Genomic DNA, 144,179 nt, shown 5'->3' on the forward strand with positions numbered 1-144,179 from the left:
AATCAGCCAAGGGGAGTCTCAAAATAGCCTGATCTCAAGTGGACAGGTCTGCCTGTCCCTACAATTAAAAGTTGTGGAAATGAGGCAGCAGTGACAGGAACCCATAGGGAGAGGAGTCAAATGCCAGACACCCACCCTCTACTCTGCGGCCTAAATACAGCTCATCCAGGACCATTCAGAGAGCCATGGACTGGAGCTCCCCCTGCTTCCCTCCTGGCTTAGCTCCTGTCTTCCCTACCCATGGCCCTGAGACTAAACAGAGGGGACCCCGTAGCAGCCCCGTTCCACTGCTGTCCCTGAACGAGAAACGAGATTGGTGTGAAGACAGGCAGGAACAGGAGAGCGCCTCTCAGCTCACTGTCAGGAGTGCATTTAGCTCGGCTCAGGCCAAAAGGCCCGCTTGCACCCCCAGCTCTGCCACACTTGCAAGCTGCGTGACCTGAACGCGGCACTTAGCATCTCTGAGCCGGGGTTTTCTCCTGTGTACAGCGAGCTCATCACACTGGCCTGTTTTGAAGGCTACATCAGGAGAGGTGAACTCCACGCAGCACACCCACCTACTGAGGATGGAAGAGGTCTCTGTCTACCTTGCACGGTAGTGAGTGTCATATAGCTAGAAGGAATCAAGAGATGGTGAGGCTGACAGCCCTGAGGTTCCTAAGAAGGATGTTTGCTTCCAAGAGTGGCTGGATATGATGAACTCTGTGACGTCAGCCCTTGGGGAGAGGGAACCAAACGAGAAGGGAGGACTGTGGGCCACAAGGCCAACATCTGGTTCTCGGCCCCGACCGCGACAGGTGCCACCGAGGCTGCTCACGGGACCCCACTTGGCCCCTGGAGTCTATTTTTGCTCCTCGCCTCTTCCAGATCTATTTTGCTAATCTCCTTATATTCGCTGTTTTGACTCCCAGCCAGCTTGCTAATCAGTTTGCCTGTTTGACTCACAGGGTTTGCATTTGTCACTGGGACTTAAACACACACTTGTTTTGATTTCTTTTTGTAAAATTAGAAGCGTTTGATGCGATGATTCTACCTAGACACAGCTGGTAAAGTGAGAAGAATGCTCACGTTTGCATAGTTTAAACACAATGTAGATAATAATTAGAAACGCTATCTTTAGATGTTTAGGATAAGCTTTTTCTCAGAATGGCAGGCAAGTTTTTCCAAGCGGTGCTTTTTAGTGCATATGTACAGAAATACCAAAAATGTAAGAAAATAGAGCAAATCAGGAGTGTGCTGGTCAACTCGAAAGATTGCAGGAAATAAACCAACTGATTTTAGATCCATCTTTTTTTTTTTTTGACTGAATGCATAAAGTCTTTACATTCTCTATATTTTTCATGCCTTCCATATGATCAAATAATTTTGGGTGACAGATTGCAACTGCTCCGTTGCTGCAGGACGCAGGGAGTAACGTTCAGCCTCCGTCGGGCCTGCAGTGGGGCTGTGGAAGGGGAACGGTGCAGGTAATAAAGATAATGAATCATCTCCATCAGGAAAATGATCACATTTTTATTTCAGGTAACAAAAGCCATACAGTGATGATGCATGGTCATCATAGAGCCCAAAACAGCAAGGTCTGCGAACGACTACAAGTGACTTCTTCCTTTCCAATAAAGCTATCAAAGACCAGTGAAGCTGTTTTTTTTTTTTTAAGTCAATTGTTTTCAATGTAATACGTTATCACTGGCCATAGCCAAGTGGCCAAACATATTTTTAAGCTCACATAGATCCTACAAAGTCAGACTTCTTAGTCGTATGCACGCTTGCCTACACAGCTGTAGCCATCAGTTTAAATTGCTTCCAGGCCGGATCAACTTGTTTTATTTTGTGTTTTTGTGAGCAGCCGTAATATCAAGAGATGAGCCCTCTTCAGTTTCCTGCTTCTCTTTCTATCTTTCTAATTAGATTCACTTCTGAGCCCCGGATTGCAGCTCTTGGATCTTCACTTTTTTTTTTTTTTTTTTTTTTGCCTGTTTGGAAAAATATCTTGGGGAAACAGGAATTTATTACAGCAGTGAGCTGGGGGCGGGGCTCTGACTTTTTGACATCCCGCCTGGAGCCTGGCTGAAGGTGCCCTCTGTCTTTAGGAAGTAGGAGGAGTCTTCCACATGGAAGCTTCCGGAATGGAGGCCGAGGGAGCAGGTGTTCCAAAAGGACCCCTTTCAGAGAGAAGTTGGGTGCCAAGTCACCCATAAGGCTGCAGAAGCACGAAGAAGCCAGGAGGGCTTCCTGTTCACCAGAGGGGCAGAAAAGCAAGAGGTCAAAGATCATGCTGTCGTTGAATTAATTTTTATTTGAGTGGCAGAGAGAGAGAGGGAGAGGAGAGCGCTCCTACCCATTGGTTCGTGCCCTGAATACTTGCAACTGTGAGGCTAGGCTGGGCTCAAAGCCGGGAGCCAGGATTGGAATCCAGGCATTCTGATATGGGATGCGGGCACCTTACCCGCCTTCCTCACCACCGGGCCCAAATGACTGCCTTTTAAGGGATGGGGATGACAGGCAGGAAGCTGGCCTCTGACGTTCCTTACAGGACAGACTACTCGTTTCAGCCCGTGTGATGGACTGCGGTGCAAATACGCCCAGGAGGAGTAACATACTGGATGTGCCTTCTACACGGGAGTAGCTGATTCAAGAGCCCCTTCTGGAAGCGTGCATGGTGGTGGTGGTGGTGTGTGTTCTGGAATGAGGGTACAAACAGGAGCACTGACTGGCAAACCACCCCAACGTAGGTAGAGGTTGCCAGCCAGGGCTGAGCGGAGCCTCCCAGCCCCAGAGCCCTCTGGTAATCGCTGTGGGAGCCACGCAAGGCAGGAGACGATAAGAGGGAAGTGGGCAGGGGAGGTGTGGAAAGAGGAGGCGGGGACGAGAAATGCCGGCTTTACAAACACCGGTCCGTTTCCACAAGGCCTTCATTACAAGCAAGACAAATGCCCCTATGTCAAAATCCACACCTAAGAGCTCGCAGGTCCAGAGCGACCACAAGAAATGCAGAGTGTGCAAACACGCTTTCATTACGAGACCTGTCAGCTCGGGTTCGCTTTCCCAGGCTGCTCTGCATTCGGTTGGCAAGTGAGCTGGAAAAGGAGTGGAAGGACAAACACGCGAGGAGAGGCAACGCGGACTGGGAACGTCCCACCTCCCACCGACACAGAAGGCAGTCCCGCGGGAGCCGGGAGGCAGGGAGGGGACACGGCAGCTTAATAGCGGCTCCTTCCTACAACTCCCGACTCATCAGTCACCTGGCATTCTTGCCTTTTAAGGAAGGAAGACCCGGGGGAGGGGGGTGGGACACAGACAACAATTATGTGGGTACTCAAACCCGCATAATCCCAACTCTCCCACCATTCCCAAGACGTGATTTTTGAGAGACTGCATGTGCAGAGGCGACCCCCTCCCCAAGTCCAGAGTCAACTTGGATGAACTTAAACCCTGCCTGGGGGTCCCCACTTCCGAGCCAGGCATCAGGTTAGACGGGCGCGTGACCTGGTCACACCGGCAGGTGATGATTCGGACCCATGAGATGTGACAGGAACAGGGGACCCTGGGGGTGTTGCAGCCATCTTGCTATTGGAAGGAGTGGCTGGCAGAGCAGGGAGGTGACCAGATGGCTGATGACTTTCTTGGGAGAACCAGTCCTAGAGGTCCTACTTCCAGAGTTCTCGCGATGTAGTGGAAGTCATCTCCTTATTGTGCAGGTTCCTGTAAGCGTGACTTGGACTCTAGAGTTATCATGATGGATACAGGGTGTTCTGGGACAGCGCGGGGCAGAATTCTGCACAATTTTACCGTCACTCTTTAACCGTAAGGAATCGCCAACCTTCTCTCGACTGTCTGCAGAACTGAAGAAGCGACCATGTCAAAGGTAGCAGTGTGTCACATATGTTCATGGAGTGCTGTCCCGGTGCCACCTGTGACATGATCAACTCATTGGCTCCCGTTCCGCCTAATAGCACAAGACCGTCCCCCCAAGGCCGACTGCACTGAGTTGAAGTTATGGCTCCCTATGAGCCACACCTGTCTGGGACTTGCTGCGGGCTTACCCTGACGTAATGTGTTGGAGTTTATTATAAGCCCTGCTTTCCAGGAGGTGATGGATGCTCCCTGGAGAGGTGCACCTGGCCGACCGTGTGTCAACACCAGAGCTTCTGCAGGAGCCGAGCTGCCTTTGTGTCGTCAATGTATGACATTTGCATGCCTTTTCCTGCGGCAGCTCTGCTGTCCCATAAGGTGGGGCTGCACATTTGCACCAGTTAGGGCCCAGTTCAACAGGAAATGCCCTTCTGTGCCTGCTGGCCTATATAAGCTCTGCAGTTACAAAAGTGATGACCCTAGGGGACACTGTGGGCATGGACAGGGGACAGGCCGCCACAGAGGAGGAGCCTTGGGGCCCTGTGCAGGAGCTGTTGGCACCAACAGTGCCCTAACTCCAGCATGTCCCCATTTCACTGGCGGGGGGCAGGGGTCACCTCGGGCAGGTGGGAAGAAGGCAGCTGGGGGCCACCCAGCCGGCATCTGACAAAGGCCTGGGGCCCTTCTGGTCTGCATGTGCCTTCCCTAGGTGCGGGGCAGCACCAGGTCTGACCGGGCTCCCTTTCTGCCCGCAGAGTGGAGCCCAGGAAATGCAGACTGGCAGGGAGGAAGTGTCGGCCTGGCTGGCCACCCCTACACAGGTGCCGCTCCGTGGATCACAAGCCTGGCACAGACATGGGGCTTTTAGGAGCACTGTCAACCTTCCCACCCAGGGGCTCTCTCCTGGTTGCAGGCGGGCTGCTCAACGCAGACGTTCTGATGGTCGGAGGCCTCCTAGGGGACAGGAACTGAGTTCCGCTCCCGGAATGATGTATGGTTTCTAAGCTTCTGCAGCCCCAAATGCCACCTACGAAAGCTCATTTTAAACCCCAAGGGAAAGCGGGGAGGCCAACCCTCTCCACTTGCAGCACCAGGCTGTAGTGTTACTATATTGCTTCCCCCCCCCCCCCAGTCCCAAGTTCAACATCATTATCTTTCAAATCCCAGTCCCTGGGGACATAAAGGGGAGGCAGCGTTAACACTGGGCCAGAGGGCCAAAAGCTCTGAGGTTGCAAATGGTCCCGGAAGCAAGACCATCTCTAAAGTAGCTGGCTTGCTCCTCCAACGGAAGCGGCCCTAAAAATCCTCCATGCAGCGCAGGCCAATGGAGAGAACCAGCATTTCCAGTTTCTAGCTCTCACCACTGCTCAGACACAATGGATGGGGGCACCACTGAGAGTCCCCTGCCCCCAACCCCCGGCACTTCAGATCAATGGATCCTGCCCGGCCCAGGCTGGGTAGCCCGGCTCCAGCAGGCAGCAACCAGACCTCAACAGGGGCTGGGGGTTGCACCCGGCAGCCCAAGCTTCCGGCAGCTCAAGTCCCTCTCCACCTGCTAGGAGCGCCCTGACAGCACTGCAGGCAGGATGCCAGGGACACCCACAACGAGGTCCCGGGGGTGGGGGGGCTAGGGGGCTATGGACACGTTTTCTGCTCAATGACACCTTTCTCTGCCGCTGCCCACCCCCACCGATTCCAGCTCTTCCTCTCATTTGGATCGACAACATCAAATGCTAATAGGAACGTGTCTCATCTCTAGATAAAACAAAGGCCGACAGAAAGCCACCATATGGCACACATGACAGCCACGCCCGGCATCGGGCACAGCGGCGCAGCTTCGGCAGAGAGAGAGGACACCGAGAAGCCTGAGGTCCCGCGTTTAATGACTCAGGGCCTTCTGCCATCATTAGCAGGTTCACAGGTCACGGGGGGTCCGGGGCTTCTCTGGCCTGCAGGCCTTCCCTGGCACCTCCAACATGTCATTGCCTCCACCACTTGGCCTCTCACGTGCCTCCGGCCCCTGGGACCCCTGCGCCATCTCCCAGCGCAGGAGCTTGGGTGGACTCCGGGGCGTCCAGGCGAGACTTCAGGGGCTCCCCGTGGCTGGTGGCGCCGGGGGCGGCCGGGCCCACCTCGCTGCCCTGCCCCTCCACATGGGGGCGCTCTCTTCCGCTCCCGTCCGCTCCCGGGGCCAGCTGTCCGGGTGTCAGTCTCAGGCTCTCCCTCCCCAGCCTGTCGTCTTCGTTCTGCTCAGAAGGCGCCGTGGGCGAGGCAGACTGAAGGTGCTCGTGCTGGTTCCCGGGGCTCGGGTATGCGGGGGAGTGGACAGCAGGACCCCCGGCATCCTCAGGGGCTGGCACCGCCTGGGCAGCAGCCGCACGGCTTCCATCTCCTTCCAGCTTCGGAGCCTCCCCTGCAAACAGAACAAAGACAGCCGGTCGGGGTCAGTCGACGCTCACCACCCTCCTCTGGCCTCCCATCCGGCACTGCTACCTCTCCTCCTCCTCTGAGAGAGAGGATGGCACTCTGTGGGCCCGGTGGGTGCAGGGCACGGCAGCCGAGGGGACCGAGCACCCACACGACGGGCCCCAGTCACCGAGCAGGCCGCCTTGCTGTCTGTGCTCCACTCCCCAATGTTGCTCCTTGTGCCCACCGCAGACTGAAACCCAGCCCACCTGGGGCTCTTCAGTAGTAGACGGTTCTGGCTACCTTCAGCGAGGGACACAAAAGGACAATGCCCCCCCCCCCAGCTCTCCGTTAGCCCCTCACTCTTGGTTGCAGAAATCTGATGTCTCTTCAAGTTCAAGTAAAATACCCCCCCCCAGCCCCTTCATGGAGGGCAGCGGCAGAACACGGGCCTAGTGCTGGGCTCCGCTCCCCGTCTCCCTACTCCCTGGCTTTGTAATCAGGGTGACCCGTCCAGCTTCTGTTTCTCAGATACAAAGTGCGGCTCAGGACCCGCTGGGGTCCCTCCCAGACCTGCCGGCAGCGGTGCCTGGCGTGCAGCTTGGAGGACTGAACTCTCAGTGCCTGGGCATGGGTGTCCAGCGCCACACACTGGGTCTCCCCAGGAGCCAATCTGTTCTGGGGTCTCGGTCCAAACACGGAAGAGCCACAGGCGCTGGTCTGGGGTGAGGGGCCCTGGAAACACTTCCTGGTACCCCAAAGCCACCCCAGCAGAAGCCCAGGGTCATCAGCTTGTCTGAGGCTGGGGACCCGTCTGACAACTGGAAAGGACCTTGAGCCGGTGTGGACTAGGCCGACAGCTCCTGCTCTCCTCCCAGGCGGGCGGCCCAGGCCCGCAGGTCCCCCTCCTCCCTCCAAAAGGAAGCCCACCAGCTAACGCACACTGGGGGCTTTCCTGGGCCAGGCGCGGTGCTAGCCTGAGACATGGTTCATCTTATCCTAGAACGGGAATCTGTGAGAACAGAAGCCTCAGCTGCTTCAACCGCAGTGTCTGACACAGACTAAGAAACGCACAGTATTAAAGACAGTGGCCCCTTGCTGTTCTTTTAGTGGAGGCACAGGTGGGAGACCCAGATGTATTTCCTGGCCCCTGTTCAGCCTGGCCCAGCTCTGCTTGTTGTGGGCATTTAGAGAGTGAACCAGTGGATGGGAGATTTTCTTTCTGTGTCATTCTTTCAAATAAATAAATCAAGTTTAAATAAATAAATAATATTGCTTTAAAAAATACACAATATGGGGCTGTCGCCTGTAGTGCCAGCATCCCATATGGGCGCTGGTTCGAGTCCCGGGTGTTCCACTTCCCATCCAGCTCCCTGCTAATGTGTCTGGGAAAGCAGTAGAAGATGGCCCAACTCCTTGGGCTCCTGCACTCATGTGGGAGACCCAGAAGAAGCTCCCGGCTCCTGGCTTCAGATCAGCCCAGCTTCTGCCCTTGTAGCCATTTGGGGAGTGAGCCAGACCTCTCTCTCTCTGCTTCTGCCTCTGCCTCTCTGCAACTCTCCCTTTGAAGTAAATAAATGTTTAAAAGATAGAGAATAAAAATTCCTAAAACTCTTTAATAGGCCAACGGGGCAATGTAGATTGCACCCTTGAAAGAATTTACGTTCGATGCAGTAATTCCATTCTTAGGCATCTACCTACATCTGTCAGCCCAAATGTTTCCAGACGCACATTCCAGCCGCTCACCACAGCCCGGGTTGGTCACAGACACTTGGAGAGATTCCTGTGACCGCCAACAGGGGAGGATGCCTGGGGTGTGCTCGCCAAGTCTAACATTCTTTCTAGCGGTACAAGTTCAGAATGGCGTTTCCAAAATGCTTTGGACCAGAAGGGTTTCAGGCGCCAGCTTTTGAAAAGGGGTATCTTGGGATCCAAGCTGAAGGATGAAATGCATTTATGTTTCTCAAACACCTTATATACATTGCCTGAAGGAAATTTTATGCATGACCACTTGGGTGCCTTCATTTCGACTGCCACCTGTCCCATAAGGTCAGCTTATGTGACCTTATGACGTCACATCCGTTGCTCAGAAAATCCTAGAATTCACAGCATCTCCGAGTTCCGGTTTTTGGATGAGGGATGCCCAACCGGAGCCCACTGCGTCCCTGGCTGCCTCTGGGGGGCAGGCTGATGACCAGGGCAGGAAGCGAGGGTGCAGGAGAGTTTTATACTTTATACCTTTCTGTGCTGTTTATATTTTTCAAAACATGTGCTTGTATTCCTGGTTTGATCAAATAAAATTCGCAACTTCCCGTGACCACTTCTTTCTTTCTCTACACTAATGCACAGTCCAAGGAGCCTGTCCCCCAGCGCTTGTGCCTCCCAGGCTGATCCCTACTTTACATCCTCAGTCTGCCTCGGCTCCTGCTGGCCAGTGCCCCTCCCGGCCCAGGCCTCTCCCTGCTCCCTCCCCTGGCTCCCCCGTGGCAGGGTTCCCTCTCCAGTTGTCGCTCCCTGTGATTCCTGGAAGAACCCCGTCCTCTGCTCTAACTCTGGGCCAGGCCATCTTACCACCTGCCACAACAAAGGACCACAAACTCAGCCGTGTGCTCTCTTACAGCTCTGGGGTCAGAAGCCCCAAACGGGTCCCGCCAGGCCCACACCTGGCCATGCTCTCAGGGAGGCTATGGGGGAAAAATCATTCTGGCCTCTCTCAGCTTCTGATGGCAGCTAGCATGCCCGGGTTTGCGGCCACGCCTCCCAGTCTCTGTCTCCATAACCACACTGCCTTCTCCTCATCCTGTGTGCGTGCCAGATCTCCCTCCAATAGGGATGTTTGTGGCTGCATCTGGGGCACACCTGGATAAGCCAGGTCACCTCTGCGACTCAGGACGTATATGAATCCATCACACCTGCAGAGCGCCCTTGTCACGTCAGCTAATATTTATAGCTCCAGGGAACGGGACCTGGAGTGTTCGGGGACTATTTTGCAGCTTCCTAGTCCCTTTTCTGATTCTCTCATCTGCATCCGATCCCTCGGAGTGGGCCTGCCCTCACGATTTGCTGTTTCTCTCCTTCTCACTCACTCTCACTCATGGGCCATCTCATGACCTGAACCCCTGCCTCCATGAACATCTTCCACACCTCTCTCTGCGGGAGGGACACATCCAGGATTCCAGCTGCCAACCGGATCTTCTACCCGGAAAATGTGCTGCTGCTTTCTGGAAGGTAGAATTCCCCCAGCAGACACCCTCCTGCGTGTCACTTCAGCACGGCCTCCTGGTCACGTGGCCTTCATCCCTGAAGCCACATCCGTGTATTTCCTTTGCCTACTCACCCACTACCAATATTGCAGGTCCCTATGTTGGACCTCGGGCGGGCGAGTGGGTTCCTACGAAGGGACCCTTACAAGAATGAGAGCGCAGAGGCTGTCTCTGTCATGTGAGACCATAAATGAGCAGGTGGCCAGTGCGAGCCTCAGAGGGCTCTTGTCCAATGCTGATTCTGCCAACACCTTGACCTTGGGCTTGCCCACTTCTAGAACTGTGAGAAGGAAAGGTTTGTTGTTCAAGGCTCCCGGTCTGGGGTGTTGCGTCCCAGCAGCCTGAGCTGTTTCTTTGCCCACTCTTCTCCTTTTCCTGATGCCAGTCACAGCTTGGGTGTTGCCGATGCCTTGATATAAACCACCGAGGCACAGGTCCTCGGTCTTCAGCTGGCCGTGACCTTCATGACATCACGGCAGCATCCAGAAAGCAAGTGCAAGTCGTGCCTGATCTCGCCAGCACCCAGACGCCGGCAGGTGACAAGTATGTGGTGACTGTTTCTAGGAAGTAAGTATGAATTTGTGAGGACTGCTTATGTAATTTAGAAAGAGTACGCACACTGACGGACACAAAACCCCGAGTACATGGCTAGAGACTCCATTACATGACACACTCGTGTAATGTGAGAAGTAGGTATGGCCTAAAAGTCTTAACCGAAACGTAGCTTAGAATTTTTGCAATCTGTACCCAGTTATTACATCCATGATCCTTTCTAGTTTTAATGCAGTGCATACAAGTATTTATGATTACGAACAGTATGGGGTTTTAAGAATTTATTTATGCAATCAAATAATTTGATATGCTTTTCTCCAATAGTTTTTTGCCTCATCAAGTGTTCAAAGTCTTAAGAAACTTAAAAATGGCTGCATGGTTGATAATGTTTATTTGTACGTTTCCAAATAGCCAGGAGAGAGAATCAGGAATGTTCTTAACACAAATAAATAATGTCTTGGGAGTGATGCATCCGCCACTTGTCCAGACCCGATCCTTACACACACTACATATATGTACTGAAATATCACCCTGTAGCCCACACATATGTACCCTTCTTATGTGTCAATTAAAACGTTAACAACTTTACATGGCTGAAGCCTGATTTAAAACAAAGGAAACTGAGAAACCCTCAGAGAGATGACACACTGACAGGAGATGAGCTCTAAGACTGACATCAACCTCCCCAAAGGAGGAGGTGAGTGGGCCTCCCCCAGCGCCCGGCCACCTGATTTGGTCTTCACCTCCGAGAGAGGACATCTTCCTCTCCTTGGCCTCTCGGATCTCCAGGGACAAACTGTGGGCCAGACTTGCAAGCAGATCCACTTTACGCCTTCACAAGCCTGGGTGTGGGGATGGGCAATGCCGGGGGGCTTTCCTGTGAACTCACTGGTTCTGAGAGCACAGCCCATCACCTGAGCTTACAGTGCAAGGCAGAGACGCATGAATGAGCGAATGAACCAGCCCGGAGTTTTTTCAAAGTTCATGGACCATGGTCCATGGTCCGTGGACCAAGCAGCGGCAGGGGCTTGTTAGACAAGAAGGATCTGAGGCCCTCCCTACCCCAGAGCCACTGGCTCAGCATCTGCATCCCGGTGGGGTCCCAGGCCGTGTGGCTGAACCTTCCGGTCTGAGAAGTGCGGAGCTTCAAGCAACAGTTCTCACAAGGCCTTCCCCAGCTCCACGGCTGTCAGAGGCTGTCAGTGGCTGGAGGACAAACCCCAGCTTCCAAGCTGGCACGTGTGACTGTTTAGGACTCTCCCTTTCCACCAGCGTCCCAAGTCCTCTCCCTGTAGCTCCACATCCCAGCCGTGCCCAGCCCTCGCGGTGCCCCATGCCTGCACCAGTTCCTCTGCTGACTCCTCTGTGGCCACCATTCCCAATGAAGAACCTCAAGAATCGCCTTGCATCTCCTGCCTGTGGGATTGATATAAGTAGTATTCCCAGCTGTGAATTCCCACGAGGCTCTGTCTGGCCTCTAGGAAACTCAGAGCCTTTTATCTGGCCCTCCTCCTCATCAAATGGTTACTAGGGACTATCTGAAGTGTAAAATCCGGCCGAATTTTTAAACGGTATCAGTGTTGATAGTGAGTGCTCATAACCAGCTAATTAAAGTGTTTGACTCTATGGCCTGATACACGAATGCACAAATAAAGGACTACATTAGCACAATCTTTAAATCCAGGCATTACTGGATGAAAGTAGGCCTGGAATACACAGTAGTCATGGGAGGTTGCTACCCTAAAAGTGTGTACAAAGGAGTGGTGATTTCTAACTCCACAAACATTTAGCCACCTCTAACGCAGCTCAGGGAACAGCCACGCACGGGTCAGCCTAACAAATGAACATTTTTATGGTGGTTTTATAGAGAACACGGGCAACAGCGGGCCAGTGCCAGTGGGCTCCCAGCATCGTGGGGAGGCTTGATTCAAAAGGAGGAAATTTACAGTGCCTCCTGCAGCTAAATTTTTCACCCACATGAGATGAATAAACTCCTTCTGGAAATTACTCTTAGGAAATTACTTCTTCCAGGACACTTAATAGTGTATTCTGGTGCCCCTGAAAAATTAATTAACCTTACGCATCACAATCTAACCCCTAAACCATTTGTGCTGTGTTTTTACCCTTGGTCAGGTTAATCTTCTCTACCTTAATTTACATCTAAGTGAGCGTGGTCTAAATTATACTGGGGCCTTTTGGTCACTGGTATTTTGCCTTGTGCCATTTCCGTGGGTGACATTCCACTCGTGTCCAATTGTGTGAATCTTTTTTAAGACACCAAAGCTCTGAGACTCCCAGGGAGAACTTTTTAACTGTTTTTTTTTTTTTGGGGGGGGGGAGGGGAGTTGGAAGCAGGGGCCCACATGGCTGTCATCACTGGATTAAAACACCACCACACTAAGGGAATGCAGGGCCAAGGCTGTCATGGTACTGCTCAGCCCTGTGGGATGCTAACTTTTACTGAGAACGCCCAGATTTGCAGAGCTGCGAGACCACCACGATACCGCAGCCAGGCTCTGGGAGCGGATTACAGGTCAACAGCAGGAGGCATCAACCTGCTCTCCCAAAGAGCATCCTCTAGCCGTGACATGGGGACAAAAGTGACTGCAGATGCTACTGTGGACTCTGGGTTGCTCACTGGGACAGCAAATCCTCCTCAACTCTAAGAAGGTCTGGAACCTTCCCTCTTAATATGGGGGAGTTTTATTTTTCCTTGAAGAACAGACAGCACTGCCATCTCTATAAATGACTTCTGAGCTAGCGAAGAGCAGGAAAATATGATTACGGATAACAGTAATTGCTCTGTGCTGTTTGAGCAAACAATCGGCATCATTAAAACTTAATAACAATACACATACCAGCGATGTGAGGCAGTCGACGGATGACACAAATTGAGCAGAAAGACAAAAGATGAAGAAGCAGTGTTGCTTGGCAGGACAGACTGCAAGACCCCCTAAAAGCTGTGGCTCCCCGCCTTTGGCCCCGCGGGGACACCGGTCTCTGTTCAGTGGTCTCTGCTGGGCTGCACCCTCTCACGTGTGCTCTGCTTTCAGTTGGCTTTCATCAGAGCTGCCACCGACTCGGGGCTGTCCTGATGCCGAGGGTGCTACATGCGTGCTTCCCTGTTCCCACCCAGCGCCGAGGGGACGAGGGACGAGGCTTGGGACAATGAGAGCTAATGATGGCGGTCTGGAAGCCATCGTTTTGAATCAGGCTGTTACCGACGCCGCCCTTGTCAAAATCAAGCCAGGCTCATGCTCCGTGTCAGTGCAGCAGCCCCAGGCCCACTCCCAGGCTCAGGGAGCCCTGAGAACACACAGGGCGGAGGGGCTTCATGGGAACAGGATGCTGACCTCGAAGGGGACAAGATGGGGGATGCTGTCAAGAGGTGACCACCAGCCAAGACGTGTTCCAAACTGCCCAGTGGGCGGCAGTAGGCTACCGGCCAGCCTCACAGGCAGCCACGTGCCGTGGGCTGGAAAGACCCAGATTTGCTTCCGGGCCACAGTGAGGTCTCCAGAGTCGGGCATTCTCTCCAGGAATTCTTGGGGGCACCCTCCCAATGAGATCCCACACATGTCTCTGCTCTGGCTTCTATTCCTACCACGCCGCCACTCACGCTTTTTTTTTTTTTTTAATTTGTTTGAAAGTCAGAGTTATAGAGAGGGAGAGACAGGGATCGTCTATTACCTTGGCTGATATGGCCAAGGCTGAGCCAGGCTGAAGCCAGGAGCTTCATCTAGGTTTCCCATGTGTGTAGCAGGGGCCCAAGGACTTGGGTCATCCTCTGCTGTCTTCCTAGGCCCTGAGTAGGGCGCAGGATTGGAAGTGGAGCAGCTGGGACCCCAACTGGTACCCATATGGGATGCCAACATCGCAGATGGCAGCTTTACCCACTACAACAGAACGCCAGCCCTCCACACACTCTTGTCAGTGATTTGCACAGGTGTCAAACACAGCTGTAAGGGACTGGCTTTGTGGTCCAGTGGGTTAAGCCACCTCCTGGGATAAAGCAACCTACACTGGAGCACTAGTTCAAGTCCCAGCTCCTCCACTTCTGATCCAGCTCCCTGATAATGCACCTAGAAAAGCAGAAGGAAATGGCCAAGTTCTTGGCTCCCTCTACCCATGTAGGAGACTTGGATGGAGTTCTTGGCTCCTGGCTTTGGCCTGGCCCAGCCCAGGCTGCTGTTGCCATTTGGGGAGTGAACCAACAGACAGAAGGACAATCTGTCCCTGACTCCCCAACCCTGCCTGATAGAAAAAGAAGCTGTAGCTCCATTCCACTGGCTCCTGGACCACCTGCCATGTTCCAGGTGACTTCCCTGAGGTTGCCACCATCCTGTCCCCATTTTACAGGAAAGCAAACCGAGGCTGAATCAGGAGCCCACGTTCTTACATCCATGCTGCGTGTCAGTGCAGCAGCCCCAGGCCCACCCCCAGGCTCAGGGAGCCCTGAGCACACACAGGGCGGAGGATGCTGATCTCGAAGGGGACACGATGGGGGATGCCAGCAAGAGGTGACCACCAGCCAAGACATGGGGCTAACACAGGAACCCAAGTGGCCCAGTGCCTGAGCCTTCACTCTCAGCCTCTCCATCACTGTACACACAGTGCAGGGGCCCACACTCTTCAACCAGAACCTCCCAAAACATGGGCGCACGGAAACAGCTGGAGGACAGGTGAGGTCACCGTGTGCCCCAGCGGCCGCAGAAGGGGAAGTGGCTGTCTTCCTCCAGGCCACACCTCTGAAGCAGGCACGGGCCAGCATAGAGGGGGATGCTTACCGTCCTTGGCGTTGGCCTTGCTCTGGGCGGGCGGCTCAAACTTCAGCAGCGGGGATCTCGCCCTCTGTCTGGTGGGAAGAGTAGGGTCACCAAACAGTATGGTGTCCTTGCCCCCTGCGATGGAAAGGGAATGTTCTCTCATTAGCGGGGTTGGGTTACACGGACCCCATGCCATTCACGGCCGCGCAGGCTAAGATGGGACCACCTTCTACCACAGGGAAGCAGGAGGGGAATGGCCAGCAGGCCCTTTCTGCAACGTGAGGACAGGGCAGTGAGGCCCAGCGCCAGCTGCTCCGGGGCGGCTGCCCACCCTAAAAGGGGCCGGAAAATGAGTGGCTGTGATCTGGGTAAGATGATAACAGTAACAGGAGCGTGGTCTTAGGAGGGTAGGCTCTGGGGCTACAATACAGTGTCTTTACACAGGGCTCCACCCTTTGCTAGCAGGGTGATCTCAGGTGAGCCACCTGACCTCTATGGGCCTCAGATCTTTCACCTCAATGGCAGCTACCTTGTTAGGTGGTCAAAGGGACAAAACGAACTGATTCAAATACAGTGTGCTCGCATTGAGCCAACACTCACGACACGCCACCTACTGAAATTATTCTAATGTTGGCTGCCATACACACTACATCTAATTTAACTCCACTTTGTCATTTATAATGCATTAGTCTGCTGTAAGGCAGGGAGTGTCCAAGTCCCCAAATTCTCAAACCTGAACTTTCACTTTGCACCAGCCAAACTCTTGTACCATTAGGATGAGCTCCCTAAGTGGACAGGGAAAGTTGGGAGGGGACAGGAGGAAGAAGGGATGAGCATTTCAACTCTGTCTTAAGAGGCTGTGGCAACTTGCAGAGGTGAGGAGCAGGGAGTGAAACATGAGCCAGACGGACCCGGACACACAACCCAGGGACACACAGGGATGCTGTGGACACGGACACACAACCCAGGGACACACAGGGACGTTGACCCCAGGGTTGGCAGGGAACAACAAGCAGAACTTGATCCCAACCTTAGGCCTGTGAGGCCTGCGACTCTCTCAGTGGCAGCCATCATCTGTCATCCCCATGATGAAACCCTCAGGGGCCACAAGCCCAGCCCATATCCAGGCCCCTTCCTGTCTTGTCTGTTTCAGCATTTAGACTGCTTTTATGTTTTACTGCAGAATAATTTTACATTTCCAAAACAAAAATTGGAAGGTAGTAATACAAGGAGTTTCCATCGACCCTTCTCCCCATTATATAAAATTATTTAAATTTCAGCTCCCACATATAAGGGAGAACAGGAGCTATTTGCCTTTCTGTGTCTGGCTTATTTTGCTCAGTATGATGTCCTCTGGTTCCATCCATTTTGTTGCAAATGACAGGATTTTATTCTTTTCATGGCTGAATAATATTCCAGTGTGTGTGTGTGTGTGTGTGTGTGCGTGTGTACCACATTCTTTATCCATTCATCTGATGATGGACACCTTGGTTGATTCCATAATTTGCCTATTGAGAAGAGTGCTGCTATAAACACGGTGGAGCAGGTATCTCTTTGTTACAATGAGTTCCCGTCTTTGGGGTTTATACCTAGTACTGGGATTGCTGGATCCTAAGGCAGTTCCATTTCCAGTTTTTAAAGAAATTTCCATACTGTTTCCATGTGGTTTTACTAATTTGCATTCCCGTCTACAGTGTATGTGAGTTCCCCTTTCTCCACATCGTTGCCAGCATTTGTTACTCTGTTTTTTGGATAAGTCATTCTAACAGGAGTGAGGTGATACCTCCTTGTGGTTTTGATTTGAAGTTGCCTAGTAACTACTGATATTGAGCATTTTTTCATATATCTGCTGGCCGCTTGTATTCCTTCTTTTGAGAACTGTCTGTTCAAGTCCTTTGCCCATTTCTTAACTGGATTGGCTTTTTGTTGAGGAGTTTTCTGAGTTGCTTATATTTTCTGGATATCAACCTTGTGTTGGACAAGTAGTTTGCAAATATATTCTCCCATTCTGCCAGCTGTCTCTTCACTCAATTGATTGCTTCCTTGATGGGCAGCTGTCTGAGTTTGAACAAGATCCTTTCTCAATCTGTGAGCGGCCAAGTCATCAACTGTCTCTGGGGCTCACGTCAGAGGCTCTTCTTGGTCTGGGGTTCACAGCACAGAGCGGCATTTGTGGAAAGATGTCTACTCCTTGTTTGGTGAACAGGTGGATCTTGTACTTCTAGGTCCCTCCTACTGGTCTTTCTATTAGGTCATGTCTTATCAACTTAATTTCCAAGGCTGTGGTAGATGGTTTGGCATATGGTAAGAACTGAATAAATGTCTGGACAAAGGGCTGATACATTCTTGGGGGTCTGGATGTCTGGTGGGGATGGGTGCTTGCTACCTTGGACAGAGCTTGCTACTGGCAGCCACAGCTTCTGTTTTCTCTGCTATCTGACAGTGGTCCCAGAAGAGTACAACCTGATAGGAGCTGACCCTAAAATTCTGTACCAGCAAGCTATTACCTCAGAGAGAAAACTTCAGGGCCCCAGCCTGAGACAGTTTCCCAAAGAGAATTGTTGTTGATCAACAGCTCAGGCTGTTGCCATGAGCCTCGCAGAGTGAAGTCAACGCAATCAGGCCTCCCTCTGTGCTGTGAATGTAGCATCTGGAAACACCTTGATGCATTAATGTTGACAAGGCTATGGCTGCCACGAATCCATAGCATAAATGTATGAGAGGTAAGGAGACAGAGACAGAAAAAGAGACACAAAGAGAGCTCCCATCTACTCATTCACTCCACAAATACCAGCCACAGACAGGGTTTGGCCAGGGCCAAAGCTGGGAGCTAGGAACGCAGTCATGGTCTCCCATGGGGGTGGCATTACTGCTCCTGTCAGGGTCTGCATTAGAAGGAAATTGGGGTCAGGAGTGAGTCAAGTGTCAAACTGTGAAATATGACATGGGCATCTTAACCATTAGGCCAAACGCCCACTCCCATGGTGATTTTCTTTTTTTTTTTTTTTTTTTTTTTTGGTGTTTCTCCATTGAGCCAACACTTACTGACTGCAGGATTGCAGACAGGACTACATTTCTTTTTTTTTTAAAAAGATTTATTTTTATTTATTTGAAAGACATAGTTATAGAGAGAGGTAGAGACAGAGAGAGAGGCCTTCCATCCACTGGTTCACTCCCCAGAGGGCCACAATGGCCAGAGCTATGCCAATCTGAAGCCAGGAGCTTCTTCCAGGTCTCCCACGTGGGTGCAGGGGCCCAAGGACTTGGGCCATATTCTACTGCTATCCCAGGCCATAGCACAGAGCTGGATTGGAAGAGGTGCAGCCGGGACTAGAACTGGCGCCCATATAGGATGCTGGCGCTTCAGGCCAGGGCTTTAACCTGCTACGCCACAGCAACGGCCCCAGGACTGCATTTCTTGACCCATATCTCCCTAGCAGGTGGGCCTTCAGACATCAGTAAGAGACACACTATGCTGTTCTGTGTTCCAGCCAGCCTTCTCCATCCCCTCTGCCTCAGCGGCCAAGGAGTCGGCATTATGGGGAGAGGCGGGAGCTGGCTTGCAGCCGAGGGACAGGGGCAACCTCAGAGAGGCCGTCAGCCCTTCCTTTCCTGTCACAAGGATTCTTTAGGGTGGAATGTCTCCTTGGCCCTGCCCAACTACAAGGTCATCATCCATTCCACATGAGCTCCTCAAAATCACTGGTCACCAACATCCTTAAACGACTCCAGAAATCCAGCACACAGAGAAGCGAAACAGAAGCCACACTTCATTCACACCCACTCAAGCTGGAGGTTGGGGGAGAGAGAGAGAAACTTCCCAAACACGTTCCCATCATATGGAGAAAGGCCAGTTTTGGTCATTGTGTGCACACGCATGTGTGTGTGTGTGTGAGAGAGAGAGAGAGAGAGAGGGAGAGAGGGAGGGAAGGAGGGAGGGAAGGAGGGAGGGAGGGAGGGAGAGAGGGAGAGAGGGAGAGGGGGAGAGGGAGAGGGGGAGAGAGAGAGAGAGAGAGAGAGAGAGAGAGAGAGAGAGAGAGAGAGAAATGGTGGAAGGATTCAGAAACCATCCTTAGAAAACTCTCAGTTCTACTATTTCCATCTAAGTCCCTATTCCATCTGCTGACAACCCTGAGCTCAGATCTGATGGTCGGCTGTCTGTCTGCACTTCCATTTGATAAGAATGAGTATGGGAGGGAGGGGAACACACTATAATCAATCTACAGCTGATGTCAGAGGCCACACAGGGGCCCTCATGTCCCACTGCTGTTTGCATTTCTGGGAGTTCTTATTCCTTATGGCACAAAATTCCTCATCACCCTCTCCAAAATGTACCAAGTACTTTCAAGCCACACATTTTCCTCTTCAGGCTGATGTGTGGAGTGGAGAGAGAAGGAAAATGAAAAGCTCAAAGAACCAGGCTCTGCTCTTGCCAGGTTTTTTCTCTCTGGCTTTCAGCGTTTCTTTTCAGAGCATGAGCATGACCAGGAACCTCCCAGGACAAGGTAAGCACCGTTCTCCAAGCAGAGGTGGCAGAAAACGGAGTGTGTGGGGCCAGGGTGGGTTGTGCGGTCACTCCTTCCCATGGAGCATGGTCAACAGCACCTGCCCTCCGGCTTCCTGGAAATGGCTCCACACCTTTCCCAGCCACTGGCACAGCTGGGAATTTCTGCTTTCCTATCCTTCTGCGAGCTGTGTCATTTGTCAAACATGTCTGCATCCCAGTGAGATCACAAACTGGCCTCAGCTCTAGCAAACGGCTCTGCAGTGTTGACCCAGAGACACACGAGGAGGAAGGGTAGAGTCAGAGAAAACTCAGAGCAAGCTCCAAGCCGTGCCTTGTGGTTGTGAGGGGGGCTCCTCCACCAGTGCCCTTCAGAGTCTCACAAGAGCTCGTTCTGGTTCTGGATTCTTCCTTTCCGATCCAGCTTGCTTTGTGAACTCGTCTCCAGCTTACCCACCGACACAGTCCTCTCTTGGCTGAATAGCAGTTACCCAGTCCTGAAAGGAAGATCTGAAACCTTTCAGGTACCTTCCTTAGGTATCATAACCCCAGAGCTTCTGTTTCCTTATCGAAGATGAGGGGATCTGAGCAGATAAGGAAAAGGGAAAATGTTTTCTCTCCCATTCCTCACCAAGTCATTGTGAGGGGAAAAAAATCAAAACTCCAGTACATGCACAGAACTGGCAATCTGACTGTACAAATGTTTTCTCTCCCAAGTTAGCTTTGACTAGGTGGAGGTGTCCACCTGGAAACCCACGAGGAAGATGATTCTGAGGGTTGCTTCTGAGATCATCAGGGAAGAACAATGTGATCGATTGGCAATGTCTGCCACTGGCATGAGAATGGGTGTTGTGCAACATCCACCAAGTATTTGCTGCCCTTGAACCTTTTTGTTCCCCACTGTCCTTCAAGGTGGAGCATCTGACGACTCATCCTATTATTCTTTCACATACTTATGTCTTTATCACTCTTTCAGCACTGAATCATGTACCAGTTCATGTTTTTTCTCTCATGCTTGATGTATATGCCTCGTGCTTCCCTAACTGGGCTGTAGACTCTTGGACTGGGGGAAGGGCGCATCTGGAACACCCAGTATAGCGCTGAATCCACAAAGTTGATGCCCCAGAAAGGTAACACACAGTGAAGGGCTGTGTATTGGAGAAGATCCGATTGCTTCTGGATGCTGGTAGATGGAGATACCAGCAGTCGGCTGAACACATGGCACACTCTTACTTGGGACAGGAAGAAGAAGAGGATGGGGATGGGGGCACTGCCTCTTGTTCCACCATTCATGAGGCTAAATGGAGGCACATGACAGACAATGAGCAGACACAGGGACTGGTGGGGTTCATGAGGGAAGCTCTGGCATCCCCACCCCACCCTGGTTTGGAAGCCTCAGGCTTCCTCATTGGACAAGGGCAAGGCTGCTGCTGTTACGTAAAGGGGCTCAGACTGGGGATGCGCTCCTCTTGGTATCTATGTGGAGGCCAGACACAGAACACACACGGCCAGGGCATCAAAGCATTCAGCTGGCTCCCTCAAAGCTAATTTTACCCTCTAATATTTGCTCTGCATTAATTGAATTCTCTATTTCAATCGACTGTTCCAGCCAGAAAAGTTCAAGGGGACACAGATCACGTCTTTCTACTTATTGGCATCGCTGATGATAGCCACAGAGACAGATCTTTCAAATGGAACGTAATGGAACGTACTCCCGAATCCTATGGACACATTGTAGCTCAGGCCTTCCGGCAGCACAAGGAAGGAAAACAGCAGGGTTAGTGCACAAAGTCTTTTCGACATTTAACGACACCAGAGAGAAAATTCTCAGCGTTTGTTCCCCTATTCAGCTTCCAACTCTTAATTTAAATTGTAGAAATGAAACACTGAGAAATTTCACCAAGTCATTGTGAGGGGGAAAAAAATCAAAACTCTAGCACATGCACAGAGCTGACTGTACAAATACATGATAAATTCACCCGACTGTGTTGAAATGTGAGGCAATAAAAGGAAGGCCTTCATAAAAGATGAGGTTTTCACAGCATCAAAAGGATCTTGGGCAAAAGGGATCATTCAAATCCCCAGGATGGCACTCGCCACTAATTAGTTCTGTTAGGTCTTTGACATCCAGTTCAAGGAAGCGCTGCGAAAAACTCCAATTGATGAAACACGCTCGCGGCCCGCGGAAAGCAGCTATTCCAATTTACACTGAAGAACACTTGTTGTTGTCCACCTGCCCGTGGCTACTGTCATTCATCATACCACACAGGGAAGCAGCCCGCACGACGCAGGGGAGAGCAGGCTGGTGGTGCAGAATGGCCACGAAACCAAAACTCCACCGAGAGAGCTGCCTCCCGGGAACGAGCAGCTGGGGGAAACGCTCCCAGTGTGTTTCTGAGGAGTGGGAAAAGGGCAACAGCTGACGGGGGTCTCACGAAAGAGGTATTTTACCAAGATAACCTGGGTGAACAGACTGACAGCGAACCATCAGACATCCCTTATAACTGAGAGAGAAATCTCCTTAGGAAATTTTGAATCTCAAACTATGTAAAAATGGGACGGGGAAGGCAGGAGCAGGTGGTTGGGAAGTACATTTGGGTTAGACAAATTGTAGGTTCTTATATCCATTTTTAGTACTGGTGATTAAATGGAACAAATCTTTGTACCTTCTTACATTCAGTGTTAGGACTGATGATTAAATTGCACAAATCTTTGTATGTTCACACATTCATTTGTAGGAGTGATGATTACATGGCGAGAACCTTTATAAGATACCGACAGATAAATAAATGAAAAATTCACTACATTCACAAATGCTAAAAAATATATAGACAGACACAATGGCAATTTCAGAGTTTAGGTTAGCAAAAATTCAGCATGCCACAGACGAGGACTTGAACATTCACTGTCTTTTTCTGGTTTCTCTCGCCTTCCCCTGCAAATGATGGTTTCTAAGTTTGAAATATTTGTAGATTTTTCAGAACTGATCTTCAAACAAAAGGACATGGAAAAAGGTAGACTCTTCTTTGCCCATTATCACAGAATTTACTTTTTCCAAAAGACAGTTTTCATGAAGTTCTGCTTACCTGGGAGACTCCACAAACCAGAAACTTCCAGGGTTCTTAATTTTTTCTCCAACTCAGCCACCCGATTCCCTAGGATTCTGGAAAAGAGGAGATGTTGACAACAGATTAACAAGTATCTTGTCACTCAATGACTACCGGGAAATCCAGGAGTGTCTAAATAGAGAAGCTTTTTGGATTTGAAATATATGCTAAAATGCTAAAAATGGAGCATTTGAGTTTTTTAAATCACTATACACTATCAAAAGCACATATGAAAATAGAAACTCAGGCCCGGAGTTGTGGCGTTGGTAAAGCTACGACCTGTGACACCGGCATCCCACATGGGTGCTGGTCTGAGTCCCGGCTGTTCCACTTCCAATTCAGCTCCTTGCTAATGGCCTGGGAAAAACACTGGAGGATGGCCTAAATGCGTGGGCCCCTGTTACCCAGGTGGGAGACCTGGAAGAACCTGCTGGCTCCTGGCTTCAGCCTAGCCCATCCCCAGCTGTTGTGGCCACCTTGGGGGGGGGGGGGAACCAGTGGATGGAAGATCTCTCTCTCTCTGTCCCTGCCTCTCTCTCTCTCTCTCTCTCTGAAACTCTGACTTTCAACTAAGTAAATAAACCTAAAAAATAGAAATTAAAGTGAATGAATCAAAATATTAAAATGCCATTCAATTGAGTCATCTACCTCAAAGCAGTTCACTTTGGGAAACTAAATAACTATCTACCACTGCCCAAAACATCATATGGCATCTCTACTTGGAAAACACTCTTTGCAAACCATGATTACCCATAGCGCCCTGATCTTGATTTTGAGATTGGATCTGATTTTTGGAAACAGCCAAACAAGATCAGTGGACTTGCCTGGAAGTGTTGCTTTGAATCAATAAAACAATTGAGATCGGTCTTCCTAGACTCAACCTACATCTCACTCATATCCATATCCTTGATATCTAGCTTGTTACATGGCAGGTGTTTCATGAGTCCGTTAGATTATAAATTGCAATTGAAGACGACTGAATAAAAGCTTTTCTCTGTTCGTGACTTGTGGTTACCTATGGAAAAGCAAGCAGGCATTTCAAGGGTCTTCAGCAATTGCAGAAGCACTCGGATGATGACTCCAAGGTGGGCGCCCTGGGATACGGAAGCTGGGGAAGGAGGATTTAAGGAGATGGCACTGACCACTTGCAAGCCGCATGTTGCCTTACCTGCGTGCAGAGGTGTAACCGTGGACACGCGACCTCCTCCTTCACTCCAGACTAAATTAAATATGCTTGCGAAAGGATTTGATAGCCATCTGAAACTTCAATCAGTTTCCACTGGCTGGGCACTTGAAAAACCAGTCTTTTATTTTCTTTGGGGGGATTTTCTTGGCACTGCTGTGCTAAAAGGGTGTGGAAATCACCTTAATAGCAAACTTGCCATGCCTTCCGCAGGGTAAGTCAGAACACCAGGACTGCCCCCCCTCTGTATTCCAGAGATAGCTGCGCACACCCACATACATCCAGAGGCATGAATATGTATGGATCCGCACATATGTGAGGCTCCGCGTCTCCCTGCTTTTACCTGAGTTGACTTGCAGCATCTTCATTAATATTCTCTTGGCGTTCACAGCAAACTCTGCCATTACTCCATGTGGCTTTCTCCCCCTGGGTACTGAGCGCTTCGCTTTGCTTCTCAAGTCTTAGCATTCTGCAGAGTCTTCATCCATGACTTTCCACTTTCGCTCGGTTTGTCGGTCCTGTTTGGCTTTCATGCCCCTGACCCTTCAACAGACACTACAGCTCCTAATCTTGCTTTCAATATTTTGCTCACATCTCCTGATCCAGGCTCCCTTTCCACCAGCTGACGGGCTTGGGCTGCAGCCACAACTGTCCAAGCTCATGCCTGTTTCTGAATGAGATCGCATCACCGTGTGCGGCTGTTCTGGAAACAAAAGCTCAGCTCTAGTGTGAATGCAGCGAGCCGGCGGGGCAACCTCTGGAGGCGTGGCAACAGACATTTGGGGTTGCTGGGAAACACAGCCATTGCTCTAGAGATGGAAAGAAATGAATTTGTTGCTGATCCCAACAGTCGACTTCCTGGGTGCCTGCCTACATCTGTCCGTGGAGGCTGCTTTCTTTGGCCGGACACCAGCAGGCCATGGGGGGCTGGAGGTGGTAAAGTGGACCCAGAAAAAGTCTGGTGGTCGTACTAACAGCAATGCCACCAGCAACAGCAGCAGCGGCGGCACGTCTGTGAACAGCAGCTCCTCTTTCTGGAGGCCTCGGTGGGAGTCAGGGCCCATGCTGAACCCTAGCGCCTTTACAACGTCTCATCTAACCCAAGACCGTGACATTCTCACCCTCCTTTCACACAGGTCGGCCACGGTGAACGAAGGGTTCAGCAGATTGCCTAAGGACACACCGTTCACCTCAAAGCTCTGTCTTTCCCTCACCCCCTTGGATCGCTCTCACCCACCATACCCTGTCTTCCCAGTAGGAAACAAAGGCGCGGGGTGAGGGGTGTCAACTTGGCCAAAACCACATGCTGGATTCAGTTAGTTGTGGGTCTGGATTTGAACCCAGGTCTTCATCTGCCTCCAAAGTGCATGCTGTTAACCATCATCCCCCAGTAGCCCTTGATAAACAAGACTTCTTGTAACCCTTCTCAGGCCTTCCCTGAAGTCTGGATGTGGCCACAGTGGACTTATAAAAGAGACTCCAAGATGCTCCAAGTGCTTTGCGTTCATTGACGAGAGCAGGGGCCACCTCACCTGGTGGGGAGGCCGCCCAGGGAGAGGAGAGGCGCTACCTGAGACTCAGCAGCCGGCAGTACTCACGCAGGGAGGGGGAAGCTGTAGGAACAGCGCCCCTTCCACTCGGTTTCACCAATTCAACCACCAACCCTGACATCCACCTCTGCCGAAAGGCTGTGGGCATAAGGAAGAGAAGCTGCCCATCTCTGTCTTTTCAAAAATGTCTTTATTGGTTGCATTTATTTGAGAGGCAGGGTGGGGTGGTGGGGTGGGTAGGAGCTATCTCATTTGCTGTTTCTCCCCCACAAATGCCTGCAATGACCAGGGCTGGGCTGGAGTCAAAGCCAAGAGGCAGGGACTCATGCAGGTTTCCCACAAGGGTGGCAGAAGCCCAGCTACTGGGGCCACGTCCTTGGGCCTGCATTAGCAGGAAGCTGGAGCTGGGCGTGGAGCAGGGCCTTAAACCCAGGCGCTGTGGTACCACATGTGGGTGTTTAATCGGCACCTTAACTGCTAGGCCAGCTGCCTTCCCCTGTCCCCGTCTTTGAGGGCCTCAGAGTCTGGTAGGGGACGGAGAACCACGAGTCTCTGTGAACACTGCACACCCCTCCCCAGTCCTTCATAACCACTGACCAGGGAGCCTCACTCCTAGGTAAAGAACTGAGACTCAGGGAGGCCCCTAACCTACCCAGGCCCCAGACAAAAGTAACCCTGAAGATGAACGCAGAGACTGGCAGGACCGCATCAATGATGACGCCGCCACACTGAGAGTGGGCAGACCTTGCGGCGTCAGCAATGAGGGGTGTGGCAGGGTTTGAAGAGGAAGGATGGAGTTCAGGAACAGTGTTCTTGGCGTGGAGGTGAGAATGGGAGGGGTAAGAGTGGAAACAGAACAAGCAGCAAGGAGGGTGAGTAGCATGCGGGTGGGTGATGACGTCGGCCTGGAGGGCTGGGGTGCTTGTGGGGGAGTGCATGGGATAGCCGGGGTGGCCGTGCGGGAGCAGGCAGAGACCCGAGAGGGCAGGCTGGGACGGTGCTCTGAGCTCCAGCAGCGAGGGAAGTCAGGACAGGGCACAGGGAGACCTCCTGAGGGAGGCGATGGGGGCAGGTGGGGGCCAGGGCCACTGGGCCACAGAAGCCAAGGGAAGTTCCGTGTGCAAACGGGGATCCACACCATCTTAGTCTAGAATGGGGCCACGGATGGGCATGGAGAAGAAGCTGCTCAGAAGGTGTGCCTGACCCAAGGCGGGGGGGGGAGGGAGGGAGAGAGAGAGAGATGTTTCAAGACTCAGGAGAGAGAAAATCCAGAATCCTGGAGACCGGGTTGACAGCAAAGCAGACTATGAGAATGGGGAATAGAGACACAGCTTCAATAGTGTAGCTGAGAAGATAGGAGACAATGCTGGCGGTCGCTGGAGGCATGTACAGATTTGACTGTGTGTGTGTATATGTGTGTGTGTGTGTGTAGGTAGACACAGGACATTTTTAACTAAAGCTTCTATTTAGCTTCAGATTGTTGGAGGAGAGGGGGCATATCAGCTTATGTCTACTTGGCATCCTAGAAAATTCCAGAGATGGACTCTCCAACAGGGGGATTCCAACGACAAGGACACCAGTGAGGTCAGGGTTAGGAAACTCCAAAGACAGAACTAACCCAGTGAGTGGCCACGACTGCACCTGCTCTCTGGACCCTACAGAGAGCAGGGATGCCGAGTGAGGGGCCTAGAGACCAAGCAAGGGGCTACTGCTCTCCATCGCCGCAGATGGCCTCGCCCCCACTCCCACCCCTGGGGGCCTTCATTTGAATCTCTGCTCTCACACATGACACCCTGTGCTGCTACACAAGATCCTGAACTTCCAAGTGCAGTCACCATTGGCTGGGAAAGGGCAAAGGAAATTGTTTGAGACACAGCAGGAGGGTAGCAAAAGGCCAATATGTTCTCATATGTTTTTTAAAGATCTATTATTTATTTGAAAAGCAGAGTGAGAGAGAGAGAGAGAGATCCTTCATGTACTGGTTCACTCCCCAAATGGTTGCAAACAGCCAGGCCTGGGCGAGGCAGAAGCCACGAGCCAGGAACTCCATCTGGGTTTCCAACTCAGCTGGCAGGGGTCCAAGCACTTGAGCCATCCCCTTCTGCCTCCCAGGCACTTTCAGCAGAAAGCCGGATGGGAGGCAGAGCAGCTGGGACTTGCACCAGCACTCCGATATGCGAGTTAAGTGGCAGCTTAACCCTCTGTGCACGATGCAGGTCTGCGCCCTTGTTTGTTGCCCACCACTGCTGCCCCCACCCCTGCAGGGTTGGAAGGACCGGAGGCGGAGGGATTCACCCTTGGCCACCAGTCCGTAAGACAGACGGACCTTGTCCCTTGCTCAGCAACAACCAGAGAACCGCCCACCTTGGCGAGACGACCTCCAAGCAAACTGCCTATGAACTGAACGTTGCTCAAAATATAAAGTCCTAGGTTTCTCCATCAAATCTTCAAGATGGCTCCCCTTGGGCTTTCTCATGGAGGGGAGCTGTCAGGCAGTGGGCGGCCAGTAGGGGGAGCACCTGCTTACAGATGGAACCCCTGTCTTCCAGTGTATAGAGCTCCGCCCACACAAAGCTCTATTATTTCATGTACACAACTAAACTACGGGCGTAACAGCAAACAGATCCAATTCACACTCCGTTCTCAGCCCTCGTTCCACTTATAGCATAATTAGTTTCCTTACACAAGCACCATAAATTAAATACGCAGTGGAAGTATGCATCGAAAGACTTCCTTAGAGTTAAAACTGGCACATTAGGTACTAGGTACCCTAGGTACCTACGAACCTACGAACAATCTCGAAGACGTGTTGTTACAAGAGGAAAAAAGCAAGGAGCAGGACAGTGAGAAAACAATCTTTGTGGGGGGGGGATAAATATTAACTGCCATGAGATATGAGATGGATATATAGATATATAAGTAGGAGAATATGTGTGTGTGTATGTGTGTGTGTGTATGTGAGAGTGTTTCAAAAAGTTCGTGGACACGTAGATCAGGAAAAGTCTATACATGGATTCCAATCAGAATGAGCTTATCTTTTAATTCCATTTTTCCACGAACTCTTATGATATCCTCTTGTATTCTGCAAGGAAAGACACACAGGCAATGAGGAATGGCTGTTTCCCCAGGAAGGGAATTTGGATGGTGAGAAGAGAGGTTTGCACATACGTTGCTGTTTAGTCTTTTAGATTCTGAACCACAGGATGGCTCAGCAATTATTGAAACACAAAAGTTAAGCATGAAAACAAAAAGAAACAAGGCCGAACACAAACAAGTCTCTTTTCCATACAGGGCCTGATCGCTTAGAACCTTGGGAAGGTGTGACCTGCAGAGGAGGGGCAGATTGACAGTTCCAGTAGGCAGTGGGGACCCAGCCTGGCTCTGCAGAGGAGGCTGGTGGCTGGTGCCCAGAAAGGAGTTGGCAGGTGGGCAAGGCGGTGCCTGGGTGTGGGTGGGGCGGGGGGCCAGAGTCTGAGGATGGAGCCGATGAGGAAGACAGGAGCCAGTAGGAGAGGTGCTGAAGACCCACAGCAACATATTATAACATATTATAATACATACAATATAACGCAATATAAAACAAATGCAGGAAAGCTGTCACCTAACGGGGAACAGGAACGAAGAATGAGATGGTTCAAGCATCTGTCCATCAAATCCCAGGGGTGCCCACGGTGGGCCTGCACCACACCACGCTAGGCACTGGGAGAGAGCTGGGACCGTGATTAGGGGCAGACATTCTGACCCAGGGACAGCTACCACCCCACTGATGGGTTGGTGGGACCTCAGTGTTAGGATGGAGGGCAGAGACCAGCAAAAAGTCTTCCAATTATGCTGGAGATGGTAGCAGACAGTCCCCGGCCTCCCCTCCCCCTCGTGAAGCCTGCCGTCCCACCGGGGTTCTGGTCCCGGGCAACCTTGGCCCTCCCCCGACGCGCGTGCCCGGCCACGTACTTGTTGGTCTGCCTCTGATGCTGAATGACCATGTTCTTCTCGTGGACGGTCTCCAGCAGGGCCGTGGCCAGAGACTTCAGGTCGGAAACGGACTGCGGCGTCGCTGGGAGACTGCACCCGTGATCTTCCGAGAGCAAATCCTGAACTAGTAGGGTAGGGAAACGACAGCTCAGGTCCCAACTCTCCCGGAACAGTCGACTGCAAACCAGCATCAGCTCTTCCTAGGCATGTCCCCAGCTCCTAAGTGCTGCTGGACTGTATCAGCGTCCACCTCGGGTGCCCCAGGCCAAACAATCAGAATCCAGTGTGAAGGCGAAGCACAGCCTCGGGCCCTTTAGCCCAGCATTTTTTTTTTAAATTTTTATTAATACATGAGATTTGCAGGTTTTTTTTATTATTATTATTTTGACAGGCAGAGTGGACAGTGAGAGAGAGAGACAGAGAGAAAGGTCTTCCTTTGCTGTTGGTTCACCCTCCAATGGCTGCCGCAGCCAGCGCACCGTGCTGATCCGATGGCAGGAGCCAGGTACTTACCCTGGTCTCCCATGGGGTGCAGGGCCCAAGCACTTGGGCCATCCTCCACTGCACTCCCTGGCCATAGCAGAGAGCTGGCCTGGAAGAGGGGCAACCGGGACAGAATCCGGCGCCCCGACCGGGACTAGAACCCGGTGTGCCGGCGCCACAAGGCGGAGGATTAGCCTAGTGAGCCGCGGCGCCAGCCTAGCCCAGCATTTTAAGAGGACAATAATATTGCATCTGTCCCATAGTTTAAAAACTTTCATGCTCACTGACACATGACCACACAGGTGTGGTGGGGGGACCTAGGAAGTATTGTTTATTTCTAGTTCCTGGACAGGGAAGCAAGGCACAGGTAGATTAAGCACAGTGGTTGAAGGTCTTACAGCCACACAAATGACAATGACTCTGACCCTCGAGCGCCCTGCTGTATCTCAGGGTTCCCCATGGTGTGATACCCCGGAAGGTGGCAATATAATTGTGGAGATTATTTAAAATGCAAAATAGCTTTGATTTTTGTTAATAGCTATGTATTTATTTGAGTGTATTGTAGAAAAGAATATAAGTGGCATAGGAAATCAGGGCTTTCACAGATGCTACTACACATGACAAGGCCGAGTCAAACACGCCACTTTAAAATGGATTTAAAGAAAAATATTAGGCAAATAACAGCATACGTTGTACAAAGATATGGCAAAGAATTTCACAGCAGACAGCAAATGTCTAAATACTGGAAAGAATACAATACACAAATGCTAGATATTCCAGAATGCTTGTTACTCTACCAACTAATCACACTCACGGCCAGCTTCAAAATGAAGACAAACAACACACACAATTCAACGTAACGGCAGGACGGAGACCTACGCCAAGTGATCCCTCCTCTCCTGTGCATACCCTGCCCTGAATGAGTCTCTGCAAACAAATGTCCATTCATCTAGGCAGGGCTCTCATAGACACTTCTGGTTTTTGGTCCAGTTTCACATGTGTCTACTTAAACATTTTTTTCCTGATTTTTTTCTCTATTCCACTTACGTAAAAAGGAATGTTTCAGGCATGGTGTAACTAACTAGAACCTAGTAGGACCATCACCGCTTTTATTCCAAATATCATACTTCCGTCAGTGAAAGATTTCGCTGGCCTCTTTGGCAATAAAATGCCAGTGACGAATAAGACCAGAGCGGTATCTGCTACAATCGCCACAACTTCTTCAGAAACAATCCTGCTAACAGTCTGCTCCAGCATCATGCTTGGCTGAGCTCGAGTCACTGTTGGGAGCCAGCAGCCCCACCCACAGCACAGGCCTGATCCACTCGGTGCACTGCTAATTCTTTGCCTCCTGTGTTGCTGCCCTAGGAACATTCTTTTTTTTTTTTTTTTTTTTGACAGGCAGAGTGGACAGTGAGAGAGAGAGAGAGAGAGAGAAAGGTCTTCCTTCTGTTGGTTCACCCTCCAATAGCCGGCGTGGCCGGCACACTGCGGCCGGCGCACCGCGCTGATCCGATGGTAGGAGCCAGGTACTTACCCTGGTCTCCCATGGGGTGCAGGGCCCAAGCACTTGGGCCATCCTTCACTGCACTCCCTGGCCAGAGAGCTGAGAGCTGGCCTGGAAGAGGGGCAACCGGGACAGAATCCGGCACCCCGACCGGGACTAGAACCCGGTGTGCCAGTGCCGCAAGGCGGAGGATTAGCCTAGTGAGCCGCGGCGCCGGCCTAGGAACATTCTTATACTCGTGCGTATGTGTCCTTTCTGCCTCTAGATTCTGTTCTTCAAGTCTGGTTTGGGTTTTTAAAGTACATTCTTCATCCTAGCTTCACTACAAAAGTAACCCATATTTTTAAAAGGGGTATGTAAACCGAGATCACGCAAAAGACAACCACCACTGGTACTCTGGCCAGAGAGAAAATAAATAAAAAAAAACCAGCATGCATCCCCCACTCTATATCTTCAAATACCAACTGCAGACATACAAATTCACATCATATTTTCTCTTCAAGAATGGGAGGAAGCCCTGCTCTTCTCACTTAGCAAAATTCCCCATCATTAACATTCCTTAAAACATAGGATTTCATGGCTACTTCAGTAGCCTATGCACACAGACATGTAACAATTTATTTATTGCTGAATAGTGATGCTGTTTCCACTTCTTATTATAATTAATGTATGAAGAACGTTCCTGTAGCAAAACTTTTACACGCATCTGTGATTATTTCATGCTGGTTCAGAGGCGATTGTCTTAAGGCTTAGCCACACCGCGTGCCGTACGCACGTGGGCTTCATTTACCGCCCTCAGATCACTGCTGAGGTGCGTTCCACAACCAGTGTGCTAGACAGACGCCATCAGACCGACCGCCCCGCCGCCAGGCCTGAGTGTGGCTGGCGTGCCCACTTCAGCAAGCGCGGGGGGCTGGCGGCTCGGGTTTAGAACCGAGTTCCCAACATTAAGCATCAGAAGGGACTCTCCGCTGTTTATTCCCGGGGGCTGTTCCTAGAAGGTCATGATTTTTCACTGGAACTGACAAGGAGGAGGAACAAACTTGCAATCAATAAATGTTTCCTTGCCAAAGGCCCAAATTCCATGCTAACACGATCTCAGTGGCTTGGGACTCATCCCTTCGGAAGGCAGAGGCCGGGAAGAGGAGAAATTCAACGAGGCGGAAACACATCCCGGGAGCTGCTGAAGTTTTGACCAGGGAAAGGAAAGCATTGTGAGAGGAGAGGCGGGGTCGAGGCATCCCCACTGTCAGTCCCGACAGAAACTGCCAGAAACTGCCGCACCTGGGGAACTTCTCAGTAACCCACATTCTCAGTCCCACCCCAGACCCGGAGAGTCGGAAACTCTGGGATGGAACCTGGACAAGCCCTCCGGGAAGTTCTGAGGCAGGTGGAAGCCAGGGAGCTCCCGCTCTCAGACGGCCCTGCCTCCCCGCCCACGGAGCCAGCAGCTCCAGCACTCTCTGCCCTGAAGCAGTGCCTCCCAGAGCACAAAATCCTACCTTGCTTTGCAGACAGGACTCCAGTCAGAGCGCTGCTGCTCGACTTCCCCTGGCCCTTCGAGTTCTTCCGCCTCTCGAGAGCATTCTCGAGTAGCGTTGGGAGAAAAATAAAGACCTCTGTCAGAAGATCAATCACGGAAAATGCCCGGCGACAGCAGGTGCACCCTCGCATGGGCACACAAACGTCCAGTGCTGGGTCCCTGCCAGAGTGCTGATTTGTAGGGACCCAAGAGGGTCCCAAGAGTAATTGCTGGCAGAGTGACAGCAATTATTGCCCCCTGTCTTCAAAAGGTGTCCCATGCATGTCTGTCCAGTTGAGTCAAACCTGAGGCAAGAAGGCAGACTAACAGGTGAAGTCATGAGTTAACGGGAATCCCTCCAGAACAGAATGAGATGGAAAACGGGCTACTTGCACGTTCTACTGGTGGTAACTGACAGAGTCTGTGGCTGGATTGGAAAAGAGATCCGTGATTGATTACTGATGCCTGCCATGGACACAAGAGTGAGGAAGTGCACGTGTGCTATGGACTCGGCAGTCCTCGGGCAGATTCTTACATGAGAATTGATAGGTAGTGTGGGGAGCAACCGGACTAGACTGAGTTACTGGAATTAAGACTTATTCTATGCATCTGCTCTCCCACAAGGTAGCAAATAGCCAGTGCTTGGCATATAGAACTGAATACACTTTGCTAAACGTTGCACCCACACATTTTTAAGAATCACGTATTAAAAGCCATATCCTTTGGAGGCGAGCGTAGGCACAGATGGGTGTAGAGCGTGGCCCCCACAGCACGGAGCAACCAAGCTACCACCAACAAGCAGGGGAGCGAGTAGGCTCTCCCAGGCTGCCAGACGGCTGTAAAACTTCACCCTCAGGAAGAGAAATCTATTTTCAAAGCAGAGAAACCCAGGAGATTTGTCTAATTATAACCCTTACAACTAACATCTGCAGAAATAGATATTATCAAACTAATGGTGCTGGAATTAGACGAAATAACAGTGGGGAGAATTTAAACACTCTGTCCTTTCCATGTGACGTGAACATTATCGTCGCGATCATCATTTCCCAATCTTTGTTTCTCCCATCCCTCGGAAATCATTTTCTTATGGATGATTATGAGACAAACAGCATCTGATGACTGAACGCTTTATGGAGAAAATGGATAAGAGAGCTAATTTCTCATAGACAGAGGTAATAAAGTACACGGGGCTGGGTTCTGTTGGTCTCCGTGCACCTTGCCCAAGCACCAGCCCCAGGAGCCGCTCTTATAAAAGCTGCTTGGGTTTTGTTCGCTGTTTAGGGTTTCAGTTTTCACCGGCTGCCCCAGTGATCCTGCCTAAGGGACTCTATGTGGGAGGCTAGGCAAATGCAGAGATATCTTCAGCATATAAGAAGGAATGAAAGCGGAATGACTTTTAGATGTACAACACTGAATCACCATCATCTGCGTCACCATTTCGCTACCTTGTATTTGGCAATGTTCGATTTCAAAAGGTTGACCTCTTCGTGGAGTTGTTTTAACCTCTCTTGAAGATACCTGGAAAAGAACAGAGACAACCAAGATGTGTTCGGGGGCAAAAGAAAATCCACACACTAAAGGATAAGAACAGGGGCCGGTGCTGTGGAGTATTGGGCTAACTCTCCGCCTGCGGCACCAGCACCCCACATGCAATATTCGAATCTCCACTGCTCCACTTCCAATTCAGCTCCCTGCTGATGGCCTGGGAAAGCAGTAGAGGATGGCCCAAGTCCTTGGGCTCCTGCACTGGTGTGGGAGACCTGGAAGAAGCTCCTGGCTCTTGGCTTTGAATTGGGTCAGCTCAAGCCATTGCAACCATTTGGGGAGTGAACCAGCAGATGGAAGACCTCTCTCTCTGTTTCTCCCTCTCTCTGTTAGTAGTTCTTGCTTCTCAACTAAATAAGGAATAAATCTTTTACAAAAAGGATAAGAGCAAACAATGAACACCCCCGCTGGAAGAGGTGTCACTTACACATAAGACATCACCTTCTCCCCACAGAAAGGAGCAGGAGGACGATGTGTGTTTTCATGACCTTTTCTTTAATGGAGGCCATCAAGGTCAGACATGCCCCAGTCACAGACAGCCCACTTAGAACAGCCCTCACAGGGCTCCCCTAGGGGGCAGCAACACAGTTCTCACAGAATTCTCATTAAGGTGATTCCAAGGGGAGCAAGGCAGGCAGAGAGCATCAAGTCAGACACTGAGCCACGCTGAAATTTGCCTGGGGGCAGAGAAACAGCTCAGGGACTTTCTGCATTTATTGTCCTACCCTTCTCCCTCTCCTGGACAGCAGTAATGAGGGGCTCTGACTGCATCCATGTGTCTGCACCCAACGGGGAAGGGCGCGGGCAGAGCCCGGGAGCCAGAGCGAGTGAATGTGAGGGCGCTTTGGAAAGTTCGTGGGAAAACAGATTTAAAGAATGCTTTTGTTTTTGCTGCAAACACTTTGTGAGATCCACATGTGCCTTTTTTACTTTTTTTTTTTTTTCATTTGACAGGTAGAGTTATAGACAGTGAGAGAGAGAGAGAGAGAGAAAGATCTTCCTTCCATTGGTTCACCCCACAAACGGCTGCTACACCAATCTGAAGCCAGGAGCTAGGTGCTTCCCCCTGGTCTCCCATGCGGGTGCAGGGCCCAAGCACTTGGGCCATCCTCCACTGCCTTCCCGGGCTACAGCAGAGAGCTGGACTGGAAGAGGAGCAACCGGGACTAGAACTCGGGGCCCACATGGGATGCTGGCGCCGCAGGTGGAGGATTAACCAAGTGAGCCACGGCGCTGGCCCCCACACGTGCCTTTTTCATTCTACACATTTCCCACGGACTTTGGGAGGATACCCTTGTACAGGACGTTGCTGCCCTTGTTCCCCGGGGGAGCTGTGCCTCTCTTTTCACTGGCAAGGCCATTTTCCCCATGTAACTAGGGCTGCAGGTGGCTCCCGGTGCACGGCCCACCTGGCCTGGCCACTTGCCTGTTCTCCATGCACAGGGCGTCCACGTCGATGATGCGGTTCTCGTGGCCGCCCAGGATGTGGTTGAGCTCCTGGTTCAGCCTCTCCACCTTGTCCTGGTAGGAACAGCGCTCCTCCTTCACGTCCTGAAGCTCATCCACCGAGGCCTGCAGGTCGTGCTCCAGAGCTTCGATCTGAAACCCAAGGAAGGGCCCTGACTCACCACGGCCCCCGCCCGCGGGCTTTCTGGCTAGAGGCAGAGCCTCCTGCTAGCCTGACGGACCTTCTGAGGGCTTATTAATTCCACTCGCATGTGCCACGCACCAGGGTGCAATACAAGCTAAAGGCAAGGGGACCCCCTTTCTCGCCATCAGAGAGAGAGAGGTGCAGCTGCGTGGAAAACCAGAAGCAAACTCCTAGCCGCTGTGGCGTGCCCCATAGCCAGCAGCTCCGGGAAACAAATTCCAGACGCTGGGAGAGGCTACTAGTGTCTGACAGAGACGTCTTCCAATCCGCTGTAGACCCAGAAAGCTGCTCTTCAAAACCAATTAGCAAGAAGAGGCGAACGAAATCCAGGCTCTCTCAGCTGCTCCCTACCTAGGGCTCTGGACCCGCTGAGATTCTGCCTAAGCAGCATCGCTCAGCATTTTAGTGGAAACTTGCAAATGAAGGCCAGTTTGTCACACGTGGGTCCCTCCCTGTCTATCCTGGGTAGCGGGGAAGTTTCTTGCTGCGTTCAGAACAGTGGCACCTACAGGGAGTCAGCTTGGGGACCGGGCATGGGACCGGGGGCTGTGACCCTGACTCTGAGAACCAAGGGCACACACGGTCCCGCTCCCCTACGTCCAGCTGTGCCAGTGTGTCTCCCACACTTCAAAGGGCTGACCAGTCACCTGCTCCTTAGCCTGCTCCAGCTGCTGCACCAAGTCTTCGCGCTCGTGGGCTGCAAAGTGCCGAACGCCGATCTCCTCATCCCCCAGCCTCTGTTTGGCAATGGTCATCCTCAAGAGCTGCATTTTCCATCAGGAGAAAGGAGAGAGTGAATGGATCCAAACAGAGACCCCCGGACATCAGACAGAAAACACGATTCTTTTAAGAAGCACCAGGGAAAAGTACAAGACAAAGAGATTACTTTTGTCAGTGTCATGATTTTTTTTTAAACTGCAGAATATAACACCTACTATATTTGTGTGTGTGCACGCCCGCACCCACATGGTTTAAGTTCCTAAGGGGAACACTGGCCTAAGCCCTTGCAGGTGGATGCCTCCAGGGAGTGCCACCAAGGAAACCGGCTCTGGGTCCCATTCACATTTAACAAAGTTTCAAAGCTAATCAGCAGGTGCACCCTCCCCCACTCTCAGCACCTAGGTGATATCCACAGCCTTCCAAACGTCCCGGCACAGTGACCCGGGCACTCTACCTCTGTCATTCTGGGCTAAGAGTAATCCAGACGAGGACCAGCTTTAGCAGAAAAGAGAATGGCGATGGCACTGCTATGTGGAGAAAAAGTCACAAACCGAGAAACACTTTCAGAATGAGAAGACTGTAGCGCAACCAATCAATGGGCTCTTGTGCAAGGGCCGGAGGAACCCTGTAGTGCCAAGGAACACACTTGTGATGCCACGTTAGTGGGAATAATAAACAAATAATGGGCTGGCGCTGTGGCGTAAAAGGCTAAGCCTCTGCCTGCAGTGTCAGCATCCCATATGGGCATCAGTTCGAGTCCCAGCTGCTACACTTCTGATCCAGCTCCCTGCTGATGCATTTGGGAAAGCAGTGGGAAACAGCCCAAATGCTTGGGCTCCTGCACTCAAGTGGGAGACCTGGAAGAAGCTCCTGGATCCTGGCTTCCGCCTAGCCCAGCCCTGGCCATTTGGGGATTAATCTCTCTCTCTCTCTCTCTCTCTCTCCCCCCCGCCCCCCCTCCTCCCCCATTCTTTGCATCTCTGCCTTTCAAATGAAGAAATAACTGTTTAGGAAAAAAACAGAATACTAACTTTCCTATGCGGTATGATTAAGCTAAAAACTAACTAAAAATTAAGCTAAAAATACTAAAAACTAACCCACAAAATAAAAAGTGGCCAGGCTCACCACACATTAAAATGCATACAGGGGTACTTTAAAATTTTCATAGAAAAACAGAACTAAACTATGCATTTATTTTTGTGTAAAAATTTTTTGGTGCAAAACAAACCAATTTTTATCATAATACGTGGAAAATGCATATTATGAAAGCACTAGGCATGGATTTCAGAATTTTTAGCACCAAAACAAACTCATACTTTTAGCTTTGCTTTCCCACACTCTTTGAAGTACCTTGTGCGTGCTATCAGCTTTCTTCTAGTGTTTAAAATAGGTGCACATAAATTTTATAATGTGCCTTTTTTTAATGTTTCTAAATCCCCAGGAATAAAATTGCAGTCTCCAAAAATGTCATTTTTTCCAAAGGGTCCCCTGCAGCAGCCACAGCTGCCTTATTCGGGCTGAGCCCCACCTGCAGCACCAAACCCTGGAGGCAGGAGCACAGTGGGAGCTACAGGGGGAAGCCCAGGAAGACCCAGGGCTCCCAGAGCCTCCTTCTCCCGCCCATCACAATGCCAGGGAGGCAATGGTTTTATAAAGATTTATTTCATTTGTTTGAAAGACAAATAAAGATAGAGGTAGAGTCAGAGAGAGAGAGAAAGAGAGAGAGAGAGAAGTCTTTCGTCCACTGGTTCACTCCCCAAATAACTGCAACAGCTGGAGCTAAGCTGATCCCGAGCCAGGAGCCAGGAGCTTCTTCTGGGTCTCCCATGTGGGTGCAGGGACTCAAGGACTTGGGCCATCCTCCACTGCCTTCCCAGGCTACAGCAGAGAGCTGGATCGGAAGTGGAGCAGCCGGGACTCGAACCAGCGCCCATATGGGATGCTGGCACTGCAGGCCAGGGCTTTAACTCACTGTGCCATAATGCCAGCCCCAGCAATGACTTTTTAAACTTGCAGCACTGCTTCCAGGCACCTCTTCTCAAGAAGTGCAAAGCCCAGTTTCCCTCCTCCCAGTACGGTGGATGGGATGGGAGTGGGTTTCCTGCACGGGGACAGTCTGCACATCCCACAGCCAACATCTGCTCTTCCTTGTTCCCATGGGAATCTTAAGGGATTGGTTGCCAGTAGAGACAGTGGCTTAATTGTCAAAGTCCATGAAGGATTTAGGGGTGCGTGAGAATAGGGAGTTCATTTGAGCCAAGGTGGAATATTAACTATGCTGAAATAATAAACAACAGCAGTGAACTTGGGAAGAAATTATGACTAAAGAAAAGAACATTTGCCAGTGACATTTGCTTGGAGTCTTTATTTGCAAACTACTCAATAAAATTCAACAAATATTTACCGCCAACCCAGGGCTCGGCTCCACAGAGGGGGTGGAGCATGTCCCAGGGAGGCAGGACCCACAGCTCAGAGGCCTGGCACAAGGCACGGGGCACCTTTGTCCCCTACAGCTGTGCTTCAGGGAGTCTGATGACGTGTGATCCCTCTTATTCATAGGTCCCGTGCTGGCCAATGTGCTTACCGGGAAAAATAATTTTTAACTCCAAATCAATACTCCAGGTGCATCTGTGGTCACTGTCGGACAGGTGCAGGGTGACAAGAGCTGTGAGCGCCTGACACACACGTGCCCAGCTGAGGTCAAACAAGGCCGCTCCTGCCTTCTGGCCTCAGCTCTTAGACTGCAAACTACAGTCCTTGGCGCGGTCTACTCAGGGCCAGGGTTTTCGCATTTTTGTACTTTTTTGGGGGGAAGGGTGATGTTGCTGCTTTTCTTGAATTGACACATAATTGCCGTACATATATATGGGTACAATGTGCATTACAATTGTGTGATGATCACATCAGGTAGCCAGCATATCCCTATCTCAAACACTCAGCACTGCTTTGTGGTGAGAACACTGAAAATCCCATCTTTGAGATATTTTGAAATAAACGGGACACTTTCGCTAACCTTAGTCACGCTATTGCGTAACAGCACACCAGGGACTATTCCTCCTAATTGCAACCCTGCACCGTCCACCAGTGTCTCCTGCCTCCACTCACCAGTCCCTGGGAACCTTGGCTGCCGTCTCCACCTCCATGAAAACAGTGTTCAGGATTCCGTGTATAAATGAGAACGTGCGGGCTTTGTCCGTCTGTGGCTGGTTTTATTTCACAGAATATAACATCTCCCAGATTATCACGCTGCTGAAAACACCAGCGTGTCACCCTCGTGATGGCTGGGTAGCAGTCCACGGCTGCTATCCACCCCTCTTCTTTCATCCATTCCTCCATGAACGGACACTCAAGCTGATGCCACACTGTGTGTGGCTCTGTGACCAGTGCCCCATACACACGGGCGAGCAGACACCTTTTCCACACAATGGTTCCGTTTCCTTTGGGTACGCACCCAGGACAGAGGGATTGCTGTAGCACGTGCTAGTTCTAGGTGGGCTGGCTGGTGTTGGGGTGCCTCTACCTGCTTTCCCTAATGGCTGTGCTAATTCACATTCCCACTTTTGAGAGCCCCCCAGGCCTGGTGTGGACAGGCTGGTGTTAACACAAGCACAGATCACAGCACCTGTTGCTGAACTCGGAGCGCCCTAGTAACCATTCGCGTTAAGTAAGGTGACTTTCAACAGAAGCACACACCAAGCAAGGCTGTGATGAATCAGGCGGCAGACAGGATGTGCCCAGAGGCCCAGGGAACCTGCCCCTGTGTGCCCTTGGGAGAGGGCTCAACGTGGGCTAACCCAGGGCTGGCAGGCACCCCACAGTCCTAGGCTCAGGACACCCGAACCCCAAAAGTGGACAGACAGGAAGACAAACAGCAAGCCAAGCGGGCAGAGGGCTCAGCTCCGAGGGAGTGGGGACAGAGCCCCAGGGCAGCCCCCGAGCCAAGTCTCAGAAAGCTGGGGATTTTCTTGCTAATGTGAAAAGTCCGACTGACAGCCTGAACTTTAAGTAATAAAACGCCATGGTGGTTTCCCATTCACAATATGCTTCACTGAGCACTTAATTTAGAATCACACAATTATGTCGGCCTAATGTCAATTAATTATTAACCATGTTTGTTGACAGCCTTATGAGCGCCATCTTTTACATACTCGGTGCCTGCTGAGCGTCAATAAATACGTTAGCAATCATCGGGTGTTTAATGGGCATACAATATCGCCTGTTAAGAATCAGGGCTGGCCTGGTTGAAACACTTATTTTGATTTAAAGATTTATTTATCTATTTGAAAGGCAGTGTGACAGATAGAGAGGGAGAGACACACAGAGATTTTTTCCATATGTTCTTCACTCACCAAATGGATGCAACAGCTGGGACCGGGACAGGCAGACACTAGGAGCCTCGAACTCCTTCTGGGTCTCCTGTGTGGGTGGTGGGAAACCAAGCACTCAGGCTGTCAACTCCTGCCTCCCAGGAACAGCAGCAGGAAGCTGGATCAGAAGCAGAGCAGGGGCTGGTGCTGTGGCATAGTGGGCTAAGCCTCCACCTGCAGGGCCGGCATCCCATATTGGCACCGGTTCTAGTCCCGGCTGCTCCTCTTCCTATGCAGCTCTCTGCAATGGCTTGGGAAAGCACAAGAAGATGGCCCAAGTCCTTGGGCCCCTGCACCTACATGGGATACCCAGAAGAAGCTCCTGGCTGCTGGCTTTGGATCAGCCCAGCTCCAGCCACTGTAGTCATCTGGGGAGTGAACCAGCGGATGGAAGATCTCTTTCTCTCTCTTTCTCTCTCTCTGTCTCTCCCTCTCTCTGTAATTCTACCTCTCAAATAAATAAATAAAATCTCTCTCTAAAAAAAGAATAAGAAACAGAGCAGCCAGGACTTGAACCAACACTCCGATATGGGATGTGGGAGCTCCAAGACGCGGCTCCCTCCACTACGTCACAATGCCTGCCCCCAAAACATTTAACTTTAAAATGCACGGGCACCTCCAGCGGAGGCGGCAGGAGGGACGTAGGGAGGTCGCCGCAGAAGGCACAGCAGACCCAGGGAGCGTCCCCCTGCCCTCGCAGGTGCCAGTTTGCGGAATCGGGAGTGGGCCTGTCCGGGGCCCGGGTCCTGGCCCCACAGACCTCTGAGACCCGATGAGGCTGCTCTGAGCTTCTCTTGGACCTCAGGGACCTTCTGTAACCACACAAGGCCTCCCTAGGGGGCTGCCACCAGCGGGACGCGGGACACCAGACAGCGCGCAATGGTGCCAAGTGAGCCTTTGGCTTAGCAGCAGTCCCATACACGTGGGACTGAAAAGGGGAGGGAGGCACAGATGGAGGGGAGGGTGACTGAGATAAGTGACATTAGGGACTGGGGCGGCCACCACCCCCTCCCCAGCCTCCCAGCCTGGGGCAGGACGGGCCTCCACCCCAGAGGGCAGCAGGGCAGCGAGCACCCAGTGCCCCCTTGCAGTGGCCACACAGCCACGTGCCCTGCACCTCGGGGCCAGCTGACGGGGCCAGCAAGGGGAACTGGGTGGGATTCAAGTTTGTGCCCCTTTTGTGCTGACTTCAGAACTGAATGTAAGTAAGAGGAGGTGGCACGTAAGACCCTGGGCACTGCCCCGGGGCACATAAGCCTCAGCCACTCCCACCGTTACTGTCATGCCCCTCCTCTCCCCTAGCCCTCCTCCCCCCACAGGTGTGTCCCCCACACAGAAGCCTTTCTTCTAAGCTAGAGGGAGCCAGGCGCCCTCCCTCCCCGCCTCCCCCAGACAGTGGGCAGGTGATGCCCCTTTCACCCTGGAAACCGGCTCCATGGGCGACAGCTCCAGGTACTGCATTCCCTCCAACAGGGCTGGCCTCTCCGTGCCAAGGTGAGGAGTGGCCCAGTACCCTGTGCAGTGCCCGCGCCCACACCAGGACATGTGTTCCTTAGACAGACATAAATGCCCAGCAGTGAGTTACGACAGGAGCCGCTTGCCGGTGGAGGGGTGCAGCTGCAGCTAGGATGCAACTGGGGGAGGCGCAAGGCTGCAAAACGCTGTGGTCAAAGGGCTGCAGGGCACCTTCCCCCTCCGCCAAGGCCCTGAGCAACCTGTCCTCCATGAGGTCCGCCCCTCCCTCCCCCCATCAGAAGGACTCGCTCCTTCCTTGATTGCTCCTCACACTCTTCTGCCTTCTCTACCTCATCTGGTTCTCATCACCTGCATCCATTTTATGCAACAGCGAGAGGCAGCTGGTGCAGGAGCATCCGTCCTCCTGCTGTTATCTGGGTTCAGACCCTGCTTCTGCTCATCCCAGCTGTGAGCCCTGGGCAAGCTGTCCCACCTGGCTGGGGCACATGTGATTTGTCAGTTCCTTCAAAAATGGGGACTGGGGCCAGCGCTGGGGCACAGTAGGCTAAACCTCTGCCTGCGGAGCCAGCATCCCATATGGGCGCTGGTTCTAATCCCAGCTCCTCCACTTCTGATCCAGCTCTCTGCTATGGCCTGGGAAAGCCGTGGAGGATGGCCCAAGTGGTTGGGCCTCTGCACCTGAGTGGGAGACTCAGAAGAAGCTCCTGACTACCAGCTTCAGATTGACCCAGCTCCAGCTGTTGCAGCCATCTGGGAAGTGAACCAGCGGATGGAAGACCTCTTGGATAAAGGGTGTCTTGTAGACAGGACAGCTATGTGTGGCTGCCCAGGCTGCGCACTGCACAACCAGAACATGTAGACAGAAGGCAGTGAACCCTGTTCCCAGAGCCTTGAGAGTGCAGTCCCCAGGGACACTGCCGTGGTTACAGTCCCCACACAGTGGCACTCACCTATCAGGACGGTGGAGGAGCCACAGGGAGGAATGGACGACAGGAAGGGGACGGGAGCCCCTCCTGGGCGTTGGTCCTTGTGCTGTGCTGCAAACAGCACACCCGGGGCCAGGTCCGTCCTGAAAGGCTTTTATTAGGCTCTCATCTGGCTGGGCGCTGGGCTGGGCGAATGAGCAGGCAGGGCCCCTCCTGAGCCGCCTTAACTCCTCCGGCTGGCTTTCCCTATATCCTCTGCAGCTGGTGCCAACCTTTTGAAAGTGCCCCGATACAATGGGGGACAAGAGGGATTGCAAAGGCCCCCATGGGCCCCTGGTGCCAACCTTTTGAAAGTGCCCCGATACAACGGGGGACAAGAGGGATTGCAAAGGCCCCCATGGGCCCCTGGTGCCAACCTTTTGAAAGTGCCCCGATACAACGGGGGACAAGAGGGATTGCAAAGGCCCCCATGGGCCCCTGGTGCCAACCTTTTGAAAGTGCCCCGATACAACGGGGGACAAGAGGGATTGCAAAGGCCCCCGTGGGCCCCTGCACTGCAGGCAGGGGAGTCCGCATGCCAAGGCTCACACACGCTCCCGTTCTGGCTTGAAACAGGACCATTTGTCAACGCAAGCAAAACAAAAGTGCTGTCTTCGGGCACTCTCCCCTAAGGCTCTGCAGATGGTGGCTCGTGCTCCAGGGCCGAGCACCCGCGGCTTCCAATTCCTGGAAGTGTGCTCGCCACTCCCCTTACACACCCAAGGGGGTACCTTCCAGCAGCTTCTCCCTGCACTCAGGTCAAAGCCAAAACCTCAGGTTGAAGACTCATGGCAGAACCCGCCCCCACTGCCTGGGCCACGGTCACACAAGCTAGGAAGCCCTGAATGAGGGGGACCGTCTGCTGGTGCGCCCAGACACCTGGAGGAGGCCTCATGGGAAGCGGTCAGATACGCAAGGGATGAGATGCAAAGGCCCTGTGGCATGAGCTGGGGGGAGGGGGATCTTAGAGGTACTGTGAGATAGTTCAGCATCCTCTGTACTGCCTGGGCAGCCGTGTACCTGAACTTGCTGGCGTCACTGGTCTTCTGCACCGAAGCACAAACAAAAGCAAACAGACAAGAGCACCGCCTGCCACCTGTCCCCTGGGAGCTGATGCTTCCAGTGCATCCTGGGATACACGGGCCCCATGTTATGCAACACAGCCTTGAGGAGCCTGCCCCAAAGCAATAACCTGAAGCTGGTGGTGTCCGTGGTGGTGAGCGGCAGGCGGGGGGCTGCATTTTGGGGGACCCACCTGCCAGATGCTGGGCTCCTCACCCAGACTAGTCTCTCTACTGGGGACCACACACCCGGGTCACTGCAAACAGTGGAGAACAGGAAGACTTCCTTAGGACTGCTGATGCCTTCTAAGCCAGCGCGGGCCTAGGTCAGGTTGAAGGTCACAGCCGCACCTACCCTCTGCTGCGTGCTTCCTGTGCTACTCACCCTCTACAGGCAGCTAGGAAGGCGCACACTGCCCGGCTCCCTGCATCTCACCCACCCAGTGCTAAGCACCACCTGATGATCTTAGTCTTGTACGTTCTCGCTGCCATCGCCACTAGAATACAAGCCGGATAGCATGTGCACTGTGCCTTCTGGATGCCTCCATGTGACCTCAGATACCAGAACGTCAATCAGCGCACAGTGAGTCCCGGCTGGTGAACAAAAGGATGACACCTGGCAGCAGTCCTACGAGAGGTGTTACTATTATTGCCATTTCACAGAGGCAGAGAGTGAGGCCTGGCAAGAGGACTGACTTCCCCCAGGCCACACAGACCCGAACAGGGAGAGCGAGAACACAGGTGCGCACCCTGGACGTGCGGCACTGCCTCTCAGCTCGTCCCAGGGGTGAGTCACAGTTTGGTCCTCCTGGGTCAGCAACTCCTGGCGGGGGGCCTGCCACCCCTCATGGCCCCAGCGCTTACACCGTGGAAACTGCAGAGCACAAGGCGGCCCTTCTCTTTCCAACAGCTGGTCCAGCTGCTCGCCTTGCGGTATCTTGTGACACGAGTGTCCTCTGCTGGCTTTGGGTCTCAGTTAAAATCCTCTGAATGCGCTCTTTCTCCAGTGCTCAGAAGGGACAGCCAGGCATGGGGGAGCAGTGCCCCTTGTGGGCAGGAAAAGGGGGCTACAGCTGTCTCTGTGGGCACCTCGAAGGCCCCCAGCATGGGATGAGTCTCTGCCAACAACCGGTCCTTATTCACGCATGGATGCGCTGAGCGCCACCTGCCATCAAGAAAGCTTCTTCCCAGGAAGATCTGCGGTGCTGTGAGCCCGCCTCTCCCCAAAGGCCGCCTCTTCCCCGGGGACCTTTTAAGAGCTTGAATTTTTTAAGGCAGGGAGGGCAGCTGATAGGTTTCCTTTTCATACCCTTTGTTTGGTTTGGATTGGAGGTTTGTGTGGCTGTGGGAGACTGCTGGGTGCTGGAGAGAGAGATGGCAGGGGTCCCACGGACCCCGTCACAGGACGCCCACCCTGGCACGGCAATGGCCGCGCCCCCAATGCCACGCAGGTGCTAAGCTGCTCATAAGCCAGAGGGGCAACAAATCTTTCAAGAGGCTGTTTGGAGATGCTTTATGGTGCATAGGGTTACAAGGCGCTAGCTGAACAAATGAAAAAATTAGTCTACCCTAAAATACCCAAGGCGAGTCATTTCCTATCACCTTGTTTCTTTGACAGACTTAACACCTAGAACCTGGCACCTGGAATAGAGGTGGTGACGGTCGGTCATCAGCTGCAACCACAGCGTGGAGATAAGAATCTGCCGCTCGGACAGTCACTCACACAGCGCCGCCCTCGGTCCTCCTGCCTACAACGGGCTCTGGGAGCCTGGTCACAGCATCACTGAGTGTTCCGGAACCCAACAGCTCCAGACAGCACAGGAGCCGGCCACCGTCCTGGTTACCACAGCTCAGCCTCCTCCGCTGCCTTCCCAGGGTCTCCTGCCTGGGGCTGTTCGCCCCCTGCTGGGCTCGTTTGCTTGCTAGCTCCTGACTCCACAGTGAGCCCCTGATGGCCAGCAGCCCACCAGCTGGCCATTGCTAACTTAAGCCTTGTGTTCTTTCTGCCTTCTCTTTTCTGCTTTCTCCAGTCCCGTTGCTCTTCATTCATTCATTCCCTTTACTCATTCATTCATTCCACTCATTCATGGAGTCCATCCACTCCTTCAATAAAGATTTATCAAAGAATGCCACAGCACCAGGACTAACAGTGCCAATTCCTAGGCATACAGCGGCGTAAAGGTGGGCATGTGCTCCCCCTCCCCCGGAGCTGATCCTTGGGGCTGGGGGTGCTACACGAGTGCCAGCAGAACAACACAGGAGGGCACTGCGGGCACACAGAGTCTCAAAGAGCTGGAGAAGGCGACATTTGATCCACAACCTGAGAGATGAGTGGGAGATTGCAGGAGAAGAGAATTCCAGGAAGCAAACTGCAGGTGCAAAGGTCCTGGGGTACAAGGCACAGCAAGGGGCTGACAAGGTGGCCAGTGGCAAACAGGGACAGCACACGGAGCCCTCGCAGACCGAGGCAAGGTGGTGGGACTGGATCTGGAAGGCAACAGAAGACTTGCAGCAGCAAGTGATACGAATAACAATAACGAAAAAACCAAGGGTGAAACTACACAGGCTCAACCTACTCTCTACCACACAGTCACAATCACCTTTGAACAGGACTTCCGATTTCTCAAGAAGCCTGGTGCCGTCAGGATCGAATGAGTAATCTGGCCTTAGCAGTGAGGACCAGGGTGGGAAAGGGAGGGTGACCGTGACTCGCGGGGACGGGAAAACAAAGCAGCCCCAGACGCAAAGAGAATGAAGCGACTCGCCAGGGTTAGTCTTTCTGAGGGGGAGCGTGAGCTCCTGAGGCGGGGTCTGCTGAGCATGGCCATGCAACCCCCCCACACCTCCCCACACCCCCACACCTTTGGCAAGCAAATGACTTCACAGGCACAAATACAAGTCACCGGATTCCAAATCTCGGCGGCGAGCAAAGTTGATGAATGTGGCCGGCTACCGGGATAAAGACCGAGAGCACAAGCAAATCCAGAAGTCCTCACCGCGATGACACGAAAGGAGCCCCCCAGCTGAGGTTAGTGCTAGACACACACACAGAGATGCACATGTGCAGACATGCACAGTCCACACATGCACACACAAACAGGTACAGACATGCACTCACACATACAGATGTGCAGACACAAACTCACAGACAGGTATCATACACACACAGACATGCACACAGAGACAGGTATGCATACACACACACTCATACAGACATGCACACACACACAGAGACAGGTATGCATACACACACACTCACACAGACATGCACACACACAGAGACAGGTATGCATACACACACTCACACAGACATGCACACACACAGAGACAGGTATGCATACACACACACTCACACAGACATGCACACACACATAGAGACAGGTATACATGCACACAGAGACAGGTATGCATACACACACTCACACAGACATGCACACACACACTCACAGGTATGCATACACACACTCACATAGACATGCACACACACTCACAGACAGGTATGCATACACACACTCACACAGACATGCACACACACACTCACAGACAGGTATGCATACACACACAGACATGCACACACACAGAGACAGGTATGCATACACACACACTCACACAGACATGCACACACACACTCACAGGTATGCATACACACACACTCACACAGACATGCACACACACACAGAGACAGGTATGCATACACACACTCACACAGACATGCACACACACAGAGACAGGTATGCATACACACACACTCACACAGACATGCACACACACATAGAGACAGGTATACATGCACACAGAGACAGGTATGCATACACACACTCACACAGACATGCACACACACACTCACAGGTATGCATACACACACTCACATAGACATGCACACACACTCACAGACAGGTATGCATACACACACTCACACAGACATGCACACACACACTCACAGACAGGTATGCATACACACACAGACATGCACACACACAGAGACAGGTATGCATACACACACACTCACACAGACATGCACACACACACTCACAGGTATGCATACACACACACTCACACAGACATGCACACACACACAGAGACAGGTATGCATACACACACACTCACACAGACATGCACACACACAGAGAGACAGGTATGCATACACACACTCACACAGACATGCACACACACAGAGAGACAGGTATGCATACACACACTCACACAGACATGCACACACACTCACAGACAGGTATGCATACACACACAGACATGCACACACACAGAGACAGGTATGCATAAACACACTCACATAGACATGTACACACACAGAGACAGGTATGCATACACACACAGACATGCACACACATACACCACTCAGACATATTCACACAGATGTGCATATGCACTCACACAGACATGCACACACACAGACATGCACACACAGGCACACACATAATCACAGACAAGTACACACACATAGACATGCACACAGACAAGCACAGACATGCACAGATGTGCACACACAGACACGTACTCACACAGATGTGCACACATACATACATGTACACTCATACACACCTACATTAACACACACGCACGCGCACACACACACACACACTCCCTTTCTTTCCTTGAAATATCAGCAGCTGACATCACTTTCTGAAATTGCCTATACTTCAAAACCAAAGGATTCAAAGTAACCAACAGATAAAGCAGAAGGGAAACTCTGGAAAGTTGGGCAGAGAGGGTAGCTCAGACCAAAAAAGCAAACAAAAGATCAAGAGGAACCGGGAACCCAAAGGCACATCATGAGAACGTGTCAGTATTTGGTGGGCTTGTGACAGCTCCAAAAGTCATAGCATCTGTACGGCTCAGAGACAGCTCCTGCACCCCTCCATTGCATGCCCTACAAACACTCACCTGGAGTCCCCACGGCAGGAAGTGACTCTAATTACTGGCCAAACACCTAGGTTCCAGGGTGTACACCCTTTTACTGATGCATAAAACCACACGAGAGGCGCAATCAGCTCATTCGGTGTCAATTAGACCCTTTCCTGGGCGTTCTCTCCCGCCGCTATTTCACGAATTTCAAGAACGCGCCCTGAGATGGGGCCGCTCGCCCCGCAGCGGTGTGCACAGGCCCCTCTGCCTTCACGTTAGGGAAGAATTCTCTCCCACGCACTTCCGGGCCCTTTTCCAAAGACTGATCATCGTTCAAAATGGCGCCTTCCAATAGCCAAACCCAGCAACAATGAAAATCACCAGCATTTGTCTGAGAATGTGGACATATCTGGAAAACATTTCCCCAAGAAGATGCCCTCGAAACACACACACACACACACACACACACACACACACTACTACTACTACTACTACTACTACTACTACTTTCTTGAGTCAAACTCCAACACCATTTCTGTTGCAAAAGCTGCCTCTGGCAAGGAGTTGAAAATGAATCTATCTTGGCAAAACGGGAAATGGTTCTGGGGGCCAGAATTAAACCTCGGCAGTTTTTCTTCTCTTTCTCAATTGTACTTTTGTTCCCAGCTTCAGCTGGGAGAGAGAGAGAGTGCGCATACATTTGATTTGGAGTTTATGAGTTCATATTTTATAATTAACGTTGCCAACAGGGGAGTTTGATTAATACCAAGCAGCGGATTTTGAGCAATGTTCCATACAAATTGCCAAATTTAGCAATAAAATAAATTGGTTATGTGAACATAATTAGTGGGATGACTACTTAAAATTCAAAACTGAATGTGAATAATTCCAAATCATCTGAGCCACAAATCCATTATTTGGATAGAAGGGGGAAAGTGTAGCATTTGGGTTTTATTTCGCCCTCAACTGCAGCGCTATTCACCACCGGGCTGAACGTAATGAAACTCCGACAACGGGCTGTGACAATGTTTTAGAGAAACCCAGAAACACACACACACACACACACACACACACACACAAAGGGAATGTAATAAATATGAGAAATGCTAAACAGTGAATTTTCATTGCAAATGCAAAAATCTATAGCAAGTTTTCTTTTTAACAAATTCTGTATTACGTTTTTCAGACATGCAGTACATAAACCTCCAATGCCCAACTGCACAGCACAGGTTCTTCCTGGAAATATTCCGGGTACCTTATTGTCACCTTGCACTTCGCCGAGCCTTTGCTGAAGTTCTTTAATCTCTTCTCCCAGGTGTTTATTTCGGTCCTGCGAATCTCGCAACAGTTGTGCCAGGTTAGCCTGGAAATATCAATCCGTTAGGAAACACAATCAGATAGGCAGGAGTACAGACCCGTGGGGTTTCTCTGGGCTTGGGAATGTTGGTGTCCTAGGCAACTTGAAGCTCACGAAGCTCACTGTTAAACACCTCTGTGAATGGAGCAAGTGTGCAAACTGTACCAGTGCAGTTGTGTCGTCGGGGAAGAGTGAGAATGAGCCTGGCCATGACCTCAGCTTAGGGAAGTCCTTTGTTTCCTTGCAGAGGGGACTTGGACTAGCAGTGGAGGAGTCAGCTATCTTTGACTTAAACAATTTTTTTTAAAGATTGATTTATTCGAAAGGCAGAGTTACACAGAGAGAGGGAGAGACAGAGACAGATAAGATCTTCCATGTGCTGGTTCACTCCCCAGGTGGCCACAGCAGCAAGGGTCTTGCTAGGTCAATGCCAGGAGCCAGGAGCTTCATCCGGGTCTCCATGTGGGTAGCAGGGGCCCAAGCACCTGAGCCATCTTCGGCTGCTTTTCCCAGGGAACTGGATTGGAAGTAAAGCAGCTGGGTCACGACCCGTGCCCACATGGAAAGCCAGCACTGCTGCTGGCTTAACTGGCTAACACATCAACGCTGGTCCTTGACTTAAATTATTTTTTAAGAGCTCATCACCATAAGTTTAACAAATGGACACAGCTAAATCCTAAAATCAGGGCCAACAGTAAAGGAAAATCTTCATTTTCTTACTTAGATCTTCTCTCTCTCTCTCTCTCTATATATATATATATATACACACGTATATATACATATACATATATATATATAAAAGATTTGTTTATTTATTTAAAAGAGTTACACAGAGAGAAGGAGAGGCAGAGAGAAAGGCCTTCTATCCGCTGGTTCACTCCGCAACTGGCTGCAATGGCCGGAGCTGCACCGATCCAGAGCCAGGAGCCAGGAGCTTCTTCCAGGTCTCCTACACAGGTGCAGGGGTCCAAGGACTTGGGCTGTTTTCCACTGCTTTCCCAGGCCACAGCAGAGAGCTGGACTGGAAGTGGAGCAGCCAGGACAGGAACTTGCGCCAATACGGGATGCCGGCACTGCAGGTTGCAGCTTTACCCGCTACACCACTGCACTGGCCCCACCTCTAAATATATGTTAATGAATTTTTCTGTGCTACCTCCATGGCCAGCATGTCAATCACAGCTCCAGGAGGCAGCTGGAAAGGAGGTGAGCATCGCACCACGAGCTCAGAAACCAGCGTGCAGAGGACCTGCAGCGCTCTCCTGGGCTGGACCTCCCGCTGCCTTACTCCGCAGCACCGAACAGCCAGGCTGTGGGGGTCCTGTCCGACCTCCCTGAACCCGTGCCTTCCTTAAGACTGGCCCTGGCCCCATGGGACCCCTTGGGCCCTTTGGGTGGCTGTCAGCCAGCTCCCTTTCACAGTGGCCTTTTCCCAGGCACAGGGACACCTTCTGCCACGCCCCCACCCCCCCAATCTGGGATTCCTGGCTCTCTGCCATCTGGCTCCACGCTCCCATGCACCCCCGCCTCAGCATCCCACCTTGCCCCAGGGGCTTCCTGTTCTGCAGAGCACTTGGCCAGCGGTAACTGCCTCCCCTTAGCAAGGGGAGCCCTTCTGTGTGCTCCCTCCTCGGCGGCTGCACACCTGCACGTGGGCAAGTGTTGGAAAGACACAGGACGGATAAATGCAGGCAGGAGCCAGGTAGGAGGGGAAGACTGGGGTGACAGGGGAGGGGAATACCTCCTGCAGTGGCTAAGTCTCCAAGGCCTTCCGTGTGAACACCTTGGGGCATACTACTTGCACTAGACATTAAGCACAAAGGTGAGAGAATGCCAACCTGGGCTCCATCCTCACCTCCCCCATCCCCCCACCCCCACCCTCCGTGGCCTGCTGAAGGGACATCCTGTAGCCATCACCTTGCAGGTGCCTTACCCCTCGCCTCCTCCCAGATCTCCGCCAACCAGGCTGATCCCATCTCATCCTCCTTCCTCTGGTACCCTCCCCACCTGGGAGCCTCCTCCCCCAGCCCCTCGCCACCTGGGACCTTTGTTCTAAGATCACCCACCTGGACAGCACCCCCTCCTCCCAACCTACCATGCTCGCTGCAATCCTGTAGCCTCCCCTCCGCCATGCTGTTTCCCAGAGCACCGGCTGCCTTCTAACACACCGTATCATTTGCTTCATGGTTTATCGCTTACTGTTTATTTCCTGTCTCCCTCTCCTTCCTAAAGCATAAGTTCCATGAAGGGCAAGGAAGGCTGCTCTTGCGGCTGACCGCTCTCCTGACCACCTAGGAGCTGCTGCCCCGTCCGTATTGTGAAAATGGGGCAGCTGGATGAGGCTGGAGGTTCAGGTCGCAGCCCCACGCCACATCTGAGTCCTTCGAGAAATGAAAGCCCTGGCGCCCATTGGCTGGGATTAATCAAGCCCTCATCTCCAGCCACTCATTCATTTGTGGATATTACTCAATAACTCAATCTAATTTCTCAGGTCCATATTTGCAAACCTCCCGCCCTGTAATATCTGGGTTCCAATTTTCCTAGTTGTCTGTTCTCATCAGATAAAATTGTGGTGATGGGTGAGGGAAATTAATTCCCATTCTGTAGGTAGGAAAGCAAAGGAGCACTGTGGGCAACTGACGGTGTCTGGAAATTTCTCTGGGATGGAATCCGGCAGGCTAAGTTGCATCCCCTAACTGGATGGAATTTGTACAAGCCCCTAACTGGGATGGGTGAGTCTGCATGAGTTTCTTAACCTCTCGACTTTCCCCATCTGTAAAATGGAGCTAACGATACACATTTCATAAAGTGAGATGATACTTTTAAATAATACACACAGAGGGAACAAACTGTTGAAATCCTTACTTAAGGTATACTAAGCTGATCTTCTGTATATTAAGATAATCGAAAATGAATCTTGATGTGAATGGAAGGGGAGAGGGAGTGGGAAAGGGGAGGGTGGTGGGTGGGAGGGACGGTATGGGGGGGAAAGCCATTGTAACCCATGAGTCGTACTTTGGAAATTTATATTCATTAAATAAAAGATAAAAATAAATAAATAAATAAATAATACACACAGAATGCCCAGCTTAGTACTTGGCATATAGCAGGTGCCCATTAAACGCTGATTTGTCCCCTGACTGCGCCCTTCCAGCGACTCCAACTCATCGCTCTGTGGACAGAGCTGTGTGGATGCAGCAGGTGCCTCCCGTGCTCCAGATATAGCAGTGACCATGACAGACAAAATCTTTTGTGCCTGCAAACCTGCAGTGAATGGATGACATGAATTACATGATATGACAATAGACTAAATAAAGACTTGGTGTGTTGGGTATGAAGGGCTACAGAGACAAACGGAGCAGGCAAAGGAATAGAATGTGCTGAAGAAGGGTCCACAGAGGGCCTCGCTGTGGGGGCCAGCGGTTCAGTGGGTTAAGCCTCTGCCTGCAATGCCAACATCCCGGGTGAGCACTGGTTTGAGTCCCAGCCACTCCACTTCTGATCCAGCTCCCTGCTAATGTGCCTGGGAAAGCAGCAGAAGATGACCCTAGTCCTTGGGCTTCTGCCACCCAAGTGGGGGATAGAGTTCCTGGCCTCTGGGTTCAGCCTAGCCCAGGCCTGGCCATTGTTGCTGTTTGGAGAGTGAACCAGCAGATGGATGGTTTCTCTCTCTCTCTCTCTCTCTCTCTCTCTCTCTCTCTCTAACTCTGCCTTTCAAATAAATAATTTTTTTAAGATTTATTTTATGTGCAAGGCAGAGTTACAGAGAGGCAGAGGCAGAGGCAGAGAGAGAGAGAGAGATTGAGAGAGAGGTCTTACATCTGGTGGTTCACTCTCCAAATGGCCACAGCAGCCAGAGCTGCACTGATCCAAAGCCAGGAGCCAGGAGCTTCTTCTGGGTCTCCCATGTGGGTGCAGGGGCCCAAGGACTTGGGCCATCTTCTTGTGCTTTCCTAGGCCACAGCAGAGAGCTGGATGGGAAGTGGAGCAGCCAAGACAGGAACCGGTGCCCATATGGGATGCCAGCATTGCAGGCAGCGGCTTTACTGCTATGCCACAGTGCCAACCCCAATAAATAAATCTTTTTTAAAAAAATTGATGTCCCTAAAAAAAAAAATAGGCCTCCCTGAGGCCACATTTAAGCTAGATGTGGAAAAGGAGACAGCGGGCTCCTCACGGGTATCCTGGGGGATAAGTCCAAGTAGGAGAGGCAAACCGGCTTCCCTCCCTCGCTCTTCCCAGCCCCATCTCAGCATTTCCACTTGGAGATGGAAATGTTCCCAGCCACAGGGCAGGCTGACGAAGGGACCGTAGTGAGTTCAGGGGCGACTCAGCCCTTGGCTTTCTTCTCCTGGTGCCTGCACCCTGTCCTGCAGCTGTCACTCGTGAGCACAGGGTTTCACAAGTAGGCAGCCTCTGCCTCTCCTCCTGGGACCTCCAGAACACTCCCCAGACCTTAGCTCACTGACCCAGTCCTGGGCTGCAAACAATCCCTCCCAGCAGGTGGAGTGACTGCCCCAGGGGAGTGGCAGCAGGTGCCCCGCCCAGCGCTGGCTCCTGCATCCATTCTGCCAAAGGTAGCATCCCCATCTGGGGGAGAACAGGCAAAGCTCACCTTCCTAGGACTCTGCCCCAAAATGGTCAGAGGTGCTCGCAAAGAAATGTTTCCTACAGCAACAATGAACACTGAGCAAAATAAATAAATAAATAAATAAATAAAAACTATGAACAAACAACAAAAAAAATCTGCAACTTCCCTGACTTTTCCTCTGTGAATCCACAGCGGCTTGAGCCCATCAAGGGGCCGGGAAGACCCTGGTGTGCGTGGTGACCAAACGTGCTCTAACCCTGCACAGCTCAGTGCCTCAGTAGCGAAGGACCAGGTCTCCTCTCCACTCCAGTCCAGGTCGATAGTTTTGCAAAATACAATAAAAATGAACGACTCGGGAAATGAACTTTTTTCAAAAGACATCGAGATGAAACGCAAGTGCTTATTGTTAGATTCAACAGACATGAAATCGTGCCGTCAAAGCACGGTAAACGTTGCCGAACACTTGCTCTCGATTTCTGTACTTGTCGTGTCTCAGACCAGAAACAATGAGGTTGCAGCCTGGCCCTGGTGCTTGGGTCTTGCTCTGAGAATCCCTGATCTCAGCAACGCTCCCACGTGCCTACATAGGTGTGGACTTCAGAAAGGTCACGAGAAAAAAAAAAAAATGGAAGCAAACGATAAGCTTATTTTGGTGCAAAAAAAAAAAAACACTTTGAAATTCATGCAGCACACACAACTTCCATGAGCTTTGTGAGGATCCTGGGAAAACCATTAGCCAGTGGTTCCAGGGCTACAGGGCGGAGGGCTGGGCTGCAGTAAGAAAGAGGGACGTAGGGACTGGAAATGTGATCACCAAACACCAGGTACTCTGTGGTCCCAGAGAAATCTGCCGGAACAAAGGCAGGCGTTTCTCCATTAGCTCCAAACAATGGTCAATTAAAGTCGCCATGCCCCCAAGCCGCTTCCCTGTAAATCTACCCAGCATCAACTTCATTGGGTAGATGACTGTAATTTTCATTTACTGTGAACAGGCTGGATTCCTTGTCATCACACCCGTCTTCTCTAGTCAACCCTGCCACCTCTTCAACTCTGAAACAATAACTTTGAAAACTAGAGAATGACTGCTGTGATGTGGTGCCTTATTCGTTGACATGCATCTTAAAGAACAACAATAACAACAAAAAGGAGCATATTCCAAAGGACTCCAATAGAGGAGGAAAGTTCACACAGGTCTTTGGACCAAAAATAACGCTGGTGACTCACACACTCACTCTCACAATCCATCAAGCTCACACACGGCGCCTGCTAATAACTTAGCAGCTATGCAGAGCACTCGAATCTGAGTGAGAAGGACTCCGGGCCATCAGTTTAGAATAGCAGCGCTCTGTAAAGGAAGACAGGCCGCCAAGACTGGGAAAGGAAAACAAAAGCCAGAGATGATTTTCCTCTAAACCTCAGGGGCAGGAGGCAGCATACATAGCAAAACAGAAAAAGCTATCCAAAGGAGCTGCTTCGAAATACTCGGGTGTAGCCAGGGCCGATGTGCAGGGTGGACATTTCCCTCCTGTTAACAGTGGGATCTACCGTGCGATCCACATATCTAAGTCACTTCCTCAAGCCTCAGGTTTGTCTATGAAAACTGGGATGGGGAAGGGAAGGCAGAGAGACTGGATGACAACAAAGCCCGGAGCCAGGGGGCAGGAAGGGTACAGCTGCCCATCCTGGAACAGCTCCCTCCATCCCCAGTCCCCAAAGCCAGCTCCTGGAGTGGGAACAGGATCCTCTCCCTCTCCCCCTCTCTCTCCCTCTCTCCCTCTCTCACAGGGAGGCGGAGAGCAGGGAGTGGAGAGTGCAGGGAGAACTCACCCCAGGCCCCTTCCCCACTTTTCTGCAGAAGTCCTCACCCGGATAAGCAGTCACACAGAGGGGCTGGGGGACTGTCCTTGCACGCTGCTCCAAGTCCTACTCAGACTCAACTCCAGCCCTGGTCTCTACCACTGTTTTAACTTCCCTATAAATGTCACAAAATGTGTCCCAACAGTTTCCACTATAGATGCAACATTTAAAACACAAAGCAGAGATGCACTGACAGAATATCTTTCGATACAGTCAGGGGTCCTGTTTGGCCATGACCATCATGGTGAAGGCCTCCCATTTGCAATGATGAGAAGGGTTTTCAGGAGGGTGATGCTAATAAACAACCCCCCATCTTTCAGCAGCAGGAGAAAAGGAGAAGCTAACTCCCATTTCCAAATGAACAGAGGACGTGATGAGGGGTACACCATGCCGCCTTCCGCCATATTGGCACAATGAGTATTTTGAGCTGAAGGCAACTGAGAATCAGCAGATGCAGGAAGAGTTCTCTGCACACTTTTTCTTTATTTTTTTTCCTAAAAGCAGGGCATATGTGCACTTCCCTTTGTGAAGGTATTCCCAAGAAGAGGAGAAAGACTATTATGACAAGAGAAGGAGAGTCTGCCCTAAGATGCACTTTCCTAGCAAACCTTACTAAGATAACCCACCCATTGTCTCATTTGCCCCTCTGTATTACCCAGCTAGTATTCCACAATCAGCCCCCAAAGCCTAAACCCCCTTCTATTTTTAAAATAGTCTCTGAGCCCCCAAGTGTAACCTCCTCTTTGAGTTTCACTTCTTATCTGCAAATTCCCATTGCTCATGAAAATCAATAAAATCTTAGGCTTTATTCTGCTCTTAATCTGTCCTTTGTCATTTAAATTGGCAGGCCACAGCCACTGAATTTAAAAGGGCGGAGAATAAGCTTTACCTCCATCACACATAAAAACAAAGCAGAAAGAGAGTGAGGGGAAGTTTCAGGTAAACCTCACAACCTCGCACTCTTCCAGATACTGAGAAGGGGCCGCCACTTGTATTCACCTGAGCCCTTCACTGTTTCAGACCAGCGGCCAGAAAGAAAAAGGCCTACGTCCCAGGAAACAAGCCTTCAAGTCGTCTCAGATCTTGGGAATTTATTAAATACATATCCTTTGAACCTAGCCGTGGAAAAGTACTCTACGGCATAACATAAAAAGGATGGCGAGCAGGAAGCTCCGTCACACACCTCTCAATCTGCAGACACCTACAGCAGAACTGGAGCTCAAGGAGGAGAGAAAAGAAAACAATAGAGACAGACACGCAAGCCGACCCTGGACCCAGGCGCTTCCTCAAGAGAAAGGGGAAAACAGAGTGAGAGGGGGAAGAGACAGAGGCCAGGTTTAGGAAAAACCGCTCAACTGCATGGCATCAAAAAATGTTGATCCCGTGGGCTCCTAAAATCCACACCTTCAATCGAGGAAAGTACTAGATTAAGCAAGTATACGTTAAAAAAAAAAAAAGTCCGATGAAACATCAAATGTGCTTGAGAGGAGTGATTGATAGCAAATTTAATTGCAATTTCTACTCCGCTGCTTTGGACTGATGAGGACTCCTGGGTTAACAGTAATAGAGTGAAACTTGCTTTGCTTAGCAAGGGCCCCCTATTCAGAGCAACTGCCAAAGTGATGACCTCGGCTACAGTGACAGCTTTCTTATTTACAAAAAAACCACCACCCGAGAGCTTATTCCATACATATTTTTTGGCTGTGCAAGAAGCTATCTGCAGCCTGCTCCCCACCCCCCAACACACACACCTTAATCTCAGAACACACACTTGCTGATGAATGCATTCTCAGGCCCATGCAGGCAAAGGCTCCTGAATAGCTTGGGGATGTTGCTATTTAAATAAATGTTTGCTTAATCTTGGCCATTTTGACTGCTTCTGCCACTCACCGGCTCCCTTAATAACTCCCAAATTCTTAAGATGCACGGAGCCTAAATTTGCTCATCTATAAATGGAGGGGTTTCCCCTTCTCCCCTCCCCCAAATTGCTGCAGGATTCAAAGGTTTTGTAGAAGATGCCAGAGTGCTCACAATGAAGTCGCTGTTATGATGTGGGCGGGCTCTGAGCCACTGGACCTTGGATTTCCTTCCTGGTTTCCCTGGTGTAGCAGTAAAGTCACAACCGTTCAAAGCGTTAGGAAAAGAGACATCTCAAAGCACTTGAGATCTTTGAAGGAAGTTTGAGGTTTCCTGCATCAAACCAGGATGCACATACAAAGCCGCTCTGATTCGCCGTCCCCGCGGGGACTAAAATAAGCTTGACCAAGAAGACTTTTCTACGGAAATAAAAGGCTCCCTGCCACCCACACAGGGCCACTGGCTGCGCGCTGTTTTCTCCAGGGCTGTCGGCTTGTGCACGTCGCCATCTAAAGCAGCCATCACTTTTTAGAGGCAAGAAAGCAATGCCTCCCTCCCGGGTGAGGAGAGGTGCCATCCCTGGTCCCCGTGCTGGAAATCAAACGCCGAAAAGACAAAAAGATCTGAAAGGCGCTCTGTTGATTCACGGAGGAGTTTGCATGGGGGGTGGGGGGTGGGTTGTGCGGCTGCGACCCAAAAGAATTCCACTTTAGAAGATTAACCCAAGATCATTTAAATTCCCCTTTGTCTCCTTTGCAGGAAGTGCTTGTTTAGCAAAAGAAAAATATTGAAAGGGTCGCTTGAGATCTTAGGGTGTTCTGAATCGGGCAGGGCGAAGGGGCGCTCTGTGTGTACACTTCCGCCTGGAGCCAGGAGGAGCGATTTCCATTTCAATATCCCAGGAGAAGCTATTAGCGCAATCACTGTTGTCAGGATTCCTTCCTAGCTTCTTTAACGGATGATTTGCCATTGGAAATTGAGTTGTTTGAAAAAGGATTCCCAGTTCCAAAAGAAAGCCTCGACAACTGTATCTCCGCGGCTACAAAATGTCAAAGTCCCAGCCTGCTCGCTGAGGAGGAGACAGCAAAAGCACAAACAGCGATGGCCACATAGGGGTTGCACAGCAAAGAGGGCGGCTTCGAAGGGAAAAATCGCTGGCTCAGTGTCTGGGAGCCCACCCCTGCCAAGCCGAGGACTTTGAACAAGGCCCTTCATCTTTGCACTTCTAGGCTGGACTGCACTGTTGACTAGGGTTTTTTTTTTTCTCCAAAGTTCAAGAATAATACAGGACAAACACCTGCACTGGGAGAGAGAGCGGGCATTTAGCCCAGCTGTAAAGAGGCCTGTGTCACACATCTGAATGTCCGGCTCCCACATCTAAGTCCAGTTTCCTGCTAATGCACACTCTGGAAGCAGCAGATGGCGGCTCAAGCACTTGGGTCCTCACCACCCACGTGGGAGACCTGGATTAAGTTCCTGGCTCCCAGCTCCAACCTCAGCCCAGCTCCTGCTATTGTGGGCATTTAAGGAGTGAACCAGGGCCGGCACCATGGCTCACTAGGCTAACCCTCCGCCGTGCGGCGCCGGCACACCGGGTTCTAGTCCCGGTTGGGGTGCCGGATTCTGTCCTGGTTGCCCCTCTTCCAGGCCAGCTCTCTGCTGTGGCCAGGGAGTGCAGTGGAGGATGGCCCAAGTGCTTGGGCCCTGCACCCCATGGGAGACCAGGAGAAGCACCTGGCTCCTGCCTTCGGATCAGCGCGGAGCGCCGGCCGCGGTGCACCGCCGCGGCGGCCATTGGAGGGTGAACCAACGGCAAAGGAAGACCTTTCTCTGTCTCTCTCTCACTGTCCACTCTGCCTGTCAAAAAAAAAAAAAAAAAAAAAAAAAGGAGTGAACCAGTCAATGGGAGTGTTTTCCCTCTTGCTCTCTCTCCGCCCTCTGCCGCTCAAAATACATGAAAATTAATTTTAAAAAATTGTCGAGTGGCCGGCTGGCACTGTGGCGCAGTAGGTTAAGCTGCGGCACTGGCATCCCATATGAGTACTGGTTTCTGTCCCAGCTGCACCACTTCTGATCCAGCTCCCGGCTAATACACCTGGGAAAGCTGCAGATGACGGCTCAGGAGTTTGGACCCCTGCCACACAAGTGGGAGGCCTGGATGGAGTTCCTGGTGCCCATCTTCAGCCTGGCCCAGCCCATCCACGGGGTCATCGTGGGTGAAATGGCAGATGGAAGATCTTTCTGTGTCTCCCTGTGTCTCTTCCCCCTCTCTCTGGAACTCTGACTTTCAAATGAATAAATACCTCTTTTTTAAAAATTTTGAGAAACATAACCTGAACTAGAATATCAAAATACAAGATAGTGGAACTGAATTCTGCCCTATTAGCTTGTGTGTAACCTTGGATAAGACATAGGAAAATTTTTAAATATTCAGCATTCATCAGACACACCAATTACCAGCCAATGAGCATGATAAGCACAACCCTAAGTTCAAAAGAACGTGATGAAAAGGTCTCCTATCACATCCATTTTGGAAAGGAAGAAGTTGAGACTCGAAAGGACACAGCTTGCCCCAGATCAGCACGTGGCAGAGTTAAATTTGAATTCATGCAATTGGATATCAGAACCCAAGCCCTTATTCTTTTTTTTTTTTTTAAAAAAAGATGTATTTATTTGTTTGAAAGGCAGAGTTATGCAGAAGCAGAGAGAGACAGAGAGATATCTTCCATCTGCTGGTTCACTCCCCAGATGGCCGCAATGGTGGGAGCTGCGCCAATCCAAAGCCAGGAACCAGGAGCCAGGAGCTCCTTCTAGGTCTCCCACAAGGGTGCAGGGGCCGAAGGACTTGGGCCATCTTCTACTGCTTTCCCAGGCCATAGCAGAGAGCTGGATCGGGAGTGGAGCAGCTGGGACTCCCATATGGGATGCCAACACTGCAGGCGGTGGCTTTACCAGCTACACCACAGCGCCGGCCCCAAGCCCTTATTGCTGACTGCTGCCCATGACGCTGCCAAGACCTATCTGCCAGTGTTGTCTCCCAAGACACATGGGAGATGACGTAAATGTATGCCCCCATAAAAGAGGGTACTTCAGAAAGTTCATGGAAAGGACAGGCATTTGACCTCGTGGTTAAGAGGCCTGCATCTCAGACCACATTGCCTGGATTCAAGTCCTGGCTCAGCTGCTGATACCAACTTCCCTCTAAGGCCGACCCTGGAGGGAAGAAGTGGTAATGGCCCAAGTAATTGGGTTCCTGCCACCTATATGGTAAACCTACCCAACTCCCAGCTTTGGCCTGGCCCAGCCCTAGCCACTGTAGGCACTTGTGGAATGAACTAGTAGATGGGACCGCATTTTCTCCCTCTCTCTCACACACACACACACAAAACAAGTATAATTTTTTAAAAGTTCATGGAAAATGGAATTAAAGGATGTTTATTTTGGTACAAAAGAATTTTGAGACTCAAAAATTTCATGGAACTGTGCATTATGAAAAAACTATTTTTGGCATCAAAATGAACTTATCTTTTAATTTCAATGTCCTGCCAGCTATTGGAAGAACCCTTGTCTGTGTGAGGCCCCTGAAAAGTACATGCACTACAAAGACTAAGGCTGTGGCATTGCTTTCTATCTACATGTGAAGAAAACCTTCAAAACAATCAGGTAGCAGCCCAGGGAAGACCAAGCTGCCCACCGAGGCTGCAGGGGCTCTGTGACCCCACAGAGTGGGATGCAGCTGCGGGGTGGGGGAGGCTTTCTCCTGAGCAAAGCCCACGGCTTTGAGCAAATCGTCCAAGGTGTCCCTGATGCACAAGAGTTTAAGGACCACGGGTCCAGAGGAATGGAGCTGACACACGGAGCGATCCTAGGTAGCGCTCTCGGGGGAGAGACCGGTGAGCAGAGAGCACGGGAACTCCTTCTTCCTTCCCAAGGCATGGAAACCACCGTTTCAAGGCCGCCAGGCAACAACGTGCTCTGTGGGCAGCTTCTCCTCCCGCAGTCTGCACACCTTGTGACCTCCGGGTCGCGTCTGTTAACGTGGCAGCTGCTTCTCGTCCAGTGCCTTTCCCTTGCACCAGGCGCAGGTGCTTTGCAGCTGCAGGGGTAAATACGGCACTTGCTATTTCGCCTCCAGGATAAATATGACATGTAATAGAGGAGACACCAGGTCAGGGTGTGCGCTTCCACCCACTTCCCACTGATGGAACAGTCCAGAAAATACCTGTCTCCCCACCCCCACTCCAGCACACATGTGCCAAAGCTGTCTGCTTCCAGCTAAATGGGAGGGTCTGTTGTCACCAACACCGGAACACTTAATGCCACATTTGCCTCCCTACACGGAGCACATCTTCACACCACTTAGCCAATAGCCAATCACATGCTTAAATAAACCAACCAACTGCAAATAAAATGTGGATATGTTTTCAAGGAGTAAGCTCTTTTCTTCTACTACTCATCATTATATTCTCCCTCAGCACTAAGCCAGAATTCCCTCCCCAACACTTTGGGCTCTATTTCTATCTTCTTAGCACTGATCATCACACGACAATCTGTTTCTTTTAGTTGTTTCATGTATTGTCTGTTTATGGCATCCCTACTGGAGTTAAGGTGGCCACCTTGTTGATGTTCTGAAGGAAGACACCTGGGGGCCTAGAGGAGGGAGCAGGATTGATGTGGAGTAAGTGGTATAAAGAGTGACAGTCCCGCTCACCGAAGGGGTAGCCGCCCCAACCACATGCAAGTTCCACACCCCAGAGACCTGGGCAGGACCTTCTCTCCCTGTCGAACTCAGCACGGGGCACCTGCAGTGTGTTCACAAAGCCCTTACTGAGTCGTGACAGTCACCAGCAGGTGCAGGCTGGGGCACCTGTGGCTAACGTCCTGACCGCCCCGGGCCTCTATTTCCTCCTTGGGCAGATGGCACCGATTAGAACAGTTGCTCCCTCGCCCAGTTGTATGGTGGATTCAGAGAGCTCTTCCGCCGTGATGCCCACACACATCTGGCACGCTGTGGGGGGAGCACTCGGTAATGCTGGTTGTGACCATCTTTGTCGTGCTCAGGCTGTTTCCAGATGGCGCGGGACGCAGATGTTTGTGCCACTGGACTGTCCCATGGTGACAGCAGGTGCAGTCCCATAGCAACGAGATGCTGGCTCCGCCCATATGACCCTCAAATGGACCCAGACCCAGGCCACAAGAGCTCCCCGCTGAGCCCAGGGAGCAGCTTTTTAACGAATGGTTATTTATTTATTATTATCTATTTGAAAGGCAGAGTGACAGGGAGATCTTTGATCTGCTGGTTCACTCCCCAAATACCCACAATAGGCAGGGCCAGGCTAGGCCCAAGCCAGGAGCCCAGAACTTTATCTAGGTCTTCCATGTGGGTGGCAGGGGTTCAACTGCTTGGGCCGTCATCTGCTGCCTCTCAGGTGCGTGAGCAGGACACCAGATCAAAAGCAGAGCAGCAAGAACTTGAACCAGCGCTCTGACACAGGAAGTGGGTGTCCCAAGCAGGGGCTCAGTCTGCTTCCCCACAACGCTGGCCCCAGTGAGCAGCCTTTCTCTAGTGGCCAGAGCCGTGGGGTGAGTATCCCCCAGTGTGGTCTGAGCCATATTTCACACCGAGAAGAGGAAGAAGGCACAAACCCACACAGATCACAGCAGCTACAGGCACCACGGCGGCACCTGAGTGCTGGCTGTCACTGCTCCCCCGCCAGCCACAGTTCTGCCTCCCACGGGGGCTGTGCAAGCAAGTCTCTCGAGGATCCACAAGCCAGGAGCCTCCTCTTTGGCCCAAGCTGCTAGGACTTGCTGAGTGTCTCTCGTAGCGAGCCCAGAGCTGCACTGGAAAGAATCAACATGCCCATACACAGTTGCTTAAAACAGGGCTGCTGATAAATGAGCGTGGATGCCCACCCTGCGCTGGCACTGTTGCTAAGGGCTCCACGGGCGTCATCTCTTGCTCCTTACAGCCGTGCTGCATGGTGGGCACCATGTCTGTTCCCATTCTATAGTCAGGAAAGCGGAGACACCCAGGAAGCCTTGGTAAGGCCACCCACTCTGTCAGGTGTCAGTACTGACCTGCCCCTCGCATCCCAGTTGATGAATCTAAGCACTCCTCTGGCAAAGGGCATCCGACCAGAAGAGGGGGCAAATCCCATACTGAGCGAAGAATGTTAGCTCAGGACCGAGTTTCCTGCCTCCCCTGAGGAAGGGAACCAGCCATCAAAGGAAGCTGATGTTAACGCTGACACAACAGGCCGGCGCCGCGGCTCCCTAGACTAATCCTCTGCCTGCAGCACCGGCACCCTGGGTTCTAGTCCCGGTCGGGGTGCTGGTTCTGTCCCGGTTGCTCCTCTTCCAGTCCAGCTCTCTTCTGTGGCCCGGGAAGGCAGTGGAGGATGGCCCAAGTGCTTGGGCCCTGCACCCGCATGGGAGACCAGGAGGAAGCACCTGGCTCCTGGCTTCGGATCGGCGCAGTGCGCTGGCCGTAGTGGCCATTTGGGGGGTGAACCAACAGAAGGAAGACCTTTCTCTCTGTCTCTCTCTCTCACTGTCCACTCTGCCTGTCAAAAAACAAAACAAAACAAAAAGCTGACACAACAACAGAGATGTCAGATAAGACACAGGATGCCCAGTGACATGTTAACCAGATCAACAATTAATATTTCAGTACCACACAGGAGACGCTTATATATAAAAACATCTTCATTATCTATCTGAAATTCAAGCTAACCTGGGTGGCCCTGTGGATTCCTTGCTAACTGTGGCACAGTGGAAAGAACAAGTCCGTGACAACTTGCTGAAGCCACTGAGGACACAGCCCCTGAAGCCCGCACTGCCTCTGACCCCCTAGTTCTAGAAGGTGACCTCTTCCTTTAGTGTCTCAGCCGTCCTGTCACTTGCATCCCAAAATATCCCATCTCATGCAGCAAATCAGCGGTTCCAACCCAGGCAGGAGGGCTGCAGAGCCTGCATTCCCACCACCATACTAAATCCTAAAGGGACAGAAACTGAACGCTGTATTAAGAGCTACTGTGCCAGTGTTGGGGACACTGAGCTTGTATTTTTAGAACTATAAGACAGCAGCTTGACAGACTGTTCTGGAATTCATCAGATTCTCCTCAGTCAATGTAAATTTGTGTTATAAAGTCACAGAACGGGAATTCACTTAAAACTATAAAACTCCTTCATGAATACTAACACACTCAAAAATCACAGCACAGACGGCTACTCACAACCATGAAAACACCTAGCAAGTCAGATTACAGATTCCCATGTTGACACAGTAATGAGGACTTTCTATGTAATTTTGTTTAGCAAAAAACATTCATTAGCTCCACAGAAAAACCTGACTGGAGATCAGATCTGGAACATTATCCAATAATCACATCCAACAAGAAGGGAGTGTGGAAGGGAGCCGCACTGAGTGGCCCCAGGAGCCCAGACGGCCCTGAGCTGTTACCCAAGGATCGAAGGCCTTGGGGGCAGGGGCAGGCAGGTCTTTTGCCAGCACCAAAAGGCTCAAGGTAATGAACCCAAGGATTTTACACGTGGCTGTATGGAGTGGCATCCCCAGAACAGGACAGCTGGAGACTCAGTGGATCAGCCACACCACAGCAGAGAGACAGGACAAGTCCCATGTCCTCGTGTGCACCCACAGTTCTGAAGCCCTGCTCAGGGGCAGGCACCCCCCCATCACCTGGGAACCAACAGCATTCAGAGCAGCCCCTGGGCCCATCAAAACCTCTAGAAGAAAACCTTTGTGTAGAAAAGCTGTGGAGTTAAGGAAAATCCCAACAAAGATATCTTTGGGTAATAAAAAGAGTGTGTGGGATCGAATTAAACTATAAATTGAACAAAACTCTAATCAGAATACAGAACTTGTGTGTGTGTGTGTGTGTGTGTGTAAGATCAAAGTAACACTGGATAAAATGCTTCTAAGTTTTACTTGGAAAGTTTAACAAACAGAAACCTCTGAAAAAGAGAAGAGAAAGGAGACCAGCCCAAGCAGATACTAAAAGAATAAAACAGGGAAAAAAAACTAGAATAATTGCAGTACAAACACAGGACACACAGGAAGTTCAACGGAACAGAACAGGCAGTCCAGACACAGATCACACATTTAGAAGGCTTTCTTCAGTTAGAGGTGGGTATCTAAAATCTGTAATGAGAAAATGGATTCATTGGGGAGCCAATAGCCATGAGCTCTCAGTTTCCCAGCAGGAACAGGGAGCAGTCAACTGGTGCACCTGCCTCCACCCCCAGCCCTGAAGGCGTCATTTCACACCCTCGCAGTCAGAATCCTACACCCACTCCTCCTGGCAATACGAAGGACTTGGGAAAACCAACTATACTTTTGGGGACTCCCTGACCCCCGGCTTGTTGCAAAGCACCAATAACAACAACCCAAGAGTTACGCGTGGTCAGGAACAAGTCTCACCTGCTTTCTCTTCTCAGGTGGTAGTGATGGATCTCCATCCTGCAAAGAAACACATTTTACGTTTTACTTTTTAAAATTTTAATTCACTAACTTTATTTGAAAGGCAGAGAGATACAGACTGAGAAATATTCCATCTACTGGTTCACTCCCCAAACACCTGCAGTAGCCAGGGTTGGGCCAACTCAAAGCCAGGAGCCAGGAGCTTGATCCAGGTCTCCAACACAGGTGGTAGTGACCTGAGAACTTGAGCCATCAGCTGCTGCCTTCCAGGGTGTGCACTGGCAGGAAGCTGGGAATGGATGTGGAATTTGGACTTGAATTAAGACGGTCCAATATGAGACACAGGTGTCCCAAGCACTGTCTTAACCGCTGTACCAAATGCCTGTTCATATTTTACTTTTTTAAAAGATAGATGTACTTAGATTAAGGAGTTGGATAAAACTATAGCCTAAAATCAGACCGTCCTCATCCCCACCACCAGGCAAGGAATAATATGCTGGGCTAAGCTCAAATACACTTAAAAATTCTATTAACTCAACCTGAGTTATTTTGGGAATACCCTTAGGGAATCAGTTCCCAGTCCAAGTGGGACCAAACCTATGTTTTTCTAAAACTATGAAGAACATGGATTTATGGAAATTACATAGGATCAGATCCTAAACTGAAATAATGTTCCTCTGTTAATTAGACTCAAAGGAGCAGTCATATACACATACACACACACACACACACACAGTGGTATGGGGGAAGCAGAAATAATATTTGCTCAACATGAAATTAACTGAGAACTTCCACTCCTATTAGACTTTTTGCCTTAACAGAATTCACTTCCTCTCCCTATTGTGAAATCTGGGAATATAAATACCTCAGGTGAATAAGTAAATAAATGTACAATCTTATACCTGATTTATGTCAACATGATTTTAATATGAACAATCCTTCTATTTTTATTCCAGGGAAGTTCAATAATACCCACATAGATTATAAAATGTTTGCAACAATGTTGACATTTAAAAAGAGATTGCATCAATTTAACAAAAGAATTGAAACTATCAGTGTATCCTCAACTGCAATATATTTTGCATCCTTAATAAACATGTCATCTGACAGCAGATAATCAGAGTACCTGAGTTTAAGTCCCAGCTCCACTCCAACTCCAACTCCCTGCTAACGTGCATCCTGGGAGGCAGTAGGTGAGTACGTGGGTCCCTGCCACCAACAGGGGAGACCTCACTGACTTCCAGTAATTTGCAGAATGAACCAGCAGATGGGAGCTCCATTTCTCTCTCTCTCTCTCTCTCTCTCTCTCTCTCTCTGTCTCCCTGACTCTTGAGTAAATTTAAAAAACAAAATCTTACCAAGTGAAAACCTAGAGAAAAATCTAAAAGCCCAGGAGAAGGAAAAGATTACAAAAAAAAGTGGATATATTCACATTAAGGATAACCATGTAGATATTTAAAACAATGAATTTAACCCATACGGCCTGGAAAGATGTCCCAATTGAAATGCGGAGTGAAAAGAGCAGATTCTAGAAGAGTATTTGCAGCACGCTGCTCACCAGAACTCTGCAGCGAGGGAACTGTTCTGCAGCTCCACTCTCCGCACACGTGTTCTACACCAATGCTGACTGGTGTGTGGCCCTCAGCCACCTGCACCAACTGAGCCCACGTGAGACGGAGGAGCTGTGTCTCTTCTTTTTATTTAATCCCAATTCTTTTAAAATTAAATATGAATAGGCACATGTGGACCAGTGGCCTCTGTATTAATGCACGTGTAAGATACAATACAAATCTCCCTTTAAGACAAACGAAACTCCACGTGAATGAGTGTACTGGGCTCAGTCACTGGTGCACAGCTCGCCAGCCCCAGAGCAGGCAGCCCAGAACTGTGCACACGGACTAGCCAGCGAGGCAGGATTGGCAGGCCATGAGGGTGGTGACTTTGACTTCTGAATTTGTCCCCTTTGAACCGCTTGCATTTAACCATTTTTTGAAGAAACAGTTCGTGAAGGTCCCCTCTTTCTCTCTTAACTGGGGGGACAAGGAAGTGGTATGACGTCATACTTACGATCAGTTCTCGGTACTTTTTCTTCAGCGACTGGTGGCGCTCCCGAAGCTGGTTGGCCATGAGTTTGTACTGGTCCCGTTCCTGCTGGCAGCTGTCCAGCTCCTTAGAAAGGATCAGGAGTGCTTCCTTCTTACTCTCCAGCTTCCTTTTACACACCAGGTACTGTGGAGCAGACAGATGCGAGTGACAGGCCTCCACGGAACACACACTGCACCGAACACCTGCCCTGGTCACTTGGGCAGAGCTTACACCCAGGGACAGCACCCAACGTTTGGTCTCCTCTCAAAAGACCCAGAACCTTGAGGTTCACAAACATGCACAAATGGGGGCAGATAAAATAATTTAATTGGAAAATAAATTAAAAAGCAGATTTTTTTTAAAAAAAGTACATTGATGGGTAAAGAGATGACTGAGCCCTCAATTTTGTTTTAAAAGGAAATATATCAGGGGCCAGCACTGTGGCATAGCAGATAAAGCCGCCGTCTGTAGTGCTGGCATCCTATATGGGTGCCAGTTGTAGTCCCGGCTGCTCCTCTTCCAAGCCAGCTCTCGGCTATGGCCTGGGAAAGCAGTAGAAGATGGCCCAAGTCCTTGGGACCCTGCACCCGCCCATGGGAGGCCTGGAAGAAGCTCCTGGCTCCTGGCTCTTGTCTCCTGGTTTATGATCAGCTCAGTTCCAGCTGTTGTAGTCATCTGGGGAGAAGATCTCTCTCTCTCTCTCTGTCTCTCTCTGTTCTGTCTCTACCTCTTTTTGTAACTCTGCCTTTCAAATAAATAAAATAAATCTTTTTCAAAAAACTTTAACTTGGAGCTTATTGTGATGCCAAACAATTTTAGTGCAAAATAATTTTATATGTATTATGCATATAATGAAAAAGCTATCTATGAGTTTAAAATTTTTTCTTACACTAGAATAAACTCATACATTTAATTCTAGTTTTCCATGAATATTTGAAGTACTCTTTTGTGCATCTGTATGTGTATAAAAACAGACAAGAATATGTAAATTTTATTAAACTCTTACAAAGTGATAGACATTTAATTAAAACTTTATAATGTTGCTGCTAACTATGATCTCATTAGTAAAATTATTTGCCCTTGTTGTTATTTTATTTGTCTTTATGTTTTTCTGTATTTTCTAGAATTAATCCATAAAAATACTCAAAATGTTATTACAAATAATTTAATTGAACCATAAATCTATGCAATAGATTTATACCCACGTGATCCACAAAGCATTTTTCACTTGCAGATGTGTCCACTAGATTGGCTGTAATATGTACAACCTCTTCTATGATTCAAATGGAAGCACCCACCACCCCGAGACCACCTTAAGGAGTCACGTGTTTTAGCCACATTTCAAATTCTGCCAAAACAGTTGGGGTACCTGGCTGGAACACCTGCCTCGGAGTCACGGGATTTCCTCCTTAAACCCAGTCCCAGAAACTGACAATCACCCACCCACCCCATCGGCCAGTGGGCGCCCAACTAGAACTTTCTACTTTCATAGGCTATACTGCGCCGACTGTTGTAATTCACATATGTGAAATGTGGCACTAAATACCTTTTGAATTTGCCCCGTAAAAGCCCAAATTCAGAGCATTCATGAAAACAATTTATAGTTTCATTATACACTGTGACATGAGCACTTTGTCATCATGGACGCTCACACAAAGCAGAGAGAATCAGCACTCCCATACCATTCGAGTCAATGCTCTTTTATGGACAAAAAGCATTACTCATATATAGTGCTTGCTTGGAACTGACTTTGTTAAGTTCAATTTCAAATAAATGAAAGGGAAAAAAAAGAGTTTTGTGCATTAGCACATTTTTTTTTTCCTTGGGAAAAAAAAAGTAATTGCTTAGCTTCAAAAACAAAGGGGAAAGAAAAGCGGTTCTGAGGCGGATCTGAGCTCTGAGAGAGGACACTTCCACCTTGGACGAATTTTATTCCTTGCAGTAATGAGGTTGGAATCCTGCCTTCAAATGTCCTGGATTTTGAGACTTTGACATCGTCTTCGTGGAGGCAAAGCGGTTCTGTTGCCACAGTGATTTCTCAAGAGTAAATTCCCCGACAAGTAACTATCAGAGGAGAGTAGCTAAAAACCTAAACTGCAATGTCCTCAGGGAAGTATTGAGATTTCACAGGAAAAAAATACCATTTACACACAATTTAACAGATCTGCCCTGCCTTCTGCCGTGCTGTCCCTGTAGTCAGCAGGGCCTGGTTGGCAATGCTATGGGGACCCAGGGCATAAAGACAGCCACCTTTGTCCCTTCAGTTTATCAGATTCAAACCCGAGACACCAAAGATGCCCAAGGTCCTTGACTTTGTGGGGATGTTGCCATCGCATGGAGATGCCGTCAAGTACAGCAGGTCAGCTTAGACGTGAGCAGGAGGGTGAGTCTGTTGAATGGGAGGTACGGGCCACCACCTGCTGGTGGAAATTCGAGTTCCCTGATCCTGAATGGATCCGTTAGGGGCCAAGAGAGAAGCCATTTCCCTCAGATGCTGGTCAGAATGGGCTGCAGAGCGGTAAAGAGCACTGGCTGACCTCCCCCGCTCCCAGATTGCAGGAACCCGCGAGAAAACAGGCACAGAAGCCTCCGCTGAGCTCCAGTGGCCGAGAGTTTGAGGAGCTGTGATGAGGGTGTGGGAAACAGAACAACTATGAACGCCATCAAAATCTAGGAAAACAACTGCATTCTGTAGACAAGAAAGGCACTCCAAGAAAAGAGTCACCTTTCAAAGGTCATTGCTGGGGCTGGCGCTGGGGTACAGTGGGTTAAAACCATGGCCTGCAGCGCCAGCCTCTGATATGGGCGCAGGTTCAAGTGCCAGCTGCTCCACTTCCCATCCAGCTCTCTGCTGTGGCCTGGGAAAGCAGTGGAAGATGGCCCAAGTCCTTGGGTCCCTGATCTGGTGTGGGAGACCTGGAGGAAGCTCCTGGTTCCTGGCTTCAGGTCAGCTCAGTTCTGGCCATTGTGGCCATCTGGGGAGTGAACCAGTGGATGGAAGACCTCTCTCTCTCTGTTTCTGCTCTCTGTATCACTGCCTTTTAAATAAATAATATTTTTTTAAAAAAAGTTTATTGCTGGACTTTCTTTTGTTATGGGGCAACACATTGATTTTCAAAAATTTTATTCCATGTTATTTCTTTTTTATCACCAGAAAAGAAACTTTTGGCTGAAGCCCCATTAATGAAACAGCTTCAAGTGCAGCCAATGGGACACGTTCCCTGTGGTCCTGCCCCACCCCCAACTTTGCATGGTAGTATGGAGGCAGATTCCTGGGCCCCAGCCAGACCTGCTACCTGTTTCAGGCACCTGCATTCTTAGCACACAGTACAGATGCTAAAAGAGAAGGGACTGGCCTGGGGGTTGGTCGAGGCGGCACTGGGACCCATCTCTTTATACAGCCGAGCCCGTGGAACCCCAACCCCCGAGGAAGCAAGCATCCAGTGTGAAGGGGAGGCAGAAGAGACGATCGGAAGAGTCAGAGCTGGCCGCTGCCTCTGGTTGGTATCCCCAGCACAAGAATGGTAAGAAAGGGGACGTCTGAATCTGGTCCTTCTGTGGCCCTAGAACAAATGGGCCGTAAAGGTTTACTGGTCCCTGCTGCTCGCTCTGAGGCATCCTCCCCATCCTAACTCAGACGCCAGGCCAGAAGGAAGATGGAAGGAACTGAAAGGCTCTGTAAGCACTATCCCCACTCCACTCCATTCGGTGTGAGAAAGCCTAGCGGGCAACAATGGCATCTCCACCCCCTTAGAAGAAACAGGCTAAAACTAACCGGCCTCACAAAAGATCTAGACGGCTACTTGCTCAAAAGTGCTTTGATCATAATAGGAGTTTTGTTTTTTTTTTTTTTTAAGATTGTGTTTATTTATTTGAGAGGCAGAGTTACAAACAGTGAGAGGGAGAAACAGAGAGAAAGGTCTTCCTTCCACTGGTTCACTCCCCAAATGGCCTCAACAGCCAGAGCAGAGCCAATCCAAAGTCAGGAGCCAGGAGCTTCCTCTGGGTCTCCCATGGGGGTGCAGGGGTCCAAGCACTTGGGCCATCTTCTACTGCTTTCCCAGGCCATAGCAGAGACTGGATGGGAAGAGGGGCAGCCGGGACTAGAACCAGTGCTCCTGTGGCATGCCGGCGCCACAGGCAGAAGATTAACCTACTCTGCCAAGGATCCGGCCCCATAATTGGAGTTTTCTATACACTGTAGTTGCCCTCAATCACTCATTCAACAAAAATCTTCTGGGTGCTTCCTATGTGTTGGGCACTGGGCCAAGCATGGGTCCCTTACAGGGATACATGGCCCAGCCAAATCTGAGAAGGGAAAATCCAGATAACAACACGCTACCTCCTGGCACCTGAACGCCTGAAGGCTCTGGGAGCTGGAAGATTCCCTGTCTCATTGGTGACCTAAGCTGATGGGGAGTTGTTCGTAGTACTGAGCCTGCAGACTGTGAGAATCCATGCACATGCTGAAGAAATTGGGGGCTGTGACATCTGAGCCTGGGTATTGAAATCAATTCAGTCACTCCAGGATGGTGGAACTGGGAGGTAGCTTACAGCTCTAGTTCAGGTTAAAAATAAAAAAGTGGAGAGGGTGCCATATCAGGGAACAGTTAGGGAGAGAACTGCAGAAGAAACTCCACCCAAATTAGAGGGACACTGTGGATCTACGTGGAGGGTGTGGATGCACACAACTCAGGACCCCAGCAACCCAGAGCCTCAACACCAGCTTTGGAGCGAAGTGACACCCAACTGCAGCAGCCCAAGCCACTGGCTGGGCTAGTAGGCGATAAAGCTGTGGGAAGAGCCTGGAGTGAGCCTGGCTTGGAGCCCTGGGGTGGGGGGGACAATGCACCTGCCAACCTAGAGGAAAAAAGAGGGGGGCAATTTCTCTCTGCCCAACCACCCAGCACTAGTTTCCTGTAACTAACTGAGAAAGGACAGACACCATTTTGGACATATGTAACAGCTGCACCAGCTTGTGTTGTGCGCCCAGCAACCAGCTAAGAGGAGACACCTGCATGTGGCTGGGAGCATTGACAGGGGGCTGAGGACTCATGGCTGTGGGAGCCTTGTGTGCTAGGATGGACTGTGAAAACACTGTGGCTGCATGGGAGGGTGCAAGGTGTGGCTGAGTCTCCGAGCAGTCACTGTGGGCAGCTCTACGTACTCAGGGCTCCCTGATTGCCTGATGAGAGTCATTGCTGCAGGATCCATGCTCACATTGAGGACTGCACAGATCCTTTGCATGGTTCTTGTGGCAGCCTGAATGAATATTGCACCCACTGGGGCTAGCAACCAGGCATTGGTCTCCTTGGAAGAGAGGAGGTACGCATGAGACTATACCAACAGAGCTGATCAAACTCTCCCCCCTGATAGAGAGATAGAGAGAGAGAGAGAGAGAGAGAGAGAGAGAGAGAGAGAGGGAATTTACTGTGTGCTCAACGTGGACACTCCCCTCACCCTGCAGCACTGAACAGAGCTCCCAGGCCACACCCAGCACATACCTCTGGGTATTCACTGAAAGAGCAGACACTCCACTAAGCCACAGGGGCATAGTGCAAAGATAAAAGCCATCATAGGAGAAAAAATCCAACAAGTATTTCCACAAATGCATAAAATAAACACAGAAATTCAAGAAACAAGAATAAGGAAGACAACATGATGCCCCCAAAGGAACACAACAACACTTCAATACTAGAATGTGAAGATGAGCAGACTGGGGAAATGCCAGAAATGGAATTCAAAAAAATTGATCATATAAGTAACAAGAATGAAAAATTGATCCATACATGACAAGAATGAAAATTTTTTCCCATGACATTAAGATTTTAAAGAGAAATCAAAATGAAATGTTGGAAATGAAGAATTCAATAGATCAAAGCCTTAACAGACTCAGTGAGGCAGAAGAAAGAATATCCGAGTTAGAAGACAAATCTCTGGAAATTTTACAGTAAGAACAAAAAAAAAAAAAAAAGAGAGAGAGAGAGAGAAAGAAATTAGAAAAAGTAAAAACAGTGTTAGAGATTTATGGGATACTATCAAACAACCCAACACATGGATCTTAGGAGTTCCTGAAGGCATGGAATGAGAATGGATTAGAGGGCCTTTTCAATGAAATAATTACAGAAAACTTCCCCAGTTTGGAGTAAGAAAGGGACATATGAGTACAGGAAACACACAGAACTCCCAATAGACATGATCAGAAAAGATCCTTGCCATGACACATTGTAGTCAAACTCTCACAGTAAAACATAAAGAAAAGATTTAAAATGTGCACAAGAGAGACACCAGATTACTTTCAGAGGATCTCCAATTAGATTTGCAGCTAACTTCTCATCAGAAACCCTACAGGATAGGAGAGAATGGCAGGATATATTTCAAGTTTTAAGAGAAAAAAAACTGTTAATCCAGAATACTGGGCCCTGCAAAATTCTCATTTATGAATGAAGATAAAATAAAGCCCTTCCATTAACAAACAGAAATTGAAAGAATTTGTCACCACTAGTGACTAGTCCAGTCTTACAAAAGATGCTTAAGGATGTGCTACACACAGAAACACAGAAACATGATCATCACTATGAAAGGTGAAAGCAAAAAATCTCCCAGTAAAAGTACAAAGGAAATCCAAAATAAACAACAGAAATATTCACAGAAAAATGGCAGGGCCAAGTTACTACCTATTAATAGTCACCTTGAATGTATCAACTCTCCAGTTAAAAGATGCAGACAGGCTGAATGGATTAAAAAACAAGACCTATCAATTAACTCCTATAAGAAACACATCTCACCAACAAATATACACTCAGACTGAAAATGAAAGGATGGAAAAAGTCATTCTATGCTAACAGAAACCAAAAAAAGAGCTGGTGTAGCCATCTTAGTAACAGACAAAATAGACTTTAGCACAAAAACTGTTAAAAGAGACAAAGAAGGGCACTATGTAATGGCTAAGGGATGACTTCAACAAGAAAATGTGACTATTGTAAACATGTATACACCTAATTAAAGGGCACCTGGCTATTCAAAAGAAATGTTAATGGATCTAAAGGGAGACATAGACTCTAATACAACAGTAATGGAGACTTCAATACCCAACTTTCAGCAATGGACAGATCAACCAGACAGAAAATCAGCAAGGAAACAGAGTTAACTGACACTATAGACCAAGTGCACCTAATGGATATCTACAGAACTTTTTATCCTACATCCTGTAGAATACACATTCTTCTGACCAGTGAGTGCATGGACTTTCTCTAGGATAGACCATATGCTAGGCCATAAAGCAAGTCTTGGCAAATACAAAAAAAAAAAAAAAAAATCAAAATCATACCATGCTTCTTCTCTGACCACTGTGCAATGAAGCTGGAAATCAACAACCCAGGAATCCCTAGAGCATACACAAACACATGGAGACTAAAAAACATGCTGCTGAATGAACAGTGGGTCACTGACCAAATCAAAAGAGAAATCAAAAAATTTCTGGAAACAAATGAAGATGACAATGCAACATATCAAAACTCATGGGATACAGTAAAAGCAGTGATAAGAGAACAGTTTATAGCTATTGGTACCTACATCAAGAACAAAATCCTGTTGTTTGCAACCAAATGGATGAACTGGAAAACATTATACTTCATGAAATAAGCCAGTCCCAAAAACACAAATGTCCTATGTTCTCCCTGATCTGTGACAACTAATAGAGCAGTTGTCACTCTACAGAAGTGAAATTAACATCTTGAGAGTGATGACTTTAAACAGCCTTTGCCTTGACCGTTTTCTATTGTTTTTGTTTTGTTTTGTTTTGTTTTGTTTTTTGACAGGTGGAGTTAGAGAGAGAGAGAGAGAAAGGTCTTCCTTCCATTGGTTCACTCCCCCAAATGGCCACTACGGCCAGCACTGTGCCGATCCAAAGCCAGGAGCCAGGTGCTTCCTCTTGGTCTCCCATGCAGGTGCAGGGCCCAAGCACTTGGGCCATCCTCCACTGCACTCCCGGGCCACAGCAGAGAGCTGGACTGGAAGAGGGGCAACAGGAACAGAACCAGCACCCCAACCGGGACTAGAACCCAGAGTGCCGGCACCACAGGTGGAGGATTAGCCCAGGCAGCCGCAGCACCGGCCTTAACTGTTTTATTTTTTTTTTTAATACTATTTGTTAAATATTTAGTATAGAGTTAATCTTATGTGTATAAAGTTAACTGAAAATAGATCTTAGGGGCCGGCACTGTGGCGTTGCGGGTAAAGCCGCCACCTACAGTGCTGGCATCCCATATGGGCGCCAGTTCGAGAATAGGCTGCTCCACTTCTAATCCAGCTCTCGGCTATGGCCTGGGAAAGCAGTGGAAGATTGCCCAAGTCCTTGGGCCCCTGAACTCTTGTGGGAGACCCGGAAGAAGCTCCTGGCTCCTGGCTTTGGATCGGCGCAGCTCCAGCCAATGCAGCCATCTAGGGAGTGAACCAGTAGATGGAAAACCTCCCTCTCTCTGCCGCTCTTTCTCTCTCTGTGTAACTCTGACTTTCAAGTAAATAAATAAATCTTTTTTAAAAAAATGAAAATAGATCTTAGTAAAAAATAAGAATGAAAATAGGAGAGGGATGAGGAAGAAGAGTGGGAGTGTGGGTGGGGAGGCAGGTAGGGTGGGAAGAATCACTATGTTCCTAAAGTTGTATTTATAAAGCACATGAAGTTTGTATAGTTAAAAAAAAAGGTTTCTAGGGGAAAAATCAATTCAGTTTGCAATCTTCATTTTCTTTTAAAAAAATACAGAATAGAGCAAAAACTGTTAGCACATGTCCCAGGCAGGAGGGTGAGTATTGTTTTCTGAGAAGTTTCTTTTCTGAACACGTGTGTAGGAATAAACACACATGTGTGCTCCTAGTTGCTCATCCTTGTTGTAGGCTGCTATTTTAAAAGTTTTTAAATTACTATTCTCTCACCCTGAATATGTGTTCATTCACTCAACAAACATTCAAGGAAAGGTCCCAAGAGAGGCTCGGGTGGCGGCTGGGCTGGGACAGCGCGGGGGGGGGGGGAGTTGCTGAGAAGATGCTGCATGAGTTTTTAAGGACGAGGAGCATCAAAGGCATCTGAATCAAGGCCGCTCTTTTTTTTTTAAGGATTTATTTAGTTGAAAGGCAGAGATAGAGATAGAGATAGAGATAGAGATAGAGATAGAGATAGAGATAGAGATAGGTCTTCCATTCCCTGGTTTACTCCCCAAATGGCCACAACAGCTAGAGCTGGGTCGATCCAAAGCCAGGAACCAGGAGCTTCTTCCTGGTCTCCCATGTGGGTGCAGGGGCCCAAGCACTTGGGCCATCCTTCTCTGCTTTCCCAGGCCATAGCGGGGGGATGGATCAGAGGTGGGACAGCCAGGACTCAAATCGTTGCTGATACTGGATGCTGGCACTGCAGGCAGTGGCTTTACCCCCTACACCACAGTGCCAGCCTAAGGCCATTCTGTAAGCGATAATTAGCCAGGTGTTTGGGATGGAGGCAACTTTGAATAATGCCTTACACTAGGCCAGGCCTGTGCTGCCTTGTGAGTTAGGCTGTCATATCAGCATCGCATATGGGAGCACAGGTTCGAAGCCTGGCTGCTATGCTTCTAATCCAGTACCCCGCTAATACGCCTACAGAGGCCGCGGATGGCCCAAGGACTTACACCCCTGCTGCTATGTGTGAGTGTGGCTGGAGTTCTTGACTCCTGGCTTCAGCCTAGCCCAGCCCTAGCCATTGCAGATTGTTCCAGTGGGTGGAAGATATCTCCCTCCCTCCATTGCTCCCTCCCTCCCTCTCTTCCTGTCATTTGCCTTTCAAACAAACAAGTAAGTCTTTTTAAAAATACCTGCTCACTGAGGTTACTGAGTGCTTCAAATAAAGTGTGCTAGGGTAAAGGCTTCGTAAGCACTTTTGCAAAATTAAACACATCACTTCTATAGCATCTAAAGTTCACAAACCCTTTCACAGACTGTCTCTCATCTGTTAGTCAACACGCTACACCAAGAGGGGTGAGCACCATCTATCTGTTTTATGGGACAAAACAGCTGAGTGTCAGAGAGGTGAAGTGTCTTCCAGGGGTCACCTTCCTAACAGCTGTCAGCTCAGACAGAACCCTCCACTGCCTACTCCTCGTTCTTTTTCCTATTCTAGATTGGCACCAAACAAGAATAATAATATTAGCAATTCAACATGTTACCTGTCTCGGATAAACCAGTATTTCCAACAATATACAAGTAACTCTATGATTCAAAGGAAAACACTGGAGTCCTACCTCAGGGCCTTTTCACTGCCGCTCCCTCTGTGCTGCTTGGTACATCCCTGGCTTCATCCCAATCTCTGCTGTAACATTTCCTTCCCAGGATGCTCATCCCTGTCTGCCAACACCCTGACTCTCACTTTCCTTATCTGGTTTTACTTCCTTCCAAAGTATTAATCATTACTTTGAGTTTAATATTTTATTATTGGCTTTAAAAAATGTGGGCCATACTACATTCCCTGTAAAAGCTGAAGGGAAAAATCTACTTCCTTGTCTTTTGCAACTAGAGACTACCTACAATGGTCCCTTCCTCTATTTTCTTTCTTTTTTTAAAGATTTATTTATTTGGAAGTTAGAGTTACACAGAGAGAAGGAGAGGCAGAGAGAGAAGGAGTGGGAGAGAGAGAGAGGGAGGTCTTCCATCCGATGGTTCACTCCCCAGATGGCCGCAATGGCCAGAGCTGCACTGATCTGAAGCCAGGAGCCAGGAGCTTCTTCCGGGTCTCCCACAAGGGTTCAGGGGCCCAAGGACTTGGGCCATCTTCTACTGCTTTCCCAGGCCATAATAAAGAGCTGGATTGAAAGTGGAGCAGCCAGGACTCGAACTGGTGCCTATATGGGATGCCGGCACTGCAGGCAGCGGCTTTACCCGGTATGTCACAGCATCACAGCACAAGCCCCACATGACATTTTGGTCAATGACTGACTGCATATTTAACAGTGGTCGCATCAGACTGCACTGCCTGGTGACACTGTAGCCATCTTAGCTTGTACATACACCTGCTCTGATGTTCACACAATTAGACTGCCTAGTGACGCATTTCTCGGCACATCCTCATTGTTGAGCAACACGTGAAAGTCTGTAACTCGCACGCACAATGAGCGAGAAGCATTGCACGTTATCTCAGTACGGCTTCTTCAGGAGGCACAGGTCTGATGCCACACCCCCAGGTCACAGCTAGGAAAGGCCCCAGGAAGCATCCAGCTAAGCTCCCTCATTCCAGAAGGGTGAAGTGGCTGATTCAAGGCTGGATAAGAGGATCCCAAGCCAGAACCTCAACTCCGCATTCTTCTCACCCAAGTTCAGTGCTCTTGCTATGCATTCAAATTAATGCAGATTCACAGTCAGTGAGGAGGGAAATGTCCATATACTTAGAACGGTGTCTGAGACACCTGTTATAATTATGCTGATAATAAATGGATGATCACAATAGACAGGAATAGGTAGCCTCACTACCACCAATGGTTACCAACCCCCCTGTTCTGAATGCTATGACAGACACACAAACAGCACTCCTGGGACAGATGGCAAAGCAAATTGGTTGAGAGCGCAGTCAAAGCAGCCTGAATTCTTGAGCTCAAATCTTGTCTTTGCCACTCACTAGCTACGCGATCAATTTCCTAGCCTCTCTGTGCCTTGATTTCCCCCTCTGTCACATGGGGGATAAGGAGAGTGCTTTCCTAGAGCTGGCGTGGAAGGGATAAGTTAGTCTCCACAAGGTATTTAGAACAGAAAGTGCTATGGGCATGCTGATCACCACAGCTGCAACTTCTCCCATAATTCAGCCCAGGGGTGTTCAGAGCTGGAGGAAGCTGTGACAGGTGGAATGGATCCTGAAGACCAGGCAGGGGGACTCATGTTTTACGGGACAGAGGGCGTTGTGACAAGCAGCAGTGACCAGGCAAACGATACTCCTGAAGGAAAAATGGCTAAGAGCAGAGGTATGATGCCCGCCGGAAGACACGGACAGAACAGTGGCTGCCACTCCGGGCTGGCAGCGGGGAGTGTGGGAAAGGAAGCTGCAGGAGATGCACAGGGAACAGGACGGGCCAGGTCAGGGAGGGCCTGACAGTGGGGCCAGAGGAGTTTAATTCTCCCAGCAATCAGCAGCCTTGAGGGTCTCTGAATAGGGGAGTTTCATTCAAAGACACACTTAGGAGGAAGCTTGGATCCCGACAGCCCGAGGCGTGGATTGCATTAAACTGTGCAGCCGAGGGTGAGTGTGCTGCCTGGCTAGCTGGGAGAGGAGCAAGCCACTGAGCACACGGCTCACACTCGCCAGTGCACCTTGCGGTTTGATCTAATCAGCCACACCCACAAGGAACACCCTAGCTTTGCGTGTCCTGCTGTGGTCCATTCTCACCTTGTCTAACACAACCTTGTCAGAATGGATGCTGCCCTGGCAACCAGACACATGCTTAGACTTAGCCTCAGCCACTGCAGCTGGCATCAGAATGGCAACAGTGGGCGAGTGTGTCACAGGGCTGCCCAAACACACTCCAAAGAGCTGAGCAGAGCCTGGCAAAATGCGGAAATAAATACCCCACTTTCTGGTGGCTCAGGTGGGGCCGAGGGATGCTTGGGCGTGAGCTCTCCTTCAGCCACAGTCTAACCCTTCTGGAAAAATTCACCTGTAGAGTAGGAACCATGGATGTTTGCTCTCTCCTGACCTGGGGGGACCATGGACTCATTTTTGTATTCAGAAAAGAAATTACTATAGTTTCGAATGCTTACCATGTGCCAGGTACTGTTACAGTAATAAGAAGACCTTTGATTCCAACAGTAGCAGTGGCCACCACTGGTTAGTGTTGAATACTATGTTGCAAAGTGTACCGCAGCGTTCCATCTGAAACACTGTATTTAATCTACATGGTCTCCTTCTGAAAGAGCAGGTAGAGAGGAGGACCCGGGAGTGCCCAGAGGCCAATTCAGTCTTTATCACAAGACAGGAAGGGATCAGTTTAAATCCTCTCCTTGTAAGCTACAGTAACTGGCATTCTAACATAGGAATGTGCAGCGAGGTGGCCAGACTTGGCAAGAGGAAAGAGAGCTGAACTGAGGCCAGACGAGGAGCAAAGCAACTTCAGATGCCGGAGGCAGGAACCCGGAGCCACCAACCACCAGGTCCCACTGAAGGAAAGGTCTGGGCAGGGGTTACCCAGCAGGGGGACTGAACTTGGTAGTTTCAGCATCTGGTCTCCCGCTACAGAGTGTCTCCCACTGGCCTACAGCAGATCGTGTACCATCCTTGCCTGGCAGAGGACAGGGCACCTGTTAAAAATCTTGCTGTGCAGACTACACCAGAAAGTAACACCCTCCAAGTTCAGATGCTAATGAGAAAGAAGTGAATGCTGGGGAGTGAGAAAGCCACCCAAGTTCACCAACACGGAGAGGGTCCACTCTCTAGAGTTCATTTCTCATACTTGCAAGGTTCCCCTTAGGCGGAAGAAAACAGTGGCCATTTACTAATAAACCCATCTATTTTTGCTAACCTCCGAGCCTCTATTGGTCATACATAGGAACACACGGACAGTGCACCAGGGGTTGCAGGAACACTCACGGGGAGATTTCAGGGCCTCTCCAGGGAGCAGGTGTTTTCCCTGCTCCCTGGAGAAAGCAAAGAGCCACACAGCAGGCATGCTGCGCCATCAGTGAGGCCTGGATGGAATAAACTCCATAAACTATGCCCAATTGCTGGCAAGGAGACCAGATATCATGAGCTTTATCACTCTCCCAGAAATAGATTTCCCTTGAATTGCATTTCAACTATGTGTGTAAAGCCGAGCTCCTAATTCATGCATCGGTATTAACACACACCCCGGTACAAACACCATGGAGGCAGCCTGGGCTCCTCCTCTTAAGACGCTGGCCCCACAGTGCTTGCCATGGCGAGCCTTGGATGAACCCCTGTACTGTGACCGACCAGACACCAAGTCAGAATCACAGCCAGGAGATCACCATGATGATGGGACCGCCTGACATACTCATTACTGTCGGATGGCTTTACGGCCAGATGACAGCCGCGGAGACGGGAAGGTGGCTGGGGTGTCCGAGGAGCCCCTCTCTGCCAAGTGACCTGCTCCTCGGGGGTCCTTACTGATGGCATCAGGCTAGCTCTCATTAGCCACGACAAGGACACGCCTGCTGGTCCACGAGGGCTGCTCACGTGTGGGATAAACACACCTGGGAGGAGAGTTCACCAGAAACTTTCCACCTCAGAGGTGCTTCCTCCCCGGTCTCCCACTTCTGCCTCCGCCTTCCCTGCCCTCCATCCCTACCCAGTAACTCCTCCCTTCCCAACCCCCATGCAGTCCCAGGTAGACAGCATTCAGCAGCCGACACAGCTTCCCCAGCCTCAAATAAGTGGCCCCCCCATTGCTGGAACCCCTACTGGGCTCTTTGATCATCACAGCAACTTCTCTCGCAGGGACAGATTCCTTTGGAAAACATCAGTCATGCCCTGCCACTCTTCATTTAAAAAAAATTCTCTGGCATTCAGGGAATTGGCAAATAAGAGCCCTTCAATATCATATCATAACCCACCTCCCTGACTCCTTCAGCTCCTTTTTTTTTTATTTGAGAGAGAGAGAGAGTGAGTGAGAGAGAGAGAGAGAGGGAGAGATTGCACTTCAACCCTCTGGTTCATTCCCTAAATGCCTGTAACAGTCAGGGCTAGGCTAGGGCCAGAACTAGGAACTCAATCCAAATCGCTTACGTAGGTGGCAGGAATCCAATTTCTTGAGCCATCACCTCTTACAGTGTGCATTAGCAGGAAGTGGGAATGGGGAGTAAAGCCAGGCCTCAAACCCGAGCACTCCAGCATGGGATGTGGGTGTCCCGAGTGGAGTCTGAACCACCACACCAAACAGCCATCTCTCAGCACTTTCATTCTCAGAAATCCTGCAGATTCACCAACCCCAGAGAGGCACTCGGGACCGTCCCCTGGAGACATGTGTATATTTAATTCCGCCAAGATGTGAGTTTGGGATTTGTAGAGTAAGATGCCAGGTGGGGCAGGCCACACACTGACATTCACTCTGCTGACGCCATCCTGGATGCTAACTTCCTTGGGCCTTGGGTAGCAGCCTCTCCTGCATAGGTCTACGCCCCACCCACTACAGCCCCTCTGCCACATCTGTGTTCACCTCTCATTTACAGATAACATTCCAGCAATTTCCAGCTGGTCGCTTCATGATTCGAATGCCATTCTCTACAATGACTGGTTTTTTTTTGTTTTTTTTTGTTTTTTTTTAATGATCTATCTTTCTCAGACTTACCATCAAGTTTCCCCCTCTCCAGCATTACTTTCGACAGGCAAACTTTGATTAGTTGAGTGCCCCAGGGGGTGTGCTGAAATTTAAGTTAAGTGAGATTTCAGGTAATTGGAAGAGTTTATAATGTGAACTATAGTAGCCAGGAGGTATGTGAAATTCACTGAGGGCCTTGGTTAGCTGAAGTTTTGAATAAGGAAGGTTTGCCTGAATGTCTATTTCAATCCCCTCTCTCCTCCTCTCCCCCCTTTCCTCCCACTCCCTATTTTCTCAGCCTCCACTGAGCATCAAGTACAACCCTGCGCTTTTCAGGTCTATACAGATGAGGAGGAAACGCAAACAGAGAAAGATCGGCTTTCCAGATTCTCATTGGCCGTAAATGGGCCAGGAAACTCCCTCTCATTGCATTTTTAAAATCATCACTTGTCTAGAGTGAATGTCCTCTGTCCCCAGTGCTCGGCTGATGCAACCTTGCCTCAAGCTGAGATGCTGATGGTGGGGTGTGCAATTCTGGTCACTTCCAGAGACCACATGTTCAGGATGGAACACAAAAATCACCCCGGCATCCAAGGCTCTCCCTTTTCTCTCCAGGGTTCCAGCCACCTGGGAAATGCTGGGAACAAGTGACAGGCCTCACAGACTGCACTTACACATCATAACATGTAGCAGTCACACGAGGGATGGAAGGATACATGGGGTGGTGACTGCATTATAAGATAATAACTCGATTTAGCTGTAGAGGGGTTTGCCTGTGGGCTGGGTAGCAGTAAAAAGTTAACAAAGCATGGACAACATTTTAGTCAAACTGACTTTAAAGCTGTAAAACTGCTGAAGTTCATCTTTGCCTTGTCTCAAAAAGAAATCAGAAAAAGACTGTAAAGTTTATTTATTTGGAAGGTACAGTGACAGAGAGAATTATATTATATATAATATATACATTATATATATATGTGTGTGTGTGTGTGTGTGTGTGTGTAGAGAAAGAGAGAGAGAGAGTGCATACACTTCTTTTAGCTGGGTCACTTCCCAATGCCCACAACAGCCAGGAGCCAGGAACTACCCCTGATGAGAACAGCACCCCCTGCAGGTCTATCAGCTCTTAAACTATGAGATCTGCTCCGAAACACCACAAGGCAAAGGGGACGTGAAGCGTGCCTCCACATTATAGGTGTCATACTGAGAGGGTGGCATCTGTAGAACTAGAATCAATTCCTGAGCTGCACTTTTACAAACAGGGATTTGGAAGATGCACCCAGGAAGGTATCATGAACAGAAGCAAGGGGCTGACGCTGTGTGCAGCGGGTAAAGCCACCGCCTGCAGTGCCAGCATCCTATATGGATGCCAATTCGAGTCCTGGATGCTCCACTTCCAATCCAGCTCTATGCTACGGCCGGGGAAAGCAGTAGAAGATGGCCCAAGTCCTTGGGCCCCTGCACCTGCGTGGGAAACCCGGAAGAAGCTCCTGGCTCCTGGCTTCAGATCAGTGCAGTTCCCGCCATTGCAACCAATTGGGGAGTGAACCAGCGGATGGAAGACCTTTGTCTCTCTCTGCCTCTCCTTCTCTCTCTGTGTAACTCTGCCTTTCAAATAAATACATAAATCTTTAAAAAAAAGTTCTCAATAAATTCTAAAGGCACCAATCTTGATATAACAGTAGTCAAAAGAAAGAACCATTCTCGGTACCATTCAAAGAGAAGCATCTCACTTCTAAGTCTGTTGGTAGACTTTGCCTTTCTAAGGAATTCCATCCCCTTGCTGGGGCAAACAAACCACAAGAGTACAAGAGCATTTGAGACAGAGCAGCTGGAGACAGCGCATGCGTGGGAACCCTGGTGTCAGGTGCAGACCCTCTAACACAGGGAGGGGATCCCTTCCCAGTCTGCCCCCAAGGCACTCATCTGCAGACTTGAGATCTTGAAATCAGCCATGCAAATCCATCACCATTTTAATTATCCAAGTAAATAGAGCTCTTACCACCATCTGCCAAGATTTCAACCAATCTCATCTTCCTGGATGAGAACCTCAGAGTCAGCGCTGCAGGGCCACTTGGGCCCTGAATTTCCGCCTATAGGACCAAGGCCTCGGCAGCCAACGCCTGTGGCTGGCAGCTGTTGTCTCCATCGCTCTACGCCTCACTCAGCTTTCTCCGAGCACCGTTAATTTGCTCCTGCACTTCATGTTCATCCTTCTCATTTTCTTCCCAGCATCTCCAGGCATTACTGATGAGTGAAAATTTTCCTCAACAAGAACTGTCGGTTCAGAACTCGGCCTCCCACCAAAAAGACAGGTGGAGATTCCTTTTGGGCCCATCCTGATGGCTCAAATCATTGGAGTTTTTAGAGGACAAACTAAATAGTAAACACTTCTCCACCCAGGTGTTTCTCCAGCTGATAGCTATGCAAATGGTTGATGATGTTAGCAAAAGGTTCCCATGGGTGACCTGATTTAATTATGGCTATCAAGGAAGATGGCCAGCTCCTCACTGGCCACAAATCACCAGTGGCCTGCAAGCCGATATTGGGCATAACTCTACTTGCCTGCCTTTGTCCACCACCACCACCACCACCTCTGCTGTCACCATCAATCAGGAGAGCAATTAAATAACAATAAAGTAGGTTGCTCAGTCCTCTTTTCAGCATGACAGCCACAGGGCCTGACAGGAAACAAAACCATTTCCTTCGGGGAAGCACACCCAGACATCACTGATGCTGGTAAGATCAAGTCACCAAAAGCCAGGATCACCGTAAGCAGTCGCCTCCAAATGGACTGCTAACTCAGTGACCAGGATGAACATTCCAGAAGGAGGTGAAATTCAGAGGCAGAGATCTCAGAGGGTAGGCAGGCAGTGGATACCCCAAGGAAGACCTTGGGCTTCCAATACTTGCCCTGCCTGGGCTCCAATCCCTGACCTGCTATTTCTAGTCTTGGGCTACTAAATCCAACTCTTGCTGAGCCTATTTTATCTGTAAAATAGGGTTCAGGATAGAACCTACCTCACAGCATTTCTGCTAGGATTAAATGACATAATGAAAAAAAGGTATTCAGCCCAGTGCCTGGCACAAGGCTGCCTTGTCCTCCTCTTCCCCTCCCCCTTCTCCTTGCTCCTCCCCTTCTTCCTCCTGCAGAATCATCCTCTCCATGCACACTGTGTGGAAGTGTTCAAAGACTGAGTTAAAACCAGTCTCCCCGAGCCTGACTGGCCTTCACCTCCGACTTGCCCATGGACACACCGGCCCCAACAAGGATGGCAGGTGCACTGTTCTGGGCACCCACACATTAGCTCATGGGACCCTCACAAGACTGGATGACGCATATCACTTCAATAATCCCAGGCAAAAAGGACTGGCCAATAAGACAGAAGCACAAGTGTCCCGTGGGACATCCGGGATGTTTCCTAAAAAGAAGGGGCTCCCTCTTCTTCCTGCCTCTTGGGATAATGGGCCAGAGCAATCAGTCGCTAATAATCTGTGACCCAGCACAGCAGCCTTCATCTGCCCACTTCCTATTGTACTGCACCTGGGAGAGAAGCGTTGGTCTGCCTTCCTTACGCGTGTTTCTGGTATTACGTTAAAATGAAATATTATACCAACATACCCAAATAACTGACACTGGGGCAAACTGGCACCCTATACTGTAAGACTGGCAATCGAGTTCCTAAAAGAATTCCAGGTCACCGTTGACAGTTGACATTGGATTTCCAACACTCAAAAGTGTGTAAGTCCCATAGCAGGGCATTAAATGGGGTATTTCTTATGGCACCATCATCCAAAGTACATCTTTCCTAAAAGTGAGCTCTTCCATGTCCCAGGTTGGTTGGTTCACCCACTCACTCACTTGGTGACACTGTGGTAGAACTGGGGAAATGGACTTCAGGATTAGAAAAATCTGGGGCTCAAACCCCAGCTCATGCATTACTTGTATATTCCTAATGTTTACCAACCCCTTACCCAACTGACCCATAGACCAGTGGGACCTCCTGTTGCCTCGCAGGGTACTGTGAGGAGCACAGGACAGTGCATAGGTGAAGCACCTGGCACGTGACCCAGGGCATTAAAAGGTGTTCGAATAAGTACCTGAACTGAGTCTTGCACACAAAATTGCTGCATTTGGTGACAGGCAAACTGCAAGGGAACACGTACGCCAGCTCCGCCATCAGTAATAACAGTAAGAGCGTGAGGAGTATCGTGGTCTGAGGGTGTCCCCTGAAATTCATGTGCTAGAAATTCAATCCCCAAGCTGATCATCTCTGGAGGTGGGGACCCAAGCGTAGCATTAGTGGCTTCGTAAGAAGAGGAAGAGAGCACACACACTCCTCACTCTTAGCTGGTGGTGGCCACTCCACGCTACGATGCAGGACGAAGGCCCTTACAAGATACCAGAACCTTGATATTGAACTTCTCAACCTCCAGAATGGTAAGGAATAAATATGATTTCCTTATAAAGTTCCCAGTCTTAGGAATTCTGTTATATCAACACAAACAGACCCAGACAAGCGAGCCATCAGGGTAGCAGCCTAGTGATAACAGAGGTAGTAAAATAATCACAAGCTAAGCTGAGACGCTGAAGAGGGGAAGGCCTCCCACCGTGCACAGCCAACGCTTATGTAATCAAGACTCCACTGCTCAGTACTGGGTGCCGTGTTTCTGGGAGACAAATGGCGTTTCTCTCCTTGTCAGTGTCTTCAACAATGATTTCCGTCATCAAAGCAGCTGTCTTCCCTGCCCACCAATATCATCCTAAGAGAACCTCTTTCGAAACCTAGGTATTGGGGCAAGAATTGGGCGCAGCAGTTAAGACATTGCTTGAGACACCTGAATCCCACATGGGACTGCCTGGTTTAAGTCCTGGCTCCGCCACTTCCAATCCACCTTTCTGCTAATGCACACCCAGGGAGGCAGGAGATGATGGCTCAAATACCTAACAGTTGTTAGCTCTGGGTACCAAAATTATACATTATTTTTTCTTTCAATGCACCTATATTCTCGAAATTTGAAGGGTGAAGAAATTTCTATTTCTCAATACTTAGAGTTAAAATCCATCGTTACCCAATGAGTTCATCTTTTCCAGATGACACTCCAGCCACTCACTTTTTTCCCCAACCCCTTCCTCACTCACAGAGTCAGATCGTCAAGGGCAGGGCCCCGCAACTGGCTGGGGAGACCTCCCTGCCGGGGGTGAAGCAGGCAGAAGGCGGGGAGGTGACCCTCAGGTGTCACTGGGTTCTCACACTTCTCAGTCAACACTGGGTCACCTGGTACACCTGCCTTCAGGTCCTCACCTGCCCTTGGGAATATAGTGACATCTGCAAGCCTCCTCACCTCACTGTCGCTCAACTGCCAGTCTATACTGCATTCTGGGCAGGAATCTGAACCCAAGCTCAACAAGGCGCCTCCTTCAGTTCAAGTTCTTGGCTTTAGATCTGAGTCAGTGAGAGGCGCACATGAAGGGAGGAGTTGTCCAACCTGTGAGGGCTGCCGTCTTGGCTGTCTGGGTGTCTAGAGGGCCCGAACCCAAGGCTCCAGCACAAACCCACGGTTCAGAGGGAGAAATGTCAGACCAGAAGTTAAAACTTAGCTGCACACACTTGCTTCTGGCTGAGGAGCTGGAATTTCTGAGTGTCTCATCAAACACCCTGAATTCGTTTCTTCTATCAAACGAGGGCACCACCACCCGTTCAAGGTGGCTGTGAAAATTCAACAGAGGAAGGTGACAACATCCTGATGAATTGTGCACCCCAACTTTGGGCAGAGGAAACTCTCTTATGTATCAGTTGAAGACAAATGTAAGAAATTCCTCATATTATTATTTCTCAAGATGACCATGGGAAGCAAAGAGATCACACAATTTCTTTGCGTGAGAGTCAACAGTGGATGGCCAATAACCTCTGGAACAAGCTTAAATCTCACTCAACACAGAGGCCCATCCTGGCACATGTTCAGACTCTGTATCACAACCCGGGTCAGATCCTATTATAGAAAGTGGCTCTTTACAACTAAACGAATTCCCACCTGCAGCCCCTGCTTGGCTTTTGCAAGAAATTTATCTGATACCATAAAATTCCAGTCCGGAAGGAAGGAAGGAAGGGAAGAAGGAAGGAAGGAAGACAAGGGTGGGAGAAAAAATTGATTTATAGTAAGTTCATAAATCCCCTAGAGCTTATTAAAAGGCGATATGACTTTCTCCCTTTAAAAGATAGCAATCTATATTTTGAAAGTCAGAAGTTCTGTGGGATAAAAATGGATACGAGGGAACTTTGAGAAAAGAAACAGAGAAGGTATTGGGACAAAAAAAGGGGGGGTGTCCCTGTTTCAATTCAACCATGTTTCAATTCAAGGATTAACTGAGAAACCACAAAGTGTGTCATCGCTGGGCTCAGTGGGAGGCAAGGCACAAACCCAAGCAACTTTGACACAAGGTGGCCAGGGAGGTCTGTGGTGTGGGAGGTATTGGCTAGAGTTCACCGACAGAGAGAGAAGAGGGTTTTCAGTTGAGCTGCAAGGCGAAGCAGTGGTGACACACTTTTGGGCAGAGCACACGGCCTAAACAAACGCTGGGTGGGTGACAACGCAAGCTTTCAGCAGAGAACCGGAAGTGGCTCCCTGTGCCAGGAGTGCGGAATGTGTGCAGTGACAACACAAGCTTCCGGCAGAGAACCGGAAGTGGGCCCGTGTCCCAGGAGCTCGGGATATGTGCAAAGAGGAAATGCAAAATAAAGCTGGAAAATTCGGTGTGGGTGAAAGTAAGAAAAGGTGGGAGCCCGTGTGAGCTGTGGTAGGTCTTTGAGCAAGGAATCATGGTCTGTTTTGTCCCCAGGCACCTGGTCAGGCAGCAATGGACTGGATAGGAAGAGATGCAGTGGGCAGGAAGGCTGATGGGAAGGCACCTGCCTTCATCCTGGGGTGGGGCGGTCACTGCTAGCTCTTTGTAAGCAAGGGCTGTCTTCTCCCAGAACTGGAATCAGCTTAAAACGAGGTAGATTGGATAGCAGAGGCCCTGAAGACTAGAGAGGGGGACCCAAGGGTAGGAACAGAACCATTTGGATAGATCGCGGGGGTGGGGGGGACAGTACAAAGTCAAAAAGTTAGTAAGAAATTCTCAGAGGGGCCGACGCCGCGGCTCAATGGGCTAATCCTCCGCCTGCGGCACCAGCCTCCCGTGTTCTAGTCCCGGTGGGGCCGGATTCTGTCCCGGTTGCCCCTCTTCCTGTCCAGCTCTCTGCTGTGGCCCAGGAGTGCAGTGGAGGATGACCCAAGTGCTTGGGCCCTGCACCCCATGGGAGACCAGGAGAAGCACCTGGCTCCTGGCTTCGGATCAGCACGGTGCGCCGGCCGTAGCAGCCATTTGGGGAGTGAACCACTGGAAGGAAGACCTTTCTCTCTGTCTCTCTCTCTCACTGTCCACTCTGCCTGTAAAAAGGAAGGAAGGAAGGAAGGAAGGAAGGAAGGAAGGAAGGAAGGAAGGAAGGAAGGAAGGAAGGAAGGAAGGAAGGAAGGAAGGAAGGAATTCTCAGAGGAAGCCACGGACCCAGGAGTTGCCGGGGACGGATGGCGCATCCCGCAGCAATGCAGCAAGCTCTGAGCATGCAGGAAACCATGGCGAGGTGGACCCCAGCAGCACTCCCCAGCCTGGGGCAAATTCAAAATCAGACTGGGACTGGCTAGAAAAAGGGACTCCCACCTCTGTCACCTCCAATACGGTCTTGGTCATGGGGTCTGCAGATGGGGCAACAGGCCGGCATGTCAACCTGTGCCCCATCATATGAACTGGCAGTGGCACTGTGTCGACCACTGGCAGCTGACAGATCGCCTCTCTCTGCAGAAGCACCTCTGAGACCTTGGGGAAGGGATTTCCTGCAGGCAAAGATATTTCTGCAGGCGGCTAGGGGCTTTGAAACACACTTTCACATACATCATCCCACTGGTCATCGCACCAGCTCAGAGAACTTAAGCTGATTTAAGTTCTTAGGATAAGACACAGCTCTTGCTCACAAAGAGCAAACAGCCTCCCTGCCTTCTGTGCCTCTTTCTTGTGGGGAGCAATCCGGACTAGACTGAGTTACTGGAATTAAGACTTATTCTATGCATCTGCTCTCCCACAATATGGCGCTGGGAGAGAAGTAAACAGCTTCCGCACAGCTGCCTCCAGTTCAACTGATAAACTGTAGGACTTGCTCCTGATTGGAGGAGAGCAGCGTACTCGGCGTGTGGGCAGCCGAGTTAGGATTGGCGGAGGAGGACTATAAAGGAGGAGAGAGACGGCATGCACCGGGAACATCTATGGGGAACATCTAAGGGAACCCGTGCAGCCCCCCGAGAAAGCCGGCCGGCGGTGTGCCGCTCCCCTGCGGAAGTGGGGAATGCGGCCAGGGGGAACTGCCCTTCCACGGAGGTGGAAGGGTCGGTAGCCAACCCGGGAAGAACCAGCAGCAAACCCGGGGAGGGCTGAGCAGATGAAAGAACAGCGCAGGGTCCTGTGTCGTTCCTCCATGAAGAGGGGGAGCGACATAATGGTGCCGTGACTCGGATAGGAAACCTAGCTTGGATAGGAAACCTGACTCGGATATGAAACTTAGGAGGGAAGAAACGGGAAGAACTGGGAAATTACCGGAGAGAGAGACTAGCAAACAGCCTAGGGAAAAGCCGGACGAAAAGAGGTGCCGGAGGAAGCTGTTGAAAGCCTAGGCATAGACTCAGATACGGACTACGGGGGGAAGCTGGGAGAAATCTCTAAGGTCAAAAGCGAAAGTGAAAGCTAGAACAAACAGACTCGGACGCGGACTGTGGGGAGAGGCCAGGAGAAATGAGGGAGGAATATTGTTGGAGGAAAGCTGGGGGAAATATACCGGGTAGAGAAAAATGTTAGGGAAAATGAAGCCGCGAGTGCAGGCCGAGGCGGATACAAAAGCCACTTTGGGGTTCTCAAGTTAGCCCGGGAATAGGGGGCGAAAAGTTGAAACCAGAAGCTGAAACGTAAGCCAGATTGGGATCCGTCTGATTAGCCCGGGGAGCAAAGGACGGGAAGCCAAACCGTGGGGCGGAGACGTATGCTGGGTTGAATTCGCCAGGCTAGCCTGGGGAACTTAGATTGAATGCTAGTGGCGGACACGTAAGCTACGCTGTGTTACTCGTGGAAGCCGCCGCGTGCAGAGAGAGCACGGGGCGTGAATAGATAGGGAACGGGGCTGGCGCGAGGCCGTGGTGCAGACGCGAAGGGCGTGGAGACTGCGGAGCGCGCGAAGCCAAGCCGCGCAAAGCCGAGCCGCGCAGATGAGAGGCTGAAGCGGCTCAGAGCTGGGAAGCCGCCGAGAAGTAGCCTCGGGGCGGGCAGCGGGAAGCTGCGGGGATAAGAGAAACAAAAGTTTAGAAGTAAAATGAGAGAAATGGGAATGTTGGCAGACAGAAGTAAAATGGGAGAAATAGGAATGCCCGGAGATAGAGAAATAGAGAAATAGAAAGGCCTCCCTACAACACTGCAATGTGAGAGCTTGGATTCGGTCTGCCTGATTAAGTGAGGCGATGAGCACCTGGGCGGCTAGCAGCTTATGCGCCGCAGGTCACCGAAGACAGGCACGAATTAACATCAGTAAGGCTTCCCCATGATACAACAATTAGGAGGCTTGGATTCGGTCTGCCTGATTTAAGGCGGTAAGCGCCAGCAGGCGGCTCGACCAGAGTGTGAGCCGCAGGTCACCGAACACAGGCACGCATCAGCGCCTAAAAACCTCCTCACAACATGGCGAAGAGAGGACCCGGATTCGGTTTGCCTGATTGATAGGACTTGTAAGAGCCTGTGGCAACTCTAGCAAGTAGAGCAGAGTGTGTGCCGCGGGACACCGAAGACAGGCGCGTATCAACACCAAAAAATAAAAAGAAAGGGGGATCTGTGGGGAGCAATCCGGACTAGAGTGAGTTACTGGAATTAAGACTTATTCTATGCATCTGCTCTCCCACAATATGGCGCTGGGAGAGAAGTAAACAGCTTCCGCACAGCTGCCTCCAGTTCAACTGATAAACTGTAGGACTTGCTCCTGATTGGAGGAGAGCAGCGTACTCGGCGTGTGGGCAGCCGAGTTAGGATTGGCGGAGGAGGACTATAAAGGAGGAGAGAGACGGCATGCACCGGGAACATCTATGGGGAACATCTAAGGGAACCCGTGCAGCCCCCCGAGAAAGCCGGCCGGCGGTGTGCCGCTCCCCTGCGGAAGTGGGGAATGCGGCCAGGGGGAACTGCCCTTCCACGGAGGTGGAAGGGATAGTAGCCAACCCGGGAAGAACCAGCAGCAAACCCGGGGAGGGCCGAGCAGATGAAAGAACAGCGCAGGGTCCTGTGTCGTTCCTCCATGAAGAGGGGGAGCAACACTTTCTGTCTTTCCATCCCATCCATTCCTACCTGATCTCCTGTGCCTGGAACCAAAACTAACCATGAGCCCTAAGGCAGGCACTCATGCTCCCTGTAGAGTCCAGAGAAAATGTCATCCTCAAGACCAAGTAGTTACCTACTGGTAGGATCTGAGGAGCCAGGAAGTGGCCAGGACACTGGGCTTTTGTTGGGACCCCTTTCCCCACCAAGGCATGGAAGACAGACTCAAGTGAGTTGGAGGTGGACTGGAGCAAGAGGACAGAGGTAAGACAGAGGTCCAGAGGAGCCCCCATGCTCTAGCCAACCCTCAGGCCCCAGTCACACGCCTGGAGGATCAGTTATCTCCCCAGGGCAGCCAGGCAACTTCTGCTGAAAGGAACACACCACCGGTGAGCTCCAGGACAAGGCATTCTGGCACCCTCTACACAGCTGACAGGGCAGCAGGTCTGCCCAACAAACCAGCCCTGCCCACCGAACAACAGTCTGGGATTTCCGCAACAAGTTCCGCATGTCACCACCTCTGCACTTCTGCTACAATCCATGCCTCGTGCCTGGAATACCTTTCCTCTTCCTCTCCATTTGCTGAAACCCTACCCAACCTTTCTGGCCTAGGTGCCACCTCCATCTAGAACCGCCCACAATCCCCCAACCTAAATTAACCCTCCTTTAACCTGCAGAGCCCCTATAACAAGGTGTATCATAGTGCAGCGGCCTCATCCCCATTCTCTATCAACACTGCATTGTAAAATCCTGGAAGGCAACAGTGCCACACAGAAAATGTTGCACCTAGGCGTGCTCGACCCTTGTCTGTCCCTCTGAAGGCTGATCTTTCCCCCTTACCCTTACCCATCTTATCCCATTGACACATGCCTCGGTGTTCCTTCACCACTATGGCAACAGCCAACCTAATGCCATGAGGGATCCATTCTGCTGTAACTGGCCCCTAGACCCCTGCCTTCGTGCCTGTCACTGGTAAGGCTGAGAGCAGGCAGGCACATCCACCAGCCCCTCACTTTCCATGAATGAGCATGTGATACGGGCCACACCGAGGGAAGGTCTGCGACATCAAATCAGTGCTTTGCCTCAGGCCCTTCTCAGCTTGACCGCAGCGTGGAGCTTCATCATCCCAGAATTCCTACCCCTTGCCCCTGCGCAAGTGGTCATGGTCCTTCCCCTGAAGAACTTATTTCTGTAGGAGTTAAGAGCCACATGGTAGCAAAGGCTCCTTCCTCCCTCAGACAGCATGCACGTTCTGAAGGAGCAGTGATTTAAGCTAAGCTCCATAAGACAGCAGGGCAAAGAGCTCGCTTCGAGCTTGGTGGTCACGGATGATTGCAAGGGGACTGTGTCTTTCCAGGTCACCTTGAAGAACCACTAAAGGCTGCGGTCAGGAAAGAAGTACGAGAACCATCTGGATGAGGTCAGGGTGTGCGAAGAAGGTGGAAGCCACAACTCAAGGAGGCCCAGTTTGACTGAAGCAGCCAATTTAAGAAGAGAGCAGAGGTCAAGGCCAGCTCACAGAGGGCTTCAGTAAAAGGAGCGGAGAGCCACTGAAGTTCTCAGAATAAGAGAACTTTGTGGACAAAATGCAGGTTTTGTTTTGTTTTGTTTTGGGAACTGGCTTAATTGGCCAGGATAAATGGGCTTGAAGAAGATCTGATACCCTGAAAAACGATAGGGTATTTGTTGCAGTAAAACAGCCTAAAGGAAACAGCACAAACTAGACAAAGTGAAATGAAAGGGGAACCACAATCCATCAAAGGTTTGCGTGCTTTGGGAATGAGGGATCTCCTACCACCGGCACCATTTTTTGCCTGATGAGACAGAGAGAGTTTCAGACTCTCAACAGAGCCATGTTCTCTGCCACGAGGTACCCAAAGCTTCCACAGAGTTTTACTGGTGCAAAAACAGGCAGCGAGAATGTCACTCACTCTGGTCGGTTTCACTGGGAACTAGGCAAAGTCCTCTTCTAATCTTCAGCCAACGTATTTATTCAATGCGAAACTCACTACATTAATTTTTGAACATAATAAGAGAAGAAATCATCAATTTTAGAAGCACATATGCGAGTTGCCTCGCACAGGAGAGAACACGAATCCCATTAGTTAAAAATAGCAGTTGCGCTCACTTCCCCCCACATGCTAATTTTAATAAACTTACTCTGAAATTAGCCTGCCACTAGGAAGATAGCTGCTCATCAAAAAATGCTCCCAGTAAGCACTCGGCTTGCCTTGCAAGACGTCAAGTGCTCCCCTGGAACTCTCAACAATGCAGAGTTCCACATAAGACTTCGCACCAGACTCGGCTGCCCCCAGAACTCCGATCACACCCAGTACTCCCTCTCTGCAGCCTCCCATCAAGGATCACCTTGGACTCACTCTACTCCCTCCTTTCAGTCCAGCTAGCTATGAAATCCTCTAAGGGTCTTCCTTCAAAATGTTGTCCATAGCCATGCCTTTTTCTATATTCTCACTTCATTCCAAGAATTCATCTACTCGACATTGATCGCACACCGAAAACAGACAAGGCACAGAGCTAGGTGCTAAGGCTACACACAACTAACACATGCCCCTGCTCTCAAAGAGTTCAAGATCTTCTGAGCCCAGTGGGGAGGGAGATGAGCTGAAGTTAGACAGAACACCATGAAGTGAGTGGTATAAGTCAGGTGCAATGGGAGTGACTAGGAACTGAGGGTGGCTGAAAACACTAGAACACTGGTAGCGCATGCTAACTTGCCTTTCCCTGCTTCTTGGCATAGCCAGCAAGTTTGTTTTCATATTGCCACTGCCTGGCACCGTGCCACACAGACAACAGAGGCGACACACCACAGAGTTCCGTGGAGACAAATCTCTCCCAAGTATTTTCACCAACTTCTGCTCCAGCTCAAAAAAAGCACCCCGGGGCACTTCAACAAGTTCATGGAAAATGACGTGGAAAAGTAAATTTACTTTGACACACAAAAAAATTGAAATCTATGCAGTTTTTCTCATCCTATGTATTTTCATGAGCTTTTCCAAGACCCCTCCTCTGCATGGATTTAAATTTTTTGTGTACCAAAATAAACTTGTCATTTACTTGCATTTTCCTTGGAGGTTTTGAAGTCCCACCAGATTATCAGTTACCCTGCTATCTGGCTTTTGAAATCCTTCATCTCTGGTCCCCCCTGGCTATCCAACTCGATTTCTGTTCTACATCACTAACAGCTTCTGCCGCTATCTGGAGCAGCTACTCAAAAGCCATCCAGCAGCCCTGTGTTGACTTCTGCTTCCGGTCATGACCTGCCCTGCCCTCTTCATCATGGTTTCAATTACATCTCCCTAACGACACGATGTTGCACACCTCCTCGAGGACTTACTTGCCATCCCTAGCTCTTCTTCAATGCAGTGTGCATTTGACTCTTGCCTACTTTAAAAAAAAATGAAGTTGTTCCCGTATTGAGTTATGAGCACTCTTTATATATTCTAGCTACAGGATTTGTGTTCTGCATGTATTTTTCTCTCTACCTGGGCCTTATCTTTTCATTTTCTTAATGATCTTTCAAAGAGAAGGTTTTAACTTCAATAAACTCCAATTTACTCATTTTTTTTCTCTTTTACAATTTGTGTTTTCCATGTCTTAAATCCTTCTTACTTTTTAATACAACTCTCCCAATTTTAAGTTGGGCATGTGCAGCTAAAGACATATCCCCAGGGCCAGTGCTGTGGCATAGCGGGTAAAGCTGCCGCCTGCAGTGCCGGCATCCCATACAGGAACCAGTTCAAGTCATGGCTGCCCCACTTTCAATGCAGCTCTTTGCTGTGGCCTGGGAAAGCAGTAGAGGACAGCCCAAGTCCTCGGGCCCTTGCACCCACATGGAAGACTTGGAAGAAGCTCTTGGCTCCTGGCTTCAGATTGGTGCAGTTCTGGCCGTTTCAGCCAATTGAGGAGTGAACCAGCAGATGGAAGACCTCTCTCTCTGCCTCTCTTTCTCTCTCTCTGTAACTCTGCCTTTCGAATAAATAAATAAAAATCTTTAAAAAAATAAAAGTTTACATCCCCTTGGCTCCCTTGCAGCTAGGTATGGTCACATGGCCAAGCTCTGACCAATGAGATATCAACAGAAATGGTACAAGCAGTTCTCCAGGCATCCCTATTAAAGAAAAACCTCTTGCCCTGGGCTTCCCCAATCTTTCTTACCTTTTCCCGAGTTGGGGCACACGTAAACACGCCAATGAAGACCCTACCCACCGGCATGGTGAAGCAACAAGACAGAAGTCATCTGAGCTCTTAAATGACGTGCAGAGCAGGACTGCAAGCCCAGCCCAGCCCACCACGCTGTCACATGGAAGAGGCACCAATGTCTGTCTTATTTAACCAACCGTATTTTGAGGGTAAGAGTCTTAACTACAGTAGCTTATACTTCATCCTAACGAATGCAACCTTCTTTCTTGGAAAGTAAAAACAGTCCCAAATTCCTTGAACCCAGTCTAGTGTTGTGTGATGTGTCTATGCAGACAGTTGCACAGTTCTGGAATGATCTGGGGAAGCAGCACTAAATGGGCAGATGCCCAGGGTTCACTGTCCTCGCTCTGCCTCATGGCCATTGCAAACACCGCATACACCATGCTCAAAGCAAACAGACCAGTTGCTCTCTAATTAACCAACCAAAACTCAAACAGTGAAACCGAAGGAGGCTTCGTGCGTCATAGGGCAGTGGGCTGAGTGATGACCAAGACTTTCCCCCTTGCAAATGAAAAATGATTGATCGTCTGCCAGGCTGCATTTTGTGATTTCTCCAACGCTGAAAGCTCACCTCGGGTGCTGACAACCAGTCTGCCCCTCCCCAGACAGCTAATTTCCAGAACAGAGCACCAGCCATGCTTCTTTCACACGCATGGCAGTGTTGACTTCAGGGCCTGGGACAAGGCTGTAATTCCGCTTGTTATGTGAAAAATATAAGATAAAACTGATCTCTGTAAGATCATTTTAAATGAAAACGGTTTCCTAGAGGCAAGCAGAGGATGCAAACTGATTGAAAGGGAGCGTGGAGCACAGGGCACAAAGGGTAATGAAGGGAGAATCCAGGTAGGAGGCAGAAACCAAGACTTCTGCAGAAACAGTGCAAAGTCGCTTCGGCCCAGGTCAGGTGCGCGGTGACATCTCACGGGGTTCCTTCCGCCGGGTCCCCAAATCACTTCCTAACACCAGCAGCCACTGCCCACTGTCTTCCTTGAATCCACCTGGCTGGGCACCAGACTCAGTCCATACCTGCAGAATATGAGTGGGCAGCGGGACCACCTGGCAGCTTGTAAGAAAGGCAGACTTGGCACCCCAGACACCTCAAGTCATAGGTTCATGGATTTCTTGGGGCCGTTGCAACAAATTACCACAAACTGGGCGACTGGAAAACAGACAGTTCTCCCACAGCTGGGAGGGCAGACGTCCACAATGCAGGGGACAGCAGGGCTGGCTTCCCCTGCAGGCTCTGTTGGAGGATCTGTTCCTTCCTCTCGCAGCGCCCATGGCCGCCGGCCACTCTCGGCCATTGTTGGCTGGGAGCTGCCTGACTCCAACCTTGGTCTCTCTTTTCTCTGAGTCTCAAATAAGGACACCAGTCATTAGATTCAGCGCCCAAGCTAGATCCAGGATGATCTCATTGCAAGATGCCTAACTTCATTATATCTGCCAAGACCCTATTTCCAAATAAGGCCACACTCACAACTACAGGGTGTTTGGACTTGGTCAGATCTCCCTGGGGATGAGGTACACAATTCAACCCACAACAGTAGATTTGGGGTGAGACTCCAGCACTCAAATGACTCTGGTGGAAGTGATCTACCCTGAGTAACACTGGTCCAGTCGCTGAAGATCCAAAGATAGGTAAGAACTAGTAAGATGGCCGGCGCCGCAGTTCACTAGGCTAATCCTCTACCTAGCGGCGCCGGCACACCGGGTTCTAGTCCAGGTCAGGGCGCCGGATTCTGTCCCAGTTGCCCCTATTCCAGGCCAGCTCTCTGCTGTGGCCAGGGAGTGCAGTGGAGGATGGCCCAAGTGCTTGGGCCCTGCACCCCATGGGAGACCAGGAGAAGTACCTGGCTCCTGCCATCGGATCAGCGCGGTGCGCCAGCCGTGGCAGCCATTGGAGGGTGAACCAATGGCAAAGGAAGACCTTTCTCTCTGTCTCTCTCTCTCACTGTCCACTCTGCCTGTCAAAAAAAAAAAAAAAAAAAAAAAAAAACAGTAAGATACAGGCGGACAAACCAGTAACTAATACACAAGGTGATGTCTGGTCCCCAGTAGGTTTCTAGGCTCAAACTCTGCCTCTTTCATTTACAGCTCTGAGGTTCTGAGCCAATTCCTTAGCCTGCCTGAGCCATACTTCCCTCATGCAGAATAAGAAATACTTGCAACCTCATGCCCCTATGAGACAGCAGCCACGTAAAATGCTTACCACCAAGGATGCACTCAAAGAATGCCCGTTGTTATCGTGAAAGCAAAAAGCACATTGCGCTGATTGTCACATCCGCCCTGGCCCCTGGCTGTGTGCCCGCTACATCCCAGGTCTTAAATGGATTCTGGTAGAAGACAAAGAGGCACTACTCTGGAGAAGCCAAGCAGGGATAGGCAGGGCAGCTCCTGAAAGACCCATTTTAGGATCCACCGACTTACTCAACAAGCATGTGCTAAAACACACAGCGCAGTAGGTGACCAATCATTACAACACAACAAGCTCAGTGCAAGGTGGAGGTGAGTGTGCCATCAAGACCACACTCAGGGACATCCCACGCAACTGAGCTCTTGGGGACATTCCATCTTTTCGTGCCCTCTGTTTATTGTGTGATCTTCCTCCCAGACTATACCGGGAAGCCTAGGAGTTCTTGGAAGGCAGGAGGCACTGTCCTGTCTTGTTGACCCCTGACTCCTAGTAGGCACTGATCCATGTATTGGAGTCATGAAGCATTCTGCTGCGACTTCAGAGCCTACCACATCCAGTCTCCTTGACTATGAAGTAGGATATTTGAAAATTATTAACTTTTTTTGAAAAATAGAGACCAAAAGACAGACAAAGAGAGAGAGCTAGCTCTCATCTCCTGGCTCTCTCCCCAAATGCCTGCAACAGCCAGAGCTGGGCCAGGTGGAAATCAGGAGGCCTCCCACAGGTGGCAGGTGCCAAAGCACTTGAGCCATCACCACGGCCTCCCGGGGTGCTCAGACACTCCCACAGGAGCTGTGTCCCACTGGTGCTCCGAACGCCTGCCTGTGCCTAGGACACTTGATGATGGGCCCAGAGACAAGCTCCCCAGGGGTCCGTCCCTTGACAGAAACGGGACAGTCGGAGGAGAAGGAGGCAGTTTGCAACACCATATGGCATAAGACTGCACGGTTAGAGCAGTACTGAACAAGCTAAGCTAGAGTAGGCGCTGTAACATTCTTCAGAAAATGACTCCAGGAGAAAGAGCACAGGGTTCTTTTCTAACACCCAACAAGGAAGAAAAGAGGTAAACTCCGCGGGGCATTGCGTGCACGGGAGTGAAGACAGGAGCTCCCAGCTGGTGCTGGGGTGAGCGGGAGACGGAAGAATTTCCCTGGGGTGGTCAGGACGGCAGGGTCACACGGGGAATGGCTCACCGGGCAAGGACCACATCAGCATCCCCTCCCAGGCCTAACAACACTTAGGGCGGACTGAGACGGGAAAAGCACCCCAGGGGTGCGTTTAAGACAGTATCGTTTGGGGCCCTGTGTTCTCTGCGAAGCCCTCCTGCACCTGCGTCCCATTCTTTTGATAAATGAACCTTCCACACAACATCCCAGGCGGCGCAAAGTAGACCCGTGTTGATGGAACTGCCGCGCACGGACCGCAGCTGCAGGTAACCCCACCTGGCGCAGGTGTTACCCCAGGACCCGGATTTTCCTCCCCGACACCGCCTTTCCGTTTCAGGACCAGGCGTCCAATCGCTTGGCTCCAAAGCAGCTGTGACTGGGCAGGCAGGTGGGACTTGGCGCCTTCTCCTCCCGGATCCCAGGGCGCCGCGTCCGCTCCAGGGCCAAACTCTGCCCTGGAGGAGGCCCCTCCCCAAAGGCCAGCCCCAGATGGCGCGGGCCCCAAAGTGTGGGCGGAAGAGCGCACTCGGCGGGGCGCGGGGGGCAGCGCGCCGCGGTCCCCGGGTGCGCGCCCCCGCCCCGGCTCGGCCTCGCTGGGGGCGCGGGCCCGGGGCTGGCGGCCGCTCGGCCCGGCCCATCCCGCGCGGCCGGCGCCTCGGCCTCACCTCGCTCACCAGCCCCTGCCAGTCGCTCTCGGTGCGGTCGCCGTTCATGGCCTCTTCCTGCGTGCGCCGCCGGGCGGCACGGACGCCCTCCGCCACCGCCTCCCCGCGCCGCCGTCGCCGCACCCGGGCCCGCGCGGCCCCGAGAGGGCCCGGCGCCTCCGAGCCGCCGCGCCGCCGCCTCCCGCAGCCGCCCGCGCTGTTGGCTCCACGTCAGCCTCCGCGGGAGGAAGGGGAGGAGGAGCCGCGGCTGGCCGGGGCCGCAGCTGGGCCCCAGAGCGCCCGCCCCGCGTCGCCGACGCCGTTGGACTCCGACCCCGGGACCCCCGGCCCAGGGCCCCACCTCGAGGGAAGGAGGTGGCAGGGGTCCCCCGTAATTACCGCCCTCCCGAGCAGGAAGGGGCCTTGGAGACAGGTCTGTGTCCCTCCCCAAATCCAGCCACCTGCTGACCAGCATCACTCCTGCCACTACAGAGTAAGCGCCCCAAGGGCAGGTCTGCCTTTGTTCAGATGATTTTTTTACTACCACTGGCACATAATAGGTGCTACACACACACACACACACACACACACACACACACAAGGTCGCAGGAAATGCAATTAAAAATAAAAATTTATTTGGGTGCAGAAGAAATTGGAATCTATGCATAAGTCTTAACAATATGCATTTCCATGAACTTTTTGAAGACCTTCCATATACATAGATTTCAAGGTTTTTGCACCAAATAACTTGTGTTTCATGAACTTTTTGAAATACTCACCTATTTGTTGAATACCGAAGTGAATGAACCACGTTATTATATACTTAGCATGGTTTCAAAAGCTGCTAAATTTGCTTATTTTTTTAATTATTTATTTATTTATTTATTTATTGACAGGCAGAGTGCACAGTGAGAGAGAGAGACAGAGAGAAAGTCTTCCCTTGCCGTTGGCTCACCCTCCAACGGCCACCGCGGCCGGCGCGCTGCGGCCGGTGCCCTGCGTCGATCCAAAGCCAGGAGCCAGGTACTTTATCCTGGTCTCCCATGGGGTGCAGGGCCCAAGGACCTGGGCCATCCTCCACTGCACTCCCTGGCCACAGCAGAGAGCCGGCCTGGAACAGGGGCAACCGGGACAGCTTATATTTTTTAAAGTATCAGCCGTGGTCTATAGAAAGCCAGTGAGAAAACTGAAAAGGCAACATTGTGAGTTCTCAACCGGGCCACGAGCTCTGAGCCTGGAGCTTAGCATGAATCAGGAGAGGTGTTACAGACATCAGCTTCCAGCTGAGGCCTTCTCCTAAGGGGGAGGACTGACAGAACTGCAGAGCGGAAAAGAAAGTGGAGAAGGGAACAGCTGGGTTCCAGGCCCACCCCGGATCTCCTCATGGCCCACCACCAACAGGGAGCCCTCTGGGCTTGCAGAAACACTGCCTGTGGGGAGGAGGGTGCAGTTGAGAAGTTGTGAGCCCATTGTCTAGCTGTCGCTGCCCACATGTGTCGTCTTTAGTCCCTGTTGGACTCGGATCAACCCTGTGAGATGGATGTCATCGTTTATCAGATGAAGCAGTGAGGCCTGAGAAGTGGAGAAACGGCTTCCGCTAGCACTTCTGGCCCCGGCATCTCGGGAACCTGGAGACGGAAGCATTTAATCCCTTTTTTGACCTTGTTTCGTTGGGGTGGTAGATTGTTTGCAAAATGGCGGTCACAGTTCCCTTTTTGTTTCTGCCATTGTCTCTAACTTTGAATGAGCTTAGTTGCGTGACTTGCTGTAGCCAAAGCAGTGTTTGCAAATGTGCTACAAAAAGAGGCTTGTTAAGCACTTGTGCAGTGGAGCTTCATCTTGGTTACTGCTCTCGGGAACCTGTGATCATGACTGTGGCAACAATCCCAAAACAGCTTACCAGGGATGGCCAACTGCCAGCCAGTCCCCAGACATGAGGGTGAGGGCGTGGACCCCTCAGCTGAGACCTGCAGAAGAGCTGCCCAGCTGAGCCTTGCCCAGCCTGCTGACCCCTAAGAGCATGTACTCAGTAACTAGTTGTTCCTTAAGCCACTGAGTTTTGGGGTGATGTCTCTGCATCAACAGATGACTCATATAGATGATGGCACTATCGATGAAGGAGCTAAATGACCCAAACTCTCCCTGGCAGCCCTCAAAAAAGCCACACTCCCATGGCATCATTACCTGTTGGGTCCTCCTATTAAGACACTTCCACAAGTCCCAGGGTCTTCAAAAAAGTTCAGGTAACTGCATATTATGAAAAAAATTAAGCCTGGTTTTCAGAATGTTTTGCACCAGACTAAACTTACCTTTTAATTCCATTCTCCATTGACTTTTCAAAGTGCCCTCGTGAACTCTGGAAGGCCAGCGGCTAAGAGAAATTCCCAGTGTGCCAGCCAGCACCCTGATTCTGTGCCTGTTGTATACAAATAACTGTACTCACCCTGGGGAGCTTCAGGAATATTGTAGCCCATGATCTCTGTCCTAGAGGGTTTGCAAACCTTTTCATTGAGGGAAGGCAAGATAATGCTGTGGAGACAAAAAATTGGCTGGAAGAATGGTTTTCTAGCCATTATTTGAACCACCTAACTCATTCACTTTTTAATCCAAGTGGGTGGAAAGAAGGTCAACCTTGAACCTTGAATCTAGGGTTAATGAACTCAGTGCCAAGCCCTTGTTTCTAACAGCTGACGTCTCCCGCCTAAAAAGCAAGGTGCTGTCTGCCAATATATTGCCCTCTGGCAAGCCATCTGGTATCCTTGTGACCTGTCGATGAAATAGACGGTGGGATGAGTGGGCGGAACCTGCTCCATCTGCCTTCCTCTGCCTCCTCGGCGGCATCTTGCTCCTTGCTGGCCCTCAGGTGGGAAAGCTCCTTCCGGTTACCTGGTGCGGCTGAGCCTTCCACGCCCACTGCTGCCTTGGCGCACACACTGCTATTGCAGACAGCAGGACAGACGACCAAGGACCCTTCACTTGGGAGCTGGGGCACTTTTAACACAACTCTGTGACTCCATCCCCTTCCCCCCGGTTTGCTTTTCTTCCCTGAAATAAGTCAGTTATCAAGGTATTCAGAAATAAAGCTGGCATGTGCAGGGGCGGGGGGAGGAGAGCAGAATCAAGGAAGAGCCAGCCTCTACCCTTGCCTTCACCTAGAGAGAGTCTTAGAACTCAGTAGACATGGCATCTCCAGGTGCCTGGGTTTTCCTTTGAGATTTCCCACCCCAAGCACCAGCACGAACCTGCTTAGCTCGTGAGATGCCATGGAATCACAAACCGAGGCAGTGTGGCCGCGAGCGATTCTTTCTTATCTCTTTTCATTTATGTAGCCTGACATTGAGTAATAATAATAATTAAGTGCAGTTTAAGCTTTCAGGCACCTATACCTCTAGATACCTCAGCAGCAGCAGCTCCGGCTGACAAAATCCAAGCCAATTATATTGTTGTTAACGTTTTCCAAAGGAAAAAGAAAACCACTCGCCGACTCTCTTTCCCCTTGATAAAAGCAGTGTAGGAAGCGACCCGCCTGGCAGCCCATTTGCACAGGACCAATTTAAGTCCAGGTGCCCTTGTCCTAAATTTGCTACCCAGCACAAAGTACTGAAACCTCAGCTTGTGCCTCTCTCTCCACATCCCCTTAGCTTTCTGAAAAACTTCTCCAGAGACCCATTTTCCCATATATAGTCAGCACGGCCCCAAGGCCAGTTGTATTGATTTATTTATATGTACCTGTACTGCTAGAAGAAAGGGCTTCAATGCTTTGGAGCAATGCTTTTCACTTTGAAAAGTTTGAGAGGGCTTTAGATGGGACACTCCAAAATAGCTTAATCTAAGACACTGAACCAGCATATACTGGTGAAAACGAACAGCAACCACAAATCCCTGGAGAGACTGTGAAGGAAAGACAGACTTGAACTTGTTAGAAACCTAACCTCCACTTCACAGGTTCTCTACTGACTGGCAGGTTGGCTCTGGCCAGGTCCCAACAGCCCTAGACACACAGGAAAGGCCAAAGCCTGTGATACAGCTTCTTAGGCAGTGTGTTCAGTTCAAATCTGGCTGCCCAAGCAAAAATGTCATTAAAGGAAACCCAGCAAATCTCGAGGAGAGATTTTGGACTGGGCTTTTCTCCAAACTATATCATTGGGGCAATTTGCATAGCCACTCGTTTCCCCAGTCACTTTGCTCTTCCTTGAATTAAGGACCCCAATCTGGGGAGCAGCGCAGTGGTGCACGGGTTAAGCTGCGCCTGCAATGCCAGCATCACACTTCGGATCCACCTGCCTGCTAACGCGCCTGGGAAGGCATGGAGGATGGCTTCAGTGCTTGGGCCTCAGCACTCAATGTTGGAGACCCAGCAGAGGCTCCTTCAGATCAGCTCAGCTCCTGGCTTCAGTCTGGCCCAGCCCTGGCCATTGTGGCCATCTGGGGATATGAACCAGCAGATGGAAGGTATTTCTCTCTCTCTCTCTCTCTCTCTCTGTGTGTGTGTGGGGGGGGGTGTCACTCTGCCTTTCAAATAAATAAAATCTTTTTGAAAAGAAACTCAATCTGAGAAGACAATGACTCACAATGATTTACAAAGAATGTGGTGTGTGTGTGTGTGTGTGTCTTCAGGTACTTAAAAAGTGTCATAGCCAATGGAGTTAGAAGGTAAGTTTATTTCATTGGGAAAAGTTCTGAAGTCCGTGCATAGCATGTAGCACAATGCATATACTCCAGACAGCTACACATGTGTGTCAGGGGTGTGCCATTAGCTCTCCATGAGCTAAGCCCTTGTGACAGGTCCTGGCAGGAGCCCCAGGGCCTGGTTGCCAAGACTGCTCTTGTCCACTGCAGCCAGGCCTGCAGCAGAGCCCAGGGGCCACTGGCCTCCATTTACCCACAAGATAAAGCTCCCTGCCACCTTCTCCCTGGAAAATTCCTGCCAGCGGCCTCGGCCCACCGTTCCCTGCAGACGCCCGAGGTGCAGAGCCCGGCTGCGGCCAGTTCCGGACTCTGAGCAGCCTCGGCCTCTCTAGTCGCTCCCACCCCCACCTCCCGGGTCCTCCCCACAGCCAGCAGCAATCAGCAGCGGGCGACCCCCCTCCAGCCCCGCGGGCTGCCAATCAGCGGGGCTGCGGGGGGTAGCAGGAAGGTGCAAGAGAGGAGTGCGGCTGATGATGGCCGCATCCGAAGGGGCGCGTGCTGGCGATGCGGGAGGCGAGGGGCGGGCAGGGGTCCTGCGGGGGCCGCAAGAAAGGATGAGCCTGAAAGTGAGCTGCAGGAGGAGAGCTGGGAGCCAGAGACCCGGAGCCTGGGGCCGCCCGCACAGACGCCAGGCACGAGGGGATAAATCCACTTCCGGGCTGGTGTGGAGGATTCGGCCCCTTGAAGGGGGCACATTGGGAAAGAGAGACCGCCGGGGAGAGTCGCTGGCTCTCAGATTGTGCAAACCCGCCTTCCGTGTTGGTGATGTAGTTCATTTCCTCTTCGTGGCGGCTGTGACTCACACAAATGGGATGGAAATGTATGGAAATGGAAGTGCAGAGAGGTGGCAGGTCCCGAGCCGCTAGTGTCCCCGTGTGGCCCTGGGCCAGGCCAAGTTCCTGCTCTCTGGACACCGGGAGTTGAAAATAGAAACATCTGCCTTGGGGGCCAGCGGCCTGTCCTGCAGGTCGGGAGAGGGGCTGACCCTGTCGTCTGGCAGGCGTGTCAACGCGAAACTCTAGTGGATGTCTAAAATAGGATCACCTACCTTGGCCTCCTGGCTCCTTTGCGGCCCAGGCGCAGGTAGGGGGAGCAGATATGGAGGGACTTAGTTCAGTGGAAAAGGAAGACAGAAGAGAGAGGAGAATCAAGATGCTCTAGGTCCCACTGTGGGCACAGAAGTCGCCACTGGAGTGGCAGAAGTGACGTCTTTCTTTTCATACTATGAAAGCATAATGGGACTTGAGGAAGAAAACTGACTTGATGGAGAGGGTGAAAGGTGGCGTTCTATATCAAAGGCTGCAGCCGATAAAATAGTTATTGTCCATTAGGCTGTCGTTCAGAACACCCGACGCGGACTTTTATTACCCATCACCCCCATACCAGGTCAAGGGGTTTTCTAGCGCTGAGCCCCTCCCTGTCGGAAGCAGCCTCTGCGGCCTGGCTGTCAGCTGGGCAGTAGGTAGAACCACTCACAGCCTGGGAATCGCCTCCCTAGGCCCGCGATAGCATTGAAACAGGAGGTACAAGAGATCCAGATAGAAACCCAAGACGGAGGGTATGGCTCCTTCCTTGCTCGTTCCACACAAATCTTACCAGCACTGGTCTCTGCCTTCTACCAAAGCGGCACCTCCTTTCCATGTCCATTCTATTCTGGGGCCCTGAGGGATCCAGGTCTGTTTGGTCCTAGGGTGACAAGGCGGGGGGCAGGGGGCGGTCTGCAGCCCACAGCCGTGCTCTGCGGGCTCATCTGGGCAAGTGATTCAAGACTGGCAGTGATCAGATCGCTTTTATTACATTTGCAGGACAGGAGTTGTCAGCTCTTGGTAACACCAATTACAGTGCTTTGACCTCATCTGGTCAAATGTCTCTTTGTTCTGTGGTAGAAAGTCAGAGTAGCAAGCAAATGTGATGTCTAAACAAGACTGTCAACACGCATGCTTACGGTGCTCTTTGCCGTGGCATCGAGTGGCTCACCTTCAGGACAGAAACACGTGTGTGCCTCTTCTCTGTCCTCGTATGACCCGGTGGCTACCATCTATTAACCCTGCTTGTGCCCGGGAGGCAGGAAACATGATCTTCTTGGGGAATCTGAGTCCCAGCAAGGTCTCCTTTAACGTACGGGCTTTTATTCCCTGGACAAGCATGCTGAGCTGAGCTAAGCCGCAGTCCTTTGCCCTTAAAGCACTTAGACTGCAGTGGCGGGGTCTCCAAGCAGGGACACGGACAGATGTTCCACAATCGGACTCAGCAGCTACAGGGTGGCGCCCGTCAACCTCCTCCCTAACTGGGAGTGAATCGTGAAAAGGAGATCCACTTGGCACAGTTTGATGGTGCATAAACATATTTATGTATCAGCATTAAAAAGGTAAAACAAAGAAAATCTTGAAAAAATTAGAACTAAGAAAAGAGAAACCGGGTCCATTTGGAAAGCTGGGAGAGGGCAAGGGTAAAGAGAGGGAAAGACACATTGAATGGGTCAGGCTAAATTCCAAGACATTTGAAAAAGAAGAAAGGACACCTCTCCAAGGTGAAGGAAGTATTAACTGGACAGAACTTCCAAAGAGAGAGGGGTGGGTTGGAACAGAGATTGTGCGAGCTGGGCCTCTGTGGCCTGTATGTGACTCTGTGTCCTTGCATCATGGTGCAGAGCCTGGAGACCAGAGACCTTGAAGACCTGTTACTCTAGGCAGCTAACTTTATATTTGGGTGGGACGCCGTGCAAAAGATTAGTGTAGGTGCTGTTACTGTCATGCGAGAAAGATTACAGGACCTTACAGCATCAACAGATTGAGGACTGCTAGAGCTCTGGATCCTGTATTGTGCAAGAGAAGGAATAGAGGCCCAAGTGATAGAGCAATGGGCCCAGCGTCACCAAGCGTGTTAGGCACAGAGCTGTGGCTAGATCGCCATTTCCTGCCCTGACTCCTTCATATTGCTTAGAAGTTGAGGTTATTTGAAGTTCATAAGAGGAAGAATTCTGGTTATTCATTGCTATGCAAAAAGCCACCCCAAACCCAGTAGCTCACACATCTATTTTTGTGTTTTGTGGTCTTGTGAGTTGACTGGGCTCAGCTGGGTGGTTCTCCTGTCTTGTGACCCTGGGTGGATGTCAGACAGAGGCTGGGATAGCATTTATCAGAAATCTCAACTGGGATGGGCATCCAGGATGGCTCACTTACATGGCTGGAAATCATGGCTGGTTGTTGGCTGGGAACTCAGCTGAGACTGCCAACTGGAGCACCTACCCACATCCCTCCACACTGGGCTTTCCATGACATGGGAAAGTTTCCCAAGAGCTAGTGCCTCATGGAAGAGGAAGTGGAAGTGGCCAGCTCTTTTGAAGGTAGCCCTGGGACCCACAGAATCACTTCTACCACATTCTATAGGTCAAAGCTGTGGCAGGTAGAACAGCCCAGCTCCAAGGGGGTAGAGGAATAGATGTGCTGTGGCTGAGGATGGAGTGGAGCCTTGTGCATACAGGGAGGGAACAATCGCGTGGTAGCCATCTTCGGGGGCAAGTTATCAAAAGCTGCAAGCTTGATTTTTACCACAAATTATCACTTTTTTCTTCAATTTGGGAAAAGAATACTGAGCAAGCATTAACCAAGCTTGACATCTTGATGTGAACAAAAGTATTTGGATGCAGACCTCTATACATGTATTTTTGTTTTAGAAGCTACGAGTCAGGGATCATTTAGGCCAATACATGGTGTCGCTCCCCCTCTTCGTGGAGGAACAACACTAAACCCTGCCTAGGCTTCATATCCGAGTCACGGCACCATTATGTCGCTCCCCCTCTTCGTGGAGGAACGACACAGGACCCTGCGCTGTTCTTTTGTCTGCTCGGCCCTCCCCGGGTTTGCTGCTGGTTCTTCCCGGGTTGGCTACCGACCCTTCCACCTCCGTGGAAGGGCGGTTCCCCCTAGCCACTTTCCCCACTTCCGCGGGGGAGCAGCACACCGCCGGCCGGCTCTCTCGGGGGCTGCACAGGTGTTCCTTCAGATGTTCCCCTTGGATGTTCCTCGTGCATGTTGTCTCTCTCCTCCTTTATAGTCCTCTTCCACCAATCCCAACTCTGCTACCCACACGCCGAGTACGCTGCTCTCCTCCAATCAGGAGCAGGTCCTACAGTTTATTGGTTGAACTGGAGGCAGCTGTGTAGAAGCTGCTTCTCCCTTCTCAGCGCCATATTGTGGGAGAGCAGATGCATAGAATAAGTCTTAATTCCAGTAACTTAGTCTAGTCCGGGTTGCTCCCCACACATGGCATAGGGGAGACTTTAAAGAAATAGTCACGTAGGACGGATGAGGGCACCAAGCGTGGAAAGGAAGGTGGAACCATCAACAACAGATACCCAGCCACTGGAGGAGCGTCAGTTCCCCTTCATCAGGAAAAGAAGGGAAGGAGAAGGAAGTCCCAGCTCTGCTGCAAAGAAACTCCTGAGGCCCCAGAGTGTGCTCCAGTCGTGTCTGTCGCTAGTGCCCAGGACAGGAGCCTGCACATAGTAGGTGCTTAATCCATGCTTGGTGAGCTGCGTTTAAATGCTACTCTTCTCAATAGTGATGTGAACGGGCGTTAATGAGCACTTGCCTGATGCCAGGCTCTTTGCTGCGCACTTGACACGTGTCACCTCATTGAACCTTCACAAAAGTCTGTGATTGCCTGCAATTACCCCAGGCCCAATATTCAGCAGGGTGAAGCCAGGAGGTCTCTGCTGGCTGCTGGAACAGTCCAATGCTTTCGTGCAAGTTGGTAAATAACAGCCATTCTCTGCCCCTTGAGGGAAGCCCCTACCCTCATCCTCTCCCCTACTCAATACCCCAGCCCAGGGGAGACCCAAGTGGGTGTGACCCAGCCACCTCTTTCAGGGCTCCTGGCCTGAGATGACAGGACCCTGAAGAGGAAGGCAGAGCCCTGCCACAGGTGGTACAGGCCCATATGTTTGGTGCCCACCTAGCTGTCCAAGACTGCAACCAGATCTTTGAGTGCGATTGTACCCACAGCTCTTCTCCTGTGGCCACTCGTGGGCATGACAGCCTCTGCTGTGTAGCCTATTGGAGGGGGAGTATTTGGTGTCCTAATTGTCTCTAGTTGAAGATTTGTTAAAGTGATTTTAAGTGACCTCATCAAAGTGTTGGAGATGCTAAGGGATGAATCCAGGTCTAAATTGTCCCCCAAAATCCATACACCCACTATTGTGCTATGGCCCTGTATTAGTTTGTAGAGAAGCTATGACAAAGGAGCAGACTGTGCAGGTGAACATGGGCTCTTTATTGTCTCCCAGTTCTGGAGGATAGAGTCAAAAATCACCTGTCAGCACAGTTGGCACTCTCTGATGGCTGCAAGGCAAAAATGTGTTCCAGGACTCTCTTCTTGACTTGTAGAAGGCTGTCTTCTTCCTGAGCCTCTTCTCATCATCTTTCTTCTATGTGTCCACATTTCCCCTTTTTGTAAGGACACCTGCCATATTAAATAAGAAGTCTGCCTGGCTCCGGTATGACCTCATCAGAACTCATTAGATCTCCAATGACCCTACTTCCAAAAGAGGTCACATTCTGAGGTATTGAGGGTTGGGATTTCAACATATGAATCTGACAAGTAGACACAATTCGACCTGTGACGGCTACTTGCATTGCAATGCGACTCCTCACCCCACCCCCATCTCTCTATAACAAAGTAAGTTAGCAACCACATAAATCATGTAGAGAAAGTTCACATTGTGTGGGTCTACTCACCTGGTCCTGATGAACACTTAGCAACTCCCAAGGTTGCTTTTCCTGCCTTCAATCAGAAGTGGTTGGTGTTGACCTATTAATATCTGCCCTTCACATGCAATCTGTATCTTTTAGTGTGTCAGCCCAGTTTGCTCTCTAAATGAAGGCTGTGAGATATTGCATTTCGATTTATTTTGGTTCTTTCCCATACTTCTTCTATGTCTGTAAGCTCAAGCTGTTTCTACAGTCAGTGGCTCCCTTCATCGGTTTAGTGGAATTTGTACCTCCAAAGATCCTGGGCTGCTCTTCACATACAATGAATCCCTTCTGCCTGTAGTAGCCCAAGGAGATACTACAAAGATCTGCCTAGTGAGTGAGACTGGAAGGTTTGGCCCCTGGAACTCACCTCCGTCTGGAACCTTCTGCTGTATTCTCAGTAGATAAGATGGTTGTCTGGCTTTCTTGCACACTCTTTGGAAACACCCAGTAACCTTGATCTCACTTGCAGCGTCCTCAGACTTGGAAACTCACTGGACCAAAAATGTCTACAACTTATTTTTCCCCTTAGATTTTCTTTTTTTATTGATTTTCCATTTTTAGCACAAGATTGATCACCAGCAAAATACCAATTTACATACAGATTCTGCTAAACTCAGCATCCTATATACTTGTGACTTTTCCATCCATAAACCAATTTTTTAAAGAGAGAGATCCTATTATCCAAAGCGTCCCTGATGACACTCCAGATGGGCTATTGGGAACAAACTCAGGAGACCCACAGCCTGGTGGGGTGAGCGCAGCTGGTTTGTGCTGATAACGACGATGGGGCCGAGGGCACAGGTTGGTCTCCTTAGGAACAGGTTAGTGGTTTTTGCTTACTTCTATGACTACAAACCCAAACTGCAAACCTTGTTCAGCTATCTTACAAATTCATTCAATAACATTCGATGACTAGTTTTTAAGTGCCTACTATGTGCCAAACACTGTTTAGGTACTAGGAATAGAACAGAATATAACAAGGATGTAGGCCTTGTCCTCATGATGGCTACATTATAGTGGGGAAAAATCACTATGCAGGAAAAAAAAAAAAACACGGTTGCTGTGAGAACATATGATAGGGGCTCTAAGTGTCATTGAAAGCAAGATCTGAGGGCTGGGGAAAGATAAGTAAGAAGGTGACCTGGGGAGTATCCCCCAGGCAGAGAGAAGAGTATGAGAGCAGGAGAATTTCATGAAGACTAGCACAACCGGAAGACAGAGGGTGGGAAAGAGAGTGACAGGAGATGGGGCCAGAGGGAGGACCTCTGGCCGTGTTGAGGAAGTTGGAATTTCTCATATAAGCACTAGGAGCCTTTGAAGGGTGTACTAGGGTCAAGGGTAAGACACAGTCACAAAGAGATCCAAATACACAATGGCTTGACTGAGAGATGATTTTCTCCATCACGCGGGAGGCTGGTAGGGCAGCCCTGCCCCCAAGCCACATGGAACTTTAGGTTCATGACATTTGAGGTTTCACCACGGACACTGTCCTCAGTGCAGGCCTAAAGCTAGGTTGCTGGCCCAGGTGTGTTCCAGCCTGTGGGAGGACAAGAAGTCCAGGTAATTTCCTTTGTAGGTAAGTGAAAGCAGAGTGGCCCAGGTCACTTCTGATTACATTCCATTAGTGAAAACATGATCATCGATCCCACACCACTTCAAAGGAGCCTGGAAAATGCTCTCCAGCAGAGAGGCCACATACCCAACAGGAAGAAAGCCGATTTGGGGTGAGGGCAACAGCCCCGGTCTGACCTAGGGAGCCGAAAAAGATCTCAGAAGTCACTTAGAACAAACTTTCATCTTACAAATGAGAACCAAATGAGATCCAGGATGCTGGGTTATTGTTGCTGTAAAGAAGCCATCCCAAACATTGTGGTCTATACGTTCACAAAGTCCATGTTCAAGAATTCAGGAAGGGCACAGGATGGTCTATAAGCTCAGTGCCGTGGTGCATGGGGCCCCTGCTGGGAGGGTTCAAGGGTAGATGTGAATCCACGGCTGGAGACAGGAGCCATCTGAAGGCTCATTCTTTCTCATGACTAACACCTGGTCTTGGAGGATTCTAAGACTGTTGACCGGAGTGCCTACAGGTGGTCCCTCTGGGTGGTGGCATCCCTATAGTAGTGAATTTCTCACATGGTACCATAGAGTTGCAAGAATTTCTATTCTAGTGACCAAGGAAGAAACTGCATCGCCTTTCATGGTCTGTTCTTGGAAGTCATTTAGCATCAGTCACACTACATGGCTCTGGTCATGGGTAAGTCAAAAACTTGTCCAGATTTGGAACAGGTGTTTGGCCTGGTGGTCGGGATGCCTTTGGCCCACACCAAAGTGTCCAGATTCAATTCCCGGCTGTGGCTCCTGGCTCCAGCTTCCTACTGATGCAGATACTGGAGGCAGCAAATGTTGGCTCAAGTAAGTGGGTTCCCATCACTCAGGTGGAAAGACTGGATTGCATTCTCAGCTCTGGGCTCTGACTTGGTCCAGCCCAAGCTGCTTTTGACATTTGAGGAGTGAACCAGCAGATGGGAATTCTCTCTTTCTCTCTCTCTCTCTCTCTCTCTCTAACTCTCTCACTCCCACTCCCCCCACCTAAAGAAATACAATAAAATAAAGAACCTTGGAGCAGGCCTTTGAGTGCTGAGATGCCACCTGGGACTCAACATCCCATTTCGGAGCACCTGTGTTGAGTCTCAGCTCTGCTTCTGAGTCCAGTTCTCCACTAGTGTGCACCTCGGAAGGCAGCAGTGACAGCACAAGCACTTGGGTTCCTGCCACCCATGTGGGAGACCTGGATTGAATTCTTGGCTCCTGGTAATTGGGGATTAAACCAGAGGATTCTCTCTCTCTCTCTCTCTCTCTCTCTCTGTCTCTTTCTCTTCCTCTTCCCCTCTCAATCAATAGATAAATAAATAGTAAATAGTCTTTAATGTTGTGTTTTTTACTGTGCATCAATATATAATAAATTCTACAAAAACAGATCTATAGATCTCTTTGAATCAGGCCCTTCTATATCTTGGGCCTTTGTGTGAATGATTATTGTGGTACAAAGGCCTTAGGAACCTTTGAAGTTTTATTGTCTAATGAAGAGAGTTAACACGGCACACACCAAAGAAGGACATTTGTCTTCCCGGGAGATGCCCTGACATGGTGACTTGGATCTGCCCAAGATTCAAACAAAGGATCTGACGGCCCCATCCTGAATTTATATTCTCCTAAAATCCAGTTCTTTCCTCGGTGAGAAGACTCTACTGCACTTCAGATTACACTTGGAAGCTTAGGTATTCAATCTCTCGTTTATCTCAGTCCTCCCTCATCCTGTTATACACAACAAGAAGGCAGGCAACGTCCTCAACACTGGCCTGCAGATGAATTCGGTACTTACACTCTCTGTGTTATGCATGTTCACAGGAGATAGGTTTGCTGAACTATCTTCCACCATGTAACAAGCATAACCCTTCCCTCAGTTTCCTTTCAACCACCATCAGCATTGACCTTGAGTTCCTCCTAACTTGTCTTACCAACCTTCACGGGGGCCCCCAGGAGCCACTTGCCTCTGGGTCCCACAGCAGAAGTGCCATGTTTCTGTTTTTTGTTCCCACTGCCAGGCTCTAATTTTTCTGTTTCTAGTGCTGTTGATCTTATTCCAATGGCTTCTATACTTAGTGGCACAAAACAAGCATTTTATTGTAGTCACAGATTGTGTGGGTAAGTAAGTTGGAAAGGGCACAGCAGGAGATCTTGTCTCTGGCCAGCCTGGGACCTCACGTGGAAGTACCTGAGAGATAGACCTGAGCTCATGACTGGAGTTTGCATTATGAGAAGACATCTTCAACCAAACGTCTGGCACCTGGGCTGGGAGAAGACTAGTACTGCTGACTACGCACCTACACGTGACTACGTTAAACCATGTAGCTTCCTCCCAACATGGCGGCCTCGGGACAGTCAATCCCCCCTACGTGGTAGCCCACTACCAACTGCAAATGAGACGAGGCAAAAGCTGCAGAGTAACGCAAGGTCACTCCTGCCACACTACATTGCTTACAAGGGAGCATTTGCTTGCAAGCCCATTCGGATTCCGTGGGAGGGGACATAGACTCCTTCTCTTGGTGGGAGTCTCAAGGTGACATTACAAAGGAGCTCATGAGATGGGAGCGCTTTAAGCCATCTGTGGAAATCATAGCTGCTACAACCAAGAAGGTCATTCCTGACGAAGCAGATCTGAAACTCAGTCTTGTTTATGCCCAGACCCCTGTTCTTTCGCTACACCATACTGACGAGTCAATAGCATCATTTGCATGAATGAAGGACCTTATGTTATTAAAAAGAAAAGTTGAAACAGAAGGCAAGAAGCCAAATCCAGTCTCAATTGAACATTCTCTGTATTACAAACGCAGCATAAATATATGTTTTCTGTAGCTCTTGCACAGCAAACAGCTGCATTTATTTGCGTCCAAAAACATGGAAAAATTCCAAACTATAAGCAAAAGGAAGGAACTCAAAAAATCTACTCAAGCTTCCATAAGTGTAAATCTTCATAAAAATAGTTGTAAGGTTGATTAAAGCAGGTGCTGAAACCTTCGCCCAGCCTGAAGAGCGTTCTACTTACACACAACCCCCTTCCTGTAGAATGATGTCACTCTCTAGGAACTACTTGGAGGTTTAGCCAAGCAGCCAAATGCCTCATAAGCTTACTTATGGTGACTTGATCTGCTAGCCTGCCCCTCGTCTCCAGCATGTACCATCTCGGTCTCTCTCTCCCCATCTCTCTGTCTCTCTCATCTATTGTCTAACATCTATCTATCTCGTTCTCCCTCCCTCTCTTTCCACAGGCACACGTGCATCCATAAATGTTTCTGCATTCCCCTGGAGATCCTTATATCCTTTAGGATCTCAAAAATTGGCCTTGAAAACAAACTGAGGCAAGCTATGAAAATAAACCTTGAAAATAAGCTATGTGCCTATGCACATCCATGAAATCTATTCTGCCCTAAATGAATTTCTTCCTTTAGCTCCATGAATAAAGATATGGTCTGGAAGAAGGATGGGACCAAGGAACCTTTATAAAACGGCTCACCCCTTTTGCACCCTCTATCATATTCTATCTCTGGTCTGGGAGTCGGAAAATGTCACGCAATACATTGTTCCCTAAGATTTAGCATTAGCAAGAGAGCTCTTTGAAAGGATTCCATTACCTCTTTATGTCTTTGCACATAAACTAGGTCTTCTCTAAAGACTCCCCTCCATTTTGATTTTCGGTGGCAATTCCTAACACTGTGGTAAGGATTTTAAGTAATAAGAAAGGGAAATACCATTTAGGACTCACTGTGGCCATGGTAACATGCTAGGTGCTTCTCTAGAAATGCACACATTGGGTGGTGCTGGCACTACAGAGGTTCGGTCAGTGCTATGTGCGGGTGGGGCAGGAAGGAGGAGGAGGTGTCCAGGAAAGAGGAGATGATGGAGGCGAGGGCAGGAGCGGAAAGATTCAGGGAAAGTGGGCACAAGCTGACCCAGAAATTCCAACAGGGGGGATGGCATGTGTGTAGGTGCTGGATGCTGACTGCCTGCGTTTCCCTCATCTTCTTCTTTTTTTTTTTTTTTGACAGGCAGAGTGGACAGTGAGAGAGAGACAGAGAGAGAAAGGTCTTCCTTTGCCGTTGGTTCACCCTCCAATGGCCGCCGCTGCAGCCGGCGCACCGCGCTGATCCTGGCAGGAGCCAGGAGCCAGGTGCTTTTCCTGGTCTCCCATGGGGTGCAGGGCCCAAGCACCTGGGCCATCCTCCACTGCACTCCCTGGCCATAGCAGAGAGCTGGCCTGGAAGAGGGGCGACCGGGACAGAATCCGGCGCCCCCACCGGGTCTAGAACCCGGTGTGCCGGCGCCGCAAGGTGGAGGATTAGCCTATTGAGCCACGGCGCCGGCTTTCCCTCATCTTCTTAATGAACCTGCAGACTCCTTATTCCTGCCAGTGTGTGAACCTGACCATGACTGAGCAATGAGGGCCTCAGCTCCTGTTGCTCTTGTTCTTGCTTTCTGTGCTGCAACCACACTGGCCAGGCACCAGGCTGGCTCCTACTTCTGGCCCCCGATGCTTGGAATACTCTTCCAGAACTCCGAGAGAGCACACTCAAATCTGTACCTTCCAGCCACCACGGACGTGCGGGGCCATTCATTGCGGCAGCCCCAAGAGCCTGCTGTGGATGCTGTCGTGTCCTTCCAGTGTGTCCAGGGGCTGCCAGGAGTCTGGAAGCTGAGGAGGACAAAATACAGGAGCAACAGAGTGAGTGCCGTGTGGCCAGCTGGCAGCCCCACTCACCTCGTTTAGAAGGGACATTCACTGATATGGATACGATCCGTATGGATCTGGATACGATCGTGTGCGGCTGTTAAACCCCACTGCTGGGTTGCAATGGTGTCACACATGCAGCAAGTCTGTCTGCCTAACTTACGTGAAGGGTCAGTACCTCCATCCACATGGGTGCTCCAGCTCTCATCCGCTGGTGCTCTTGTGACACGCCAAGGGTAGCGACAGTCAACGCCAGGGTTCCACCCTAGAGTTGGTGAAGGTTTTGGTCCCATTCGGACCTGGTCTGAAGATACTGATTTCTGACTTCTGTGTTTTCTAAGCTGACTGCAAAGTGGCCTTGCTCTGCCGATTGTCCCCAGCAGTCCGTCTTCTGCCACGCGTTTCTCACGTGGGCTCCCGGGAACGGAGAGTGGCCCACGGTTGCTCGTGGATGAGGGCCTTCTGCTCCTCCTCACAGCGAGGCAGAAAGCTTTCTGAGTAGATGATGGACTTCCATAAAATCTCAGCTCCCTCCGAATCATTAGCTCCACCGCCACTATCATTTCCATAATCATCTTTCTAATTATTTGAAGTGGAAAGGGAGCCAGGTACCTGCTTAATGAGAAATAGGGAAAAAATAGACACGGTGGTGGGGGGTGATTGTACAGCTCCCAGAAACACACAGCACGTGCACCTAGGAGGAGTGTGAGGCATGGGCCCCATGTATTTTTCAAACTTAGTCTCGCAGCCTCAGCGATCCCTAACTTCCTGCATGAAGACTCCCTGGTGTCCTATTCTGCGCTCTACTCAGGCTTTGCACAGCACCCTGCCCCCGACCTGGAATCCTCCATCTCCATCCGCTCTTTGCATCTTCCAAGAAGTCTTCTGTGAGCCTCTCCTGGAGCTCTTGTCAGTTGCCGCTTCCTATTTTGCATCCAGAGTGTCTGTTGAAAAGAACAAGAACTTGAAAGTGACTGTCAATCTCTTAACAGACAGACGTTTGAAAAGAAAGGTGCGGGGTGGGAGGAGTACCAGACGTGGCTAAACTTGCTATTATTCCTCTAGACACCTTGCCTCTCCTTCCTGGACTTACAGGCAAATGGCACGTTCCTGCCTGTTTTTCAGTTAGAGGAGACCTATGACGGGGTTCTGGGTGATGGAACGTGAACCTAAATGATGCACACCTGGCCCAGCACACCGCCCCCTGGTCTCATTCTCATCCTGCCGGCTTGAAACAGATCAGCACGGCGACCTTGGAAACCACACCTGGAAGTTGCCAGCCACAGGCTAGAAAGCGGTTGCATCCTTACATATCCAGGACGTCTTCCTGTTACGGAACAGCACTGGGGAGTTGGATGATAACAGGACACAAACGTCCACCAGGTTCAGGCCGTTGCACGGTGTGCAGTGTATTTGTTTTAGCAGCTGGGATTATCTCAACCAACATAATGGGTTCTGCTGTCACTGGGAAAAGTGCCAAACTACGACTCTTGGTTCTCTAAGGCAGCTACTTTTTTTTCTACTTTGGGCACAAATATGCTAATTTTTAAATCTTAATTTTGCTTAGGGAGGCCCTGAAAGTCCATTGCTATGCAGCAGGAGAGAGGGGACCACGTATGCCCAGCACTTCACACGTACCCCTTTGGCCCTACCTAATTGTGTGACTGTCTAATTGCAAAGGAGTTGGTAGGTAGGCAAAAGGTAGCATTTAAAGACCAGTCCTTTTTATTTATTTAACAGGCAGTGTTGGACAGTGAGAGAGACAGAGAGAAAAGTCTTCTTTCTGTTGGTTCACCCCCAAATGGCCACTACATCCAGCCCTGCGCTGATCCGAAGCCAGGAGCCAGGTGCTTCCTCCTGCTCTCCCATGCGGGTGCAGGGGCCCAAGCACTTGGGCCATCCTCCACTGCTCTCCCAGGCCACAGCAGAGAGCTGGACTAGAAGAGGAGCAGCCGGGACTAGAACCCAGGCGCCCATATGGGATGCCGGTGCCGCAGGCGGGGGATTAACCAAGTGAGCCACAGCGCCGGCCCCAATGACCATTCCTATCCTTGCCATGGGTACATCCTCTAGGAAGCCTTTCTGATTCCTCCCAGTGGCAAACAGCATTTCCTCTCTGTAACCACCTGTGTCCCTCCCTTGTAACAGGTGTTTTCCACACATATGGAAATCTGTATGTAAATGTTCATGATCTATATCCATATAGACTACGAGTCACTTGCTCTGTGCCAGGCATTCTCCTGCGTCCATCTGCTAACTCGCTAGGAAGTAGCTACTCTTCCTGCGTCCAACTTACAAATGAGCAAACTGAGGCACAGGAAGACGAAGGCTTCTAACAGGATTCCAGCAGAGCCAGTTCAGCTCCGCAGTGTGTGCTCCGCACTCCGACTATCCTATCCCGTGGCTTCTTTTAACTTCCTTAGTAGCAGAGAGTAAAGTAGAAATGGATCCATTTCTTTATTTCTCATAATGCATGATACGGTATTAGACGTAGAATACATTAAAAAATGTATTTATTTATCTGAAAGGCAGAGTTACAGAGAGAGAGAGACAGATCTTTCACCTGCTGGTTCACTTCCCAAATGACTGCAACGGCTGGAGCTGGGTGGATCCAAAGCCAAAAGCTAGGAACTTCTGAGTTTCACCCATGGGTGTGGGGCCCAAGGACTTGGGCCATCTTCCCTGCCTTCCAAGGCACGTTAGCAGGAAGTTGGATCAGAAGCAGAGCAGCTGGAACTCAACCAGCGCCCGCATGCAATGCAGCACTGCAGGCTTTACCGGCTCGGCCACAGCGCCGGCCCCAGCAGATTCGATCTTATGGTGATGTCACTGTCAGCATTGCCGGTCCGCTCTCACAATCCCAGGAATCATTCTAGGAGATAGGAGTGCTTCTCCTTAAAGAGTGGCAGGGCTTTGCAGAAGGCAGAAGGGGATCTTTGGGGACCTCTAGGGGACACCTAGACGGAAGGCAGCAGAAGTGAGGGTGAGACAGAGTGAAGGCCGGAGCCACTTTATTTATATTGTATTTGATTTTGCGCTTACGAGATTGTTAAACTAGGGATGTGTGGCTGCTGAGTCTATCTGATCTTCCCTTGGGTCCCAAAAGTCCTTAAATAAGTCAGGGGCTTAAGCAAGGGGGCTCCCTTGCTTCCGTGTGGATTCCTGGTCAGCTCTAACCCCCTTCCACTGGCCGCGAGCCTTCTACCGAGAGGAAATTTAGAATTAAATCACAGCCCAGCGCTGGGGCTCCCAGGACGAAATGCCTGGGCCGGAATACCTGAAAGTACCAGGGAGAGTGTCAGTGCAGGGGCAGGCGTCATCAGGAACCTGGTGATCAATCTCACACGTCCACCACCCGAAAGGCCAAGGTCTCGTTCGTTTAGGAAGAAAATGGAGCTGTGCAAACCAATTTAGAATCATCAGAGCGATGATCGGGGACGAGGAGCTGTGATCTCATTACGCCTTCATGTTCCAACCAGGCATGAAAGAATCACAGCCAACCTGGTCCAGAGGACAGCATTCCCACCGCGGCCGTGCCCAGCTGCAGCGTGGTGAGGGCCAGTGAGTCAGGCAGGAGAAACACTGGGAAGTGAGCTGCTCCGATGACTAAGCAGGAGGGGGCTGTTCCTGCGTTGCCCTGATGGAAAAATTGGAGGGAGCTCTTGGAATTAATAAGGCACTACCAGTCCCTACTTGCAAGTTGTATCCTAAAAGAGGGGACTTGTGTGTACTTAAGTGGGAGGGGCCGGGTGGCACTAGAAATCTATCCTGGGAAGATCAGGGACTAAGTGGTACTTTGTCATTAACCTACTCACAGATTCTCGGTGCCACCCAGTGAATGGGGGTGATGCCCAAATCATCTTAACACTGTGGCAGATCTTAAACCAAGGTATTTTCTGGATTTTTAAAAACGCCTGATTAGGTAAGTTTTCCTAGTAATCAGATAGAAATCTCTGATTTAAAAGACAAACGTAGGGTACCAGGTAAAACCACTGTGGGCAAAGGCAGCATATGGGTGCCTGCTGGTGTCCCGGCTATTCCACTTCCAATCCAGCTCTCTGCTATGACCTGGGAAAGCACCAGAAGATGGCCCAAGAGCTTGGGTCCCTGCTACCCACGTGGGAGACCTGGAAGAAGCTCCTGGCTTCTGCTTGACCCAGCCCTGGTGGCCATCTGGAGAGTGAATCAGCAGGTGAGATCTCTCAATCTCTCTGTCTCTCCCTCTCTCTCTGTATAACTCTCACTTTCAAGTAAATAAATAAATGTTCATTTAAAACAGATATAATTGGATTTTGGGATTTAAAGGAAAATATCTCAATAAAGACGCATTTTTTTCATGTGAAAAAATAAGCCTTGTGTGTCACTTAGGGTTTTTGGTATATTAATTTATTTAACAAATATTTAGTGACCCCTAAAATAGGTCACAGAAATCGCACAATTATTTAGTTTATTTGTGTGCTGTTTACTGTCTGTCTCTCCTTAGGCTCTGGGGAATAAGACAGAGTCTTTTTTTAAAAAGATTTATTTATTTATTTATTTATTTGAGAGTCAGAGTTACACAGAGAGGCAGAGAGAGAGAGAGAGAGAGAGAAGCTGGGACTTGAACCAGTGCCCGTATGGGGTGCTGGCACTGCAGGCGGTGGCTTTACCCACTACGCCACAGCGTCGGCCCTGACAGTCTTTTTCCTCAAAGTACTTATATTCCATAGGGAGACACACATAGCAAGCAGTGGACAAATAAACTAATAACTGCAATTGCTTAATGGAATAATCATTATGAAGAAAAATAACCAGAAAAGGGAGTCAGAGATTATCTCTTCTGATTTCCTAGTGTCATGGAAAAGACTATCTCACATCTAGTGGCTTTAAACAATGACATTATTTTCCATGACTGTGAAGGTCCGAGATTCAGGGAGGACTCTGCTGGGATGGTTCTTCTGCTCCTCACGGCATCACCTGGAGTCAATCACTTGTCTGCATTCAGTTGGCACTGGACAAGGCTGAACATTCCAAGAGGCCATTCATCTCTCTGACACCCCAGGGGTCCTCCCTGTGTCCCTGTCTCTCTCCACAGTGTCTCATCATTCAGTGGTCCTCGATCTTCTTTCAGCGTGGCAGCTGGCCTGCCCAGAGAAAGCAAATGTGGACGTTTCCTGGCCCCCAACAGACTAGCCCTGGAACTCACACACTGCCACTACTTCTGGGTGCTATGGGTCAAAGGAGGCCACAAGACTAGTGCCAACTCGGGGCTAGGGAGCAAACCCCACTTCTGATGGGCAGAGCTGATGGCAGCCATGGATATCACTGCTCCAGAGAGTGGCCAGGGGATGGAGATGCTAGACAGGCACATCTCTGCTAGACCTTCAGCAGTGACATTTGAACAAGTGCATGGACATGAACATGAACATGAACATGAGAGGTTGAGCTGCTGCAAAGATGGGAGTGGTGGGGCGCTTCACACTAGACAGAGGGGTCCATGCGGACCAAGGTCTTGAGATAAGATACACTTTGTATGTGTGAGTATTAATAAAGAGGTCAAAGACATCAGTAACAGGGTGAAAGAAGACAAAGCAATAGAGTAAGCAGTGGTTAACAGAGACAGAGAAATTGCCAATGGGGAGACTGGTAGCTCCGTGTCAAGCCTCTATATTTCATTCCACATATGATGAAAAGCACTTATGGAAGTGGCTTATGTCACAGAGGTATCTCTGATTGCTTTGCAGAGAATGGTTTAGAGGAAAATAATGGTTTAGGTGGGAAGAGGGAGACCAGAGAGGAGGCTGATTCAGTAATCCTGGTGGTAGCAATGAAGATGCAAGAATTTACCAGATCCTGAGTTTTAGATGTTATCATTAGAGCCGGCAAGTATTGCTGAGCTCTAATGCAATGTAGAAGTGCGAGAAGGGCGCAACTAAAGCTGATTTTGAGATCAATGGAATACCGGAGAAGGAAGAGTGGACAAGAAATTAAAGGCAAGTAACAGAGAAAACTCCTTGGAAGCCTTTAGCTTAAAAGAGAGGAGAGAAATGGATTAGTAGGGGATGAGTGTAAGTGAGGTCTTCAGTTTGGGTTGGGCGGTTGGCTGCGATGAGTAACAGTAGACAGAGCGTGTGTTCACATCAATGGTAAGATACATCTCCGGGGGGAATGTGCACTGTAGATGAGGCAGGAGGTACTGGCCGAAACCGAGGCTTTGAGTAGATGAGAAGGGATGGGGCCAGCGCCCAGGAGGAAAGGTCACTCTTAAAGCAGAAGAGAAGGTAAAGGCCGATGCAGATGCCTTGCTGAGGTGGACACAAACTACAGGAAAGCTCTGCTCTGCCTGTTTTGGCTTCTCAGTGAAAGGAGAAACAGAGTCCTCACCTAAGGGCTGAGGAGGAATGCTGGAGATTTGGGGAGAGAAGAGAATGCCTGAAAGCCAGAGCGGGAGAATTTACCGATTAGGGAAAGGGGTAGAGTCCTGGGCACACACGAGATTTGTGGTCGTCAGCTCAAAACTTTTAAAAAATGATGCTGTATTTTCTCTAGCAGTGTGCATTTACTGGAGAAAAATCCACAGCCATGTTTTTGCTCCATGTGCGGAGTAAATGAAGAGCTGGGTTTATCCAAGGGGATGGCTTTTTCCAGGAAAGAAAGAAGGAGTTGGGTGTATTCTTCAAAAAAAATTGTTGAGAATATTTTTAAAGCTTTACACACTAATGTAGTAGGTCCCACGTATCAGACACTAAGTGCTTTACAAATATTCACTCATTTAATTTTTATAACAATCATTGTGATAGAAGCTCTCATTTCCTCCCATGTTATAGGAATGAAACTGAGGCACAGAAAAGTTAAATACTGTTTCTAAGGGCTCATAGCTTGTAAGTGAGAGAGCCAGAATCCACAGATCACCCCCAGAACATCAGTCTGACCCAGAGCCTGCGCTCTAGTACAAACCCCGCAGAGGATTTCCAGGGGTGGACACTGGAAACAGGATAGACACAGAGAGAACTAGCGGCACAAAGTGAGTGACGCACAGCAGTCTGCAGGGTCAGGGCACTGAAGGCTTTCGGTGGAGGTGGGGTAAGGGAGAGTGAGCTGGAAGGATGGGAGGAGGCTCTCGGGAGAAGGCTGCCAGCTGCCACGGAGATTCTGAAGGGGTGGAGTTACTGCTCACGTCCAGGTCTAGAACTCGACTCTGGGGACGGGCGCTGAGATGGAGTGAGAGAAAAGACACCAGGAAGACGGGAACTGAAGGTCAGGGCATCGCACGGGCTGTCTACCCAAGGCCGACGCCCTGGGAACGTGGAGAGTGGTGGTGGGGAGACCAGGCAATGAGCCCTGCCAGTGGCCCCACTCTCAGTGAATGTGTATTCATTGTATCTGGAGGCTGCCTGGCCGTGTGGATCCACAGAGCCGGGGGTCTGCAGGATGCGGATGCGGGAGGTAGGGTGGGAAGCAGTGGACTTAAAAACAAAAACAAAAGAACTGGCTATTGGGACCAGCGCTGTGGCGCAGTGGGTTAACGCCCTGGCCTGTAGTGCTGGCATCCCATATGGGCTCCGGTTCAAGACCCAGCTGCTCCACTTCCAGTCCAGCTCTCTGCTATGGTCTGGGAAAGCAGTGGAAGATGGCCCAAGTCCTGGGGCCCCTGCAACCATGTGGGAGACCCAGAAGAAGCTCCTGGCTCCTGGCTTCGGATGGATGCAGCTCCAGGCATTGCGGCCATCTGGGGAGTGAACCATCGGATGGAAGACCTCTCTCTCTCTCTCTCTCTGCCTCTCCTCTCTCTGTGTAACTCTGATTTTCAAATAAATAAATAAATCTTAAAAAAATACTGGCCAGCATCTTCTCCAGGAGAACACCAATGAAGAGGGGGGAGTGCTGTGGGGGAACCATGTCCTTGGCGGAGTCAGATTTCAATTACAGAATGGGCTGGGGACGGGGGAAACCACGGCTCATCAGACAGGCATTTTGGTGGCATGGTGGAGGGACTGGGGATTGGGAAGGGGTTGGCAAACTGCAGTTGCGATGAGTGTTCTCCAAGGCTCAGCAACAGAGACCTATTTCTTGTTCAGCCCTTGTAAGTAGCGGGCAGCTCTCCTCCACTCGGTCACTCAGAGAGCTAGGATGATGGATGAGTCGTGGGGTGGTACTGCCTCATGGCGTGGCTTCAAAACTTGCTGCAGAAGAGGACAAGAAAAGATGGAAGGTCACACACTGGCTTTTAAGGGTCCTAGCCTGGAAGTGACACAGATCGCTTCTGTGCACAACCACTGGCCAGACGTGGTCATGTAGCTCTCCCTAAGTGTAAGGGCAAGGGGCGTGTTGGGAGCCTATGGAAGCCAGTGAGGAGCAAATATTTCTACAGTGGGTCACTGTGGAACAGGAAGAAGAAAGTTGGCAAAATACATCCGAGGTCTTAGCTATCAAATTCTCCCTCTTCCCCCAAAGACCACACTGCCCCCTAGAGGACGATATGTGTATGCAGGCAGGGGCAGTGGGTGTATGGGCTGGGTATTTCATATTTCATATTTCTATTTGTACCTGCCTCTTCCTCTCCAAAAAAAGGCTTAGCACAGTGTTGGAGGCCAGAGCATGTGCTGGGAATTTCTTCTTGGCTGATGGGTTGATTACTGTGTGGGATAAACCTAATCATGGTGAAGCAGCTATAGTTCATCTGGACCAAGAGCTCCAAGCAGCATAAATTCAATCCAGCCAGCGCTGAGCGTGAGTCTGTACCAACATCAATTACTGGTGCTAAAGAGATACGACTGAGAGCACTAATCAGCAGGAGTCTAAATCGTAAAAGAAGATACTACTTATTTTTCATTTGGCTACTAAGAGAAGCCCAAATTTCTCTGGCAGACACAAACAACATCAAAGGCTGAAAAAAAAAATGCTTTAAAGAAACTAACTAAATGTACTGCTCAGATATAAGTACTGTCCTCTGACTAAATACATTTTGAAGTGACTTTTATGTGATGGGTTTTGTTTCTTGCCATTTATGAATTGAGTAGGTGGGGATGATGGCTGTGATGATGGGTGCTTGGGAGAGAAGTCTAAGTACCTAGTATCTTAAACCATCAGCGGGGTCATCAGAGGTCAAGTGCAGTCCTCGTTTGCTTCAACATCAAGTTCCTATTGGTACCAGACCCAGGTAACTTTCCCTTTGTTTTCTGTGAATGCTGAAACTGGGGTGCTCCTCCTGGGACAGCCAGTCCTCACACTTAGAAGTCTTCAACTCCCCCTGGAGGTCCTTCTAAACACACTTTGCTGGATCCCACTCTTAGACTTTACGTCTCCGCAGGTCTAGGGTAGGACTGAGAATCTGCATGGCAGAGAATTGGCATTCAACTGCATTGGGTTGATCAGTCCTCCCTCCTCCCCCAAACTCAGAATGTGAACTTATATGAAAATAGGGTCATGGAAATGTAATTAGTGAGGATGAGGTCAGAGTGGATTAGGGTGGACCCTAAATCCAACATGCCTAATGTCCTCCTAAGACGAGTGGAGGCATAGTAACACAGGAAGAATGTTCCCTCATGTGGGAGGAAGAGATGAGAGTGATGCATCCACGCACCAAGGAACACCAAGGGTCATTGGCAACACAAGGAAGGCTTCTTCCTTAGAACTTCCAGGGATGCGTGGCCCTGCGGAGACCTTGATTTCAGACTTCCTGTGGGAGGATACATTTCTGTTACCTGAACCTACTCAGTTTACCTACATTTGTCATGGAAGACCTAGCTAGCTAATATGCCAAGTGCTGCAGGTGCTGTTGTCTGGGACTACAACTTGAAAACCATTGCTTTAGGAAAAAGGGAAAAGAGGCCAAGTGCCTTCCCAAAGGAAAAAAAAATGAAAAAAAATCCACATGGCAAATTTTTTTTAGAAAAAGGAAGTTCTCATCAGGCTTTTTTCCTCTTGGGTTTATAATGGACATGCACCATTTTGGGGTTGCCCCAATACAACCCAGATAGCTTCTGGGGAGTGGCCCCTGAAATGTCACTCCGGGGGCTTTACCATCAAACAGGGTCCTTTCTTTGCCTGAACTAACGCAGTCAAAGGTGAACACCGTGACCCGTGCTCGGCCAATCATTCTCTCTGCTGGGGCTTTGAATTGTCAGCAAAGAGACGCAGATGTAAGCATACAGCATTTACTCTCTCGACCTCACCAAGAAAAGATGTCATGGCCTTCTCGTCTAAGTCCAGCTCGTGTGTAGACCAGTTTCCCTGCCTCCTGAAGATTCTGCAAGTCCCTGAGTCCTTCCAATAGATGCTTTTAAATTATATTAACAAGGCAGCTTCTGTTGCTTGCAACCCAGAACCAAAATGAATACAGAGTGGTGGGTGCTCTCATGTGTGTCCTTGAAGCGGTCTATACTTAGCTGGATTGAGGAGCAAAGAGAATTTAATTTTTACATCAAATGTTCTATCATTTAAACACAGCATGTTTGAAATTAAAAGATCTTTATTTTTATTCCTCGTTACAAAAGTAATATAAATGTTTCAACAAGGAAGGGTTCTCACTGAAGATTTTTTTTAAGTCTTTGCTTGACTTCTCATTGGCAAAAATGCCATGGTACAGCTAGTGTAAGGATAAAATATTGACGAACTAAAGAGTTCGCCCTTGAAGGGAAACACATCTATTAAACGGCAGTCTAAGGGGATTCCAGTACTGGTGAACCCATGGCCACTTCATTCCAGCAAGGGCTGGGAGCTCTATCTCTACCAGCTGATTGACCAAGTCAGCTTTGCAATAGCTTTTTTTTTTTTTTAAGATTTATCTATCTATTTGAAAGAGCTACAAAGAGATAGAGAGAAGAAGAAAGAGAGAGAGAGAGAGAGAGAGAGAGAGAGAGGATCTTCCAACCGTTGGTTCACACCCAAATGGCCACAACAGCCAGAGTTGGGCCCATCCAAAGCCAGGAACCAGGAGATTCTTCCAGGTTTCCCATGTGGGCTCAGGGGCTCAAGAATTTGGGCCATCTTCCACTGCTTTCCCAGGCACATTAGCAGGGAGCTGGATCAAAAGTGGAGTAACCGGGACTCAACCTGGTGCCTACATGGGATGCCAGCACTGCAGGCGGCGGCTTTATCTACCACGCCACAATGCCAGGCCCCTGTGATAGCTTAAAGATTTGTCTCCACGAACCTTATTTGTGCTATCAGCCTAAGAGATGCACTGTTAGAGTGTAAGAACTTTAAGCAGCATTGGTCAGGGGTGCCCAAGCATTCACGAGCACTCACGGCCGTCCGCTGTCAACCGTGAGCTTTCTTCCCGCTGACACTGTCTGCTTCCTCCACCCAGGTCACTTCGGAACGCCTTTTGAAAGCAGACGCCACAGCTTCCTCGCTGCCCTAGAAACCAGGTTCTTGTGCAGGACAATGACAAATAATTTTGCAATCACTGGATAAATGACGCCAACTTTCCTCCCTACTGATTTATTAATACATTGAAGTAATACCAGGTGAGCGTTTGCACACCTGCTCTTTGCTTGAGAGGTTCCTCTCTCTCACCTCGCAAGCAGTGGTAGACGAAGCCATGTTGGATTCCCATGAGCCTTCCCCAAGGCCATTGTGCCCTTTTATGAAATCAAGCCAGGGTTGCTTGAATCCCCTCAGCCACTTTCTCACAGTGTGGAATGGATTCAAACTTGGCTACCACCGATCTGGTGGGCTTTACAGAAGAGTTCAAAAGGCTACCTTTTAAAAAGGAATGTGCCTTCCAAGGTTCAGTCTGAGTTTTGAAAACTCATTACAATGAAAAGAGAAGAAGGAGAATATATATTTTTTATTTGCTGATAGTTAGTGGCATTGATGGATCATGGCAGAGCCATCTGCAATATGGCCAAATAATTTCACTGGAGAGGATTTTATATAGCTACAGCTAAAATTCAATGAACTGATTCAGAAGACTCAGTATAAAATATAACAGTGACTTCGAGTGCCAAATCAATTTGGGGGCTTGAAGGGCTGGGGAGAGCCTTCACCCCCGCCCCGTTCGTGGATGTGACTTCAACTGGAAGTGTAAATTTTGAGGCACGTGTGAGGCAGAGAGAGGGCTACCGCAGGTGGTGGAAGAGACTGAGCGTGGAAACCCAGCGAGTGATTACAAACACCCGTGCTTCGAGGAGCACGTGAATGGAGCACGTCTGTGAGAGAAACGTCGAAGCATACATTCTCGAGGACGAATTAGGGGCTTATAACGCAAAGGCGAGGGTTCTAGGTTTGCCGCTTGGATCAAGTTCAAGTCTCTGCGTTCTACCTTCATCCCCTCACTTGTGAAATGGAAGGGTTGGACTGGATAATGGTTTTCTACCTTGGGTGTTGTTTTGTCCTTTGGATAGGAGGGGCCCGTTCATCCGTGAACTCCTCTGACTGTGCTGGAGACCCCGTTTTCCCTTCCAGAGACACACCCGGCCCTGTTCACCTGCTCTGTCCTGGGGGATGCTGAGGGCTACGTCATCGGAATGCCCTGCCCAATCAGATAATCCGAGGCACCACCTGGTGGCTGAAGGCCGGGGCGGAGAGAGAGGTCAGGGCACGCACTCCCCGGCTGCCTCCCTGCCGGGCCACTGATGGGTGGTGCCTGTGTTCCTGCCCAGAGTCCCTCTCCAGTACACCTCCGCCTCTGTGCTCCAGAACCGTCCCCCAACCCTGCGCCTGCAAATGTGGGTGCCCTTGGTGTGCAGCGCTTCATCAGTCCTCGCTGTTTCCTTTAACCCTGCTCGCACCCTTGCAAGCCACTTCATGAAACTCTCTTCAGTCACTCCACAGAAATGCGGCATCCCTTTCCCTTCCATGTCAGATGTGCCCAGAAACTTCTAGGGCCAAAGAGATTCCAGAGGAACTGCTGGGGCGGGCTCTAAAGTCCTGCTTACAGTGCACCCCACCCGCCTGGGCCTAGGGGGTTGTCTTGTGTGCAAAGAAATTTCCAAACTGCTTCCTTCCAAATTGCCACCTGTAGCGAGTGATGGGGCAGAGGCTGGGGGGACGGGTGCCTCCTCATTCAGTGTAATCACAATGTGTTGAGCTCTTAAATTCGTTCATCTAATCACTCAACTCACACCAGTGCAGCACCTCTAAGGAGCCAGGTTCTGCCCCCTGGGTTAAGAAAAGAGCAAGATGTGACTCCTGGCCTCAAGGAGCTCCCATGTATTCTGCAAAGCCCAAGGACTGGGAGCCTGGAAGAAGGGGCCCTGAGGCTGTTCTCATTGCTGGCTGCCCTGCGGCGCTGGCCCTCTGAACCCCTGAGTTGGAAGAGCGGGAGCTCACCTCCCAGCAAGAACAGTCCGTTGCGGAGTTAGGATCCAGTTCCCTCCGAGGGAAGAGGGCAGGAGGCAGAAGAACTCAGAGAGGGCCTGTCTTAGCTCCATTGCCACCACTACCGCAGCACAACGAAGACTGGGCAATTCACATGGAAGGAAGCTTGTTTAGGCCCAGGGTTCTGGGGGCTGGTAGGGGTCTCGTGCTGCTGCAATCCACGGTAGAAAGCAGAATATAAGAGGGTGCATGGGGAAAAGAGGAAGGGGCTGTGTTCCTGAGAGAGCTAACCCCTTCCCAAGGGAAAAGCACTCATTCCTCCATGATGGCTCTGCCCCATGTCCAGACACCTGCTACCAGACCCGAGCTCCCGACACTGCAGACTGGGCGATGAAGGTATGAACTGGGGGAGGCCTTTCCCAAGGGGTGATCAGGGATCCAGCCATGGACTCCCAGAGCCTGTGGCTTAGGCAGCTGGTTGCTGTAGAAGCCTGCAGGCCCACAGAGCGGCTGGCACTGGGTGTCTGTGAGCACCAAGATGGCGGCCAAGTCCATGGGTTGTGCTACAAATCACAGAGCTACGCATGTGCCAGAGGCGAGGGTCTGAAGCCCTGTTTTCATGGCAGGGCAGTTCTCTGCAGCAGTTACTCTCCCACCTGGGGATGCAAGAGGGAGATTGTGTCATGATGAGAGTAGGTAGGGGCAGCCCTGACAGTCCTCAGCCCCACAAGGAGGCAAAGGGAGCATGTCGGAGTATCTACCGTGTCTCAGCGGTCAGAGCAAACATGGCCAACGTAGACTCTGAAGCCAGAGGGCTGTGAAAACGTGACTTTAAAAATGTATACAAAGTCTTAGACCAGTACCTGACACAATGTGAATGTGCACAGTTGTCAGTTTTCACTGCAATAGCTTTCCCAGCTTATGCCCTGCGGCCATGTTCCAAAAGGACTTCAAGTTGGCCCTCAAGTCAAGTGGATTTGGAGGTGGGCACTAGGCTGACGGATATGAGCACAACATTGGAAGGAGAGGAAAACTCTAGGTTTTGGAGTGAGACAAAGACTTGAACCTTAGCTCTTCTATGAGCCACTGCTGAAATCTTGGCAAAGCCTTAACCCCGCTCCGAGAGTCAGTTTTTTTGTCTACTGAATGGTGATGATGATGGCATTTACTTCTTGGGGTTGTAGTGAGGCTTCATGGGCGCCATCCCTTTCCTTTCCATGGACTCGTTCATTCACGTCAGTAATACACATCTTTGCTCCCCAAGCAAGCCGTGTTTATCAAGGTGACGAACTTGCTTGCCACTTTGAGGATGAGCAGGACCAGGCCAAAGGGACCGCAGATGGCTGATGTGACTGTCACTCCCTGTGCTTCTCAAACCCAGCATCTGGGGGTCTGATTGGCTCCATGCTCCGCGCTCAGCCTCCATGTGCCCTTGGGAATGCCTTTGGGGAAAAAGCAGCTGTTCCCACGCTGGAGAAGAGAGGGGGGCCTTAGGCAGGGGTGTGCAGGACATGACTGCCCCGGGCGGTGACTACCACATGTGTGGGTGTCACGGGTGCCCGGGCTGTCTCCAGACCCCAGACAGCAAGTGACAGAGCACATGCGTGCCTGCTCATTAAATGTGCCCCCGTGGCCCGGATCTGCCTGTTCGCAAGCCAGTTGCAGGGCAAGCTGCCCTGAGCGCTTGCATTCAGAGTGATGCGTCCGCACTCATTTTTGGAAGCTTTTAAACTTCCGAGTGGACAGCATGGCCCTTGGGAGTGTGCTTTTTCATGCATTAGGAGTTGATTTTAAACAGCAAATATGCCACAGTCCGTCAGAGAGGGAAATAATAATACAACTTCAAAAGAGCAGAGCCCGAAAGAAAGGGTATTATTAATGGGAAAGAATTTTAAAGTCATGTTAAAGAACCTCAAGTCTAGTGGAAAAAGCCAGGAAATGGGAACAAAATTAGCATTATTATAGCTTTTCATGGTAACTTACTCTGGGTTTTTATGGTGGCTTACAAAAAGGAGAAAAGAAGGGAAAATCTAGTTGATAACAATTTATCCAACCCAATACATTTCCCATCCCAAATGCACCTGCAATAGTGACTGTATTTAAAATGTTTTCTTTTTATATCTGTTTTGTGGCTGTTTATCCCTCACGGTGTTATTGGAGAAAGCGACATTGTGTGTGGAACAGTAAATAGTAAAACGCTTCGAGGTCTCTCAGGAAGAGGTTCAATTTAAAGGCTGAGGAATTATGATTATTAATTTGCATCTTAATAACCCACAACAACCCACACGGCAGAGGAACCCTAGGAAACTCTGCAGAGGGTAAGCGTGCCATGTCTTAGGGGACAACGTCGGTGCCACGGAGCGCGAGCCCCTGCCTCTCTCCACTTTCCTGTCCTCTTCTCGTCGGCTTCCAATTTGTTGTCAGCCACAGCTCAGCGAGACCCCAACTCTCTCAATTCCTCCTCCATCTCACGTCTTCTGGTCACAAGGATGCTGATTGCCAAGGTCCCCAGTGATTTTTCTTGTCTTGACTTGAAGGTGCTTCTACCCCTACGCACCTGGACACGTGACAGAGGACATGCACACACATCTGTAGGCAGGGGTGCAAATGGACCCTCCCTGAACACTCAGCTGTGTTTATACGTGTATATATTCTGTGATTAACTCTTTAGAGTGATCCTGGTTTGGAAGAAGATGAAGTTTAAATGGCCTTTTTTTTTTTTTTTTTTTTTGACAGGCAGAGTGGACAGTGAGAGAGAGAGAGAGAGAGAGAAAGGTCTTCCTTTGCCGTTGGTTCACCCTCCAATGGCCGCCGCTGCAGCCGGCGCACCGCGCTGATCCTGGCAGGAGCCAGGAGCCAGGTGCTTTTCCTGGTCTCCCATGGGGTGCAGGGCCCAAGCACCTGGGCCATCCTCCACTGCACTCCCTGGCCATAGCAGAGAGCTGGCCTGGAAGAGGGGCAACCGGGACAGAATCCGGCGCCCCGACCGGGACTAGAACCCGGTGTGCCGGCGCCGCAAGGTGGAGGATTAGCCTATTGAGCCACGGCGCCGGCTTAAATGGCCTTTTAAAAACTGTTTTGATTGTGGTAAAATCACATCACCATGTTTAAGCGTATGGCTCGGTAATACTAAGTACATTCACCTTGTTATACAGCTATCACCACCATTCTTCTCCAGAACTCTTTTATTCTTTTTTTTTTTTTTTTTTTTTTTGACAGGCGGAGTTAGATAGTGAGAGAGAGAGAGACAGAGAGAAAGGTCTTCCTTCCATTGGTTCACCCCCCAAGTGGCCACTACAGCCGGGGCTCTGCGCCGATCCTAAGCCAGAAGCCAGGTGCTTCTCCTGGTCTCCCATGCGGGTGCAGGGCCCAAGCACTTGGGCCATCCTCCACTGCACTCCCGGGCCACAGCAGAGAGCTGGACTGGAAGAGGGGCAACCGGGACAGAACCAGTGCCCCAACCGGGACTAGAACCCGGAGTGCTGGTGCAGCACGCGGAGGATTAGCCTAGTGAGCCGCGGTGCCAGCCTCTTTTATTCTTGGAAAGCTGAAACCCTGTGCCCTTTAAATAGCTCACCCTTGCCTACTCCCCCAGCCCTTTATAACCAGCATTCTACGTTCTGATGCTATCAATTTGACAACTTTGGTGCTATGGTTTGTATATGCCTTGTTCTGCCAAGGGTTCATAATTTGGGAAACTTACTCCCTACTGTGGTAATCTTGTGGTGGAGTCCTTAAGAAGTAAGAGCTTGGTGGAGGTGTGGGTAGGTCATTGGGGTACATTCCTTAGAAGGGCTGAACGCTGCTGTCTTAAGAGTTGGTTCTCACGAGAGCAAGTTGGTGCAAGAGCAGGGGGACTGGCACCCTCCTCCCTGGCTCCCCTCGCTCCATGTGGTCTCCCCCTCTCACGAGTGCTCCACTCTGTTGTGATGTAATCAGAAGGCCCTCGTCAGAACTGACCAGGTGCTGCGGCCATGCTCTTGAATCTTGCTAAGTAAACCTCTTTTTAAAGGACTGCATTTATTTGTTTGAGAGATAAAGTTATAGACGGAGAGAGGGAGAGACAAAAAGAAAGGTTTCCCATCCATTGGTTCACTCCCTAAATGGCTGCAACAGCTGGAGCTGAGCTGATCCAAAGCCAGGAGCCAGGAGCTTCTTCCGGGTCTCCCACGCAGGTGCAGGGGCCCAAGGACTTGGGCCATCTTCTACTGCTGTCCCAGGCCACAGCAGAGAGCTGGATCGGAAGAGGAGCAGAGCCCATATGGGACGCCGGTGCTGCAGGTGAAGGCTTAGCCTACTACGCCATAGCACCGGCTCCAATAAACCTCTTTTCTCTATAAAATACCTAGCCCCAGGGTCTTGTTGTTGTTGTTGTTGTTGTTACAGACTTATAAGTAGAGTCATATAAGTAGAGTCATGGAGCATTTGTCTTTTTGTACATGATTTTTTTTTAAATAGGAAGGTGGGTTTGAGAACTTCTGTTAGGAGGTGGTCATGGTGTCTGTGGAATGTGACTGATAATATCGGGTTGCTCTGGGAGATCCACCTGATCCCCCAGTAAGGTGCTCATTCCCCCAGTGACAGAACTCACCCCCTTCTAGTTATTATCCTCTCTCCTTTTGTCTGGAGAGCAATGGGAAGGGACATCTGGAAAGGAATGAAGACCATTTCTCTCCTATCTGTGTGATGGTTCCAGCGTAGCAACCACCATGGAGCACAGACGCTGATACTTGGAGGGTGGGGTCCTTTTGCCCACCCTGGCTCCTACAAGCTGTATGCAGGCACATGTGCACTGTCACAAGTCCCTCCTGCCCCAACTGAAGTGACTGCCAAGGAATTAAAAGGTCCAGAGCCCTTCTTTGCTTAATTTTTGTTTTTCCCTTTCGGGGGATCCACACATCAAAGATTAACACGTTCAAAAGCAGTAGCATATACAAAAATGCCAGCAGAAACCCAGGGAAAGGCACAGGCTCATCAAAGGCCCAAGAAGATCTCAGCAAACACCTAAGGCGGATCCTTAGCAAATAGGAAACTCCAGGGAAGGGAGAGAGTATGATTTCCACAGTATGAGACTTAGCGTCTCATTTTTGACAAAAAGTCACAAGGATCACACGGCATGAATAAAAAGGAAGGTATGGCCCATTCGAAGGAAAAAAATAAGTCAGTAGAAAACATCCCTGAAAAACACCTGATGAGAGCAGGCAGGTGGCACAGCCCATATCCCATACCACAGTGCCTGGCTTGCGTCTGGCTTACTGCCAATGTGTGCCCTGGTGGCAGTACATTATAGCCAAGTCTTTGCACCTGTGTGGGAGACCCACACTGAGTTTCAAGCCCCTGGCTTTGTCCTGGCCCAGCCCTAGCTATTTCAGGCTATGGGAGAATGAACCACTGGATGGAAGGTCTCTCTCTTCTCTCTCTCTCTCTCTCTCTCTCTCTCTCTCTCTCTCTCTCTTTCTCTATCTCCCTGTCTGTCTCCCACATAAAATGAAAAAAAATTTGAAAGATCTCATGGTAGCTCTATTAGACAAAAACTTTTAAATAACTATATTAAAGATAATCAAAGAACCAGAAGGAAGTTGTAGGAAAAAGTCAAGAAAATGACATATGAACAAAACGAAAATGCCAATGGAGAAAAAGGGAAGGAGGGAGGGAGGGAGGGAAGAAGGAAGAGGGAGGAAGAAATAAATAAATAAATAAAATAAATTCTGGAGCTAAAAAATATAATGACTGAAATGAAGAACTCACTCAGAAGATTCAAAGACAGATTTGAGCAAGCTGAAGAAAAAAATCCATGAACTTGAAAATAGGGCAGTGGCAATTATCAGTCTGAAGAACAGAGAGAAGACTGTAGAGACGTGGACAGAGCCTAAGGGACCTGTGGGACACATTGTGGAGGTTCCAGAAAAAGAAGAAAGAGGAAAAGGGCAGAGAGAACATTGACTGATGAAGGACAAATCAGGAATGACATCAGTGTAAACGTCCAAGAATCTCAACAAACTCCAAGTAAGGCTAACTCAAGAAAAGCCGCATCAAGACAGTCCCACCCCATGTCCCATGCTTCATTTCGTATGCATTTAAGTTGCATGCCTGTGGCCTTCCTAGGCTGGTGCTGCACACAAATCTAGATCTCAGAAGCGGCCCTGCCCCCACAGCTCCACTAAGATTGCCCTAGTGGAGGTTGTCTGTGGAAGCTCCGCCCCCACGGCAGACTTATGCCTAGGCTCTGAGGCTGTCCAAGACAGGCTTTGAACTGTAGGTAGAAAGAGCCATGCTTCTGTAGCTTGGGTGCTCTGTGCACCCATAGAATTAGCATCATGTGGACATCCCGAGGCTCACCACATGCGCCTTCCTGAACAATGGCCCAAGCTACATCTCAGGCCATTGAGTCGCTGCTGGGGCAGCCAAGGAGTGCTGCACCAGGACACAGGTGACATAGACTTGTGACATCCCGGGACAACAAGTCCTGAGTTCTCACAGGTGCTCTGCCCCCACAGCCCTGGCACTCTGAGCCAGTGATAGACAGAGCAGCCTTGGAAGATTTGCAAAATGTCTTTAGGATCATTCTCCCACTGCAGTCATGAACAGCACTGGCTTCCTTCTATCCACACTGATGTCTACATCAACCGGTTACCAGGTCACAGTCTTGATTTTCCTAAACATGCCTTTTCATTCTTTACATGGCTACACTGAAAATTTTCTAAATATTTACTCTGCTTCCTTTTTAATTACACATTCTGCCCTTCAATCATTTCTCTCTTCTTGCATTTTACTGTAAGCGGTTAAGGGAAGACACAGCACCCTGAACATTTTGCTGTTGCTTCCGCCCAGTGTCCTACTTCATTGCTCTTCAGCTCTGCCTTCCACAAAGTCCTAGGACGTGCACAAAACTCATCCAATTTCTCTATCACCTGTAACAAGGGTCTACTTTCCTCCAGTGGTCTGTTCCACAGACGTCGCTAGAACATCCTTCCTGGGCTGTACCTCTCCCGACGTTCTGGTCACAACCACTTGGAAAGTCACTAAGACCGAGACTGTCTACAGCTCTTCTCTTTTTCTGAGCCTTCACCAGAATCACTTTGACTGCTCCGGTCATGGCAATGCAGGCTCCTTAAAGAACGTCAGCCTCTACCCATGATTCAGTTCCAAAGCCACTTGCGTGCTTTAGTGTTTGTTACAGCGGCAGCTTCACTTCCGGTGCTGATGTCTTCGTTCATTTGTGCTGCTACGACAGACTACTTGAAACATGGCAACGTACGAAGAACAGACGGTACTTCCTCTTGGTTCTGGGGGCTATGAAGCCCACAATCAAGAGACCAGCATTTGGAGTCTGATGAGGCCTTCTTTCGATGGCCTCCAGACGGGAGTAACGCAGCGTCCCTGCATGGACTAAGGTAAAAAGGCAAAAAGAGCAAGCTTCCAAAACTCTGCGTGGAGCCTCTTCCCTAAACACCTTAGTCCCGTTCCCGAGAAGGGAGCACTCGTTCCCAAGAAGGGAGTGCTCATTCCCAACCACCTCTTGCAGGCCTTACGTCTGAACAACATCGCATTGGCAACAGCTGAATTCTGGAAGGGATACATTCAAACCATACCGACGTGGGGACAACCCAAGCATTCAGTAACAGACGGTGTGGTAAGCAAGACATGGTGTCTGGAACATAGTACTTCATCCTCAAAAAATACGGAAATTCCGACATATGCTACTCCACAGACGAACCTCAAGGATCTTATGTTAAGTGCAATAGACCAATCAAAAAACAACAAATACAATGTGATTCCGTGTGCATGAGGCACTTAGAGTTGTCAAAAATCATGAAGACGGCAAGTGGAATAACAGTTTCCAGAGGCTGGGGGAGGGGAAAACATGAGCTGCTGTTCACAGGTAGTGCTGGGTTGACAACATGAAAAGAGTTACCGGGCTCAATGGTGGATACAGTTGCACATCGTGAATGTACTTTAATATCACGGAAATGTACACTTAAGAATGGTTGATGTGGTCAATCGTATATTGCATGTATTTTATCACAATAACAATTTGGAAAAGAAAATCTTCTAGAGGCTTCCGTTAAACAAGCCTCTTTTCCTCTCCTGCCAACCCTCCCCAGTATTGGAACAAAATATTTGCTTTAATCTTCACCCAAGGAGATGGCAGGGAGCTTAATGTCTATGTTGGGCTCCAGAGATGGGTCTGAAATAACTGGGGCACAAGTGCTAGAATACGGAGAGGGAGCGAGAAGCCTCAAGGATTTCAGGTGTCTCCTGCCAACTTAATTGGATGTAGGCTGAGTCGTTTCTCCTTTTGCTGTTGGAGAAGACCAAGCTCCCGTGGTTCTTGTGTGATGACAGAAAACCCAGTTAACCCACAGTGACCTCCTAACAAGGATGTCTCTGAACTTGCCCCAGCCCTGATGCTCCCAACTCGCCCTCTCCTCACTGACCCCCTATAACATACGTGACGACTTTCAAAGTGTCTTCTGGAGCTGCCCTGGTTCACTGCAAGGCTGCTGGCTGTCTCCCGACTGTGTGCTCCAGCCTGAACTTCTGAATTTACCACACTGCCATTCTGGGAGGACCGAACCAAGCCTAGAGAACTTCCGACCATTAATATAAACCATCACAGGGATCCATTACCCAAGTTATACTCAATATATGCTCACGTTTACACTTTATCACAGACATTCAATGCCTATCATTCAGAAAAAATTTATTTATTTGTTTATTTATTTATTTATTTGAAAGGCAGAGTTACAAAGAGAGGGAGAGATCTTCCATCCGCTGGTTTGAAGTAGCCCCCTGACAGTAGGGACTCCATTTTGGAGCACTTGAGACTCCAACCCCCCCCCCCCCCCCCGTGAGACTCTGGTCTGAAACTATGGTTTCAAATAGTCAAACAATAGCAGTACACTATATCACCCTTGGCAGAGCACAAAAACCCCCTAGCATGATTGCTCAAGCTTACAAGCACAAAAAGTTGCCCCTGGGTTACCTGGGTTCATAGTGACGATGTGATTTGTCTGTGTCTTACATTAATGTCAAGTCCTAATTGCTAATTGTGAGATTGTAACTGGTATTGTCAAGATTATGATAAATATTAATTTCACTTAGGTTTTAGGTTATGTTGACCCCAGTAACCATACACTCTCTGTTGATTTTATGTACTCTCTTTTGATCTTAGCAACTGTGTATAGCAACCGTGCATAGCAACCGTGTATTCCCCCCCTTCTCGGTTTTGCAGTTTTTGCCTTTATAAACCCTAACCTTTGGTTATTCGGGGCTGCTCTGCTCTTGTATGATCAGACAGCCCCAGCATGCTGGATAATCAATAAAGCTTCCCCTTGCTGTTTGCATAAGAGACGTGTCTCTTGGTGGCGTTTTTCAGGCGGTCGACTCTAACAGGTTCACTCCCCAAATAGCCTCAATGGCCAAAGCCAGGCCAGGCTGGAGGCAGGAAGAGGAGCTTCTTTAGGATCTCTCACAAGGGTAGCAGGAGTCCAAGCACTTGGGCCATCTTCTGCTGCTTTTCCTAAGCCATTAGCAGGGAGCTGGTTCGGAAGTGGAGTGGCTGGGACAGCATCCATATGGGATGCCGACGCTGTAGGCAGCAGCTTTACCCACTCTGTAACAATGCTGGCCCCTCAGTGCCTATGTCAATGACATCAGTTGGAGTCAATAAATAAGAAGTATATAGATGCTATTATAGGACACCCTACGGGATGAAAAGTAAGCCACACAGAGAATCAGGGGCCACCACATTGGTGAAATTTAGAGGTGTTCAGTGGTCTGACACCAGAACATTCCATCCAAAGCAAAAAAAGATCTTTTTTTAAATTATAGTGTCTTGTTCCTCCTACTCTCATGAAGGGAGCACAGAATTGACCATCCTCTTTCGGGTTCCGCATGCAGCCCATCTCACATCTCAGGAAGCTGATACAGACCGATTTTTCGGGTGACCTGAAGCCTTCTAGCTTTTTTTTTTTTTTTTTTTTTGACAGAGTGGACAGTGAGAGAGAGAGAGACAGAGAGAAAGGTCTTCCTTTTGCCGTTGGTTCACCCTCCAATGGCCACCATGGCTGGTGCGCTGCGGCCGGCGCACCGCGCTGATCCGATGGCAGGAGCCAGGTGCTTCTCCTGGTCTCCCATGGGGTGCAGGGCCCAAGCACTTGGGCCATCCTCCACTGCACTCCCTGGCCACAGCAGAGAGCTGGCCTGGAAGAGGGGCAACCAGGACAGAATCTGGCACCCCGACCGGGACTAGAACCCGGTGTACCGGCGCCGCTAGGTGGAGGATTAGCTTATTGAGCCACGGCGCCGGCCAGCCTTCTAGCTTTGAGCAGGACACAGAGCATGTGAGGGCCCTGTGATAGTGTCGGGGAACGGGACAGCCTGGCCAGCTGTGCCCCTCCCGACATGTACAAGCACAAAGAAGTTTAGTGCTGGGCTTTTTCCACCCTGCCCGTTGCTAATTGCAAGATCCTGTTTTGACTTTAAGCATCCTGTTATTGCATGTTTCCCACACTTAGTTGGTAACATGTTTTCCGTGAATCATATATAAATAGGTGGACGGTGGGCGGGAGTGAATGAATGAACGCTGGTAACAGGCGGAGTGAATGAATGAACGCTGGTAACAGGCGGGAGTTGTGAATGAACGCCGGTAACAGGCGGGAGCTGTGAATGAACGCCAGTAGTAAGCGGGAGTGGTGAATGAAGGAGTTGTGAATGAATGCCGGTAACAGGGCGGGCGTTCGCGACAGGTAATGCGAGTCTGCTGAAAAATAAAGTGGAAGCTGAAAAGCCGATAAACGCGTCTG

The 144,179-nt window shown here is 50.1% G+C and overlaps 1 protein-coding gene across 2 annotated transcripts; it reads right to left on the bottom strand.

Moving 5' to 3' along the window:
• Nucleotides 1-5,715: 5,715 nt before the first annotated feature.
• Nucleotides 5,716-103,617, bottom strand: CCDC149 (coiled-coil domain containing 149). Of its 2 annotated transcripts, XM_008274661.4 has the most exons (13): nucleotides 103,417-103,617; nucleotides 69,485-69,646; nucleotides 67,418-67,456; nucleotides 50,571-50,678; nucleotides 36,511-36,627; nucleotides 35,639-35,811; nucleotides 34,113-34,185; nucleotides 32,648-32,732; nucleotides 29,135-29,279; nucleotides 22,430-22,506; nucleotides 21,056-21,088; nucleotides 14,861-14,974; nucleotides 5,716-6,265 (listed from the first exon to the last, which is right to left on the bottom strand). In XM_008274661.4, the coding sequence occupies exons 1-13, from the start codon at nucleotides 103,462-103,464 to the stop codon at nucleotides 5,856-5,858; spliced, it is 1,584 nt and encodes a 527-aa protein (XP_008272883.2). In that variant the 5' UTR covers nucleotides 103,465-103,617; the 3' UTR covers nucleotides 5,716-5,855. The 2 variants fall into 2 exon arrangements, with proteins under 2 accessions (XP_008272883.2, XP_017206029.2); XM_017350540.3 differs by lacking the exons at nucleotides 21,056-21,088; nucleotides 103,417-103,617.
• Between the last annotated feature and the right edge of the window lie 40,562 nt (nucleotides 103,618-144,179).

The sequence above is a fragment of the Oryctolagus cuniculus genome, chromosome 2 (genome assembly GCF_964237555.1).
Source record: "Oryctolagus cuniculus chromosome 2, mOryCun1.1, whole genome shotgun sequence".
In the NCBI taxonomy this organism is placed as follows: domain Eukaryota; kingdom Metazoa; phylum Chordata; class Mammalia; order Lagomorpha; family Leporidae; genus Oryctolagus; species Oryctolagus cuniculus.

Coding starts and splice junctions, on each gene's coding strand:
- CCDC149 (XM_008274661.4), bottom strand. CDS start 103,464: ATGAACGGCGACCGCACCGAGAGCGACTGGCAGGGGCTGGTGAGCGAG. Junction 67,457..69,484: donor AAAAGTACCGAGAACTGATC/GTAAGTATGACG, acceptor GTTTCTTTGCAG/GATGGAGATCCATCACTACC. Junction 36,628..50,570: donor AAGTGCAAGGTGACAATAAG/GTACCCGGAATA, acceptor TGGAAAATGCAG/CTCTTGAGGATGACCATTGC.